The sequence below is a fragment of the Camelus dromedarius genome, chromosome 24, assembly GCF_036321535.1.
Source record: "Camelus dromedarius isolate mCamDro1 chromosome 24, mCamDro1.pat, whole genome shotgun sequence".
In the NCBI taxonomy this organism is placed as follows: Eukaryota; Metazoa; Chordata; class Mammalia; order Artiodactyla; family Camelidae; genus Camelus; species Camelus dromedarius.
In genome coordinates, this window is record NC_087459.1 from 21,877,874 (window position 1) to 22,003,511 (window position 125,638).

The following is a 125,638-nucleotide window of genomic DNA, read 5'->3' on the forward strand; positions in this document are numbered from 1 at the left end:
CATTTTGGCTTTCCTATACACACACATATATATTTTGGTGCTAGAGGTTATTAGTTAATTAATTAATTTTATTTATTATTATTATTATTATTAATTATTATTATTATTATTATTTTAACAGAGGTACTGGGGATTGAACCCAGGACCTCATGCATGCTAAGCATGTACTGTACCACTGAATTGTACCCTCCGCCCCATACACACATATTTTTAAACCAGTAATTTAAAAACAAAATGTACAGAATTTTAATGGACTTTTTACAGAGAGCACACATTTCTTTGCTCTGGTTATTAAGCAAGTAGAACCAGGGGCAAGAGAAAATGTGTTAGAGACTGAAAAATGGTTGGCTTGGGAACGACATTGGCAGACACATACAAGGTATGGTTTGGTGTTCTATATATTTCATGAAAATATACTTCTGTGTCTTTGAAAACAGATTCAGAAATAACTAGACACTACGGAATATAAAGCCGCCTCTGTTATTGGATATTTGGGCTGTTCTAGTTTTTCACTAGTAAAAACAGTGCTGCAGTGAACAAGTCTATACAGACATCTTTGAATGTACTTCTCAGCTATTTCTTAGGATAAATTCTCAGAAGTGAAATTCCTGGGTAAAAGGGTTCGAGACTTTTGTTATGTTAAATAATATTCAAAAACCACTGGATTTCCCTGAACCTGAGTTGTCCTCATTGATGGTTACATGGTACTCCTGTTTCCTTGGGCAGGAGGGAGGGACATTTGGCAAAGAGTGCTTCCAGGGCGTCACGTAGTGTCATCCCCCTCCCTTGCCTGGTCTGTGTTGATGTTTAGAACACATGTTCCGGGAGGCAAGTCCTAAGTCTGTTCCTTGCTTTTCATAATGTTTTGGCCAACTCGAGAAGCAGGTGAGCAAACAAAGACACCTTTGGGATAGTGACTGGGTGGGGAGGCAGCCCAGGCTGTGAGTAGCCAGGGAGGACAGTCCAGCCGGGCCATGTGGTCGCTGAGCCTCCGCCTTCTTCCTTTGAGTCTCTGACAACTTCTGCCTCTTACTTCTTTTTTTTTCTGTCCTTTCTGGCTTTGGTGGCTTTCTTGAAGTGGTTCAGTGGTGCCTGCAGCCTCACCATTCCTTCTCTCTGCAGCGATGGCTCACAGAGTCCTTCTGTTAACAGGTGCGCCAGGAGCTGGGGGGTCTTCTGGCTGAGAAGAAGGTGGGGAGTTTTTGAGTTTGGGAGTGGAAAGAAAAGGTACAGAGTATTTAGAAGTCAGACTGGGGAGAGACAAAGGGGATTTGGGGAAGGTTAAGGGATTCAAGCAGCAGAGTAGACCTGGGATGGCCAGAAAAGCTTGGGTGAGTGAGTCAGTTCATAGACTCTATGAGGGGACTTGGCTGGCCCCTTCACTCTGCAGATGAGGAAACCGAGGCCCAGAGAGGTGATGTGATATGCCCAAGGCTGCACAGTAGGTCTTGGATTCTCTTCTCAGAGAATTTCCTCTTGGCTCCTGCCTCACCCCCTCCTATTTGCCTCCTATTTTCCAAGGACCCAGGTGTAAATGTTTGTTGAATGGCTGATGGTTCAAATTTGTTTCCTTTTTTGTCTGTGTTTTGTGGAGTATGAACCAAAGAAGGGAAAGAAATGCTCGAGCATTGCATAGGAAGGAAATTGCCTGAGTCTTTAGGAACTTCATTGTTGGGCAAATCATTGGGGTGGGAACACAGGTTGCAGTTCAGAGATGGGCTGAACACACCTGTTGATGGAAATAATCAATAAACAATCTATAATAGGAATAGAAAATCTGAGCCAAACTGAGGGCTATAGCCCAGAAGATAGCCTCTCAGATAACTCTGAGGAATTGCTCTGGTGAAGCATGATTTTCAGCATAGTTTTATATCTTGTCAGAGCAAAGAACATCAAACAAGTCAGGGATATGTTCCTTCAAGGTTTAAAAAAAAAATCCAACAGATCAGCACATACACAGCGAGTCAGGATGGCCTTGGCACCTGGGAAGGGTGTCATCATCAAAGGAGGACCAGCATTGGTGTCCCAGCAAGGGAGGCATTTAACCTTTATTTTTAACATGGACATTCTTTACTTGTGGCCAGTGTACCCTTTCCTTTAGCAATGAAAGCAGATGCACAATGCATGTTTGGCTACAAACAGGCTATTTTAGTTAGCATAAAATTCAAGTTAAGTTATGTGTAAGCCAGAATGACTTCCCCATACAATGTGTGAAAACGTTTTCCGTGACTCTCTACTTTGAGCCGTAGCCCAGGAATCAGCAAAATGTGTGTCTGTGGGCAAAAGGCAAGGATTCCACTGTGGGTTTTTGTACAACTTGAGAGTCATAGGTCCCAGATGAACATTTATAATTGATTCTTGACAGGGAACACTAACTTTGAATACCAGTGAAGGGGTATGTTATCTCCCCCGAAGAATCCATTTGTCTCATCAGTAAATTTGTATTACCCCAAAATTGTACTTAATTATTATGCTGTGAATTTCCTTAATGAAAAATTTGTGGAAATGCACTTTCTCTTTTGTTATATAAGTACCTGTGTAATATATTCTATTTGCCTCTTGGCCCACAGAACCTAAAATATTTACTATCTGGTCCTTTATAGAAACTGTGGCCATCTCTGCTCCAGGCTGTCAGAGCTGGACCTGGGAGGCACTCATCTCCTTGCTGGGTTGGGTGAATCCCAGCAGGAAGATGCCTGGGGCAGAAAGGCAAGTTCTTTCTTAACTATCTCCTTATATCCTCCTGACCGCCACCTTCTTGTTCTCCTTTCAGCCTTGGCCTTAAGTCATGGGTTCAACCTGGACACTAAAAACCCAGTGATCTTCCAAAACAATGCAAAGGGCTTCGGGCAGAGTGTGGTCCAGCTTGAAGGATCCCGGTAAGGGCTGCGGGGAGAATCCCATGTCTCACAAGCTTTCTTTCCCAGACTTAACATACCTGAAGAAAAAATTCACAATTTCCTTGATTTTTGTTTTTCTTGATTTGTCAACGTTCTAATTTCAAAAGATACAGAAGAATATGATAGTAAAAAGTTTCCTCTTCATGGTCTCCCCAACTTCTGTCCCCAGCAGAGCCCCTGGTAAATGGTTTCTTGAGTGCTCTTTCACAGAGATTCTGCGCTGCACAGACCTCCGCGTTTTCCTAACCCCCAATCCTGCATGCAGCTTGTAGCACGTTATCCTCAAACTACAGCCTGCTGCCTGTTTTTGTAAATACATTTTATTGACAACCGCCCCACCTAACTTTTCATTTATCATTTATGGCAGCTTTGGAACTACAGCAACAGAATGACTACAGCAGAGGCTGAGACAGAGAATCTACGGCCTGTAAACCGTAAAATATTTACTTTTGCAGAAATAATATTTATGGAAATAATGTTGCCTTTCTAGAAAAAATTTGCTGGCCTCTGCTCTATACTGTCCTTTGCATTTAAAAAAATTTAATACAGCTTGGTGATTTTACCAGATAAATGCATAAAGAGCGTCCTCATTCTTTTTTGTGCTTACATCATATTCTGTTATTTGGAGGTACTGTAATTTACATTTGTATTACATTTAAATCTCTTCTTAATAGACATTAGATTGTTTCCAGACTTTTACTATAAGAACAATGCTGACATTTTGTAAGTGGGCAAGTACATTTGGAAGTAAATTCTTAGAACTAGGATGGCTGGATCCAAGGATATATGTGCATATGTAATTTTAATACAGTTTTCTGGATTACCCCCTGCAGAGGTTGCAACAGTGTACACTCACAGTAGTAACTTATGCAAACATCTACTTCCTCACCCGTTTGCCAGCAGGTTATCAGTGTTATCAAACTTACAATCTTTGTAAACTGAATAGGTGAGAAATGGTATCTCAATTTAATCTTAAATTGTATTTCTTTTTAAAGAGAAATTTCTTCCCTTTTCTGTGAACACTGTTTATCATCTGTTGCCCATTTTTCATTTCTTTCTTTTTTTTTTCCTTATTGTTTTGTGGGAGCTCTGACTATACTGAGGAAAGTAGTCTGGGGTATGAGTCGCTAACCTCCCTCTCCACAGTTTATCTTTTGTCTTTTGACTTGACTTTAGTTGATCACATACAGAAATTTATTTAAAGTGATCGTGTGGTTGAATGTATTCATTTTTAAGTGACCTCTGGATATTATGTCATCTTTAGAGAGGCCCTTCCCCCTCCAAGATTAAAAATTTCCCATTTTTGGATTGTACATGGATTAACTCATTTAATTCTGATAATAACCTTGAAGTGGATACTGTTATTATCCATATTTTAATTAATTAATTAAAAATTGAAGTGTAAGTGATTTACAATGTTAGTTTCAGGTGTACAGCAAAGTGATTCAGTTATATGTATACATACATACATACATGTATATTTTTCAGTTTATTTTCCATTATGGCTCATTACAAAAAAATTGAATATAGTTCCCTCGGCTATACTATTATCCGTATTTTAGAGATGAGAAAATTGAAGCATAATAAGGTAATTAACTGACTTGCCCAGGGTCACACCGAAGTGACAACGGGACTAGATTTTAATCCCAGGCAGCAAAATGCCAAGGCCTGTGTTCCTGTCCACCCTGCAGTACTGCATTCCTGCATGACGCAGGAATGGGGAAGCAATTTCAAGTTAGGCGTGTAGACTGTTTGTCTTCATGGTTTGGCCTTCAGGATTTAGAAATTCTTGAACTTAGTGAAATAATCTCTGGGACCATAAATGCAAATGACTGGATTACAAGAATATTTACAATAAACAATCGATGGTTAAAAAAAAAGTTCCCCTTTTTTCCTTTGTTGAATCTTCCTCCTATTTCTGGGAGCTGGGGAATCCCTGTGAGGGTGGTGCCCCAGCTTTTACTCTGGATGGTGGAACTTCCATGCTCTCCTCCTCTCCTCACAAGTCAGTTTTCTCTTGTCTCTGTGGTGATCTGTTCCCTCATCTCCCCTCAGGCTGGTGGTTGGAGCCCCCCAGGAGATAAAGTCTGCTAACCAAACAGGTGGCCTCTACCAGTGTGACTACAGCATGGGCACGTGTGAGCCCATCCTCCTGCAGGGTGAGTCCCTGCCCTTCGCGGGGACCCAAGGCTAAGGTTCCACCTGTGCACACACCTGGACTTGCCAGGCATTGCCTTTGTCCTGCGGGGGGGGGGGGGGGAGGGATCTGTGGTTGGGGGCCCAGGGGCCCGGCTCCTGGCCTCCTATTCAGCTCTTACACAGCCCCTTGCATCCCTCTGAGGGTGACCATGTATATATCTTTCCCCCAGTCCCTCAACAGGCTGTGAACATGTCCCTAGGCCTGTCTCTGGCATTTGCCACCAAACCTTTCCGGCTGCTGGTGAGTTGTCTTGGGTCATGGCCAAGGGAAGGAGATGGGGGCCCAAGACTGCTAGGCCTGGGGTCTTGGAGGGCGGAGGTGCCAGGGTGAAAGGATAGGAAGCAGTGACAGCCCCTCTCACCCGTTCCCTGACCCCTAGGCTTGTGGCCCCACTGTGCACCAAACTTGCAAGGAGAACACTTATGTGAATGGCATGTGCTTCCTGTTTGGATCCAACCTACTGCAGCAGCCCCGGAGGTTCCCAGAGACCTTCAGAGGTGGGTTGCCTTTAGCAGAGAGTATAGACAAGCAGTGTGAGACCAGAGGGCACAGGCAGGACTGGGCTGGGGGCTCGATTTAGAGGTCTTGGTGCAGAAGGGTGAGGGAACTGAGTTCCAGTGGAGAGAGAGTCAATGGAGAGGTTGGAGTGTTTCTGCACTTTGAGAAAAGTTCTGATGTAGCCACTCATCTTTCTGAGACAATGTCTCAACCATTGCCCTCAAACAATGTCTCAACCATTGTCCTCAACCAATGTCTCAACCATTGTCCTCAATCATTGTCTCAAGTGGGTCTCAACCTGACCATAGCCTTTGAGGCTTTAGCTGGTATGGCTCCCGTCCACCTCTCCAACTTCTCTCCCATCCTTTCTACTTGAGTCATTGTGCTCCAGCCACTCTGGGTGCCTTTCTTCTCCAAGAACCACACTAAGCTGTCTCTGCCTCAGGGCCTTTGCACTTACCATTCCTTTAGCCTGTCAGACTCTTCCCTCAGATCTTAGCTGACAACCCATTATTGTCATCTCAGCTCAAATGTTACCTCTTCAAAGAGGCATTCCCTGAGTGGCTCTTCTAATCATTTCCACCATTGCTCTGTGCCACATTGCCCTACTTTACCATCTTCATATCTATATATCCATATTTTGCTTGTTTTTAATATGTCCTTTCTTCTGGGATGTAGGCTCCATGATAGCAGGGATATTGCTTAGCTGGTTCACTGCTCCATGCTCTTGTATCTATTGCTGCTTAATAAATTGGCCCTGAACCTAATAGACAAAACCAACAAGCATTAGTTATCTTACAGTTTCTATGAATCAGGAATCTGGACATGGCCTATTTGGGTGCTTCTGTCTCATGGTTTCTCATGAGCTTGATGTTAAGTTGTCAAACCAGAGGTGTGGTCTCATCTGAAGGCTTGATTTGGGGGAAGGTCCAGTTCCAAGCTCACTTACAAGGTTGTTGGCCTGAGGGCCTCAGTCCTCCCTGGCTGTTGGCTGAAGTCTTTCCTCACTTGCTTAGCCCATGGGCCCCGCCGTAGAGTAGCTCACAGCATGGCAGCTGGCTTCCTTCAGAGTGAGTGGACAAGGGAGTGAGAGTAAATACCGAAGACAGAAGTCACAGTCTTTTCATAATCGAATCTCAGAAGTAAACAGCTCATTACTCCTGCCATATTTCTTTGAACTGAGCTAAAAAGTCCAGCTCACAATCAAGAGGAAGGGACTGTGCAAGGGTCTTATTACTAGGAGGCAGGAATCTTGGGGACCATCTTGGTGGCTGCTTGCCACACCCTTGTTCCTCAAACATTTATTGATTGAAAAAGAGTGAGTTGATCTTTTCTTCCAGCTGCTTTCTGACAGTGATTTCTTTAACTGCTTGGCCACCTTTTTGCTTATCTCCAAGTTGGTTCTGGAACCAAAGGCAGATATGTCTTTTTTTGGTATATATATTTTTATTAAATTATAGTGTTTACAATGTTGTGTCAATTTCTGGTGTAGATATGTCTTCTTGTAATAGTTTTTTTTTTTAATTTTCTCAAGCTCTACTCCTTTGTCCTTCACTCTCAATGGATAACCTTCCCTCCTTAAGAGAATAAACCAAGGCTGCCTCTCCACTCCTCCCTTCTCCTTGTCCATATTTCCTCAGTGTCATCACTTTTGGCAGTGTCTCAATGGGTAGAGGAAGACCTGTTTCTGTCTTTCCATGAGTAATTCTTCCATCTGGGCTTTTAAGGCTTTCTCATATCACCAACTCCTGAGGCCACCCACGCCTTTAATCACTCATTCTCTGCAGAAGCATAAATTGTGTCCCCCTCCTGTGAATGTAGACATGTTCGTGCTACCCATATCTTAAGAATGATCAACCACCAAAACTGATAGCAATGAAAATAACCTTCCCTCTCTGTTCTCCTCTCCGGCTTCTGCCATCTCTGCTTCCCTTCACCACCAACCTCTTGGAAGAATTCTCTCTCTTTGTCTCCATTGCCCCCAGGCCATGATTCTTTACTCTCTGACCTCTGGCTTCTGCACACCCATCATATAGACCTTGCACTTGCAAATGGCATCTGTGACCCTCTAAATGCCAAATCTCTTTTCTGTCCTCACGTTCAGTGACTTTTCCAATGTGACCTGCAGATCACCTCTTCTTTCCCCAAACAGCTTGACGTCAGACATCTCTCTTCTTCTTCCCTCATCTCACTTCCTCTCTTCTCTTGCCTCTTCCCCTACTGAGGGCTTCTGCAGAGCTTCAGCTCCAAGCTGCCTTCCTCTGCTTTCTCTGCCCACCTAAGGGCACCGAGTTACAGCTTCCGTTCCTGCCCACATGTTCCTCGTGCCTGACCGCATCCCACTCTGTGGCTTCAGCTCCCACTCCCACATTTCCCTCTTCAGTCCTCTCCCTTAGGCATTCCAGACTCATCTTTTTAAAAACATTTTCATTTCTTTAAAAATGGATTATACATGCACTGGGCTCAAAATTCAAAAGGCACTAAAGTATAGACTGTAAAAATCTCTTCCTCTTGGGTCCCCCAGCCTCCTGTTTCCTTCTTGGGAGACAATGGCCACTGTTACCAGTTTCTCATGGATTCTTCTGGGGGTGCTCCATGGATTTGCTGACATATGCACCCGAATACTTCACTTAGGACCATAAATGGCAGTGTGCTGCACACACTGTACTGAGATTCTTTTCACTTAGCACATCTTTGAGATTTTCAGAAAATTTCTAGCTAATCTTCTCTGTTTATTTTCCATATAAATGTTTGAATCTGCCTATCTATTTTTAAAAAATCCAATACTTTTTCTGGGTAATTTTATCCTATTTTTTTCACTGATAATAAAGTCAAGTTGACCTTTTTTTCTTGTAGTATACAGTTTCACTAATTTTAAGATATGCTTATATCTTCCCCCCACAGAAAAAAAGTACAGCTAAAATTTTTTTTAAAAAACTGCCTCCAAAATCTATAAAGTAAATTAGTGGTAGCCTAGGGATGAGGTTGGGGGCCAGTGAAAAAAAAAAAACGAAAAAAAAAAAAGATATGCTTAGATTTGTGTAAACACCAACACGAACAAGATACAAAAGAATTCTTTTACCCCCTAAAAAAATCCTTCATGCTGTCCCTTTCTACACTGGACTCCTGAACAACGGCTCGTATGAACCACATGGGTCCACCTATATACAGATTTTTTTTCCTTACTAAATTCATGCTACAGTACTAGGAGATCTGAAGTTGGTTGAATCCACGGATGCAAAATTGTGGATACAGAACCACGGATATGGAGGCCAGACTGTAAATTTATACCCAGCTTTTCAGCTGCACGGAGGATGGGGGCATCTAACCCTTGCGTTGTTCAAGGGTCAACTGTATTTAGAAAGGATCTAAAGGAACTACAAGGGACAGCCCAGGGACCCAGGATGAACAGCAGCAGAGCTGTTGCCACGCTAGGCTGAGGAGCCAGGGAGAGAAAGAAGTTCCCAGAATCTGGAAGGAGAGTGCGTCATGGGAAGCCGGTGTCATTGAGAGGAGCCCTGATCTGTTAAGGAACACGGTTGGCCCAAAGCAGCCTTGCTGGGCGGGAGCCGAAGGGAGAGTACTCTGATCTCACTCTCATCCCTCCCTCCAGTCTCCTGTTGAGGCTCCCAATTAGGCAAACACAGCTAGAAGCCAGAGGGTGAAGGAGACCTGCTGATGTGGTCCATGTGGGCTGAGCTCCAGAGGGGGGGAAAGTAGAAAGTGGATTTGGGGCTGGGAGCAGAGGAGGGGAGGACATCCAGCATACCTTTATATGTGCTACTCCTTTCTTCCCCTGTAATTTATTTCTCCCTTTGTATTTCTGGCTAATTCTCTCTCATGTTTCACGAGGTAGCTGTGATAAAACCGCTTTCTCTGACAGCCTTGAGCAGAATGAACCCAGTTTCTCCATCCCGCTTTGTCCCATGTTTTTACTTAGCTAGGAGCATGGCTTGCGTCTTGTTTTCCTTTCATTCTCGTTGCTCACCAGAGGGCTGATGTGCAAAAACCGAACCCTGGGTCTCTAGTACTTAATCAATGTCATGTTCTTCTCCCTTTTCCCCAGGGTGCCCTCAGCAGGACAGTGACATCGCCTTTTTGATTGATGGCTCTGGTAGTATCAACCCAAGAGACTTTCAGCGGATGAAGGAGTTTGTCTCAACTGTGATGAGTCAATTTCAAAAGTCCAAAACCTTGGTGAGGGCCAGTGGGTAGGTTAGGGAACAGCCTGTATAAGGCTGGCACATATATGGCAACCAGGCTGCCACATGTTCCCTTCTTGTTGGCAGGTGATGCCACATTGCCAATTGATCATCATTTTCTTTCATGATTTGCTTTCCTGCTCTGTCTGGATGCAGTCTCAGCATTCTTCCAGCCCTCTGTCAAGCAGGCAGACTCACTGATAGGGGTTGGCGTGGGAGATGAAAACCACATGTCATCTCTGGCTGAGTTCTAGTGCTGAGAAGTGGGAGCTGATGGTCAGTCTCTGTCCTGGTGAGGCAGAAGGTCTGGGGGCAGTGTGGAATTTGGAGGAATTTGGAGGCTGGAGTGTTTCAAGATTTATGGAGGGCTTGCCGGGAGCTGTTTAAGGGGGAGGAGGGGCACCTTCTCCAGTGTAATACGAGGTGCCTGTTCCCAGTTCTCTTTGATGCAGTATTCTGAAGACTTCCAGATTCACTTCACCTTCAACGATTTCAAGAGAAACCCTTACCCAGAACTGCTGGTGAGGCCAATAATACAGCTGCTTGGGAGGACACATACTGCCACAGGAATCCTCAAAGTGGTGTAAGCTCCTCCCGCTTTGCTTAGGGTGGAAGGAGGAGGTTTTGTTTTGAGCTGAGCTCTGCAGGATGAGGGGAGCTGTTCAGACAGGGCTGGGGTGGAGGAGAGATGGTGCCTGGCGTGTTCATGAAATGCAAGTTGTGAGGAATGGTGGGAGTAAAGCGGGAAAGTGAGAGGAAGGCTGGAGGGAGGCTAGAAAGATCAGCTGAGGCCAGGTCACCAAGGCAACTGAAAAGCCAGCGGATCCATTGAAGATTTTAAGCAGTGGGGTGACGTCACCACATCTTGTTTTGGAAAGTTCATTCTGTTCTGTGTGTGTGTAGAGGCAAGAGTGGGGACTGGAACAAAAGTGCAGGAAGATGAGCTAAACAGCCATTGTGTCAAATCAGGAGAGGTTTAATGAGGGCACAATTAAGCTTATTAATTTTTTTAAATTTAAAAGGAATAATACCCTGTTCAAAAAAAAACCAAACAACCTACACCAAAGAATCTGAAAGCAATGAGGCCTTCCTCTCTCTCCACGCTCTCCTGTTCTCCTGCTGCCCTTCCAGGTCCTGGCGCAGCTGTGTCTCAGTGGGAGCCCAAGCCCCAAACTAGAGAGGGCCCAGTTGCATCTGTAACTGCTGATGTTCCTTCTCTAGCATCAAGTGCATCTCTGTCTGCTCGAATTTAACTTTTCCCTCTTCTTCCCTGGACAGAAGAGAACTGTTTCACAGCAGCAGAGGAGCCAGAGAGAACGCCCTTAAGATCCTAGTTGTCATCACAGATGGAGAAAAGTTTGGTGATCCTTTGGAGTACAAGGATGTCATCCCTGAAGCAGATAGACGTAGAGTCATTCGCTATGTCATTGGGGTAGGAAATGTGGCTCCCCGGCCTGATGTTTCTGTGGAGGGTTTCTCCTTGGATAGACCCTCCTTTCAGTTTGCAAACATCAGTCGCATCAGAGTGGCACAAGGGCCATCACTGCTAGCGCGTATGCCCCCGTCTCCGTGAACTATTGTCATAACAACCCTATGTAACCAACTATCCCTAAATTCAGTGGTTTACAACAATAAGTGAATCTGTGGGTCAGCTAGGCAGTTTTTCTGGTCCCAGCTGGACTCATGCATCTGTAATCAGCGGCAGGTTGGTTGGCAGCTCCGCTGATCTTGGCTGGGCTCTCTCTCCGTTTCCGAGGGTCACCAGCCACGTCAGTCTGCTGGGCTGGAACAACCTGGGGAACTTGGCTCTTCTGCTTCCTGTGTCTCATCCTCCAGTGGGCTAGCCTGGCCGTGTCCTTGTGGTGAAGGCAGAGGAACAAAAAGAGCAAGTGGAAATACCACAAGCACTTTTTCAAGCCTCTGTTTGTATCGCATGTGATAACACACACAGGCTAAAGCAGTACACGTGACTGAGCTCAGAGACGATGAGCAGGACAGAAAGCCCTGCCAGGAGGAGGAGGGCACAGCACAGCTTTGGGGAAAGGGCTTGGATACAGGGATGGGTAGAGGGTTGGGAACATCAGTGTAATCAAACTACCACTGTATCTTGTATGACATAGATACAGGAATCACCAAGGGGGTCTGGTCTGGCCAGTAGCAAACACCTTCATACGAAGGAAGAGTCTCCCCTCCTTCTGAGAGAGGTCAGTCCCACACCGGGAGGCCTGGCACAGCAAATGGACCAAAGGCTGGATTTCAGCTCCAATTTCTCCCTTGACACAATGTAGAGTGTACAGCCTGCCCTACCATACCTGGCAGCCCTGTCCCGGGGGCTTTCGGGTGCATTCCTTCCTTGGACAAACATCGTTTTGGTTCTTTTCCTGTAGAATTTTCTTGGCTGGAGGAGAGTGGTTCCCCTAGAAAGTGTCTGATTCGGCCTCTGTTTGTTGGTAACAGGTGGGCGATGCCTTTAACAGTAAGAAATCTCGCAAAGAGCTTAATACCATTGCATCCCAGCCGTCTCGTGATCACGTGTTCCAGGTGGATAACTTTGAAGCTCTGAAGACCATTCAGAACCAGCTTCAGGAGAAGATCTTTGCGATTGAGGGTGAGCTAAAGTTTTGTAGTTCCCGGAGCAGTTCCAAAGGCAGCCCCTCACCCCCCAACATATATTCCCCTCTAGAAACTAGAACCTCCTTGCCCTTGTTATCCTGACCCTCGGCTTCAACCCTCTTCTCGCTCCAGTTCCCAGCGACTCTGGTCTCACTTGCTCAATTCCTTTGAAATGGAAGGATCTAGACTTTCATCTCTAATTTTCCAAGTCTTGGCTGTAAGCTGAGGATTGGAGGGTAGGGAAACCAAATCCCACACACTGTTTTCCCCAAATTTGGATGTGTTGGCAACATTTTTCTGTTTGGTTCAATGCTGTATCCCCAGTGCCTAGAATAATGCCTGGTACGTAGAGAGGGCTCAATAAATGCTTGTTGAATAAAAGAATTTAAAAACAGGGGGAAGTTCATATACAGTCTGGATTTGTGGCTTCTCTTGAAAATTTGGAAGATTAGACACCTTGAAGACCACATTCTTTTTTAAAAAATTATTATTTTAAAAAAATTTTTAATTGAAGTACAGTTAATTACAATGTGTCAGTTTCTGGTGTGCAGCACAATGTCCCAGTCATGCAAATACATACATATATTCATTTTCGTATTTTTTCATTAAAGGTTATTACAAGATATTGAACATAGTTCCCTGTGCTATACAGAAGGAACTTAAAAAAATCTATTTTTATATATAATGGCCAATATTTGTAAATCTCAAACTCCCAAATTTATCCCTTCCCATCCCCTTTCCCTGGTAACCATAAGATTTGTTTATTATGTCTGTGAGTCTGTTTCTGTTTTGTAGATGAGTTCATAGTGGAGGACCACATTCTTACCTGGAGAAAATTAGCTGAGCCAAATAGCCACCATCCCTTTAAAAGGGGTATAGACTAGATAGGTAACAAGGATATACTGTCCAGCACAGGGAATTACAGCCATTATACTAGTAAAACCTGTAATGGAGTATAATCTGCAAAAATTACTGAATCACTATGCTGTGCACCTGAAACTAACATAGTATTGTAAATTAACTATACATCAATGAAGAAGAAAAGAAAGAAAAGCATAACAGAGGAAATGTGAAAAAAAAAACAAAAACGTGGGGGCCTATGGCTCCCATCTGAGTCTCCCATAGTCTGGCAGCCATAGTGTTTGAGTTTCTCATTCCTGTTCTAGGCTCTTCTACCTTCTCTAATGTAGAGCATTCTTCCCTCACAGGTACGCAGTCAGGAAGTGCCAGCTCCTTTGAGTATGAGATGTCTCAGGAAGGCTTCAGTGCTGCCATCACCTCTGTAAGTGGTCTTTTGTTTAATTGGTGTTGGGGGGTGCTAGATGAGGGGGAAGAAGAGGTGCAAGGATCTAGGGTCTCTTCTCTGATGGGTACTTGCTGGGAGGCACCTCTTTGATGGACAGTGGTTGCTTCCATGTTTCAGCTATTGTAAATAATGCTGTAATGATCATGGTTGCAAATATTTTTTCAAGTTAGTATTTTCATTTCTTTTGGGCATTTACTTGGAAGTATAATTGCTGGATCTTATAGTAGTTTTATTTTTAACTTTTTGAGAAGCCTCCATATTCTTTTCTGTAGTCGCTGCACCAATTACATTTCTATCAACAGCGTACAAGCTTTCCTTTTTTTTCCACATCCTTGCCAACACTCTTCATTTCTTCTCTTTATGACAGACATTCTAACAGGTATAAGGTGATATCTCATTGTGGTTTTGATTTGCATTCCCTTGATGATTACTGATGTTAAGCACTTTTTTTTTCATGTACTTCTTGGCCTTCTGTATGTCTTCTTTGGAAAAATGTCTCTTCAGATTCTCTGCCAATTTTTTAATCAGGTTAAAAAATTTTTTTTTGAATTGTATAAGTTCTTTTTATATATCAGATATTAACCCCTTATTGGATATGTGATTTGCAAATATTTTCTCCTGCTCTGTAAGTTACCTTTTCATTTTGCTTATGGTTTCCTTTGCTAAACAGAAGCTTTTTAATTTGATGTAGTCCCACTGCTTATTTTGTTTTTTTGGTGTTAAATCAAAAAAAAAAAAAATCATCACCAAGACTGATGTCAAGGAAATTACCACCTATGTTTTCTTCTTAGAGTTTTATGATTTCTGGTCTTATGTTCAAGTTGTTAATCCATTTTGAATTGATTTTTGTCAGTAGTGTAAGATAGTGGTCAAGTTTCATTCTTCTGCCTGTGGCTGTCTAATTTTCCTAACACCATTTATTGAAGAGACTGTCGTTTCCCTGTTACATATTATTCACTCCTTTACTATAAATTAATTTACCATATATGTGTGGGTTTATTTCTGGGCTCTCTATTCTGTTTTATTGATCTATGTGTCTGTTTTAATGCTAATACCATACTGTTTTGATTACTGTAGCTTCTCAATATAGTTTGAAATCAGGAAGTGTGGTACCTCTGGCTTTGTTCTTCTTTCTTAAAATTGCTTTGGTTACTTGGGATCTTTTGTGGTTCCATACACATTTAGGATCGTTTGTTCTACTTCTGCGGGCAATGCCATTGGGGTTTTGTTAGGGAGTGCATGAAAACTCTAGATTGCTTAATTCTGTTCTACCTTCTTTCCTAGAATGGTCTCTTGCTGGGCACTGTGGGGAGCTTTGACTGGGCTGGTGGAGCCTTTCTGTATATATCAAAGGATAAAGTCACCTTCATCAACACAACCAGGGTAGATTCAGACATGAATGATGCTTACTTGGGTAAGTAGAGAGGGCAGGGTTTCTCTAAGAAAGGGTCAGAATATGGCCTAAATCGACTAGTGTAGATGACCTTGGATCTTTTACAAACCCTTAGGATAGGTTTAAAGACAGAAATTTCAAAGCTTCATTTTCATTATGTTAACAAACAGGAATTCAGTGCAGGGTCCTCCCACACATGGGGCTGGCCCATTGCCTCTATTCAAGGGATAGGCCTGCTAGAGCGGGGGAGGGTCTCTGGGGGAAAGCCCTTCTCTTAGTTCACTGTCTTCAGGTTATGCTGCCGACGTCATTTTCCGGAACCGGGTGCAAAGCCTGGTTCTGGGGGCGCCTCGGTATCAGCATACTGGTCTGGTGGTGATGTTCAGACAGGATACTGGTGCCTGGGAGAAAATCGCCGATGTCAAGGGCAGCCAGGTGAGTGCAGAGTGTGTGGGGCATGGGTCCTGGGTCCTGGGTTCTGAGGGCTTCTAGGATGGGCATCACTGGGTGCCAAGTGTGGCAGAGTTATGTCAAGGAGACTTCAGAGGGCTCTGAGCTGGAGAGCTGTGGGGCCAACTTTGCATTTGAGGGCGTTGTGTTCTAATAACAGTAAGTCACAGCACTTGACCTGTACAGAGCTCTCTACAAGTCTACCTGTACACAAAGCTGGTATCTGACTAGTACATAACCAGTATAGCCATATTAGTTATTAAAATATTGAAATAATTCTCTACCTGTCAATAAATAGCTGCTTCCCTGAGACATCCCCACCCCGCATCATGTTTTCTGGCCCCTCCCCCAGTACTCCTTGATCTTACCCATGATCCTGCAGCTGTGAAGTCAGGCGGGGCACCTCAGGGGACCTCTGGGACCCACTCCAGCTAAGCCTCGGTCAGTGCCTGAGCAATCCCATATTTTGAATATCACTCCTGCAAAAGCAGAGTGGTTGCATCTTAAGTAAGGCATCTTCCATGGTGTGTGAAGCAAAAATCTAGTCAGAGTCATCTTTGCAAATTCTTGAAATAGGACTGCATTCATGATATTGTGCCTGTAGTTCTGTGTGTATTCCTTTAATTTTCATCAGTGGTTTTCTTGGGCCTGCAATTAATGCATCATGTGTGAATGAAACCACTTAGCTCTGACACCTGAATTGCTTTGTCAAAATTTTTGGCCCAGAGTCAAGTTCTCCATATGGTCTTTCCATAGGTTTTTAACCAACACATACTGAAGGTTAGTGGTGTCAGTGCCCGCAACATATAAGGGGGTGGGGGCGGAGAATGTGTAAGGGAATTCCAGGAGGTCAAGTATGGATGTGGTGCTACTTTCTCTGTTTTGTGTGTGTGGTCCAGGATCACATGGGGAAGGCTGGCTCCCAAGGTGGTCAGCACTCCCCATCCCCAGATATTATATACGCAAATTACAAACCAGGATGATAAATACTAAAACTGGGGCAGTCTGGGTGTTATGAGAGCAAAGGAGAGGGGCACCCACACAAGGGCATTAGGGAAGGCTTCCTGGAGGAAGTGACTGTTAAAGTAGAAGAGCTAGAAAAGTGAAGAGCAGGGAAAGAAAAGGGTCAGAGGAAGGAGACAGCATGAGACAAAATTCAGAATGTGTGTGTACCGGGGTGGGAGCAGTGTGGGAGAAAACACTGGGAAGAAGTGTAGGGAACAGACTGATCTCAAATCTATCCACTCCCTCCATTTCTGCTGCCATCAGCCTGGTCTAGGCCATAACATCTTTCCTATGGACCGAGCTGTAGCTTCCTTACTAGTCAGTCTCCCTAAATCCCATGCTGCCTCCCTCCTCTAGTCCATAGAGAGAGGGTGAACTTTCTAAATGGGCAACTGTTTACATATCAGTCTTCAGTTTAAGACCCTTTGCTGATTACAGACCAATATCCAATAATGGTTTAAAAATTCTCAACCAAGTATCAGCAAATCAAACCCAGCAATCTATAAAAAGCATAACGGATCATGACCAAGTGTGATTTATCCCAGGAATATGGGCTTGTTCAACAATGTTGCAGAAATGGACAAGCTGATTCTAAAGTTCATATGAAAATGCATGAGACCCAGAATAGCCAAAATAATCTTGAAACAGAAGAATTAAGTTGGAGGATTTACACTTCCCAATTTTGAAACTTACCACAAAGTTTAAGTAATCAAGACAGGTACCAGCATAAGAATAGACCTTTAGATCAATGGAATAGAGCTGAGGGTCCAGAAATAAACCTATGCATCTATGGTCAATTGATTTTCAACAAAGGTACCAGGTTCATTCGATAAGGAAAAAGAATCTTTTCAACAAAGTTGCTGGGTTAACTGTACATCCACATGCAAAAGAATAAATTTGGACTCCTACCTCACAATATACAAAAATTAATTCAAAATAGATCAAAGACTTAAGTGTAAGAACTAAAGCTATAATAAGCTTCTTAAAAGGAATCATAGGTGAATTTTTGTAACCTTGGATTTGGCAACGATTTCTTAGATATGACACCACAAGCACAAACAACTAAAGATAAAATAGATAAATTGGACTTCATTAAATTAAAAACTCCTGAGCATCACAGGACACTATCAAGAAAATGGAAAGAATGGGAGAAACTATTTACAAATCATATATCCAATAAAGGTCTAGTATTTAGAATATGTAAGGAACTCTTACAACTCAACAATAAAAAGATGAATAACCTCATTTAAAAACAGGCAAAGGATTTGAATAGATACTTCTGCAGATAAGACATACAGATGGCCAATAGGCACATGAAAAGATATTTGACATTATTAGTCATTAGAGAAATGCAAATCAAAAACACAATAAGGATATCACTAGAATGGCTATTTAAAGAAAAAAAAGAAAAATAACAAATGTGGGTGAAGATGTGGAAAAATTGGAACCCTGATACATTGCTGGCGGGGATGTAACATGCTCCTCTAGCTGCCAGTATATTCAAACAAGGATTTATCACGAATTGCATAGAGGATCGCATCTCCTCCAAAGGATTTTCTGCGGCTGGCTTGAAAACCACAGGGAGAAAACCGCCACACTCTGCTTCAGAGGTATGTGATCCTGGCCTTATCTCTTTCAGATTGGCTCCTACTTTGGAGCCTCCCTCTGCTCTGTGGATGTAAACAGAGATGGCAGCTCTGACCTGGTCCTCATCGGGGCTCCCCATTACTATGAGCAGACTCGGGGGGGCCAGGTGTCCGTGTGCCCCTTGCCCAAGGGGGTGAGTGGCTGATGGCCCCTTGACTGGGTGGGGTCTGGGTGTAGGTGGAGGGGTTGCCTGGGCTGGGACCTGACACCGGTTTTGTTTGGCAGAGGGCTAAGTGGCAGTGTGGGGCTGTTCTGCGAGGGGAGCAGGGCCACCCCTGGAGCCGCTTTGGGGCAGCCCTGACAGTGATGGGGGATGTGAACGGGGACAAGCTGATGGACGTGGCCATCGGGGCCCCGGGAGAGCAGGAGAACCAGGGTGCTGTCTACCTGTTTCATGGAACCTCAGGACTGAGCATCAGCCCCTCCCACAGCCAGGTGAGGCCCGATCACTGTGCCTGTCACAGCAGCAGCCTCTGTGCTCATCTGTCCCTTTCTAATTCAATGTTTGCACAGCTGCCTGATCAGTGCTCCCAGTAGCCCTTTTCAGAACCTTCAAAAATGACACATACTTCACAGAAAAGATTCATTCTTACTACAACTATAGGAGGTACATGGGGCCATCGTCATTTCCACTTTACAGACGAGAAAATTAAGGTACAGAGGTGACAAATGGTAAGCTGAAAGTGTTAGGATGTAGCCATTCCTTTCCTCTGAATCTCTGTCTTGATAGGATGACTAGTAGTCCTGATTTGCCCAGATCTGTCCCCGTTTCAACACTGAAAGTCCCACAGCTCAGGAAGCCCCTATGGTCGGCCACCCCACCAGGACCTCATGCTTCATGGACTTGTGACTTGTGCAGTCACGCAGAGCCCCTCTCTCAGAAGGGCCCTGTGCTTGGGTTAATGCTCTGCTCCTGCCATCTCGAAATTCTTAATACATTTTGAACAAAGTCCTACATCCTTTTTCCCACTGGGTCCTGCAAATTATGTAGCTGATCCTGACAGTTAGCCATTCAAAATGCTAGTCAGTACAACTGGTTTCCTCCCTAAAGTGGCTCCCTGTTTCCTGCTGGATGACATCTGCTGTCTGGAGGAACCTCCACGATCTGGCTTTCTCCCCACCACAGCCCGCTGAAGCCATCCAGTCTTCTGGCCTCTGGTCTCCGGCTTTGTTCCATGCTCACATTTTTCTTACGTCCTTCCTCTCTCCTGCCAAATTCTTCACCCCAGAGGTTCAGTCCTACCAACACTTATTCTAAGCATCACTGCCTGACGTACTTCTTCTGTCTGTGTCATGGAACCTCTTCCCACAATTGTGTGAATATTGTAATTATGCCTGTTTTCATTGGCACCTGTTGTTTCTCTGTATAATGGGAAAAACTAGAAGGCTCTAGTTTTATTCTATTTTTATTGCAAGAGGTTTACACACTTGTACAAATTTAAACATCTAAAGTAAACAGTGAAAGCCCTTGCTCCCTTCCCTTCCCTGCACCGGAACTCACTCTGAAACAGAAAACAAGGGTAAGGGGAGAGTCCACACACCCACCCACCTCCATCCACAACTACATACCCACACACCCACCCCCACCCAGACACACACCCACCCAGCCCCCCTCACCACCACAGGCTTTGGAAAGAAAAACAGATGCAAAAAGGGTCATACAGTTCTAATGTTCTACTGTTTGCCTTTTTCACTTGCTCTTTTCCTATGATTGTGGCTGGGAATGGTCAGTGTTTGGACAAGCAAACATGCTGTGGGTCTCCCAACTACCATAGCATATAATTTCAAAGCAAAACTTCCCAACAGAATATGATATATTTTTCTAAAAAACAGTTTGTGATATAACGTACGTACAGTAAACATGCAAATCTTAAGTGATGAATTTTCACATCTGTGAACCCGAGGAAGCGCCTCCCAGATTAAGATATAGCATATTTCCAGCGTCCCACGCTTCCCCCGGCTTCTTTTCAGTTGACAAGTGTACATGACCTAGAACTCACCATTTTAAGCATCAAGTGTACACGTCAGTGGCACTAAGTACATGACAAAATCACCATTAAAATTTCTTAACTTACTTGGCTGTTATCCTTTCAGTGTTACTGTTGCACATCAAGTCAAAACTGATCTGAACGGCTCGTTATGAAAAACAGCCATTTCCACACCCTCACTGTGATCTCCTCTTCATTTCCCCTTCTCTCAGGACAGCACTTTGAGCCCTCTCAATGATTCTCCGTACTCCCCCCAAATACGATTATTTTGCTTCTTCTTGACTTTTGTTTCCATATTGACTTCCCACCCTGGAAGGGGGAACTGAGCTCTCTTACAGACCTGTCTTATCACGTATTCACATGCCTTCCATCCCACTTCCCCTTCCTTAAATTTATAGGATATTTTTGGTTAGATTGGCGTTCAGTGTTCTCATGACCCTGACCATGTAAATGAGATTCAGCTGAGTCAAATAGTATACTCTGTCACTTCCTTCTTGTGAAACTTCTTGTTTTCCCTGGAAAACCCAGAAAATTCATGGAAACTTTGGGTATCATCTCAAGGCTGTGATCTAAAAACTGATCCCTGACTCCTTGAGAAGCTGTGGGAGATGAGACTTGAGTGGAGCCCAGTCTCTCCCTGGGTCGCCTTGGGAGACTGAGTTCTTTCCCATCCTTGTCTCCCTTCCTCTTCACTACCCTCAGCGGATCGCAGGCTCTCAGCTCTCCCTCAGACTCCAGCATTTTGGTCAATCACTGAGTGGAGGCCGGGATCTCACAATGGATGGACTGGTGGACCTGGCCGTAGGGGCCCAGGGGCACGTGCTGCTGCTCAGGTGAGAGCCTCTTTCAGAGCACACAAGGTATCTTCTTTTTAAGGAGTGGCTTTGCTGTATGAAGGCCCTGATGGCCCTCTGGTGTTCCCCCAGGTCCCAGCCTGTGCTGAGAGTTGAAGTGACCATGGAGTTCACACCCCGGGAAGTGGCGAGGAGTGTATATGAATGTACTGAAAAGGTGGTGAAAAGCCGGAGTGCTGGGGAGGTCAAGATCTGCCTCCAAGTCCGCAAGAGCACGTGGGACCGGCTAGGAGAAGGTGAGGCTGGGTGGGTGAGGCTCAACAGCTTAAATGACTGGGGACATCGATGGGTGGCCCAGAGTGAAGTTGTCACAGGCTCCAACAACCTTTTTCAAGCTTGGATGGAATGAACAAGTGGTTCCTCTACTGGGTGAGAAGGCCCAGGAAACCCCACCAAAAAAGTGAGCATGTGGCATTCCCTTACTTTCCTGGTTCTCCAGCGAACAAAGGGCCCCACAGTTGTAAACTAATCAGGGTTTTTTTTTTAAACTCATCTAAAGGGGAAGTTGAGTTGATGACCCCAAACACAAATTCACAAAGCATTCAGGTATACATTTTATCACAACTAACGACTTCCTCCCTTGTTTCTATTCTCAAAGAGTGGCACTGTGCTTGGGGTGGAGATGAGTAGTGGTGGTACTAGAGAGAAATGGGGAGGGGGTACAGTTAGCTTTCTAGCAGTAATCTTACTGAGCTGAGGAGACAGCACTCAGAGTTTGGGGCAGGCAGCATGGCTAGAAATTGAGAGCAAAGTCTTGGAGAATAGAGAATTATAGAGAGGGTGCCCCCAGATCTACACAGTAATTCCTCTCAAGTCACTGGCCGACTCTTAAGCCATGCATATCCAGGCCAATGCTCCCAGAAACTCAGTGGACGACAGCAACTGTAGAGCTAAAGAGGTGAACAGAAATTCAGTAGCTTTCCATTGCTAGGGAAGAAGAGATTTGAGAGGGGCTTTGAAAACCACCTTGGTCCTTCTATTGGGACATGCTCCATTGAGGCCAGCAACCAAGAGGAACAATAGACAATAGACCCACAGGTGATTCAGAAATTAAAGTTATCAGGTAGGAATTTTAAAAATAACTACAATGAACATCTTTAAGATGATAAGGGAAATGGAGAACTTCATAAAAAACCTTGAATTCATAAAATAAAGTTAAATGGAAACACTAGCGCTAAAAAATACACTGAATGAAATTGAGAATTCAATAAATAGATTTAACAGCAGATTAGAAGCAAGCAGATACACATCACTATATATAAAATAGATAAACAACAAAGATTTACTGTATAGCACAGGAAGCTATAGTCAGTATCTGTAATAACCTATAGTGGAAAAGAATCTGAAAAAAATTCATGTAACTGAATCACTTTGCTGTATACTTGAAACTAACACAATATGGTAAATCAACTATACTTCAATTAAAAAAAAGAAGAAGCAGTACAGAGAGTTAGTGAGCTGGAAGGTAAATAAATTGAAAGTACCCAGATGAGCACACAGAGAAAAAAGGATGAAAAAAATACAGAAAAAAATTATAAGAGACATATGGGACATGGCAAAAGATGTAACACACATGTAATTGGAATTCCAAAAGGAAGAGAGAGAGAATAAGAAAGAAGCAATAGTTAAAAAAACGGTAGTAAAGAATTTTCTACAATTGGAGAGACATCAAGATACTCTACCAAATCAAAGCAGGATAAATATAAAGGAACTCATAACTTGATACATTATACTGATGCACACAACATTAGACATTGTACCATATCAAGGCACAAACTGGTCAAAGACAAAGAGAAATGTTAAAAGTAGCCAGAAAAAAAAAGATATTTAATTTTCTAGTATGTAACAGAATAGCTGCTATTCACTGAGCACTTACTATGTGCCGGGCTCTATAATAAGTGCTTTATAGACACGATTTCATTTTCACCATTGGGATGTTAAAAAATTATTATCTTCAATTTAAAAATAAGAGACACCAAGAGGTCAGCTAATATGCTCAAAGTCATCCAACTGGGGAGCGCAGGAGCTGGAGGCAAAGCCAGGCACCTTTCTTCCCTGCCCCTGCAGGAGATACCCAGAGCAGCATCACATATGACCTGGCTCTGGACCCAGGCCGCCCACAGTCCCAGGCCATCTTTGATGAGACAAAGAACAGCACGCGCAGACGTGTGCAGACGCTGGGGCTGAGTAGGAAGTGTGAGACCCTGCAGCTACGGTTAATGGTGAGTGGGTCAGCAGGGGTGGTCCTCCGAGTATGGGGTGGGCTTGGGAGGCTGAGGAGGGCAGACCACCAAATCCCCACTATCTCTCAGGACTGTGTAGATGACTCAGTGACCCCCATTGCCCTGCGCCTCAACTTCTCTCTGGTGGGGAATCCCTCGCCCTCTTTCGGGAACCTCAGGCCAGTGCTGGCTGTAGATGCTCAGAGACTCTTCACAGCCTCGGTGAGTCCAGCAGTTGGGGTCCTGCAGGGGCCTGGAAGGGACCAGCGGCCATGATGATTGGAGCTCATTTTATTTCATTTCACATAATTTTCTTTCAATATTTTGTTTTCTTGTTTCGTTTCATACCTTTTTGTGATCTCCTTTCCGTTTCTCATCTTCTGTTTTTGGCAGTTCCCCTTTGAGAAGAACTGTGGTAATGACACTATCTGCCAGGATGACCTCAGCATCACCTTCAGTTTTATGAAGTGAGTTTCTGGTCCTCATTCCTACCTCCAAACCTACCCAAGGGAGTCTGGCCTAGAGCAGTTGCTTCAGAAACATTTGCGTGGCTGCCCCCTCCACTCTCTCCAAGTGTCCGTGCCTCCTTCCCGTCAGAGCAGACTTGTTGCAGGAAAGCCCTCAGCATCTCATGGCCTGGCTTGTTCCTTCCACAGCCTGGACACCCTGGTGGTGGGTGGTCCCCGGGACTTAAACGTCATGCTGACTGTAAGAAACCAGGGCGAGGACTCCTACAGAACTCAGGTCACCTTCTTCTACCCATCTGGCTTGTCCTTTCGGAGGGTGTCAGGTGCCCAGGTAGCCAAACCCTTCTCAGGCTCCGCCTGACTTTCCTTTCCCCGTCCCCATGGCTGGTGGCTGACATCACCACCTCGGCCTCGCTTGCTTTCCAGAACCAACGCTCACAGAGGTCCTGGCGCCTGAGCTGCGAGTCTGACGTCTTCACTGAAGGGTCTGGAACCCTGAAGAGCACCCCCTGTAGCATCAACCACCCCATCTTCCCAGACAACTCAGAGGTCAGTCTGCTGCCTCCTTCTCCCCTTTCCTCCTTTGTCTTCTGCATTGTTCTCCTTTTCTTCTTCTTCTTTTAAAGTAGAGGTTTCTTTTTTTGAAAAACAGCTTTCTTGAGATAAAATTCATGTACCATACAATTCACCCATTTCCAGTGTACAGTCCCCGTGTCTTTCAGTATGTTCACAGAGTTGTGCTTCCCTCAGTGCGAGCCATTCTAGAGTATTTTATTATCCCAAGAAAAGACGCTGCTCCCTTAGCAGCAGTCCATGTCTTCCCATCTCTCCCAGTGCTGGGCAGCCACTGGCCTTTTTTCTGTCTCTAGATTCACCTATTCCAGATATTTTGTATAAATGGAATCATACACTATGCAGGCCTTTGTGACTAGCTTCTTTGACGTCGCATCATGTTTTCAAGGATCATCCATGTTGCAGCCTGTAGTAACACTCCAATTCTTTTTCTGCTGAATAATAGTCTGTGGTATGGACGTATCACATTTTATTTATCCATTCCTCAGGTGGTGGACATTTGGGTTGCTTCTCTCTTAGTCTTGTCACTGTCTCTCCTTTCTCCAACTCCAGGTCACCTTTAATGTCACATTTGATGTGAACCCTGATGCTTCGCTGGGAAAAAAACTGCTTCTCAAGGCCAATGTCACCAGGTGTGCTCTGCCCAGCCTCCCACAGGCACCCTCCCTTTTGAGGCCCCCGTCACCTGCTCAGGTGGACCATTGCCCTCTCCTGTGGTTCTCCCTTCAGCTCATTCATTCACTCAGCAAACACCAACTCAGCACCCACCATGTGCCAGGCATGGTGTCTAGCGCTGGTGGGACTGTGGTGGGTGAGATAGTTGTGGTTCCTGCCCTCACAGAGGTTATAATTTAGTGGCAAAGGTGGACAGGAAAGCTGATGATTACGACACAGCATGAAATGAACAATGTCCAGTGTTCTTGGCAGCTTAGTGTTCAGAGAAGGTTCCCGAAGATGATACATTCAGGCTGTGAGTTAGCCAAGCAAAGGCACAGATTGAAGGTGGGCATGAAGGCAGAAAGAAGGCAATGTGTACCAAGCAAGTCCTGGAGACTGCAAAGACCAGGCTGTGTTTGAGTGCGTAATGCAGGATTTAAGGCATTGGTTAGAAATGGGCCGTGTCATAAAACAAGTGATGGGGGCCACCGGGGAATTTGCAGTTTAACTTGAGGGTGACCCGCTCACATTTGTATGCTAGACAGCTAGACAGGCCACTCCCCTGGAGGGCTGGGGATTGGGGTGGGAGTGGTTTTGAATTCAGGGGACCAGTGAGAAGAAGGTGCTGCTGACATCCAGCCGAGTAGAGATGGGCCGGGCTGCAGAGGGGCAGCCCTGGTCTTTCTGAACAGCTCTGTCTCCTCTGTTGGATTTAGAGAACAGTGTTTAGGATGCAGGGAGGACAGGACTTGTTGGTCGGTTAGAGGTGGAGGGAGAGGAAGAAGGAGAAGGAAAGGCTGACTCTCAGTTCTCAAGAGCTGGTCAGAGCTCTCTGCTTCCCTTCAGTGAGAACAACATGCCCAGGACCAACAAAACCGAATTCCAGCTGGAGCTGCCTGTGAAATACGCCATCTACGTGCTGGTCAACAGGTGCTGGCTTCTGGGGCTTTTGCTCTGCCTTCACCACAGGGCGGATGTGGTCCGCTGCGTATGTGTGTGTGCAGGTCTGTACACGTGTGCCTGGGTGTGAGTCTGAGGCTGTGAGCATGGTGTGTACTTGTGCGTGCGTGTGTGTGTGTGTGAGGGGTCCAAACTGGCACGCTGTGTGTCGGATACACATCGTCCCTGTACACTGTCCCGCTCGTACCCCCTTATACTCTTAGGCCGAACCCCTCTCCCAGGACACCCTTGATGTTCTGTCACCTCCTGCCCCTTCTTCTTTCTCCCACCAGCCTCGAGGTCTCCACCAAGTATCTCAACTTCACAGCCTCAGAGAAGACCAGGCACATTATAGAGCATCAGTATCAGGTGGGGAGCCGAGAAGGAGCCGGGGAGGGAAATCAAGATGATGGGGACGTGGAAGGAATGGGGGGAAGCCTGCCTGAGGAGCCTGCTTTGTGCCAGGCTCGTTTCCAAGCTCGCTCTGACTCTGCACACACACGCACACACTTACGTTCTGTGTGTATACATACATACGGAGGTAACTCACTTTATCTTCGTGACGACTCTGTAATGGAGGCACGCTCATCATCCCCAGTTTACAGATGAAGAAACTGGGGCTCAGGGAGGTTAACAGAACATGCCCACAGTCTCACTCCCCTTAAGTGGAAGAGCCACTGTAGGAGCAGTCTGTCTGGCTCTTGGATGAGTGTTTAACCAGCACACTCTCCTGCCTCCCGGAGAGCATCAGGAGGTGGGCGCCTGGGGTCTGCGAGGCCTTATTCAGCACGCGGCTGTGGGGAGCAGAGAGCTGACTCTAGTTGCTGGTGAGGCGGAGAGGCCATAGCCCTCATATCTGCCCCTTCCCCCCCGACACAGTTCAACAACCTGGGCCGGAAGAAGCTCCCCATCAGTGTGGTCTTCTGGGTCCCTATCCGGCTGAACCAGATGACTGTGTGGGACCGGCCCCAGGTGACCTTCTCCCAGGTAAGCCCAGCCAGACCTGAGGAGTGGGCCCAACTCCTCCCTCCTCAGCCCTGTTCCTTCCAAAAATCGCTTTTGTTTCCTTTGTTGGCTCGTGGAGCCATTCCCATCCCTCTCCTGGACCAGCCCATCTGGCCTCCTGGAGGGTGGACCCAGGAGCCATCACTTCTCTCTTTCCTCAGAACCTCTCCAGCAGGTGCTACACCAAGGAGGTCTCCCCACCGCGCTCCGACTTCCAGGCAGAGCTGAACAAGAACCCAGTGCTGGTGAGAAGAAGCCTGACCACCCTCGGGGCTGCGTGCGGACTCCGCGCGGTCCGCTACTCGGGCCCGGGACCGCCTCTCAGCTGAGTGGGCTGAGCACACGGCTCGGGGTGTTTTCTGCACCCAGCTCTCTCGGCCATCTGTCTCCTCTCCTCCCTCCCACAGAACTGCTCCATTGCTGTCTGCCAGAGAATCCAGTGTGACATCCCGTCCTTTGGCGTCCAGGAAGAATTCAGTGTCACCCTCAAGGGCAACCTCTCATTTGACTGGTACATCAAGGTGTGTGGGGGCCTGAGGCTCGGCTGGGCACAGACCTGCTGTGTCTGGGGCCGCGGATCCAGCTCCCACCATCTCTCTCCCCTAGACTTCACATAATCACCTTCAGGTTGTGAGCACAGCGGAGATCGTGTTTGATGACTCGGAGTTTGCCCTGCTTGCAGGCCAGAGCGCATTTGTGAGGGCCCAGGTATCTGTCTTGGACACCGAGGGACCATTGGAGGGAGGAGAGGAGGCTGGGCTTGGGGGAGAGAGAGAGAGAGGTGGGGAGGTGGAGTGAGGGCTGGGGTTGGGGGGCTCAGGGAGGGGTTGGTCATTGGGTTCAGGGAGCGCACAAGGTCTGACTGGGGAACCCCTAGAAGTCCAGAATCTTTCTCCCCTGATGCACCCCGTCCCCCTCCCTGCCGCAGACCGAGACCAAGGTGGAGCCGTACGAAGTACATAATCCTGTACCGCTTATCGTGGGCAGCTCGGTGGGCGGGCTGGTGCTCCTGGCCCTCATCACTGCCGCTCTGTACAAGGTATCCCCTCGGGCTGCTTCCTGCCCATCCCCCTCCCATCGCTGCTTCTCACCCAGCAGCTCCTTCCTGGGTTCAACTCCCAGCAGTGCTGCCAGCTGGGTGACCTTGGGCAAGTCCCAGAGCCTCAGTTTCTTCAGCTGTCAAATGAGACTAGAAATACCCATTTTGTGGAGATAATTGGGTTGGTATGTCTAGAGCACTTAAAACAGTCCCTGGTACAGAGCAACCACTATACAAGTAGTTCTTCTTCTTAATATTGTATTTTATATTTCTTTGCTCCTTTTCTTCCCTTTCTTCCCCAGTATTGATGCCATCCCCCTCCCTGCCCTACTCCCCCAGGTCTCTTCTAAGCTCTGCCATGTAGTTCTTTGTGTCTCTCGGTCCCTCCGTCTCCATTCCTGGTCTGCACTGCCACTACCCGCTTTCCTGGCCTCCGTGCCCTCACTCCTCTGCTTCTGCCTCCACAGCTCGGCTTTTTCAAACGGCAGTACAAGGACATGATGAGTGAAGGTGGTCCCCAGGCGGCTGAGCCCCAGTGATGGCACCTTCACCACCGAGTGGCCTCTCCTGCAGCAAACAGGATGTGGTTGGGCCAGTGAGCAAGCAGGTCCCCAGGCTGCTGGACAGACACGTCTGTTAGGAGACCGGGGCGGGGATATCTCAGGAGTGAGCAACTTGTTTGGGTTTCCATTGGGGGGTGTGTGTGTGTGTGTGGGTGAGTGTGTGTGTGTGTGTGTGTGTGTGTGTGAACTGTGTGTGTGGTCCTGATGTCTCTGGCATGAGGACAAGGGCCTTCAGCACCATGTCTTGGGCAGAAGGGAATTGCTTGGGCTTCCTCATGCGTGGGCGAAGGTGCCACTGGTCCTTCCTCTGGTACAGAGGTGCTGGCAGCTCATGTGGGCGAACACAAAGGGGAACACAGCACATCCTCCCCAGGCTGAAGGAAGCGAGACCTCCTTTTGTGGGCGAGCACGCAGGCCTGCAGGGGCCTGTGCAGCTGGGGCTGAGTCCACACAGAGAAGCCATGGTTGAAGCAGGGTCTGGCCAGCCATCGGGAGCCTGTCCAGCCTGTCCCGCACTAGAGCTGATAGGTCCAATGAGCAATGGTGCACCTCCCTTTATATATTCACTTATTTATTATTTCAGTGCTACTTTTGTGCTTTGAATGGATAAATCTGCCCATAGTACAAAAATCCAAAGATGTGCATGGATATGTGGTGAAAAATCTCCCTTCCATCCCAGTCCCTGAGCCATTCAGTTCTCTCGTAAAAGACAGTCAAGGTTATGTGTTTTGGGGTCTCCTTCACAAGGATTCTAGGCATATACAACACACACACACACACACACTTTTTTTTTTAATGGCAGCACGCGTTATTTATACTGTTTTGCATCTTGCTCTTTCCAGTAATGTAGCTCAGACATTGTTTCATACCAAGACATAAAGTACTTTTTCATTCTTTTACATAGTGGCACAGTGGTCCATTGTGTGGGTGGATCATAACGTCCTTGATCAGTCTCCCTTTGATATATTATTTCCAACCTCTCAAGACGACAAACAATGGTGAATTAATAAATTGAATGTGTGTCATTTTTGCATATGTGTAAAATAATTTATAGGATGTATTCCCAGAAGCTTGGGTTCTCCCAGAAGCAAACCTAAGAGGAGAATTTGAGTGGAAGAAGCTTATTTAAGAGCGGCCCCAGGAAATACCAATGAGGGGGTGGGACATGAATTGGGGAAGGAAAGGCAGCCAGTTAAGGCGTGTATTATCAACAGAGGTAACATGAGCTCCTGGAGTGTAAGCCCACAGGAGATGTCTGGGAGACTAAGTAGAACACGCACTTCTCTACGCTTCTCACCCAGGAAGGGAAGGAGCCGGGGTATATATACACCAGTTCCACACAGTTAGTTGTTGAGGGCTGCTCTTGGTTGGGAGGGAAGTGTTAATTCCCTGGCACTTCTGGCTGGCCCTGAATGTAGGCAGAGCGGGCTTTGGTGGCCAGAGAAAGGGATACAGATTGCTGCCAGTTGGAAGTCTAGCAGATGAGCATAGTGGCTGGCAAGGACCACAGGGATCTGGGCAAGGCACCCGCAGTGCTTACTACCAAGAGTTTGTGCAGGTGAAGTTTTGACAGCTGTTTCTAGGGAGCCAGCCCTCCTTGGGGGAGCTGGGGCCAATGCTTGTCTCCCGACCTTTGTCAAGGCAGTAAATATGACTCTGCCTTTAGCAGAGTCTAATTCTAACTGGACTCATTCTCACAACAGCCCAGCTAAGTGGCCACTGCTGGCTATTTAATAGTATCTGAATTCACTTACGGGGAAGCTGAGGCTAAGAGAGATCATCCCAATTGCCCGAGTTTGGACAGATGAGAAAAGAACGGAGCTGGGATTCAAACCTGGCTCTGTCTGGTTCCAAAGATTTTCTCTTTTCCTGTCCGGAAGGCCTCAGAGGAGTGGCCTGCAGCAGGCATGGGGGATGTGGGGGGAGAGGGCGGCTGTTGTCTAGCTGTGATAATATCAAGGGAACAGAGGAAATCGCTGACATGTTTGTTGATAAAAATGGCAACTGCATGGAGGTCATTGAAAGAAGAGAAAGTCACGGCTTAATTGGACACCTGTTCCAGATGTGATAGGAAGGAGGGAAGGTGAGGGAAGGGTCCTGGGGGAGGTGACACGGACTCAAGCAGAGGCAGCGTCTTCCAGCCCGAGGGCAGCACAGGTGAGGCTAGAAGACTGGGCAGAAGCTTGCGCATATGCACTTTGTAAGCCAGAGGGACGAGTTTCACTTTTATTCAAAGTGCAATAAGATGTCATCTAAGGGTGACTAGTGAGACAATGGCCCTTATGTCCTTGGGAGTGTTGCAACACATGCCACCTTTAAGTGGTTCTACACAATTTCCTCTTCTGATTGCAAAACCTGTTAAAAATGGTTTTGCCTTCCTTAAGTCGAAAGACCTCAAGATCTCCAGAAGCCCTTAACTGTCCCAGGAAAGGCGAGGGCCTCTGTTACCTGGAGGCAATTGTCCTTGGATGGGCAATTAAGGCTCAGAGTCCACATCAGCCTCTTTGCATTGGAAAGTTGTGCTGAATTCAGCAGATAGGAGCTTTATGATGTTAGAAAGTCAATCCTGTCTAGTGACAAATTACCCTAGCAGGACCACAGATTTACTAATAAACAAGGCCAGAAACCTCGGGTAAGAAGCCAAACCCAGTAGAGCTTTTACTTTTTGGGATACCTTGGTTCAGAATAAACCAAATCTCTGCCGTCTCCACCCTCCTTTTCTTACTTAGCAATAGGTTCTTCTCTGGGCCACCATGGAAGATTGTTCTAGTTACGACCCCTGATGAATCGTGTCTCCACATCCCACTCCCTTGCAAGCTGACCCTACTGCCCCTCCCATCAAGTGGTGGGGACTACCTCCCTACCTTCTGGAATCTAGGCTGCTCTTGTGGATTGCTTTGCTCAATAGGACATAGTAGAAGGGATGTCGTGCAAGTTCCGGAGCCTAGACCATCGGAAGCACTGCAGCTTCTGCTCTCACCCTCTCAGATTTCTGAGAGCACTATACTGAGAGCCAGCTAGACTATTGGAAAATGAGCAGCCACATGGAGGAGACAACTGAGATCCCCAGCTGACCAGTAGCACAACCGCATGCATGAGGTCATCTTGGACCTTCCAGCCCAGTCCAGCCATCCAACGACTGAGTCCACAGGCAAGTTCAACAGAAGAACTGCCCAGATGGTCACCACCCAGAACTGTGAGAAATAATAAATTGCTGCTATTTCAATCCGCTGAGTTTTGGAGTGGTTTGTTATGCTGCAATGGATAACTAATACAACCAGCTAGTGAAAGAACATTTCCCAGTTTCCTTTGTAGCTGGATTCTGCCTAAGGGGATGCGAGTAGAGCGAGTGAACAACTTTGGAGTCAGGTCCTTTGAAAGAAGGAGCGCCCTCCCTTTCTCCTTGCCATCTTTCTACCAGCTGGAGCATGAATGTTGTGGTGCACCGTTTTGGACTTTGCAGATGAGGGCAACACCCAAGAATACCAGAGGGGACAGAAGGAACCTAGGTTCCAACTCTGTAGAACCACCATATTAGCCCTGGAATCCATATTTTTCATGCTCTTAAAGGAGAGAGAAATGTCCATTGATCTTGTTTAAGACACTGGTATTCTTTTTTTTTTTTTTTTTAATTACAGCTGTTCTTTTATTTTAGTGTTATAAATACTATCTTGATACTGGTAGAGTCTACCAACCAGCTACAAGGAGCTATTTTTTTGAGGATTTTTTTTTTTTAATAATTGAAGTGGAGTTGATTTTCAATATTTTAAGACACTGGTATTCTGGGCCTCCGATAAGGCAGCTGCCCCTGTATTGTAATTGATACAACTGTAATCTTGCCAAAGATTCCGTTTTCTACTTGGTCCCCCAAAACTAAACTCGTGGTAAAGCCTGAAGGCTTCCTGATGGGGTTGCTACCCCAACTCTAGCATTTCAGTCTAGTCTTTCCTTCTTATCATGGCTCATGATATGGCTGGTACCCAAAGTGGAGGGGCCCAAGTGGTGTCCTCTATCCATCCTTGGGATGGTCATGGGCTTCAGTCATGCTTTGCAGGACCTTCCTGATTAGCCCACTTGGTCTGGTGTCCAAGTATTTATCCTCACCCTCTGAGGGCACCACGGGGAGGGACCTACCTCTTGATCCCTTTCCTCCTGGTGGCAAAATGACCTACTAGAGAAATAAACTGACCAGTTTCCCCTGTAGATGCATGAGAAAGGTACTAAGAAAGTATTTCCCCTCCTTCCTTCTTGAGGGATGACCCAGAGATGTGTGCCCTGGTGGTGTGGATTTCCCTTCCCCAGGGAGCGCTCAGTCTTTTTTTTTTTTTTTTTTTTTTGTTTTCTTTACCCTTAGCTCTTAACCACTTACAGTTTAGAAAAGAGATTTCTCACTGGCAACCCTTGGGCCAAATCCAGTCCTCAGGTTTTGTTTAACCCCCATGGTTTTCTTTGTTTATTTGTTTTTGATGAGTTGGTCACATTTAAAAATGGAGAGATTTCCAGGGGAAATCCAGACTTGCGGCTTCTCTATAAAAATGGGAGCGTTTGGTGACATGAGGTGACAGCTCGGCAGAGTCACCCTGTTGGGCAGGACACGGCTGCCCAGCTCACTGCATGCAGCTGTCCTGTCTCTGAGGCCAAAGCCCGTGTATGTGAGGTGACCTTGGTGGCCCTGTGTGCACTGGCCCCTGCCTACCTCTGCAGCTCACCTCCCCTGCCCTTCCCTCTCAGCCTCATATTTCTCAAATGCACCATATTTAGGGTGGCCAACCAGGACCTTTTTGAAAGTGAAAGAGGGTGTAATTAGTAATTACACCAGGATGTGGGCCTAAATATGACCCGTTGGGGACAGATCAGGAGGTACCTGTGTTCCCCCTGCACTTGCTCTCACATCCCGGTCTTTGCCCAGGCGGCACCGCCTGGTCAGACTCACTTCCTCTCCTCCTTCACCCGACTCTTGTCTCAGTTTGAGGGTCACTTCCTCCAGGTCCTCCTCACTCCCTGGCTGAGAAGCTCTCTACCTCTCATGTGCTCTCACAGTAACCTGTGCTTCTTCCTCTGGACACTGTACCTTCCTGGAGGGCAGGAACCCCTAGGATAATATCTGAAACATGGAACAAACAATTGCTGAATACACGTGTTGAGTAAATGAACGAATAGGCTTGGGTTACCCACCTTCCTGTTATGCTGTGCTCTCTACCAGAAGACTGAGCTCGCAAAACATCTGTTTCCCTACATCCTGACCCATTTCTTCAGGACTGTATAGTATCTGACTCTTTGTGACTACTTCACATTTTCTAAATCCTGAGAGACTAATTATAGAAATGGACGACAGGTAGACACGGAACTCTGACCCTCAATCTGCAGCAACCAGCTCAAAATACCAGCATCATCTAGAGGGACCAACCCAGGAAGCCAGCCTGCTGCCTGTAAATCAGACTTGTAGGAAGACCACTTTCTCTAGCAACAGGTCCAGGAAGCTAAACAATAACCCGTATAATAATTGGCTCAAAATGATCAAGTCTTGATTAATGACTGACAGCTTCCATAAGTTTTGTCCCTGCTTCCAACTTAGGACCAACCAGAGAGAGCCAAGTACGCTCCCCCAACCGATCACAGGATGTCCAGCTCCCAGAATACGTGCCCCTCCTCCGGCTTCTAGAGCTGACAGCCTCCAATCAGGGCACAGCTGAAGCCGTCCCTTTTCTCCAATGTCCAGCTTTCCCCTCCTCTGCCTGACATCCAGTCCCCAAAACATAAGTGAAGGTGGCTGGCTCTCTCGCTGGAGCAAGATCTAGCCCAGTTTCTGAAGAAGACATACAGATGGCCTACTGGCGTGTGAAAAGACATTCAACGTCACTAGTAATCAGAAAATGCAAATCGAACCACAATGAGATATCACCTCACACCACTCTAGATGGTTATCATCAAAAAGACAGCAAATAACAAGTGCTGGCCAGGATGTGGAGAACAGGGAACCCCCATGCCCTGTTAGTGGGAATGTAAATTGGTAAAGCTGTTGTGGAAAACACTATGGAAGTCCCCCTAAAATTAAAAATAGAACTACTAGATGACCCAGCAATTTCACTTCTGGGTATTTATCTGAAGAAAGCAAAAACACTAATTCAAAAAGATGTATGTACCCCTATGTTCACTGCAGCATAATTTAAAATAGCCAAGATATGGAAACAATCTAAGTGTCCATCAACAGAAAAATGGATTAAAAAAAGGTATCTATACACAGTGGAATATTACTCAGCCATAAAAACAAATAGTGAAATCTTGCCATTTGTGACAACATGGATGGACCTAGAGGGTATCATGGTAAGTGAAATAAGTCAGACAAAGACACATCCTTTATGATTTCACTTATATGTGGAATCTAAAAACAAAACAAATGAACAAATAGAACTAAACAGAAACAGAGTCATAGATACAGAGAACAGATGATTGCTAGAGTGGTAGGGGGTAGAGGAAGGTGAGAAACGAGGGAGATTAAGAGGTATAAACTTCTAGTTGCAAAATAAATGAGTTATAGAAGTAAAATGTACAATGTGGGGAATATAGTCAATAACCATGTAATATCATTGTATGGTGACAGGTGACAACTAGACTTCTTACAGTGATCATTTTGAAATGTATAGAAATATCAAATCACTATGTTGTGTACCAGGATCTAACATAATGTTATAAATTAATTAGACTTCAAAAACAAACAAACTCATAGAAAAAGAGATAAGATTTGTGGCGACCAAGGGCAAGAGGTGGAGGAGGGGGAATTAGATGAAGGCAGTCCAAATGTACAACCCTCCAGTTATGAGGTATATGAGTCCTAAGGATGTAATGCACAACAGGATAAAGATAATTAACACTGTTGTATGTTATGCATGAAAGTTGTTAAGAGAGTAAATCCTAAGAGTTCTCATCATAAGGAGAAAACAGTTTTGTTTCTTCTTCCTATTTCTTGTGCCTAGATGAGATGATGGAAGTTCATTAACCCTATTTTGGTCGTTTCGCGATATATGTAAATCAAATCATTATGTTGTACAGTTTAAGCTTACACTATGCTCTATATCAATTATATCACAATAAAACTAGAAAAAATAAAGTGCACAGTGATATAAATGTTAGTATTATCACAGCTTCTTTGTTCTGCCATCAAGGTGTTACTACTCTCTGCCTGCTTCTCCCTTCCAGGACCCAAGCTTACCAACCATTGGCTAAAATCCTCCAGTGCTTCCAAACCATGCATTACACCAGAATTCCACGGACAGGAATCCAGGACTGTAGGGAGGACCAGATGCTTTTGGAGAAGAGCATCTTCCTGACTACCTATGCCTGCATATGTTTCTACACTACAGAATTCAAGTAAATTCTGTTTTGAGAAAATTTGAGGGCAAGATGGATAGGAAATTGATCTTCAAAGATAGAGAAGTGAGATGGATTGCTTGTAGCAAGAGGAAGGGCAGAAACTTTAGAGAAAATCCAGCCGGGTCCTGTGGGTGCATATGGGGTGGAAATGCACGAGAAATCTGAGGGTTTCTGCCCAGCAGTTATCTGTTCTCTTCTTCCCAAGGAAGAGACACAGGAGACAGACCCCAACTTATTCAGCTCCACTTAGCTCAGGCAAAGCAGACCTAAATTAAAGCAGCTTTTGTCCTGGTTTCTCCATCACCCTGTTCCCACCCCTAGTATATGGCCGATCAGATGCAGTCCCTTCCTCTCCACCATCCTTCTGGAATGTTCTTCAGTCAGCACCTCTGGGCTCAGGGATAAAGCAGAGACTTACTGAGTCAGGAATGCCAGTGGTGGGAAAGTCTGGCTGCTCTCCAAATCTCCTCAGACCTTCTCTCTGCCCCTGACCTCTTGCCACAGGCTTGGCCAGGGGTCTGAACACCCTAGGGTGCCAGTGGACAAAGCTGGATGTGACTGACTCATGATCTCACTGAGCTGAGGAGAGAAGTAACTTGGATACCCAAGTTACTTGAGTGTTACTTCCTTGTTTATATCATCTCCCTCAATTGCTATCATTTTTTCTGAAAATGTCAAATTCATGATTCCCTGAAATGAGGCTGTGAGTTTCAGACACCCTCAGGTCTTGCTGGAGTCTCACTGCCTTCATCTGTAAAATGGGCAGGTTGAATTAAGGACACATTCTATTCTATACTTTTATGAGCCAAGTTATCCTTGCTAAGGGTGAAGTGTCTTACCTGGGTCTTTCGCTGAAGCATCGTGGAAGCATATTGGGCGGCTTGAGAGAAGAGATGGAATCTTACTCATCCAGTATTCTTGTTTTGTTCACTCTCACCCACCAAGGGTGAAACTCAAGCCTAAGGAAAGGGAGCAACAGAAGGGCCAGGTTCAAGGTGCTTCCAAGGCCGGCGGCCCCTAGCCCGGTCCATACTCCAGTCCTGAGTCTCCCAGACTTCTGATTTGAGTCATTGCCAGTTATCTTTTATCCTCCCCAGGATCTGGGTCACTTCTTCTTTCTCTTTATTGAGTTCTTCTGTCACCATTTCCTTCTTGGAATTGAACCCCTCATCCTCGCTCTCTCCAATTTTCTTCATCACCAAGAATTCCAGGGCCTCTCTCCAGCCATACTGTGTGTGAGATCCCTTCAGGGCCGGTGGTGCGGCCCACCCCTCCTCCTGGGCCCCTCCCCCACTGCCCTGGCACGGCCTCCTCCAGGGTCACCAACAGCCTCTGCAGCCAGATCTAAACACTTCCCCATTTCTTACCTTACTCAGTATCACTCGACAACACAGCCCATGCTCCTTCTCTCCAGGCTGCCTGTTCCCCGGGCCCTTCTCTCTCCTCTGAGGGCACCTTCCTCCCCAATCCTCTTGAGCCCTGACTCTGTGGCCAACACCAGCATTTCCCTGCGACCCACCCCAGGCCCATTTTTCTCCTTCCTCTTCATGCTCCCAAAAGGTCCTCATCCAGCATGTCTGCCAGGGGTTCCAAAACTCATCTCCCACCCAGAACTTTCTCCTGAGATCCAGCCCCGCACACCCTCCGGGATGTCTCCCCTTGGGAAACCCTCTTCCCTACCACAATAATCGTCATAGCCTCGTGATGATAAAAGCCAGTAATGAAAGGTTTTACGTACTTTGCTAAGCATTTCACACTCACTAACTCAACCTTCCCAGCAACAATAGGGGATACTTTTATTATCACCCCCATTTTGCAGAGGAGGAAACTGAGACCTGGAGAGGTCAATAGAGTCCAAGTTCTTAAACACTATGTTTTGGTTTCTTCAACACTTAACTTGGCCCAACCATCACCCTTCCCCACTCCAGTACCCTCTAGCTCAGGGACAATTACCACTGTCCACGCCTCAGTGACCAGTCAGCCTTCAGTTCATCTCCATGGCTGCCAGCTCACCCCACAGGCCCCCATCCTCTCCCTCCTGACCGTCTGTCTCCAGCTAGCTCCCAAGGAAGTTGTGCCCCACCCAGCCCCTCTTTCTGGCTTTCTGAAATGTAAATGTGAATATCTCTGTCTTTGCAATATGCTTCTAACCTTCTCTCTATCCTTAAGATAAACTGACAGGTCTTAAGGGGGCTTTCCAGGCCTGGGGCCTGCTTCCCCTTCCTCTCCTCCCCCACTGACCTCATCTTTTGTCACCTCCCACTCTCTGGTTTCTATCACTGATTTCTTCAGAGTCCTTCCTATCTCATGCCTCTTCCGTGTTTAGCTACCCCTTATGACATATGCACCTCTCTAGTCAGTTGCCTTCAAGACTCAGATCAAGGGCCATCTCCTCCAGGAAGCCTTCCTGGAAATCTACACCCTTCCAACATAGGTGAGGTATCCTATGACCAATGGGCTTCTCTTCTCATAGAACTGCCTTGCTGTTAACATAATTTCCTTCTCTCTTGACCCCAGAGCTGGTGCCTTGTGGTTTGTGTTTTCTCCCTCTGCTAACAGAGGGCTTGCAAAATCTGCCTCTAATTAGGTTTGTTGAATAAATGATGAACAAACGAGCAAATACCCACTCTGAACCCCTCCTAGGGCCCAGAGCCTTGACTCCTGGGCCCAGAGGTTTCCAGGTCCACAGTGGAGGGTTCCCACCAGGCTCTCTGTTAGGGCCCAGACTCCACCCTGGCATCTGGTTAACTGAAGTTTCAAGGTCAAAGGAGACTTCTGCCAGTACAATGAGGGAACCTGGGAGAGGTGGGGCAGCGCAGGGGATTTGCATCCACCCAAGTTTAGGTTGGTGAGACAAGAGAAGCAAGCCATGTCATCTCTGGTTAGAATGGCTCCTGGACACAGAGTGCGTGGGCTGCCTGCCCCCTTTCTCTGCTTATTTTAGTTGTATTCTCCACCCTCTACCTCTGAGTCATGCTGACAACTTCACTCCCTGCCTCTGCTCCTGACCCCCTCTCTGTTCATTTGCTCCCTTGGCACCTTGGTCCAGCGGCTCCCGCATTGGCTTGGGTGCTCCGAAGCCTATGTCTGACACTCCAGTCATGCCCAAGACCGGGATCTTCCTCCTCCTGCTGATGGGTGAGCCGAGGGCCCCCATGCAGGGGATGAGGGGCTGAGGTCCAGGGAGGGAGGGAGCTGGAATGCATGTTTTGGACTCACACATTAGGGCAGGGATCTACAGTTAAACAGGTTTGGGGTCTGGATGTATAGGTTTGGGATCTGGAGTTTGTGGAGGGAGAGGATATGGAGGAACTAATTTGGGGGGCATTCAAGAGTTGCTGGAGGAGAGGCCAGTTGCCTGGACAATCCAGAGGTTCCTCAGGTAGGCAGAACAAGTTGATCTTGTACACTGTCCACAGCATCCTTTTGGCCCCAGTTTTCTGGGTTCTCCCTCACAGGAGCCCAGGGGTAGGGCTGGGGAAGGAGCATCTTTAAAGCCGGGGCATTGCTCTGTGGAAATGGAGAACTGAAATGTGCCAGCAGGCCGGAGGGGAGAAGACCCATCTCTGGCCCATGTGAAGGAGAGAAAAGCAGGGCCAAGAGGCCTGAGCCTGGGGGTCCAGAAGACCAGGAGATGCTGGGGCCTTGCGCCTGGAAAAGACAGCTGGGAGCTGGGGGCCTGAGAGGTGGAGCAGGAGGAAGACCCTTCTACAAGGCTTGTCTTCTCACCCTCCTCCCTAGCCTTGCCTTCCTCTCTCTGCTTCAACTTGGAAATGGACAAGCCGACCACCTTCAGCATGGACAGTGCTGGGTTTGGACACAGCGTGGTCCAGTACGCCAGCTGGTGAGGACAATGTGGGGTCTGCTTTTTGCTCTCAACACCTCTCCTGTACGGGGTCTGTCCACGCCATGGCCATCCCTGCAATGTCCTGAAGAGCTGGACTGAAAGAAGGGCCATCTTGCCATCTTGATAACTGCTTTATTTATTTCTTGAGCACTTAGTAAGTGCCAGGCATCCTTTCTGTAGGCACTGATTTCGTCCCCGTAACAACCTCAGGATGGAGGAATCCTCCATTCAGCAAATGTTCATTGAACATCTATTACTATATGTCTCAGGAGCTGGGCGTGCACCAGAGAATAAAACAGACAAAAATCTCTCCCGGGAGCAACTTAAATGGTTGTTAACTTCCATCTTACAGATGAGGAAACTGAAGCTCTGAGAGGAGAGCAAACTTGTCGGGTGGCAGCCCAGCTCCAGCGTCCACACTCTTAGCTGCTGTGTTCTTTGTCTTTTCCCCCAGGGTGGTGGTTGGGGCCCCCCAGGAGATAAAGGCTGCCAACCAAACAGGTGGCATCTACCAATGTGACTACAGCACAGGGATGTGTAAGGCCATCCACCTGCAGGGTGAGTCTCTGCCCCTTGAGGGGCCCCGGGTCCAGGCTCCCAGGCTCTGGGGACCTTCAAGGAGCACAGGAGACCCACCTCCCAACTTTAGCTCTATCTGCAGACCCTGACCTTCAGACAGGCTTCCACACTCCCTCAAAGTCCCCTCGCCCACTGCGCCCTCTCACTCCACAGCTCCATCAAGACCTGAAAGCCACTGCCACCTGTCAGACCTCCCTATTTATTTCCCAGAGTTGCCGTGACCCCTGCCCAGATCTTACACAGCCTCCTCTGGCCTGAGGGTGACCATGCACATATCTGCCCCTCAGTGCCCCCAGAGGCTGTGAACATGTCCCTGGGCTTGTCCATGGCGGCCACCACCAACCCCACTCAGCTGCTGGTGAGTCACCCTGGGTCACAGGGGCATCCTAAGGGAAGGAGGGGGGACCTGGGGCTGCTGGTGCTGGAGGTCTTATGGCGGGTGGAGGTGCTGGGATGGGAGGGTGGGACAGAACCCCTCCTACTTGTCCGCTCTGTCCCCAGGCCTGTGGCCCCACCATGCACCGTGCATGCAGGGAGAACATGCACCTGACGGGGTTCTGCTTCTTGCTAGTCTCCCCATCCTGGCATGCCCAGAGGATCCCCGCTGCCCTGCAGGGTGAGTGTTTGGGGCCGCTTTGTCCTTTGAGGAACCTACACACTTCTGATGGGGCTGCAGTGGGGCAGAGACACTCTTACCAAAGTGGATAAAAAAGAGGGATCCAGAAAAAAAAATCTACTGGGTGGTGTAGTGATTCCAAACACGGGCTGGGAGTGGGTCTCTGCCTGCCTTGACACCTGCCCTATCACTTTCCCACGGCAGGACCTTTCCTGTGACCTTTTCCTCTCTGAGCCTCGGCTTCTTTGTCTGTCAGCTGCGGGTAGTAACGCACCCAGTGCTGAGAGCGACATGCGATGATCCACGGTCAGGGGTTAGCACAGGACCTGGTACTACGTGGTGAGGGCTCAGTTTTTCAGTTGAGCCAGCTGCTCTAGCTAGCTGCTCTAATTTTTAGAGAGAAGGGCAGGCACCCTGGGGTATAACCAGTTGGCTTGTGCAGCAGGCTGGGAAGGGGGAATGAGATGCAGATGGTCTGAGCAGTGTGCACGTGTGTGTGTGTGTATGAGTGTGTGATGTATGTATGTGTGTGTCTTGTATGTATGAATGTGTGTGTGTATATGTGTGTTGTATGTATGAGTGTATGCATGCATGTGTGTATGTAGGAGTATGCATGTTTGTGTGTATAAGTGTGGTATGAGTGTGTGATGCATATATGTGTGTATATATGTGTATGTGTGTTGTAGGTATGAGTGTGTACGTGTCTGGTGTATGTGTGTATGAGTATGTGATGTGTGTATATGAGTATATGCGTATGTGTGTATATGTGTCTGTGCGTGTGTGTTGTGTGTGTGTGTTGTACGTGTGTGTGTTGTGCGTGTACACGTGCGTACATATGTGTGCTGTGTGCGCAGGTGCAGGTCGAAGCGCAGGGCCCGGCTTCCTTGGTGCTGACGGGGATGGGGCATGAGGAGGTGGAACACTGAGCTTTTCAGACCCGGCTCAGGGCAGACCGAGACCCCTCCCTGGTTTCACATTCACATTCAGGCCCCTGGGGATACTGCTGTCCAGGGCCCTGAATGGGGTGCCCCCTCGTGCTGGAGCAGCACCCCCTAGGCTTTAGATTCACCCACCGGCCTCTGGGCTCCCATCCGAACAGCCAGGACACCTCTCTCTGTGGTGAGAAGTCTGTGGCAGGAAGGGGAAGCTGGGAGTTAGACAGGAATCTGTGAGCCGGGAGGGCTTCCTCTTCTGAGGACAGATTCTGCCCCTACCCAGGAGGAGAGTGGGGCCCGACTGAAGCCGAGAACTGAATAGGACCAGTGTGTGGGTGTTGCCAGGCATGACATTAAAAATATTTAACAAAAGTACAATTTGGTGTTGACAAATGAGGACAGACCCTGGCCAGGGGCTGGAAGAGAGTCCTTTTATTGCTGGGTGGTGGGGATGTCGAGGGAGAAGGTGGGGTGGGGTCGGGGGAGAGGCACAGACAGCCGAGGTGGAAGGACCAGGCGCAGCTTCTCACTGTCTGCATGGGAGGAGTTTTCACTTTTTTACCAACTGGGTGTGAGCAGCTGAATCACAGATGTGGTCTCTTGAGACTTAAGAAGTCCGAAGGGCCCTGTTCTAGGAAGCCCCTGGGAGGGTGAGTTCTCATGGGCAGGAGGCTGAGGGCTGGGCTTTGGGGGTGTCCCGCAGAGGACTGGTGCCACCTCCTTCCCTAGAGTGCCCAAAGCAGGAGCAGGACATCGCCTTCCTGATTGACGGCTCAGGCAGCATCTCCTTCAGAGATTTTGCCAAAATGCTGAACTTCGTGAGGGCTGTGATGAGCCACTTCCAGAGACCGAGCTCCCAGGTGTGCCCTCGGGGTAGGGAAAGCAAGTGTGCAGGCACTCCCGCCCCAGCCCCCAGGGAGGCTTGTGGGAGGGGCCCCGGGGTTGGAGCGCCCTGGCCTGGCCCCCAGCCCCGCGTGGCTCTCCCAGTTCTCCCTGATGCAGTTCTCCAACAAGTTTGTGGTGCACTTCACTTTCAAAGACTTTGCAATCAGCTCAGACCCACTAAGCCTGCTGAATTCTGTAACGCAGCTGCGAGGGTACACTCACACGGCCACAGCCATCGGAATGGTCACGTGAGTCCTGACTCCTCCCAGGTGCTCCCCCCAGACATCTGGGTCCTCCTTTTGGCCCCAACTGTCTCCATGACGAAGGGAGAGGTGAGCACTGGAATTCAGCCTGTGGTCTCCTCACCAAGCCAGGAGCCTCTGGGCAGGATGGGAGCACCCCAGAGGAAGGGGCATCTCCTGGTTCTCACAAAGGGGTCAAGAGCATCTCTGTTCACCGGCCGCTGAACCCTCATCTCCCCTGACAGAGACCAATTGTTTAGCGCCTCAAAAGGGTCCCGAAAAGATGCCTCCAAGATCCTGATCGTCATCACCGATGGGTACAAAACAGGGGACTACCAGGATTACAAGGATGTCATTCCCAGGGCTGAGGCCGCTGGCATCATCCGCTATGCAATTGGGGTAGGATGTGGGATTGCCCTCCCACTGCTTCCTCTCCTCACTTCCTCTTAAGGCAACTTCCCTCTTGAGGACAGAAATCCCAGCTCTCTCAGCTTCTACTACCTTCAGGATGAAAACTCTGTTCCAGCCTGGGGGACCCTAATCCTTTTCCCTAAACTGCTTGATGCTGTCTGAGCCCTGTTTTTCTTGCCTGGACACCGGGTGTAATAGCATTAACCTTGGAGGGTTATTGGAGGCTCCCAGCATCCAGCACGTGGCAGGCATGTTGTAGTTATGGTTATTCCACTGAGCTGGTCTTTGTTGGGGACAGGTGGGATCGGCTTTTCAAACTGCACGTTCCTTGCAAGAATTACAGGACATTGCATCAAAGCCGTCCAGTGAACATATATTTAAAGTAGAGAATTTTGATGCTTTGAGAGACATTCAAAACCAACTGAAAGAGAAGATCTTTGCCATCGAGGGTAAGTCAGAGATGGAACTACTCCAGAAATCCTCACCCATAAATGCTTTTCTTTCTAGAACCTGGACCCCCACATCATGGGCACCAACCCCTCCCTTCGGGTGTTAGTTTCCAACATTAGCTCCTCTTAAAGCTGTGATCCTTCTTGAACCTGGCAAAACTTGTCTTTCCTCATGGAACCTGGGTGTCATGCCTTTCCCCAGGTACACAGACCACAAGCAGTAGCTCCTTCGAATTGGAGATGGCCCAGGAGGGCTTCAGTGCTGTGTTCACGCCTGTGAGTGAGGCCCCTTTTAGGTCACTGATGTAGGATGAGGAAGAGAAGGGAGAAGGGAAGGCAAGAGTGGATGTCAGATGAGTGGGTGGAGCCAGTGGCAGGCGGTGCTTTGGAAGAGGCTGTCTTCTCCTTCCTACCTGCTCAGCCCTGGAATCTCTCCTCCCAGGATGGACCAGTTCTGGGGGCTGTGGGGAGCTTCAGCTGGTCTGGAGGGGCCTTCCTGTACCCCCCCAAAATGAGCCCCACCTTCATCAACATGTCCCAGGAGAACGGGGACATGAGGGACTCTTACCTGGGTGAGACGGGGCTGCGGCTGGAGGGTCAGGCAGGGCTGCCGGGGAGGGCGGGCCCTGGGGGCGGGAGGGGAAGCCTTTGTGCTGAGGCCTGGCCCCCTCAGGTTACTCCACTGAGCTGGCCCTTTGGAAGGGGGTACAGAACCTGGTCCTGGGGGCCCCCCGCCATCAGCACACCGGGAAGGTTGTCCTCTTCACCCAGGTGTCCAGGCAGTGGAGGCCGAAGGCTGAAGTCACAGGGACCCAGGTTGGGCGTGGAGGAGGGTCTCCAGGGGCAGAGAGGAGGGAGATGAAGTGGGTGTGGGGCGGGGAGGGAGGTGCTGGTGGCTGGGGAGAGCGGGACCTGGCCCAGAAGGGGTCCTCTGGCAAGGGCCGGCAGGATGACTCCGGGCTCTGCCCTGCAGATCGGCTCCTACTTCGGGGCCTCCCTCTGCTCCGTGGACGTGGACAGAGATGGCAGCTCCGACCTGGTCCTCATCGGGGCCCCGCATTACTATGAGCAGACCCGGGGGGGCCGGGTGTCCGTGTGCCCCTTGCCCAAGGGGGTGAGTGGCTGACGGGACCTGGGTTGGGTGAAGTCAGGGTGTGGGTGGAGGGCTTGCCCAGGTTGGTACCTGACACTGGTTTTCTTCGGCAGTGGGCTAAGTGGCAGTGTGGGGTCATTCTCCATGGGGAGCAAGGCCACCCCTGGAGCCGCTTTGGGGCAGCCCTGACAGTGATGGGGGATGTGAATGGGGACAAGCTGATGGACGTGGCCATCGGGGCCCCAGGAGAGCAGGAGAACCATGGTGCCATCTACCTGTTTCATGGAACCTCAGGACTGAGTATCAACCCCTCATACAGCCAGGTGAGGCCAGATCACAGATCCTGTTGCTACAAGAACCTCCCCCTGGTTTCTCCTTGTCTCCTATACTGCTGCCTGGAAAATTCTCCTTTCTCTCATATTACCTTTTTTGTACAACACTGGGCATCTTGTTGGCAGCAAGGAAAATCTGTGGAATTTGACAAATAGAAACATTGATTGGTATGTTCTCTGCTTTGTCTGGGGACTTGATGCTTGAATGGTTTCTCCATCCCAGCCATTTAATCCCCAGCAACTTTACAGGGTACACAGGCCAGGCATTAGCAAACCCATTTTAGAGATGAAATCTGGGCCATGGAGAAGATAAGTGACTTGACTAGTCTCAGGTTTATAGTGAATCAAGAATGGTGATGGGGGGGGGTTCCAATTTCCAGACTCTAACCCGATGTTCCATCTCTTAAAGACTCCCTGTTTTCAGTCGGTTAGGTCTGGTGGCCCAGTCTGCCTGTCCATTCACCCCTTCCCTCCCTGCAATGTGCGATGCGATGACTTTTTTCCCTCCTGCCATCAGTCATCCTGCCAGATGCCTATAGGCAGGGGCCCTTCACTCAGTGGCACAGGGTTCCCTGAAAAAGAAGGGCTTCATCCCTGGCAAAAGTTAAGGAAGCCCCAGTTAAAAAAAGAAGCAAAGGCTCTAAGTAGACTTTTCTTCAAAGATGATATACAAAGGACCAAAATGCACATGCAAAGATGCTCAACGTCAGTAATCATCAGTTATTAGCAAATCAAAACCACAATGAGATGCCACCTCACACCCCCTAGGATGGCTGGAATCAGAGAGGCAGGTAATAACAATTGCTGATGAGGATGTGGAGAATCCCTCAACCACTGCTGGTGGGAATGTAAAATGGTGCAGCTATATTGGAAAACAATTTGGCAGTTCTTCAAAAGTTAAACTTACTGTATGACTCAGCAGTTTCACCCAAGAGAATTGAAAACATGTCTATACAAAAAATTATACTTGAATGTTCATAGTCCCATTATTCATAATAACCAAAAGGTAGAAACAACTCAAATGCCCATCAGTTGATGAGCAGATAAGTAAAATGTGGTCTATCCATACAATGGAATATTATTCTGCCATGAAAAGAATGAAAAGCTGACATATGCTTCAATGTGAATAAACCTTGAAAACATTATGTTAAAGACAGAAAGAATATTAGTGGTTGTTGGGTTGGTGGTAGAGCAAAATGAAGGACATGGAGGTGACTGCAGAGGGGTCTGGAGTTTCTTTTTGAGGTGATGAAAATATTCTAAAATTGATTTGGTGATGGTTGCACAACCTTGTGAATGTCCTAGAAACAGATAAGGGGTAAATTGTGCAGCCTGTGAATTATATCTCAAAAAGTTGTTAGGAAAAAGGTCAAAGAAGATTCCTATGGTTCTGTCACTTCCCAACTTTGTGATCTTGGTCATGACTCACCTCTCTGAAAAATGGTGGCAGTAATGGAATCAATCTCACTGGGCGGCTGCCGTGAAGATTAAATGAATTAGCACATATAGAGGACCTACAGGGCACCTGTATACACCTGTGCCTGGCACATAATAGGTGTTATATTTTTATAATCAATTATTGTTAATGCAGTTTATCAACTGAAGAGGTTCTAAAGAACTTAGAACTTTAATAAGAGGGTGGAAGACTTTGTTCGGAACGACAAGAGCTTTCCATTGTCATAAAACTGCATTCCGTCCACACCAACTTCTTAATATCCTCGTGCTGCAGCAGCTTAGAGCCTTATCTATGTAGCCATTCAATTGCAAATATCATTTGGGTTACACCTGCAAGGCCTGACCCCAAGAAGGGGGTCTCTCCAGATTCATCGGCCCACTATGACTTTGTTTCCTGCCCGACATAGCCCACCACCTACTTAGCTGTGAAGGGCTTGTCTTGTCCCCTTCCGGCCCACACACCCCTGAGGATGTGGTGGTGAGATCAGTTCTCCTGCGCACAAGGCTGCTGACTGCGTACTGTCTCTACGGGCTCTTCCTTGCTAGATTCCCTTGGTAACTGGTAAATTTCTCTTTCATTGTATTATTACTACTCTGAATGTCTGCCAGTCCCAGTGGTGCCCAGAGATTTAAAGGGCATGTTCTTCAAGGGACTGGTCATTTCAGGAGTCCTGGAAATAAAAGGGAAGGGACCCATAGGGGAGATGAGGTCCAGGGGTGTAGAAACTGTGTATGGAGTGCAGTCACTCCCCACCCCGACTTGGTCTCTCCTTGGCTTCTGAAGAGACAGGGTAGCTACAGGAAGCAAAGAGGGGCCTTGGGCATGGGGTCAGAGGATCTGATTGCAGGGTCTGAAGTCAGCCTCTTAAAGGCCGTGTGGCTTTGGCACCGCCTGCGATGTGGGAGGTGGGGGTCTGAGGTCCCCTCCATCCCTGATGCTCATCAGAGTGAGTAATTGACCAGTGACCTGGGCCAGGTGCCGTTCTAAGAACTCCATGCATTCATTCACTTAATGCTCTGAGGTGTTATTAACCCAGGTGAGGGACGAGGACACTGAAGCACAGAAAGACTGACTCCTGGCCTAGGGTCTCGTGGCTCAGTGAAGGAGCCAGAATCAGAACCTGAGACTAACCAGCTGAGTGAGTGAATGAAACTCAGGTCACCGGGCCAATCTTTCAATCTCCACTTCTTCATTTATGTCCTAGAAATCTTTCCTCGTCTCTTGTCACCGTTTCCCCACCCTCTTTCAGGAGCTTCTTGGAGACAGCATTTTACTTCTCACCCCTGCGTTCTGTCTCCCACATCCCAACCTCCCTGTTCCTCTTGCTTCGTCCAACTTGTTTCCCTCATGTACTCACCTGACTTGCTTCTCCCTCTCTGGCCAGAGGATTGCAGGTACCCAGCTCTCTCCCAGGCTTCAGTATTTTGGGCAGTCACTGAGCGGGGGTCAGGACCTCACCCAGGATGGACTGGTGGACTTGGCTGTGGGGGCCCGGGGACATGCGCTACTGCTCAGGTGAGAACAGCCTTCCTCAGAAACTGCCCAGGTAGTCCTAGCTCTGCCCAGGACACCTGCCTCCCTGCCCCTCATCCCAGGTTGTCCTCTGGGTACCAAGAGCCCGTCCTCAGCTCAGTGTTCTGCCCACAGGACCAGACCTGTGCTCAGGGTGCAGGCAACCATTCGCATCTTTCCGGCAGAGATCGCCAGGTCTCTGTTTGAGTGCCAGCAGCACGTGGCCTCTGTCCAGGCTCTGGGTAGTGCCACTGTCTGCCTTCATATTCACGGAAGTCCCAAGAACAGGCTGGGTGAGTCCTTTCCCCTCCAACCGAGGATATCCTGATGGGGCGTCCCCTAGCCCAGGATTCCTGTCTCCTGCCTGGCCCCTTGCCCACCTAGGGAGTTCTTCATTCTCTCAGCCTTTCCCATCCCTTGCTTACCCCTATAGGTGACCTCAAAAGCTCTGTGACCTTTGACCTTACCCTCGATCCTGGCCGCTTGAGCCCTCGTGCCATTTTCGAGGAGACAAATACCTGGAATCTGACTCATGTTCGAGTCCTGGGGCTGACAGAGCACTGCGAGGCTGTGAGGCTGCTCCTTCCGGTGAGGGGGCCTTGGAGTCCTGGGGATGAAGGCGATTCTGGGGCTGGCAGCGGGCTGGGCTGGGCAGAGGGGAACAGGTGTGTTCTGGTCCTCGCCGTGGCTCAGCCCTAGCAAGGCAGGTGACGTGCAAGAGATGCTTAATACATGTTAGCGGAGTAAGTGAGTGGATGGATGGATGAGGTTGGCTGCAACTGCCAGAGGCAGCAGGGCTGGATTTCAGGAAAAAGAGCTTAGCTGCTTCAGTGGGCTGGAGTCCTTTTATCCAGCTACTCCTCTAAGACAGGCCCTGTCCAATGTGCCAGGAGCCAGCCGTGGACAAAACAATTATGCCCAGAAAGCTCTGGAGGAAGACGAAAAGCGATCAATGTCTTAGATAATAGATGTTGGTAGTGATGAGAGCTATGAAGGGAGATAAAGCCAGGGAGAGAACAGAGAGGGTGTCAGGGGCCTCCGGGAGCAGGTGAAGTTTGAGAAGACCCTGAGTAGAGTGAGTGAGACTGTAGAGGGGCTGGGGGAAGGGAGCTGAAGATGAAGGAAGACCACGGCAGAGGTTGCCTGTGCAGAATCATAGCAATGAGCATTTATCGGGGGCAGGTAGTTACCACTGTTACCCCGTTTTATGGATGAGGAGACGGGGCACAGCTAGTGGCTGTGAGGCTGCATTTCTTAGCCACCTGCTCTCCCTAACGTCCGTCCCCCAGGCTTGTGTGGAAGACTCAGTGACCCCCATCATCTTGCGTCTCAACTTCTCCCTGGTGGGCAAGCACGTCTCTTCCTTTGGAAACCTCCAGCCCATGCTGGCTGTGGATGCCCAGAGATACTTCACGGCTTCTGTGAGTCCTGGTGTTGGGCTCTTCCAGAGGGAATAGAAGGCGTGTGGGCTCCAGGTCTTGGGGGAAACCCTGCTTTGCCTTCCCTCTCAGCTCCCCTTCGAGAAGAACTGTGGTGCCAATCACGTCTGCGAGGATGACCTCAGCATTTCCTTTGGGGTCTCGGGGTGAGCGTCCACCCCCTCAGACCTGTCCTGGTCCCCAAGCCCCTCTCCTGGAACTTGGAACTCCTGCCCCTGGCTCTCCCCAACATCTCTACCCAGTGCTCAGGACCCAGACCTTTGTCCCCATCTCTCCCCCACTCCCCCACTCTATTTTTCACCCCCATATACCATTTCTAGCCTTAGTCACAGAGTCATCTCCCCCTCTCTACCCCAATGCCTAGCTTGAAGACGCTGGTGGTGGGGAGTAACCTGGAGCTGAACTTGGAAGTGACAGTGCGGAATGATGGCGAGGACTCCTATGGAACCAGAGTCACCTTCTTCTACCCGCCAGGGCTGTCTTACCGACGTGTAGCAGTGGGCCAGGTATTGTCCCCTCTGGGGAGAGACGAGGCTGATGACTGGGAACCAGAAGAGACTCTCGTGCTGGGCTCAAAACATGGGCAGGGGCTGTCATTGCTTAGAAGCCTCTTGTAAACCAAGAGGGCTGGGCTGGTTGCAGTTGGATGAATGTGACTGTGTTGGCTGGGGCTTGCCTTGGCTCATTCTATGTTCAACTCTGGGCATTGCATTTGAAGGATATTGACTGTCAGGATGGGTTCCCAGGAGGCCACTAATGTGAAGAGAACGGGGACCCTTGCTTTACACTTCTTTATATTTCACATCATACCAATATTTCTCTTTTTAAAGGAAAATATATCTCAGCCTTCAGATGTTGACAACACTGTTCTGTAGAGGAAGGAGTTGATTTACTTGGTTACTCTAGATAAGGGCTTGGCAAACTGTTTCTATAAAGGGCTGGATAGTAAGTATTTCACCTTTTCAGGCCATACAGTTCATCATATCTACTCAACTCTGCAAAAGCAGCCATTGACAATATGTATATGAATAAGCATGGCTGTGTTCCAATAAAATTTTATTTATAGAAATTGGTGCTGGGCCATCAAACGGCCATCCCTGTTCCAGAAGACAGAACTAGGATCACAGGGAGTAAAAGAGAAGCAGATTTTTAACTAAAATTTTATGAAAAATGTTAAACATTTACAAAAGAAGAGACTAGTTCAACAAACTTACCCCTAAATTATCACCCAGATTCAACAATGATCAGAATTTTGCCACATTTATTTTATCTGTTTCCACCCAACCTCCACCACATTTGCTCAAGTATTTTAAAACACATCCCAGACGTTAGGTTATCACACACCTTTCTAATTCACTGTTCTGGACAGTGGGGCCATCTTACGTGACCCAGTGACATTATCACATCCAGTGCAATGAATGACTCCTTTATATTCAGACCATTACCAGATTTCCTTAATTTTTTCAAAAGATGTCTTTTTTATTTGGTTTATTTGAACCAGCATCTAAACTAGGTCCACACATTATGTTTGGATGCTCTCCCATGTCTCTCTTAAGCTAGTGTTTCCAATGGGAGCGTATTTTGATCAATGCATGAAGAAGGACACCAGGAATGGCAAACTCCAGCTGTGCGAGGGGTGAGCACCCTGTCACTGGAAGTACTTCTAAATGTGTCAACCTGATGCCGTGTGTGGACTTTTGTTGGCTATTTTTAAAAATGAACTTTACGTAACATTTTTGGAGACAATCTCGGAACACTGAACATGACTTGGATATTAACAGATCTTAATGAGTTATTGAAAGTTTTGTTGGCTATGCTTTGTTGAGTCTTGTGCTTATGATTAAAAATACCCTTATCTGTTAGTGGTATACACTGAAGTCTTTCGGGGTGAAGGTATGCAACGTACGGCATGTGCTTTAAATTATTAAGGAAAAAAATGGAGAACAGCTGAATAAAACAAGAGTAGAAAAAATGGTAATATAATCTGAGTGATGGATACACTACACTACTAAATTAGTCTCTCTACTTTTGAATATATTTGAAATTTTCATAATGCAAACCTTTTTGAAAGAACAATAATAAATAAAAAATGGAGAAATGCTAATACATCTGCGATTTCTACATTAGGAGGAAGTTTGACCAGATACTGTCTAAGGATTTTTTAAAAACATAACCTTAAGAGTTTCCAGGAAACCATCACTACTTTATGGAGTCTCTTTGGAACACTAATAAATGCTCGCCTGCATTTATATTTATTTTTTCATCTGTACGTCCCTAGAACCAGCTGCAGTCACGCGCCCTGCGCCTGACCTGTGACAGCGCCCCTGCCAGGAGTCAGGACACCATCAGCACCCGCTGTAGCATCACCCACCTCATCTTCCGTGAGGGCGCCCAGGTCAGCTTTGCTTCTGCACACCCCTAACTCCCCTGCACTCACCCTGTCCCACTCCCCAGTGACCTCCCCCCTGTTCCTACCTCTTCCTCAGATCACCTTCATGGCCACCTTTGATGTCTCCCCCACGGCCGTGCTGGGAGACCGGCTGCTTCTGACCGCCAATGTGAGCAGGTGAGCTGGACCAGGCCTAGGGCATCACCCCGTCCCGCCCAGCCTCCTCCCCTGGGGCACTTGCCAACTGGGAGCCTCCTCTTTTTCCAGTGAGAATAACACTCCCAGGACAAGCAAGACCACCTTCCAGCTGGAGATCCCGGTCAAGTACGCTGTCTACACCGTGATCAGCAGGTGCCACACCACGACCTCAAAAGGGTCCTCCCCTGTCACTCTGAAGGGCCCGGGCAATCCTCCGTCTCTGCAGCAGCTGGCCACCTCCCATATTTAAATTTCACCGCCACCTTTTCAATTGGGCGATGCTGCTGCTAGCAGCACTCACTGATCAATCCAGTGTTTATAGTGGGCTATTGATGATAACAAGAATTGTCACATTGTCCCCATTACATCCTACATTTCATAGAGGATCATAGAGGCTACAGTTCTCAGAAACCTTTCTTAAAAGCCTCACGATCGTCCAGGATTCCCTAGACGTATGAGACGTGTCCCTGTCTTCAAGGTTCTTACAGCCTCACTGGGGAGCAAGGTTACCCTGACCACAGGCAGAATCTCATCAAGGGCCTCCCTGTGGTTCTGAACCCTGAGGTTGAGTGAGTTTCCAAGGTGGGGTGGGCGCTAGGGCCTGCTGTCAGGGGAGACCTCCGCTAAACACTGAGGGCTCCGTGACGTTGGAGTGTAGACCTTGGGCAGGACAATTGCTTGTTGCAAGGAACAGATTCTCACCCTGCAGGGCTTTCAGAACCACCCCTCCTCCTTGTCCCAGTCTCCATGGGAAGGATGGAGGAAACGACCTGCTTGTGGCAGAGGCTGGGAATCAGGGAAAAGCTGGATGGAAGAAAAGGCCTTAAAATGCTGTCCTGGGAGGGGTAGACCGGCTGTTTGACACTAAGGAGTCAAGTTAAGGGCTTGAGCAGATACCTTCCTTCAACAAATACCTCCCTAGCATCATATGTTCCAGCCACAGTGCTGTGGTTACTTTCTGTAAATTCATTTCACATTCAACAGAGACTTACTGCGCCCTCCCTATTATGTGCCATCAGCACCAGACGTAACCCCTGCCTTTGTGAGATCCGTGTACTTGCGATGTGAAACGGGCTCCAGTGGCTTGGCCTGGGAACCTTCCCTGCTAGATCTGCCCACACGCCTCTTTGGGCTTCCTCCTCCCGCCCAGAGTCTCCCGCCCTCATTCACACCCGCACGCGGGGGCTCTCGGCAGCCCCGCAGGAGCAAGCTCGGAGCTCCCTTGCTCGGTTGCCTGAGGTTCTCACACTTGCTTGCCGGGGGCCCACAAGCACAACACGCCAAGTCTAGGTGTGCGTGGCCCAACAGCCTGGTTGTACTCTGCAGTTGTGAGTCTGAGGGTGGGGGCACTCAAAGGGACCCCCCAGGACAAGGCCGGGATGTTTCGGGGGAGCCCCTCACAAAGGAGGGAGGAGACTTCAGAGTAGGAGTCGGGGTCTAGAATTTGGACGGTGCAGACACAGGACTGGTACCCAAGGAGTGGAGCGTGGAGGGGCGGAAGTGAGAGCAGCCAAGGGGTGAGGGGCCAGGCTGGCCGCGGGGCCTCCAGATGGGCCTAGGCAGGCCTCAGGAGGTGCGGTTACACTGAGACCCAGAGAAGAGTCTGTGTTGGGCCCTCCCTCACCTCGTGGCCCCAAGCCCAGAGCAGCCAAGGAAACAAGGCCTGTGGGAGATGAGACGGGAATGGGTCCAGGAGACCTCTGTCCACAGCATCAGCCTGAGTCTCCCCAAACCTTTGCCGTGTCCCCGTGCCCATCCAGCTTCCTCCGTGGGCAGCCTCTGCCAGCACTTTGCGCCCAGCTGGAAGCCCAGCCCTGCTCCCTAAACCTCCCGTTACCCCACGTCAGCCACAGACCTCGTTCCAGAGCAGCCCAAGGGCCACTGACCCGTGTTCTGTCAAGCTCCCAGCCAGAGCCTCCTCAGGGGGCCCTAATGGAACCCCACATCCACCCATGCCCCTCCTCTCCCCAGCCATGAAGAGTCCACCAAGTACCTCAACTTCTCGGCCTCAGAGGAGAAGGACAGCCGTGGGGCCCAGCACAGATACCAGGCAAGTGAGGGCGACTGAGGAGCATGGGCTGGGGCGGGCGCCCAGGAGCCAGAGACTCGGGACGGATGTGGGGTTTGGCGTGACCTTTGCCCTCACTGCCCGCCATGCAGGTGAACAACCTGGGACAGAGGGACCTGCCTGCCATTATTGATTTCTCAGTGCCTGTGAAGCTGAACCGGGTGGCAGTGTGGAAGGATGTGGAGGTCTTCCACCCCCAGGTACTCAAGACCTGTGTGTGGGTCCTCTGCTGATGCCCTGCTGGGACTCCTTGTCCTTCATGAATCCCTGATGACCCTGTGAGATGCTTTCTGTCTGTGATTTTCCTAGAACCCGTTCATTCAGTGCTCTTCAGAGAGAATAGTGCACAGAGAGTCTGACTTCCTGACCCACTTTCGGAAGAATCCTGTGCTGGTGAGGAGGGTGTGCCCCACTGGAAGCCACACTTCAGAAGAATTTAATTCAGGAATCCATGTTACATCAGGTTGATGTCTGCTGAACAGCCTGTCTGAGTTCAGATACCTCTGCTCCCCTCAGATCAGACAGTTGAATGCTGTGTTCTAACTTCAAACCCATCTTTCTCTAGTCTGATGCTACTTTGTGTCCCTAGGACTGCTCCATTGCTGACTGCCTGAGGTTCCGCTGTGACATCCCCTCCTTTGGTGTCCAGGAGGAACTTGACTTCATTTTGAAGGGCAACCTCAGCTTTGACTGGGTCAGCCAGGTGTGTAGTTCCAAGAGCAGAATCCCTTCCCCAGACTCAGGTGGGGCCTGAGGTGTCTGTGTCCACCTCAAGCCAGCGCATTTCTCTAACTCTGAGCCTTCCCCAGAGCTAGCTCCCATTTCTCTGCTTCTCTTTTGCAGACATTGCAGAAGAAGGTGGTAGTCGTGAGTGTGGCTGAAATCACATTTGACAGATCTGTGTATTCCCAGCTTCCAGGACAGGAGGCATTTTTGAGAGCCCAGGTAGTGACTGTGTGGTGGGCAGTGGCCAGGCTGGCAAGAGGGCTCCTGATGCTAAATCTGTGGTGCTTGGTGGGGGGTGGCTTGCAAGCCTAGACGGAGGAAGGATGGAGGTTCCTGGGTAGGACAGTTGTCCCTCAGCCTACGAGTGCTTCTGTATCTCATCCCTTGGAGCAGAGCCTGGTGAAGGAGGGGAGGGAGGTAAAGGTTGGGGACCCGAGAGGAGTCTGGAACAGCAAGAGGCATGATACTTTCTGATGAGGTCACCTCCACTCCAGACGGAGCTGGTGCTGGAGAAGTATGAGGTCCACAACCCTGGTCCCATTATTGTGGGCAGCACTGTGGGAGGACTGCTGCTGCTAGCTCTCATCACAGCCGTACTGTACAAGGTGAGTGTTTTTATCCCACTCCTGACACCACCAGTACTTGATCCTACTCTTCCTATAGTGTGAGAAGAGCTCACCATGGAATCAGGCACACATTCTTCCTAAGTCACTGCATTCTTTCCTTGACTATTGGCAAGTGCCTGGTCCATGCTGGGTCTTGGTTCTCATACTGAAAGTGGTTCTACTCAGCTCACAGAATTGTGGCAAAGCCTAAATGACACAATTTATATAAAGTTTCTAGTGCAGTGTTGGAACATAGGAGGGGTTCCAGAAATGGTGATTGCTCCCCTTCCCCATTGGCTCTTTTCCTCTCTTCCACTGGACTTCCTGGTTTTCTTCTGCTTCCTCCCCAACAGGTTGGCTTCTTCAAACGTCAGTACAAGGAAATGATGGAGGAAGCAAATGGACAGACTGTCCCAGAAAACGGGACAGCAGACCCCCAAGCTGCCCAATAAGAAACTACCTTCTGTTCTTTGGATCTGCTCTTCCCTGAGAGGTTTCCTGGCCCTCTCACTCTCACCCAAGTTAATTCTGATGGGAAAGAAGCATTTCATGTGAGGGAGGCTGGGATCAGGTTGCTTTCGCTCCTTGGGAGGATGCAGTGTGTGTGCACAAACATCTTGCCTGGGAAGGGCCATTGGTCTTGTCAAGGCTCCAACTGGAAATCCCAGGACAAGATCCCTGCCATGCCCCTCTGAGGACTTGACTTGGAATTTCTACTTAGAAATACATGGATAATAGCCTCAAGCACCAGTCTCCCCTCTTCCAGTAGCCACCAGTGACCTTTCAAAAACACAGTGCTGAACAAGGCACTCATCTTCATCCATCTTCAGTGGCTCCCCATTACTCGCAGTGTAACTTCTGAACTCTCCAGCTTGATGTTAGGAAGCCAGTTCCATTTCCAGAAGGCTGGCTTCAGAACACACAGTATGAGATGCTCTGTGCCTCTCTGTCATTCTCATTTCTAGTAAAATATTGCCAGTCAGTTCTTAGTTTTGTCTTGGAAATCTGAATTCATGTTTCACAAACTGAATTGGGAATGACATATCTGCACATTGTAACTTGTAAACTTGGCTTCTAGCATGGTTGGCATTGCTGGCTGGAAGGGAAGGATGGTGCCCCTCCAGGGGCAGGGGTTGTCCCATTGCCAGTTTGGCTCAACCAGCTCCAGGGTTTCTCAAAGATATAAAGGGGCTCGGGTCACTTTCAAATTTTGAGGCTTCAAATATAGCAAATGAAGAAATGCCAGAACATGATGATAATTCTGTATTTTAACCGTTTGCATTCATAAATTAACAATTGCAAACACAAAAATAGATGTGCCTTTATTGGTTATATGTCATAGATTTAAAATTAAGGCCTTTTATGGATATGAGTCCTAGAAAATGATGCCCATGGTGTCCCCTAATTATGGTGGACCCTAGCCAGCCCTGAGGCCTGGGGCCAGGACAAGACAGTTAAACAGAGTGGGGGTTATGAACAAGTTACCCCTTGTTGGGGGTAACCTGGCCTCTTAATCTGCTCACTCCATTCTCAGGTCTATCACTGGTAGAAAGTTGATGGAGATGTGGTCGTGGGGGACAGGGAGACAAGGCGAAGGGGTAGCCCTCAGTGGCTACTCTCCCAGCTGCAACAGTTCTTGGAGAAAACCAATACATAGATGTTTCTTACAGACCCTGGGATGTGCTGAAGGGGACATTGTTTGCATATGGTTAGTGACTGGAGAGCACTTTGAAGTCCTCTATCCGGGACCTAATGCCCCCAGTAAGGTCGTCCTAATTATTATGCCACCCATCTCAGCATAAAGCTCATAATGGTGCCTGGTACTGAGCTGGGAGTCAACACATAGAAGGCCATTCCCTGCCCTGGAAAATCCCACTGCTGCTGCCACCACCAAGGTGCTCAGGCCTTGGCGATGTTTTAGTGAAAAAACAGATGAAGGATGCAGTTGATCTTGTGATTTGCAGAGAAGCTAGAGAGTGTCCTTCCCCCTCCACTCAAAAATATTTCCCACATCCACCATAGGGTCCCAAACCTTTTTGGATTTGGAAGCTTTGGAATCTCCCGAAGGACCAATTATGATGAAATTGCCTTGAGCAGGGCTCCAGATTATACTCTATGAGAATCAGGCTTTTGAGTGCTATTTCTCAACATGTGTGCCACAAGCCATGGCAGTCTCCAGTGGTCTCTTAAGTGCTAAGTTTTAGAGGCAAAAAAACCCCTAGAAACAGTTTTAAACCCATACATCTCACACATTTGCACCCGGTGACCTTCCCAGCAGCCTGCTATATTCTTAATAATTGTGTTCCTAAAGCTCGTCCATGGACTCCGAGTCTTGTCTAACACGCAGATAACAGGTGCTATTTTCACATAGTTTTCCTTTGTGTGTTACTGCTTAATTTCAATGCATTTTCAGGGCTTCTATTGTGTTATACTATATCCCCAAGTCACAAAAATGGATTAATGGCTCAAAAATTATTCACTGAAGCCTAAAAGTTGTGATAAAGAATGAAAACATAATTGCTGTAATTTAGAATAGTGACATCAAAATCAGTATTGAGATTCCACTGCACATTACTATAGAATTAAGTGTATGAATGCTGGGATGGGTGATTGTGAGCCAAAAAATTTTAATGTATCTAGGAAATCTTACACCATTTGAAAATTGGATTTTATCAGGTCAGACATCTATTTGTTCCTAGGCTGTTGTCTATTATGAAACTGTCAAAACGTGCCACGAAACTATCAGATCATTATGCTTTGTTTGAAAATGATGCAAAAGCTTTGATAAAATCCAGGTTTCAGTGAGAGCCACTGGGTTCAAATATATGGTTTAGAAAATGGGAAACTGAGGGGTGGATGATCATGAAAAAGCACTTGTGGGGTCAGGATCTGTGGAAAGACATTTGGGTTTGACTGCAAGAGCTTGAGTCAGTCCTCATTGTTCCTCCATGTCTTGGCTCGGAAGGCACTCACTCCCCCAGCAACCAGGAAGCTGAAGCTGTAGCTCAGGTGTAAGCCCTAGCAACCAATCCTTCAGCTGTAGTATAGTGCCAGAGTGGGGTGGTGCGTTGCCAAGGATGCTGGATTGCCCTTGAAATACAATGACTTGGCTAATGCAGTAATAGCATGTCCTGTATGTTCTAAACAATAACCAGGGCAATTGCCAAAGGAGTCTGGGGCCATCCACCGGAGTTCCCAGCTGGTGAGGGATTGGCAAGCTTAGTATATTGGTCCCCTCCCTCTGAGTGAGGGCTGTAAATATGCCTTGGTTTTTGTGGACACTGCATTTGGCCTGTCCAAGCTTTCCCTTGTTGCTGTGCAAACCAGGCTGCCACCATTAGGGGATTAGAGAAACTGAGTACCATGGACAGGTACCCTGGTTGAATACAGTGGTGAGGGTCACATTTCAAAGGTGCATGAAATGCAAGACTGGGCAAAGGACGTCGAATGGAGGTTCTATCTCCCCTATAAGCCATAGGCAGCAGCACTGGTGGAAAGGAAGAATGAAATATTAAAGCAGCAGATTAAATTACTAACTGGTAAAACCACCTTGGCTGAATGGACTAAAGTACTGTCCCAGCCTTTAATACATTTGAGTAACAACCAGTAGGGCCTGTTGCCCCATTTGCTTTGCACCCAGTGCCTTAAAGGTATGGAAGTCGAGGGAGACAGGCATTGTCCCGGTTCTCACCATGGATCAGTGTGCTGTGCTGCTGAGAACAGCATGTGCCTCTGTGGCTGCTGTGGCATCAGCCTCCAGGCAGCTGCCCAATGAGTCACCTCCATGCTAGTGACACCCCCTGCTGACCGCTCAGAGCCCACTGTAGAAGAGGGGGCTGTGTGAGATTGTAAGGACTGGTCTCGAGGGGTGGGGGTTGGAGGAAGTCATCAAGAGGACATGACTGGTCTTTGACCCACGAGCAGGGTCCAGATAATCAGAGGCTCCCCTCCCCCTCCCCTGTCCTTGGAATGGGCATTCTGCCCCACCTTTCCCCCACTAGGAGCTGTTTCAAGGACACAGCCTTGAGAGAGTAATATGTTGTAGAGACCACATGGACAGTGCACGTGACTGCACCCCATTAAGGCCGCTACACGAGCGTTTAAGATTCTGGCAGATGGGTGTAGAGATCTACCGCTCTTGCGGCCGTGGCAAGGCAAGTCTCATATGTAAGTTTCCTCACTTGTTACACCTGCTGCCTACCATGCTGGAGGGGTCCGCCTCTTTCTTCCATCTCTCCTTGTCCTCCGTGTACAAGGCCAGTTTCAGATTTTGCCCAGGGAGTTTCCAAGATTGCAAACAAGTTTCTCCTCACATCTTCATGTATCAGGGAGGTAAATCTTTTCCACAGATCCTCACATGAGGTCCCTTAAAGTCTCAAGGACCAGGATTGAGTCAAATTCCATCCCCTGTTGCAACAACATGGATAGACTTGGAGGGGATTATGCTAAGTGAAATGAGTCAGACAGAAAAAAGGCAAATACTGTATGCTATCACTTATACGTGGAATCTAAAAAATACAATGAACTAGGGAATATAACAACAAAGAAACAGACTCACAGATACAGAGAACAAAATAGTGGTTACCAGTGGGGAAAAGGGAGGTGGGACGGGCAAGACAGGGGTAGGGGATTAACAGGTACAAACCACTATGCATAAAATAAATAGGCTACAAGAATATGTAGTACAGCACGGGGAATGCAACCAACATTTTATAATAACCGTAAATGGAGTATAACCTTTAAAAATTGTGAATCACTATGTTGTATACCTATAACATATAATACTGTACATCAACTCTATCTCAATTTAAAAAGAATTCCATCCCCTGACTACATGGAGCACTGAGAAGATTAGTATCTGCCTTTTGCAGGCTTGGTACTAGAGGGAGCTGTGCCAGCCAGAAAGAAAGCGGCAAGGATGGTGGCTGTTCGGTAGGTTCTACCCCCAGGATCTGACAAATGTTATGCTTGATGAATAAGCTGTGGGAAAATTCTTTTATCAGACAACACTCGCACATTGTGTAATGTCAAAGGTATACAGCGAGGTAGCCATGGCTAACTCATGGGTGACAGTAAACATGTCACTCCACTAGGATGAAGCCCCTGATGTGGAGAGGCTGAATCAGCCCGAGGCGTCTTTGCAGTGCGTCCAAGGGGGAGAGGTGCTTGATAAGTTATTTGTAGCTGAAAACCCAAGTAACTGAAAATGAGATTTGGTTGTTTGTAATTAATGTTCATCCTGTGAGTGGCAGAAAAATGCATGGGACCACTCCTGATGGAACCTAGAGAGGAGGCCGATCTGCCTTCACTGGATTTGCAGAGAACAGGGGCCAGTTAACAAGACACATTTCAACCTTGATTTGGTGCTGAAGGAAAGAGCGAGAATTGTGAATGTGATCAAATCATGGGCACTGGGTGTTCATCTTTGCAGGGCTGTGTGGAGAGACGGGTGAATACGAGACTGCTTTTCATACTAAAGTAATGTCAGTGAGAAATACAGTCACTTGAGGTTTTATTTTTAGTTTAAATCATGGTAAAATCCACATAAGGTAATATTTACCCTCTGACTATTTTTAAGTGTGAAGTTCAGTAGCGTCAAGTACATGTCCCTTGTTGTGCAGCTGTTACCACCATCCATCTCCTGAACTCCTTTCATCTTGCACAACTGAATTTCTATAGCCCTTAAACAACTCTCCATCCCCTCCCCCAGCCCCTGGCAACTACCATTCTACTTTCTGTCTCTATGAATTTAACTACTCTAGGTCCTCCCATAAGTGAAATCACAACCGTGTTTGTCTTTTTATGACTGGCTTATTTCACTTTGGATAGTGTCCTCAAGGATCATCCATGTTGTAGCATCTGTCAGAATTCCCTTCCTTTTTAAGGCTGAATAGTATTCCGTTATATAAATCACGTTTTATTTAACCGTTGATGGACACGTTTGGCTATTGTGAATAATACTGCTATGAACATGGGTGTGTACAAATATCTCGAGAGCCTACTTTCACTATTTTTTGTGTATATAGCTAGAAGGAGAATTGCCAGATCATATGGTAATTCTGTCCTTAATTATTTGAGGAACAACCACACTGTTTCCATAGCAGTTGTACCATTTTATGTATTTACCAAAAGTGTCAATGGGTTCCAATTTCTCCACGCCCTTGCCAACACTTGTTGTTTTATGCTTTTCTTTGTTGTGGTGGGTTGTATTTTGGGGGTTTTGGGTAATATCTATCCTAAAGAGTGTGAGGTGGTGTCTCATTGTGGTTTTGATTTGCATTTCCTTAATTATTAGTATTACTGAGCATCTTTTCAAGTGCTTGTTAGCCACATGTATATCTTTGTATATACACATATTCAAGTCCTTTGTTTTTAAATTGGGTTGTTTCTGTTGTTGTTGAGTTGCAGGAGTTCTTTAGGTATTTTGGGTATTCAGTCTGTGTCAGATATATATTTGCAAATGTTTTTCCCCCATTGCATCTTTTCACTCTGTTGATTGTGCCCTTTGATGCACAGAAGTTAATTTTGATATAGTTCAGTTTACCTGTTTTTTCTTTTGTTGCAAATGCTTTTAATGTCATATCCATGAAATCATTGCCAGATCCGATTTCGTGAACTTTTCATGAATCCAATTTCCCCTATTTTTCTTGTAAGGATTTTACAGTTTAGCTCTTATGTTTAGGCCTTTGATCCATTTTGAGTCAATTTTTGTATATGGTAAGGGTGTGCGGTAAGAGCCCAACTTCACTCTTTTGCAAGTGGATGCCCAGTTTTCCTAAACTTGTGCCTCTTTTTAATCCCTCTTTCCCCCACCCTCAGGCAACCACTGATTTTCTTTCTGTCACTATATGTTCATTTGCATTTTTAAAAGATTTCCTGTAAATGAAGTCAGACAGGATTTGCTATTTTTGTTAGGCTTTACCTTTTTTAAACTTACCAGACCCCTGGTTTATTACAAAAGGACATAACTCAGGAAGAGCCAGATAGGAGAGACACAGAGGTAAGGTGAGGGGAAGGGCACGGAGCTCCATACCCTCTCCCAGTGTCGTTCTACCTGCACCTCCTTGTGTTCACCAACCCGGAAGCTTTGTTAGGCTCCTTTCACTCAGGATAACGACTTTGATACCATTGTTGTAGGTACGATTCCTTTTTGTTGCTGAGTAGCATTCCATTGTAACCCCATGGGATTTTTCAATGGTTAATGAGATTTAAAGCATTTTATCAGACTCCTTCAATTTCCATAGGGCCACACCCCATATAGGCACCCCTTTAATAGGCCAGGTTTCCACTGACCTACTACCTGACTATATGGACAGGCCATTGGCCACTGCCACTGAGTCATTAAAAACCCAAACGTACGGGCTTTTAACACCATATGATTTTTCCATCATTGTTAGGAAAACAGCATGCAATTCAGCACACCCACATTCAGGCTGATCTCTTTTTACCTTTTTCATTCAGACTGGTGGCCTTTCAACCAGAATGTTGTCTATTAACCTTGGAACTGCCATCCACAAACCAAGTAGCTCTTTGTCAGTGGGGAGTGGCTTAAAGGGCACTGTCCAAGTGACAGTGGAATCCATCAGCTCCGCACACAGTACCAGAGCCAATCCTAGGGGGAATAAGCTCCCTGCTGGTATCTATTTCCTCCTTGCATTCTCCCCAGAACAAGATCCAGTACAATTATATACGGAATTCTTCTGGGTGCCGCCATCTTCACCAGAGTGTTTCAATTCTCTAGTCTAAAAATCCCCGCAGGCATTGCTGGGAGGCTCTCCAAGGCTTTTGCCATAAGCCCCAGCCTGTACTCCACGTAGGGCTACCCGACATAGGGCGATCGCGCAGAGAACTTGTCCCCACCAACACTCTAGCTTCTATTCTACACTCAGGCAATCTTGCTGATTCCCATTTAGCATGTGCAGTTAACATTGCTCGAAGGGTACATTCACATGTCTTCTGTTGTGCACAATCCCAGGTAGGGGAAATGTTCCCCTGTGAGATTCAGTGTCCATCCCCATAAATACAACAGGTAAAATAAATGCAACTACTTCATATGAAGACTTCAAATCTACCAATTCGCCTACAAACTTTTACCTTACATTCCTGACTGTAGCCTCCATGAGGACTTCTCATCTACAGATTTTGGTTTTACAATACTAGGTAGGGGAAGTGTTCCACAGCCAAACCTTATATCCATTCCCCAAAAGTATTCAGCTAAAGGAGGCACAACTTCTTTACATAAAATCTGTTTAAGTATTCCAACTTTCATAATCCTATCCATCAGTACATTTTTACATTCCCTCATCTAATTGTTGCCCACGTAGGGGCTACACCAATGGGTGTAACTGCTGAATCCAGGAGTCCTGGAAATGTCTCTTCTCCACCCTCTGACTACTTTACCCACTCTTGTGCCAAAGGCTTTGGGTCACCAGTGAGGGACTGAACCAACGTCCTTTTGTCAATCATTAACCTGATTAATCTGTCTAACCACCGTCCCAAGCGATTACTTGTCAGGCTTCTCATTGTAATTTTTGCATTCCAATTTTAAATTTCTCCAAAACCATCTAAAAATTCCCCCCCCCTGCTGGGATAAGTTCCATGACTCTCCCCTTTCTGTTTCTTCTTTGTTTTGCTCCTATCAGTATTTCTTTGTTCACCATATTTCTTAATAACCATGAAAGATTTTCCACTTTGTTGGGAAGTCCCTCGAATCGCCCCTCAGCCTCCTCTCGTTTTCTTGTTAATTAACTAAATGGTTTTATTAACCATCTGTGAAACTGAGTCTCCCTAAAACCGAGATCCCTTACTGAGTGCATGATTAATCTCTCTATCCAAAACTTTACTCCCTCCTTGTCCCCTCTGACCTCAATTCTGTGCTAACTGAACACCAATCAATCAGAATCAGATAACTAAAATTTGGCTATTGTCGATAACGTCGTTAACGTACTAAAATTGCTACTGTAGGTATCATTATTAATGTACAAACTCAGGTTGTTTCTCCAGGGCAAGATGAGCTGACAGACCTCCCAAGCCCTGGACCACATGGCCAGAGAATCACAAACCAGAGACATCCTGACTCCCAAAACTATGATTAAGCAATGTCACAAGACAAAAAATAATAAATAAGTAAATAAAATAAAATAAAATAAAATAAAATAAAGAAATATCACAAGACATGATTAATCCCAGCCTCTTTGTTCTTCCCTTTTAAAAAAAAAAACCTCTAACTCCAGGACCAAGCTGGCATGGATCTGAGGCTTGTCTCCCCCTCCCTTGCTTGATGCCCTGCAATAAATTCTTGCCTTGTTGCAAATTCCTGCTGTCAGAGTTCGGCTTTGTGTGCGGTGGGGACGTGAGCCCTTTGCTTGGTTACGTCTGTAAGACCTTTGAGGGGAAGCTGAGACAGGAAATTTGATAAAGCTTCCTGAACTGTTTTTTGGTTTTGCATCAGTAGGGTTACATGCGGTGCCCATGTTGTAACAATCTGGCCACTCGAGGTGGCTGCTCTCCTGCTTTCTGTACATCCCCTCCCTGCTCACTCGACCAGTGCCTGCTTCACCGCCACCCTACTCACAAGACTGACCTTCCTACATACTTGCCCCAGGCCCCAGCTAGTGATTGTTATTATCAAAGGGGCGGTGAGGGATGCGCACCTCTGCTGGTTTCCTTGGTAACCAAGGAGCGTCAATTCCCCCTATAATTGCTAACCTACCTCAGCCCCTGGGAGTGAAGACTGCCTCATGTCCTGGCCACATCCTCCACACACGGTGGGGAGTTGCTCCAGGACCTGGCTTCAGACATATAAGCTCCCCCTACCCATTAAACCATTGACGTCTCTGTCACTGACTCCGGGTTCTTTCTCTGATCTTGAAGCCAGACAAGTATAGGCCTTCTAGGCCTGCGAGGTGCAGCCCAGCACATGTGAAAGGGGCCGTCTTAACCCCAGCATTTACCAAGACCTGGGTAACGGGCATCATCATCAGGTAAACAGCTCAGCCATCACAAAGCCCGAACCAGATGGCCTGAGTCTGAGGCATATCAGCTGCTCCATGTGGGGTGCTCCACTTAGCATTCATGGGGGTAATGGACAGTCCCCTCCTCAGGGTAAACAGACCTTACGGTGGCTTTTATCCAGTCCACCTGGCTGGCTGATCTCTCAGGAATAACCTCCTGTGTGTCTGGGTCACATAGAGCCATCTGTGATTGTTCAGAGTGAGCAGTGTGCCCTGTGTCAAGCCCAAACACGCTCGCCCTCTCTGCAGCGTTCACCCAAAGACCAGTCTCACAACCCATTTTAGTGAAGTTTCCTCAGGAAGCTGATGATACCGATCTGCTACCGGTGACCAGGTCCTCGTCTCATCGCAGAAAGAATTCAGAGACAAGACTCGTAGTAGAAAGTAAAGCGAGGATTTATTCAGGGATAGATAGTACACTCTCAAGGGGAGAGCGGGCAGGCTCAGGGGAGCCCCTGCCCTGAGTTTCTCTGGCAAGTTGGTTACATGGAGCGTAAAAATGAATGGGTGGAATTTTCATTGGGGAGGGAAGAGTTTGGGGGTAGTATTTTCTGATTTTCATCCCAATTCCACCTTCAAAGGGGGGAGGGATTTTTGCCCTTTTTTAGACTAGATTGGAAGTGTCATGGTGTTGGTGCATGATGGGTACTTCCAATATGCAAGGCTAATTTTATTGAAGTGAGGGCATAATGAGCAAAAGTCTCCATTTGAACACTAGAGAATCCTGCCTTTTCCCACCTTCCTTTGTTGGCCTCCAGGCCGCTCATCACCCCAAAAGGTGTGACCACTTATCAGCCCGAGGTTCTTGCACTTCTTTCTCTTTCCAGGGACCCCTGTTGTTTACATGATGTATGCTTTTCTGCATTTGGCCCACGCCCCTCCTTTTTGCCCAATTCCTGCCCTTGGCCTGCATCCCCCTTTCTCTGCTTATATCTAGATATCTGCCTGCTTTAACAGATTTACAAAACAAAATAACTCCTTCACACTACACCCCCTGGTATTAATAGTTTCTTGGTTTTGCCCTTCACAGTGACTACCCTCTTAGAGACCAGAGGTCTTAGAGATACTCTCTGTTGTCCTTTGTTAAAAAAGAAAAATTCAATTGAGTAAATTATAAAGATCTAATTGGCTTTGTTGAACCATTCATGAATTGGACAGCATCCCATCTAGCAAGTAGAGAGAAGCTCTGAGGAGCCATACAAAATGGAAGATTTTTATAGTCAGAGAGTGGATTACCTCATCTTCCTTTGGGGGATGGAAAGGGCCTATGTGGCAGATTACCTCATCGGTGCTGTCCAGAAAATTCCAGACTGACCAGTTGACTGATCAGTTAAAACTACATTCCTGGGAAAGGTTGAAACTGCAATTAGTTTAGATGTTAAGTCTTTGCTGATGTGGGGCTTAGCGCAAGTGACTCCATTTGGGTTCTATTGTTCCTTTTTAACAATTTTTCCCTTTTGATCAGACTCTCAGCTTAGCTGAGAGAGGTGGTAAAAATTTTAAGGCATTAGTGCCACTCTCAGCTACTGATCTGAAGTTCTCTGGGTTTTATCCATTCTTTGTGTGGTATCTATAGGTCATAACATTTTTGCTTACTCTCCTGTGATAGTCACAGGTCACAGCTTCAGGTTCACAATCTTTAAGTTAGTCATTCTTTTTCTTCCTTTTTTGATGTCCCAGGCTTAGGGAGATCATTTGCTTGGTGGTTAGCAGCTGTAAACAGGCATTTAAAGCTTTTGAGGGAATACAATGCACCCAGGAAAGTATTATAATTACAATAAGCAGGATAATCCCCCATGTCTGCAGTGCACTTTGGACCATGGTCCCCAAGATCCAAACCAATCAAAATTAAATAAGTCAAAGAAAGACTCTGCTGAAGGAGTTGCTTTTTCAAGCCAAGTGGCTTGCTCAGTGATCTTATCACTCAGTGACCTCATGTAACTGAATTTCAACTTCCCCAGAAGTGTTCATCCAGGTGCAACTCGTGGCCTTGGCCACAGCATAGATACCTCCTTCTTCAGCTGAAAGATAATCAAGGGCTATCCTATCATCAAGAACAACTTTGGAAAAAAAAAAACAAACACAACTTTGGCCAGAGAGTGTAAGGATCCTTGTTGGACAGATTCTATTAGAGCAGCAGATTCTGCAACATTTTCAATAGTTAAGGAGAATTTCCTCATTTATATTTTCTCTTAACCAAAGGGAGCTAATTTTGAATCATGAATGCCTCTTGGTAATTTCCATTTGAATCTGTCTCTCAGAACTGGAACTGTGACAGACACGGAGGCTAATAAAAATTTAAGGGTCTGTAGACTGCACAGGTAGTTTTATTCTTTTTATTTTTAATTTAACTTAATATATTATTTTTTATTACCCTTGCCTTGTGTCCCTTTCTTTGAATAAAGCCTGGATTCAAAGTTCTGCAAGTCTAGGGTAGTTGACCAGAAGCAGAGAAAGACACCAGGGAGTCTGTAGCATAATGGAAAGATCAGAGCAGTCTGAAATGTTACCTGCCCCCCTTAAAAATGGCCTGGGAGATATGATCATGTTATTTTTCCAAGTCAATGCCAGAGCAAAGGAGAAAAGAAGAAGGAGGGGGAGGAGGAGGAGAGGAGGAGGAAGAGGAAGAAGAGGAAGAGGAGGAAGAGGAGGAGGAGGAAGGGGAAGGAGAAGGAGAAGAGAAGGGATGGAGAAGAAGGAGAAGGAGAAGGAGAATGTCTTGCTAAAGTATTAAATCTTGATCCAACCACTTGGGAGAAAGCTGTCCACCTCAATGTCAAATCCTTCTCTTCCTACCTAATTTGACTTGGAGGTCACCAGCATCTATCCAGGGCCAGAAGTCAAGTGCAGTCTTCTTTAGCTGTGAGATGTGTACCCAAGGCTGGAGTCCTTGAAGTTGGGCTGCCATTTTTCTGGGTCATGAAGAGGACATGGTATAGTCCCTTCCAAAAATATTCAAGAGCAATCTTTGTTCTTACCGATTCCAAATCAGAAGGGTGGGAGAAAATGGGAAATGTTAGTTTGGAGAATCATAACCGGGTATTTGAGGAAACAAGAAGAATTCAGGATCCAGTCCAGTTTACAGGTACTTAGCAAAACCTCAAAGACAATTAACAAGACTAGAATATAATATCTGCAAAGATGCAAACATAATTTTTGTGTCTCAGCTACCCCTCCCCCCATTTTTTTCTTTTTTTTCCAAGGATAATTACAGAAAAACTAACTTGTTTGTTTTAGACTTGGCCTGATTGTTTACATAAATGCAGCAAGGATTGTGACTGACCATGTAAGTTTCTTTTACGACTGCCTTGCTGGAATTTTTTATAAGGAATCTCAGATTGAACTTGAAAAACACTTGAGGACAGGAAGTCAAGCCAAAGTTCAGGTTCTTCCTTAAAGCTGTCTGGTCATATCTGAGTCTCTACATTCCTCTCTCAAATATGACATCTTTCAATCAAAGCCTTGGTAATAGCCAGTGGTTCCCACTGTGTCCTATTTTGTTACAAGGAGATCAAATGTTTATTGAACTCATGCAAAATAACTAACTATATTGCCACGAAACAATACTCGAGAGTTTTAAAATTCTGGAAAGATTAGGTAGGGAGAAAGGTATTTATTTCACCTCTGTTTACAAAAGTATGTTCCACCAAATTGCTGTAAGCCATAGGCAGCTTGAGAGAAAACATTTCCTTAAGTCTAGAAAAGCGAAACATTAGAGAACTGGCAATTTTTCAAAACACGAAGTCATAAAAATTACAATCATTCTCCTCAGTTCATTTAGTCCCATGTTACTAATTCTTGTTCTACTTGAATCCAATTTTTCCACTAGTTCTGGAAATTTTTACCCAGTTTAGTTTTATTATCTCAAAGTTATCAGAAAACTGTTCTTGTCGAAGTTCTTTTTCATGAATTCTTGGAGATGAAACACTTTTGCAAAAAGGCTTTTGTAAAATCATCACGGAAAAACAATAACTCTCTGTAATGACAAGAGACTTAACAAATGTTCATTATTGAAGATCTGATGAGAGTTCATTATAAAGGGATTGACAAGGAAATTTGGTTATTTCTGTGACACACATTTTAAGATAATACCTGGAATTATGACTGATCAGGACCTATCAGATTTCCAGGAATTTCACATAATTTCTGAAACACTTATAACATACATATATAAATACAACGTAGAGAAGGCTTTTTATTACTTATCTGACAACGCTTCACACGCGGTTTAACATTTCAGGTAAGCCTAATTTGTTTAACATCTCCCTTTTTTAAAGGGGAGAGAACAAATCTTTTGAAATGTTCCAGGAGCCCTCTGAAAAATTTCAGTTTTTCAATTTTTCAGTTTAATTTGAGGTCAAAAGAGACTTCATTTATAATTAGGGGAAGTTTGTCAAAGAATCAAAAAGTGTTTAAAACACTTCGTCAAAAAGAATTATAGATCACTCTCAAACAATACTTAGTTATCTATTGAAACAAAAAGATAACAGAAAACGTTAAAAGCAAAATCAGAAAGTTAAATAGCTGTTTTTAAAAAAACTAACTTTTTCAATAGAAAAGATTCAGCTTTCTGAACACAGAAAATTATTTTGACAAAACACAGAATCCATGTTTTCTTATCAAATTATTTTAAAAGGTAAAGAAAAGCCTTCCACAATGAAAAGCAGACCAATAGTCAAAAACAAACAAACAAAAAAACTTTGTCTTTCCAGAGAGAAAACCATATAATAATTTTGCACCAGCTTATTTTTGATATTAAAACTCATTAACTTAGTTAAATTCATTCCAATTCTTAGCCAGTTCTGACCACACATAAGATTCCTTTCCCTTCTTATCTCTAGTGGTTTTAAGTACATATATTAGAATTTTTACTTTCCAGTGAAAACTAAGAAGTAAGCAATTATGACCTGTCTTTTACAATAGCATTCTGTGGATTGGCAGACATAAATATTTTCCATCATTTCTAGAAGCATGTGCTTTCTCATAGAAAATTTCTCAGCACCAAATATGTTTACTAAAAAGACCCAAATAGTGTTAGTTTCTCTGTAAGATGAAGCCAAAAACAGTGTTCAGTAATTAATGTTGCACTATTTTATCTTATTTGAGAATAATCTAGATATTCAATGGCTAGCCATCATATAATTCAACTTAGAAAACTTTAAGATTTGAAAAAAAGATTTCGGGAAACTACTTGAAAAGTTCACCTAGAAATTTTTCATCTTACTTACGTCCATTTAGTTTATCTGTTTTTAACAATAATGTTTAATTGTGAAAACTTTAATCTCACCAAGTTATTTTTCTTGCTGACAAATTTTGTAACAGAGATAATATGAACTTCTTTGACTAATGAACCCAGGTGGAATCTAAGTTGTATATCTGCATTATATTCAGTGTTGATAACTCTAAAGACATGCTTATTTTAATTAAACCCAAAACCCTAAAGTAGCTTTTAATTTACCAAAGATTAATCCTAGATTATGTGAACTTGAAAAAACATTTGGATCGGTTTCTCTTAAATTTTAATTCTTATAAGCACTCGTTTATTTTCAAGACAATTAAATAGAATTCTTCTTATGAATTAGTTTTAGCAATATGATCCAAAGGTAGAAAATACTACACTTCTCTGCAGCATATGTAGACACACATGAACATACAGACAGAGGCAAACAGAGAACTTAGAAGATGATTTAAGGATTTCCTTGCCCCCCCATCCCCAAATTTCAAATGACCTTCCTCTTTCTGTTTTATTTCTGCTAAAAATTACCTTTCTGAGGTTTGTACTTTAACATTTTCAACTCAAAGCACAGGAAAGAATCTGAGTTATGAGACTTATAAGATACACAAGGAAGGTTTGGGGAACTGGTGAAAAGGAACAGGTGAATTTTGAATTGTCTCTGGAGCTGCATCTCTAGTCTTGTGAAGATTCATACGATAAGGACAGTTGCTTCTAATGTTTCAAAAGGTTGAGTTGTAGCCTGGATGCTAGAGGGTAGATAGCCTCATTCACCTATATTGGAATCTTTTTTCTTTCCCTCTGGGTACCTTTAGCTCAGAAGAGAAGGGCTAAAAAGAATTGTTTTTTTCTATCAATCTCTGAATATCAGCTTCCAACTTGGACAAATTTCTGATCATAAAGTTATTAAATCCTTTCACCTGGTTCAGCTCCACGGGCACTGAGAAATCAATGCTGGCAGGCAGGTCCCTCTGTCCCAGGTTGTTCACCTGCATGGCGGGCAGTGAGGGCAAAGGTCACGCCAAACCCCACATCCGTCCCGAGTCTCTGGCTCCTGGGCGCCCGCCCCAGCCCATGCTCCTCAGTCGCCCTCACTTGCCTGGTATCTGTGCTGGGCCCCACGGCTGTCCTTCTCCTCTGAGGCCGAGAAGTTGAGGTACTTGGTGGACTCTTCATGGCTGGGGAGAGGAGGGGCATGGGTGGATGTGGGGTTCCATTAGGGCCCCCTGAGGAGGCTCTGGCTGGGAGCTTGACAGAACACGGGTCAGTGGCCCTTGGGCTGCTCTGGAACGAGGTCTGTGGCTGACGTGGGGTAACGGGAGGTTTAGGGAGCAGGGCTGGGCTTCCAGCTGGGCGCAAAGTGCTGGCAGAGGCTGCCCACGGAGGAAGCTGGATGGGCACGGGGACACGGCAAAGGTTTGGGGAGACTCAGGCTGATGCTGTGGACAGAGGTCTCCTGGACCCATTCCCGTCTCATCTCCCACAGGCCTTGTTTCCTTGGCTGCTCTGGGCTTGGGGCCACGAGGTGAGGGAGGGCCCAACACAGACTCTTCTCTGGGTCTCAGTGTAACCGCACCTCCTGAGGCCTGCCTAGGCCCATCTGGAGGCCCCGCGGCCAGCCTGGCCCCTCACCCCTTGGCTGCTCTCACTTCCGCCCCTCCACGCTCCACTCCTTGGGTACCAGTCCTGTGTCTGCACCGTCCAAATTCTAGACCCCGACTCCTACTCTGAAGTCTCCTCCCTCCTTTGTGAGGGGCTCCCCCGAAACATCCCGGCCTTGTCCTGGGGGGTCCCTTTGAGTGCCCCCACCCTCAGACTCACAACTGCAGAGTACAACCAGGCTGTTGGGCCACGCACACCTAGACTTGGCGTGTTGTGCTTGTGGGCCCCCGGCAAGCAAGTGTGAGAACCTCAGGCAACCGAGCAAGGGAGCTCCGAGCTTGCTCCTGCGGGGCTGCCGAGAGCCCCCGCGTGCAGGTGTGAATGAGGGCGGGAGACTCTGGGCGGGAGGAGGAAGCCCAAAGAGGCGTGTGGGCAGATCTAGCAGGGAAGGTTCCCAGGCCAAGCCACTGGAGCCCGTTTCACATCGCAAGTACACGGATCTCACAAAGGCAGGGGTTACGTCTGGTGCTGATGGCACATAATAGGGAGGGCGCAGTAAGTCTCTGTTGAATGTGAAATGAATTTACAGAAAGTAACCACAGCACTGTGGCTGGAACATATGATGCTAGGGAGGTATTTGTTGAAGGAAGGTATCTGCTCAAGCCCTTAACTTGACTCCTTAGTGTCAAACAGCCGGTCTACCCCTCCCAGGACAGCATTTTAAGGCCTTTTCTTCCATCCAGCTTTTCCCTGATTCCCAGCCTCTGCCACAAGCAGGTCGTTTCCTCCATCCTTCCCATGGAGACTGGGACAAGGAGGAGGGGTGGTTCTGAAAGCCCTGCAGGGTGAGAATCTGTTCCTTGCAACAAGCAATTGTCCTGCCCAAGGTCTACACTCCAACGTCACGGAGCCCTCAGTGTTTAGCGGAGGTCTCCCCTGACAGCAGGCCCTAGCGCCCACCCCACCTTGGAAACTCACTCAACCTCAGGGTTCAGAACCACAGGGAGGCCCTTGATGAGATTCTGCCTGTGGTCAGGGTAACCTTGCTCCCCAGTGAGGCTGTAAGAACCTTGAAGACAGGGACACGTCTCATACGTCTAGGGAATCCTGGACGATCGTGAGGCTTTTAAGAAAGGTTTCTGAGAACTGTAGCCTCTATGATCCTCTATGAAATGTAGGATGTAATGGGGACAATATGACAATTCTTGTTACCATCAATAGCCCACTATAAACACTGGATTGATCAGTGAGTGCTGCTAGCAGCAGCATCGCCCAATTGAAAAGGTGGCGGTGAAACTTAAATATGGCAGGTGGCCAGCTGCTGCAGAGACGAAGGATTGCCCGGGCCCCTCAGAGTGACAGGGGAGGACCCTTTTGAGGTCGTGGTGTGGCACCTGCTGTTCACGGTGAAGACAGCGTACTTGACCTGGAGCTCCAGCTAGAAAGTTTGTCTTGCTTGTCCTGGGGGTGTTATTCTCACTGGAAAAAGAGGAGGCTCCCAGTTGGCAAGTGCCCCAGGGGAGGAGGCTGGGCGGGACGGGGTGATGCCCTAGGCCTGGTCCAGCTCACCTGCTCACATTGGCGGTCAGAAGCAGCCGGTCTCCCAGCATGGCCGTGGGGGAGACATCAAAGGTGGCCATGAAGGTGATCTGACGAAGACGTGGGAACAGGGGGGAGGTCACTGGGGAGTGGGACAGGGTGAGTGCAAGGGAGTTAGGGCTGTGCAGAAGCAAAGCTGACCTGAGCCTCATTTACTTAATTTAATCATTCCAGTCTTAGCCTGTCCTGACCATACACACAATTCTTTTCCAAAGATTCCTCTTTCATAAATCCTTTTTTAAACCCAAAATACATCTTACTCTTCTTGCCATTATAGAGATATTTCCTTTATTATTTCTTTTAATCACACATATTAGAATTTTTTAAGCCTTAGAAATCTTTAAATTTTAGTGAAAACTAGAAAGTAAGCAATTATGGACTGTCTTTTACGTTAACATTCTGTGGATTGGCAGACATACTTTTCATCATTTCTAGAAATATGTGCTCTCTCACAGAAAATTTCTCAGTACCAACCCATGTTTACTAAAAGACCGAAATATCTGCAGTTTGTTTGTAAAATGAAGATAAAAGTAGATAAGCCTGTGTTCAGTAATTAATGTTTCAGTATTTTATCTTATTTGGGAATGATCTAGATATTTAAAGACTATGCATCATTAAGCTTAATTTAGCATATCTTTAAGATTTCAGGTTACCAAGAAGATTGGGGACACTATTTTATAAGTGTACCTAGAAACTTTTTATCTTATTTACATCCATTTATTTGTTTTCAACAATTATATTTAGATCACTTATGAAAATTTTATCTTACCAAGTTGTTTTTCTCGTTAACAAATTTTGCTTGCGAATTTATTTTGTTAATAAACCCAAGTGGAATGAAAGTTGTATATCTGGATTATATTCAGTGTTGATAACTCTAAAGACAGGCTTGTTTTATTTAAAACAACATCCTTAAACTAGCTTTTATTTACTAGAGATTCATCTTAGATCATGTGAACTTGAAAAGCCTTTGGGTTATTTTCTGTTAAATTTTCATTCATGTAAGTCCTTTTCTGGTTTTAAGCCAATTAAATAGAGCTCTTTTACAAATTAAATTTAGTAATACCATTTGGAGGTGAAAAATAGCACACCTCTACAACACAAACAGAGACTCACATGAATACACAGTAAACTTTAAAGATCTAATTGGCTTTCTTGAACGCTTCATGAACCAGGCAGCACCCTATCCAGCAAATCTCTGAGGAGTCGTACGAAATGGGAGGCTTTAATAAGCACAAAATGGATTATTTCATCTTCCTTTGGAGGATGAAAATGACCCTTGTGGCAGATTACATCATTGGCACTGCCTAGAAAATTCCAGACTGACTGGCTAAAACTATATCCCTGCGGGAGGTTGTAAGCGTAAAGTTTAAGTTGTAAGTCACTTGCTAATGTGGGGTTTACACAAGTAGACTCCATTTGGGGCCTGCTGTTTCTTAACACCCTGCACAATTTTCCCCTTGGGGCATGGCTTTGAGGCCAGTGGTTAAGCTCAGACTCACCTAAATCTGAGCTTGGTTTAGCATCATCGCCCAACTCAGCACTTTCATTTAATTTCGTTTTAGCAGTTATGGGCAATAATCATCACAGAATTGTATGTTTAGCACGCTTATTACTTTGCATTTCTGTATAGATCCAATAGCCAGCTCCGTGGGAAGCAGGCGACTACTGGTTTTAAACCGTATTCGTAACTTTTATATTTAGTAAGAGCTTGCAGCACGGCTGAAGTTCCGTAGAATGGGTGCCATTCAGGGATCAAACGTTTGTGTCATTCTCTGCCCTTTTACCCTTTCTCTTCTTAAACCACATGTTTCCATGAGCCAGGGCTGTACTAGTAAACCCCATTCCTGACACCAGTGAATGTTTTGAGCATCCAGTTCCAAGCTATGGATTGTGTTTGGGGTTTTCACCACCACCAAGCAATTTCCCAATACTGGCTGGATGTTCTACAATTCAACTTAGTTCTGACATTATCTATCCAGAGATAGCATCAGACTCCATAGGGTAAGGTCTCAGTTTTACAAGACTGTCTCCCATCCCCACTTCAGACACCAATTGGAAGCCCAGATTATCACCTGTGTTTCTGACTGACTATAAATTGGAGGTTTCGGTGACCCCCCCCCCTCCTTTGATGCCATTAATTTGCTAGAGCAGCTCATAGAACTCAGAGAAGCATTTTACTTACTAGATGACCAGTTTATTATAAAAGGCAGAACTCAGAGACAGGTAGATGGAAGCAATACAAGGAAGTTCCATGCCCTTTACGAGAGCACCACTCCACTCTCTGAACCCTGTCCGTTAGGGGTTTTATGGAGGCTTCATTACACAGGCTGATTGATTCTATTGTTGGCCGTTGGTGAATGAACTTCCCTTCTCTCCTCCCAGGAGGTTGGGGGTGGGGAGCTGAAAGTTCCAAATCTCTAATCAGGTGGTTGGCTCTACTGGTCACCAGCCCCTATACTTAGTTTCTTTCCAAAAGTCACCTCATTAGCATAACAAAAGACACCTTTATCATCTCATGACTTAGGAAATTCTAACAGTTTTAGGAGTTCTGTTCCATGTATAGGACAAAGATCAATTATATATTTTTTATTATAAATAACAATATCAGAAGCTTTAAAATATTTACCGAGAGTTGGTGCTTCTTCTAAGTGTGGAAGCCCCATTAAGTGCCCTGAGGATGCCCAGAGCTGAGAAACATCACTCACACCAACTGCTGGAGGAGTCAGAGCCTCGGCGCTGTTAGCACTGGGCTTGAGAGAAAGACCATTTCCTGGCTGTGTGTGGTTTTCACAAGTATTTAAATATCTTTTTGCAATTAGCCCTTATTCTTTAAAAATGAGTGGGAAACAACACTTCTGCTGACATAAGTGATAATACAATTGAAGCAAAGTTGGAAATCTTTACAGTTGCTGAAACAGCCAAAATTTAGTTAGCCTCAAGCCGTGCTTGTGAAGGGAAGTCCGAAATTCAAGATGATGTATGAAATGTGATCTCATTCAAGATCGTTTCTAAAAGATGAGGTGTGGTGAAGATGGAGGAAATGAAGCGATCTTTCAATTTGGGGGTTAAGGAGAATCGTCAAAAAATCATTCTCTGATTCCAAACACAGAGAGGAGTTCACAGATCCACAGAACTGATGACAGGGTGCTGTTTGCTACTGACCCCTTAACACAAGATGGAGAAGGCTGTTGCTCAACTTGGCTCAACAAAGGCCGACAGCCTTTGCCGGAAGTGGGTAAGTCAGCCTCAAAGTCAGCAATGACAGTCTTCCACCCAGTTCCCTGCAGGAGACTCACTCATGCCCTTCCCAACGTCTAATTAATTTCTTCTGTCTCTTAAGTATCAGCGCAAGTAAATGAAGCTAAAATTTTTGTTTAGGAAGCTATTTTATATTGCCTGTACAGGAGTACCCCCTTATCCATGGGAGATATGTTCCAAGACCCCCAGTGGATGCCTGAAACCTCGGATGGTACTGAACCCTATCTACACTATGGTTTTCCTATACATCCTCACCTATGATAAAATTTAATTTATAAATTAGGCTCAGTAAGAGATTAACAACAGTAACTGATAATAAAATAGAACAATTTAAACAGCTTACTGTAATAAAAGTTACACGGATGCGATCCCACTCTCCCTCTCTCTGAAAATATCTTATTATACAAATTTAACGCCTTTTGCATCTTAACTAAGCTCTTATCCTGCATTGTGGCCATAACTTTTGCAGTTTGAGGTGCAACAGTAAAACTAACACAAATTTCTTTTTCCTTCTTCATGGTTTCACAAATAGAAGATTTGTTCTATTCATAAATCTTAACAAACTCGACATACGATTTTTTTTTTCCTTTCCTTACTAAGCTGAGAACGCTCACCTTTCCATTTACAGGGAGCACTTTACAGCTTCTCTTCGGCTTATCTGAATTGCCAGTGTCACTGCTCTTGTGCTCTGGGGCCATTATGAAGTAAGCTAAAGGTCACTTGAACACAAGCACTGGGATTCATCGACAGTCCATTTGATAATGGAGCAGGTTACTAAGTGACTAACAGGGAGGGGGTGGGGGGGTTGGGGGCAAGATAACTGTAGACAAAGAGGTGAGTCACATCAACACTTCAAGTGTGAGCTTGAGTGGATGGTGGGAGATTTCGTCACGCTCCTCAGAAAGGTGCACAATGAAAACTTAGAAATTGTTCATGTCTGAAATTTCCTATTTAATATTTTCATGGAAATTGAAACCAAGGATACAGGGGGAAGGGTACTACTGTGCTTGACATTTAATCTACACTTTGAGGGTTTTATATATCTGACAGAGACATACTTAAAATAATGTGCCAGCCACAGTTAGGGATTTTTGTCATGTATTTTAACTTTCTAAGTCTATTCTTCAGCTTTTGTATCCTTCTACATGGGACCTTTTTGCATGCTTTTGAAAGACATTCATTTATGCTTAAATATAGAATATTTAGAACACACAGAAAATTAGGGAATTAACAATTCCTCTCCCCAATTTAACAAATGTTAGACTATTAGGTGTTGAATGCTGAATTTAACACATGTTGGAAGTTCCCACCCCATCCGACCACTCTTTTGATCACTCTTCTGATTTCTACCTCCACAGATTAGTTTCGCTTGTTCATATGAAAGGACCCATGTCTGATGCAAGCTAGTGTCTGGCTTCTTTCACTGATGACAAAGGTGAAATTCATCTCCATTGCTGCGTATACCTGTAGTCTGTTCTCTTGTATTGCTGGCTAGTCATTGTATGAATTTACGATCCATTATGTGAGTTTACCAGCTTGGTTGTGCGTTCTCCTCTTGATGGGATCTACTTTCTGAAGCGACACCCGCACCCACACACATACCGTCTGAGGCAGTGAGTGGTCTGCTCCTCTCTGGGCTCACATCCAAGCAGGGGTGTGACAGAGGAAGAGCAGAACTAGCACTGTATTAGAACTGTCTCCCTCATTCTGTTCGGCTTATATATTCTATTACTCTAGCCCTGCACACAAAGAGTGAAATGTTAAAGAAATATTGCCTGTGCCCAAGTAGCTCATTAAGTTCCCTGAAGAAGGCTCCCATCCTATGGTCCAAGCTGGTTATGGCTGCCACTTGTCCTTGGTAAGTTTGCTTTCAGCCCAGAAAACTTTTTAGTGAGCAGAGATAAGAATGGTAGAGTAAAAATACCTGTTAACAACTTGAAGTTTTTGCAGGAGCCTTGTGATCCAGCCTGTGTGAGCAGCCCCTGAAGGCCAGGTGTTTCCAAGACGTCTACAGCCCCCTTTTACCCTTTAATCTTGAACCCTCCCACTTCCCCTTTCCCTTAACATAAAAGAGGCTTGAATTTTATTCCAAGTTAAGATGGTTCCTTAGGACGTTAGTCCACCATCTTCTCCATCTGCTGGCTTTCTGAATAAAGTTGCTATTCCTTGCCTCAAACACCTTGTCTCTCGACTTACTGGCCTGCCATGCATCGAGCAGTATGAGCTTGGACTCGGTCAGAACGTGGCCTTTCATCTCTCCTTTCCGCCCCTTCCACTCACAGGCAGCCTGATTCCTGAGGCCCCAGAGAGCTACCAGGACTGCCTAGGCTGGTCTCGAGGGCTGGGGAGTGGGTGGTCTTCTGGGACAGCCAGGCCCTGGAGAAGGAAGCCAGTGCCCTGGAGGTGGTGGCGGTGAGAGTATGGGGGCTTTTCACCAAGGTGTCTTTGGCCTTTTGCCCCATCTTTCTGTAATTAACACGTACTTCCTCACTGAGCCTTCCTCTTGCTACGTCAAGCCCTGAGTCGTTATTCTAACTACCCCCAAGCCACTGAGCACCCTCCAGTGCTCTGCGGCCTGGCCCTCCTCTTCTCTGATGCGCTGCTCAGCGAAGGCCTTTGGAGTTGTGCTCCTCCTGGGTGGTGAGTGGGGGCCCTCGGGGCTGGGAGAAGCCTTGGGGCAGTCTCTGTCTGGTAGGGTAGGCTGGGGGCTGGTCAGCTCCTTCAGCTCTTAGGAGGAACTGAAGGAAGGAGAGAGAACTCGTGTCCAGTCTGGCATGGAGGGAGGAACAGTCTGGAATCTGGGGAGGGGCGAGAGCTGAGCAAAGGTAAGGGAGTGGGCTCGTGGTTTATGCTTGGTGGACAGTGAGCTGCTCTCCACATCCCCCATGGCCTCCCTCTCATGGAGGCCCTGGTGTGGGTGCTGTGAGGTGAGGGGCATCTGTCCCAGCGTCCTTGGGAAGGGAAGGCCAGGGAAGCCACCAGGGAGGGGGACAGGCTGCCAGTGCCTCCTTGGTCCTGTGTATCCCCCCAAGTCTTGATTTCTGGTAGGCTGTCCCTCTACTGCCAAGAGAAGAGCCCAGAGGTCAAAAACTGTATCAGGATCACATTCATGTGTCATTTAAAAATCGGTTGTGTGTCTGTTAAAAATCAGATTTCACACAAAAATCCAGATTTTTTTACTTCTCTTGAGAAATGGAAAGATCCGGCAGCTCTGGGTCCTAGAGCCTGAGAATGGCTGTTCCCTTTACATGGTGCTCACTCCCACCCATGCCACTCATCGATGTCACCTGCCTGGCTCCCGAGGCTTCTGAGTTTGGGACCCTTGGTATCCTGCCACATGGCAGACCAGAGGGGCTACTTTCAGACTCAGGAACAGAATCACTTTTCATGAGAAAAGCATGGCTCATGAAGCTCCCCTGCATGTGGCCATAGTAGGGGTCCCAGCATCCTAAACATCTGGCATCTTCCCAGAATCCCAGGGTTCAGGTGTCTGGACCGTCCCTGTCACTGAAGCCTGACCTCCTTAAAGCTTCCCTACTCCTGGGGTTGGAGCCAACTCCTCAATCCAGAGATAGCTGGGAATTCTAGGAGGAAGGGGGAGAAATGGGGAGTGCTTGGGTGGTCAGGGCAGGGGAGTCGGAAAAAACCCTTGAAATGGAGGGGGTCTTCCCCTGAGGCTTTCTAGCTCAGCCCCCCAGAAGGGGAGTGTGATGAGTCAAGGATCAGAAGAGTGAGTTGGAATCCCGGCTGTGCCAGTGACTTGCTGTGTGGTTCTGAGTCGGTCAACAAATACTAAAGTCACCTGCGAAGGGCCAGGCACTGTACCAGGCACCAGGACAAGGCAGATGTAGTTCTCGCCCTCCTAGAGCCTGGCACCAAGGGTGGGTGACATGGGAAACACATAAGGACAAATAATTAATCATAGACTTCTAAGTCTGTTCTCCAACCTGGACCTTAGGGTCTCTGCATAATAAGGAGATGTAACGGGACAGCTTTTTGTTTTTGCTTTTTTAACGGAGGTACTAGGGACGGAACCCAGGCCCTCGGGCATGCTGTGCATGCTAAGCATGCACTCTGCCACTGGGCTGTTTGTCACCTTCCCCCCCACCAGCAGGACAGTTTCTAAGTGGGATGACTATATGCTCTGGTTTGCCTGGGGCAGTCCCAGTGTCCCTGGTGTAATTGTTAATGGCGCCCCTTTCACTCTGAGAAGGTCCCAGTTTAGACAATAAGTTGTAAGGTCACTTGATCTTTAAGGGACATACCAGGAGGTGACTGGCCTAATTTCAAATTGTGGATGTCCTTTGAAGTGTCCTTAAGGGGGCATTTCTCTGGATGGCTGTCCTTTGCATTGTCGTTCAATTGTTTTTGAGAGAGGGTGAGAGACAGGAACCACAAAGATGGCAGTCAGGAAGCAAAGGAGAAGGAGAGAATGTCTTTCCCTCGGGCAGGTAGGGAACGAAAGTCTTGCCCGGCTTGCCCAGTCTTATGAGTCTGCACTGGCCCTGTGAGCATCTCCGTGTATGAAGGAGTGTGACACTAAACTGCAAATAGGAAACATGAGGACAGGTAGAGGGAGGGGCTGCAGAAGAAAGGCAAAACTTTTTTCCCAAGAACAAGAGGCTCCACACTTTTTATTTTGACCAAGACTGGCAAATTCTGTACCTGTCCCTGCTTCCAGACGCACATGTTCTCAGGTCCCAGAGAAAGTGAGTTGAAGTCACATTGTGATAACTAAAACATAACCAAAGTCTGGGAGGCACAGGGAGGGAGGGATCAAACCTAGGAGGGAATTCCAGGAAGACTTCAAAGAGGAGGTGGCATTGGCAATGAGCCTGAGAGCACAGGGAGTTTCATTTGGCTGATAAGGAATGTACAGAGGTCATTGAGTTCTAAATGTACATCCCTCCTCCTTCTTCACCGAGCTGGCAGACTGGGGACACAGAAGGAAGTACCAGGTGCCAGAGTTGTATTTTTTCTTTATTTGTTTTGAAATATAATACATACACTGAAATGCACAAATCCAAAAGATCCAACTCATTGAATTTTCCATGTGTGTGCCCAGGTAACCACCACCTAGGCCAAGACGTAGAACATCTCTGGTCCCCCCTCCCCTTGGTTCCCTTGGGCCCCTCCTGATCACACAACACCTAATAAATCCAAAGATAGCCACTGTCCCACTTCCATCACTGTCAATTTGTGTTCAGGCCCTATTTTTCGAAAAATGAATATAAAACTATTGATTGACCACAGTTCACCAGTATTCACAATCAAGCAAATCATGTATATTGGATGACATTCTGATTGCTACAAATGTACTGGTTTTCCTGGTCTCCGTTGAGTCATAACACAAATACGAATAGATTAAGCCTATGTGTAAGGAATGGACTGGGGTAAAGAAAGCCATGCAGATCAGTAGTTTAAGACCACAAGTTCACCCTCCCATTTATGCCAACAGGTCCCAAACTGCTACATCTCCAGCCACCCGATTCCATTTCATCAGCAGGTCTTAAGAGATGCAAGGCATTCAGGTTTCTGTAAAGGAATGGCTCTCTAGAAGGAAACTTTTTTTAAAATTTAATATCATATTTTTCACATTGCCCACTGTTACTCACAGTCGCAATCCTGAAATTAAACTCCTTCTGCGTTGCCCTGTGAAACACCAAGAGGAAAGGGCAGAGCTTGCACTGTTCCCCGTAGGGCCAGGGAAGACACTAGGAGATCCTTACGCGACTGTGGCGGGCACTTCTCTTCCACTTTTAAACATCAAGCCCCAATCAGCATTTGATGAGCCTTTTTAAAACACTCTTGTTGGTTTCGGAATGTATTCATACGGCATTGCCAAATTATCGTTGCTCAGCGGAGGGGACCATGAGGTCATATTTTCTGTCGCCCTATACACTACATGCCATCTTTAGAAGGAATCTTTAAATGCCAATTAAAAAAAAAAAGAATTCTTTATTTAAAAAAAATGCCAATTTAACAAGGTTTGCATGACTAATTAATTAAAATGCACTAATATTTGTCTAGTGTCTTCATCTGAGTGGCGAGATAGTTGGTGGTGAGAACATTTTTCCAAATTAAAAAAGTCTCAGCAGGAGGGTACAGCTCAGAGGTAGAGCACATGCTTAGCACGCACAAGATCCTGGGTTCAATCCCCAGGACTCCCTCTAAACATAAGTAGACCTAATTACCTGTCCCCCAGTAAATAAAAATAAATTAAACAATTTTTTAAAAGTCTTTCCTCTCACTTTTGCAATAAATGGTTGCATTTCTATGACTGGATATAGATGTGGATTCTGAAATAGCTGCTTTAAATCGTCCAATTTTCATTGTTTATCTTCTATTTAAATTGTTCAGTTAATTATAGAATTATCTATTTGTTTTGAAAGCATATCACTTCAGGACATTTTTCCATTTAACTTGAGGTGATCTGTTTCTTTAGTGGCTCAGAATGAGGACTCCCAGGAAACAAGATACATGGAAGCGTGGTTGGGAAATGCTGCTTTTGTTTTGAATAGTTTTATTTTTGGTGAATGTTAAACACACACACACATCTCAAACCATTTGCATACATGAATACACAGATATTTATATATATATACACACATACACAAACAAACAAACAAAAGGCCCAGCGTGTCTCTATATACATGGGTTAGACTCGGTCTGATTTTTGAATAGCCTCACGAGTGGCCAATGCCAAGAGCTCCCCTCACAAAGTCTCACTTCCCTGTGACACTTCTGCCCCGAAGCGCCTTGTGCCCCGACCCCTCCTGTGACTGTCCTGGTTGTGTCTCCAGACTCGTGGTGGGAGCCCCCCTGGAGGTGGTATCTGTCAGGAAAACAGGATGGTTGTACAACTGTGTGGTGACCACCGGCCTGTGCCGGCCCATCTTGCTGGACAGTGAGTGACTCGCCTCCAGGCATCTGAGCCTTCAACCCTCCTACACCGGAGTGTCCCCTCCCAGCCTGCAGCCCGGACTCCACCACCTCATCACAACTGAGGGTGTGCCCGTGAGTGTGACCATACGTGTCTGCCCTCTCAGCACCCCTAGAAGCCGTGAACATGTCCTTGGGCCTGTCCATGGCGGCCTCCACCAATTCCTCTTGGCTGCTGGTGAGTTTTTCTGGGTTACAGGAGGGTCTCGAGGGAGGAACAGGGGCCAAAGGAGGCTGGATCTGAGGGAGAAGCGGAGGGAGAGTTCCGAGGCGCCCCTTGCCTACACAGACCTCTGCCCTCAGGCTTGCGGCCCGTCGGTGCACAGAGCCTGCAGGGAGAACATGTATGCCAAAGGCTCTTGCCTCCCTTGGGCACCCATCTGCAGATCATCTCGACAGTCCCCGCTGCCCTGCCAGGTAGGTCCCTTAGAGACGGCAGTTCGGTGTGAAGCATATCCTGGTACTGCTTGTGTGCACAGAGCATGAAGCCTGAGTCTGGCCTCCCGTGCACAGGGCCCCTTCCCCAAGGCCTCAGCAAAGCCCAGAGGGGCTGGGAGCACAGTCTGGCCTGCCTGGAGGCGTAGCTCATGGCAGGAGCCATAAGTTGGACAAGCAGTGATGGTTCTGTTGGGACAGGAGGGAGCTGCTGCTGGAGGCATGAGGGGCCTACAGTTGCCACCAGGGGCAGGGGTGCTTCTTGGTTTTCAGAGGAAGGGCTTTGGGTGGTGAAAATTTGTGGTAAGGATGCAGATCCGAGGATCCACGAGGAAGGCATTCACTACTGAGCTGTCAGGACTTCCCAGACTCGCTCCTCCCCTTCTAAGCGGAGCGAATGATCGGACCGTGGGACGCATGAGGCCCAATATTGTCAGCACTTAAGTTGTTCATAGCGAGTGGTGCCTAGGGCCCTGCTACAGCTTCTCTCTGAGAGTCAGTCTTTACACATTCATCTTCTGCATCCTTGGGCAAGTGGCTTCATTCCCTGGGTCTTAGATTCCTCGCTGGTAAATGGCCTTTCATAATTGAGGTTATGAGGATTGAACAATTTGATATATATAAATTGCTGAGTCTCGTACATGTGATAGCCATTGTGACTGATTTTCTAGCTGAAGGCCATGTGTTCACGGTAGGAGGAAGATACAGATAAACTGCCCCATCTATGGCATTGAAGGGAGTAGTGGGCCCCAGTTGAGAGCCAGGGGCCACTCAAGGCACAAGAACAGTGCCTTGGACCAGAGAAACCATGATGCCAGCCATGGTGGGCTTTTAGTCAAAGGTGAACCGGCAGCAGAAACACTCCCCAGACCAAATTGTGGAAGCAGAGTCCACACAAGGGACAGAGAGTGGAAAGGACTTTTGCGAGGACCATGCCCCACCTGGGATGTCTGTGCAGCCAGGGTTGGGGAGGTGACATTTAAATACTAGGAGGTAAATGTCTTCTCCTAGATGTCTCCAGGGCTTGGGAGGTGGGATGCCTGATGAAAATGGGACACAGGTACATAAGCCTGATGCAGGTGAGGCAGGTCTGAGTAGAAGTGGAAGGACCGTGTGCCAGGCAGTGCTGGGTACTGCATGCCGGGTGTGCATCACCTTATGGCATCCTCACAAGATCCTTGTGGAGGCCGGGATGATCCCCACTTTACAGATGAGAAAACTGAGGCTCAGAGAGGTGAGTTCCTACTTTAGAAAGTGGCAGAGTCCAGAGCTTGAGCCAACCTTATTTGATTGGGTTGGTCCTTTTTCAGAAGTGGTTTAGCTGCAGCCAGGTGCCTGCGGTGGGAAGACCAGTGGATACAGTAAAAGGAACAAGAAACAGAAGTGATGCTGTGAGGGCGCTGGCCACAAACCTAGCCTGAGAGAGGATGTGGGGTGGTTTTGTGATACAGCTAAAAATGTGGACACAAGTACAAGGTGTGGTGACAGGGAACACCAGCTACCCAGCTGTGGGGGATAGATAACGGGTAAGCAGGGGGAGCACCTGAGGGCTTCTTGGCTTGCTGTGTGGGTGCACCTCAGCGCTGTGGTGGCCGGATCTCCCAGCACCCTGGGACCAACACAGGATGTGGAGTGCTGGTGGAGGCACAGACTGGGTTTTGCACACAGGCCACATCCCTCCACGTAAGTCTGGGAACAACCTGTGATGTCTTACTTGTTCATGTGCTTGTGATGTGTCTTTCTGTTACGGTGTGGGCTCCACAAGGGCAGGGGTGAGATCTTTTTTAAAGCTATGTTCTTAGATCAGATTTCCCTGGAAACAGACTCTGAGGCTCTCTTGGGAATGTTCTCAGGAGCAACACCTACTAGAGTGTGAGGGAGGCAGGACTGGGCAGCTGGAGAGGGTGGACTATTGAGAGGCCTCAGCCGACCCACGGACACTTGGAGCATAGCAGGATACATGTTGCCCCCAGGAGCCAGAGGTGTAACCTTGAGCAAGGCACCTGTCTTTTGAATGAGGTGATGCCTAGGGAGGGACTCCACTGGGAACCATCGACAGCCAACCCCCTGCAGCCAGGAATGAGCACCTCCATCCTGATGGGGGCAGCTCTTGGTGGCACACGTTAGCATCCCCTGCAGGTGCGTCTTTGGGCCTAGAACAATGCCAGGCCCGTGGTGATGGTGGTGATGATAGCTTCCCCTTATGGTGTGCCAGGCCCTGTCTTTGCTTTATGTACATATTGATGTTTTTAATCCTTGCAGTGATCCCATGTGGAAGGCACTGTTATTACCCATTTTACAGGCAGGGAGAACCGAAGCCCACTGAAGTTATGTAACTTGCCTGATTCACCACTAACAGGTGGCAGAGCTGGGATTTGAGCCCAGGCATGCTGGCTCCAGAACACAGACTCGGAACCACTTGGCTAAATTGCCTTCCCCTGTGCTCTACAGTATCTCTGGAGTGCGTACTCAATAAATATCTGTTAACAAGATGAATGAAGAGCCCACTTGGCCCCTATCCTCTATTTCTTTCCCCTTTTCCAGGCCTGGTGGGAGGAGGGAGCAAAAGGGACTCCGCTGAAGGGAGAAGGGACTGGGGCAACAGATTTGGGCCTCCCCATGAAGGGTGTCAGAAACTGAGTGGGGATTGATGCCTATGCCAAGAATGCCCCCTTGACTCTGTGGAGCAGGAGGTAGCTGGGACCCACACACATATCTCTGGTTCCTCCCTCTCTCTCGTAGAGTGTCCAAATCAAGAGATGAACATTGTCTTCCTGATTGATGATTCTGGCAGCATTGACCCAACTGACTTTAAACAGATGAAGAACTTTGTCAGAGCTGTGATGGGCCAGTTCAAGGGCACCAACACACTGGTGAAAACTGGGCTCCCGAGGCCTGGGCAGTGCAATGGGGGAGGGTCTGCCTCTGGGAAGGTCACCCTGGGAGGGAGCCTGGCATCACTAGGCTGGCTCAGTGGACCTGTGCTGTGACAAGGCTAGGGTCCAAGGTCAAGATGTGGTCCCAGTGCTAGCCGATTTGAGTCATGACCCAAGGAGTTTCCTCCACCGTATTTCTTATGTCCACACAGGAAATAACAGTGTTTTTGCTGTTTAGATACATTGAAAGGATTGTCAAATAATTTTGCTGGGAAATCTGACCAAAGGTAACTCAGCCAAATAATTGATGCTTTCTTTGTTATATTTTCCATGTAACTCGTGATTTATCTCATTATTTCCCATTTATTAGCGTTGATGTACAAATTCTTGAGGAGCAAGGAAGTATAGCCTACAAATTGATTTCATGTATTATAAGTGTTTTCAATTTTTAAATTTTTGTTTAAAAACTTTTTGTGACACTGTTGACTTTATTTTGGGTTGGAGATAATTAGGTTTAAAGTTATCTATGTATCTCTATCTATCTATGTGTCTGTCTGTCTATCTATCTATCTATCATCTATCTATCTCTTTTTAATGGAGGCACTGGGGATTGGACCCAGGACCTTGTGCATGCTAAGCACATGCTCTACCACTGAGCTATATCCTCCCCCCATAAAAATTTTTTTAAATCTAAGTTTTACAAATATTGTGGTCAGCAAGGCTATTCTTTGTAAACTATGAAAGAAGCATTATTTGATTTTGACTTTCCTGTTTTCTTTTTGGGCCATTTATTATTTCTTTTCTAGGTGTCAGTCTACGTTTGTCAGGCCTCAAAAACACAGGGGACATGGTTTGTAAGTCAAAAATTATTCCCAAATAAAAAGTTCATTAAAGAGCAGCTCCTAAGCCCCAGGGCCCTGTTCGTGAACTTCACAGTTCTCCCTGATGCATTACTCAAACCTCCTGATAACCCACTTCAGCTTCAGCAAATTTCAGACCAGCCCGCACCCTCAGAGCCTGGTGGATCCTATTGTCCAGCTGACCGGCCTGACATTCACAGCCACCGGCATCCGGACAGTGGTGTAAGCTACCCCTCCTACTGCCTGTGGATTCGCTGCTTCCTCACTGCTTTGTTGGGCTGCATCTGCAGCCCTTCTCAGAGGCTGAGGGAGGCTCTGGGGAGGGGCTCACAGGGAACTGAGGTGGCTGTGGGCAGAGTCCTCCCTGGAGGGTTTCTTCTGGTCCCCTTGCTCGTGGCTCATTGCGCTCCCCTGATCTAGCACAGGACTCCCCTGCAGGCTGCTTCCCCTTTGCCTGGCTTTGGATTGGCTGGACCCTGAGTCCACCTGGGCTTTGCTTCTGGGTTCCCGACCTAGCTCCCTGTGTGCTACCTGGGCCACCCTTGAAGTTACTGACTCTTCCTAAGTTTCAGGAAACTGTCAAATGAGGATAAACTCACAACTTGGTTGTAAGGATTAAATGAGATAACACGAGCCAGGTGCTTCCACACGAGGTGTGCTACATAAATGGTTGAGGATTTTATCCAAAAACTGGTGCACCCCCTCTTCACCTCCCTGGAAGGGACTCAGGAATTATGGCTAAATGTCTTCTTTGTGCCTTTTCCCCACTCGTCTCCCTTTATCCCTCATCCCTCCCCATTCAAACCCTCCACACGTACCATGTGCTTGCTCAGCACTGGCGGCAAGGCGGTCTGGGAAGAAAACGGCTTAGGTGGTGGGGCCAGAATAGAATGTGTGGTTCTCTTGGGGAGGAACTGGGTGGAATGTCTGGAATCCTCAACTTCCTGCATACTCTTTGGTGCTGTCCTGGGCATGGTGCTGGAGAAATGCTGAACAAGGGATGCTGTCTCCAGAAGCACCCTCTTTACTTTTGAGCGGCTTTTCTGCCTTGAACACTGACCCCTTGGGACTGAATAACCGGGAAGAAAGCCTCTGTTCCTTGTGTTGAAAGTTGCATAGGAGCGGCGTCCCTTCCTAGCCCCTGAAGCTCCTTCTCGTAGTGGGTGACGGTGTAGTTCTCATCCACATCTGTCCTGTTCCCATCTCCTCCCCGCTCTCCGAAGCCAAGCCCAAGCCACTGACTGGTGGTGGTGGTTGTTTTTTTCTTTTTTAGAAGTTTCATTACAAAAAAGACAAAAAGTCAAAGCATTAAGGAAATTTTTGAAAGAAAGAAGTATTACTTACAGTCCCTCTAGCCAAACACTTCACAGTATTTTAGCAATAAGAAAGCATAAGTACAAACAAAAAAGTATATCCTACCCTCAAAGCACACTGTCCTTTCCATCCTTGTCTTTATTCATACGTATTTTATATGGTCACAATTAGAGCAGAAACTATTTCCATCCTGCTATTTCCCCCCTCCCCGTCTATTACATAAACCTGTTCCATGTTTCTCTGCAGTTTTTATTGTTTCCCTTTGAAATGGCTACGTACTTTTCCACCCAGGGGCTGGATCATGATTTGCTAAACCCCTTCCCTAATGTTAAACATTTAAGTTGTTTCCAGTATTTTATTTGGCATATGTATGTTATTTTGTGTGCACATGTGTGTATGTGTGTTTATTCTGGGTTTGTTGAACTACATGAGCGTATAGTTACATTTCTCAGTCGTTTGTAACAGCTACCATAGAATTAATACTTACCTGTTGGCCAGTCACTGTTGTAAAAGCTTGACTAAGCTTGACATAGTTTGATCCTCAGAATAACCTGATACTATTTGTCTCAGTTACCTATTGTTGCTAACAAACCAGTCCCAATATTAGTGGCTTAAACAGCAACACTTCTGTTACTATTTTTCATGACCCTGGGGCTCAGCTGTTCTCACGCGGGGTCACTCGTGTGGCTGTGGCCAGGTGGCATCTGAGGCTGGAGTATGAGAGCTTCATTCGCATGGCTGCTGCCTTGGCAGGACTGGCTGGAAGGCTAGGCTCAGCTGGGACGGCTGGGCCTCTCTCTTCACGTGGCCACTCCATGGGGTGCCTCTAACAGGTTGGCTAGACTTCTCTCATGTGGGCTCAGGGCTCCCCAAAGTGCAAAAGCTACCAGGGCTCCTTAGGCCCATATCTGACACAGGGTCACTTCCATTGCACGCTGCTGATTAAAGGGAGTCACAGGCCAGTTCAATATGGGAAGGAGATCGGGTGTGGCTCACTGGGGGCTGTCTTTGAAGACCAGCCGTGAAACAATTACTCCTCTCATCTTGCACGGATAGAAGCAAAGGCTCAGAGAGGTGAAGTAATTTGCCCAGGAGTGTCTGACCCGTACTGCCTCCTGGGAGTGGATTCCTTACTGGCTGACACTTTAAGAACAAGGAATACGAACGAGTACTTTTACTGTGCGTCATACTATTTATTGTTCGTATAATTTTCAAGAAGGGCTGAATCGATTTCTTAACATGCCTGACAGAGTCTCAGGGTTACCAAGACTCCCCAATCTCTCCAGATGAGCTTCTAGTGCTGCAAATGATTTCTTTCCAGAATCTCAGTAAAGTCACCCCCCTCTTTCTTCCTTGACAGGGAAGAACTATTTCATAGTAAGAATGGAGCCTGCAAAAGTGCCAAGAAGATCCTCATTGTCATCACAGATGGGCAAAAATATGAAGACCCCCTGGAGTACAGTGACGTCATCCCCCAGGCAGAGAAAGCCAGCATCATCCGCTATGCCATTGGGGTTCATCCCCTTCCTCGTGGCTCCCCCCGACTCAGCCTGCGACTCACCCAGACTGAAGGGCTGGCAGGTTCCTCCTCCTCAGCTGCCTCTCTGCTACAGGTGGGAGATGCTTCCAGAAACCCACTGCCAGGCAGGAGCTGAACATCACTGGCCCAGCGCCTTCAAAGGACCATGTATTCAAGGTGGACAACTTTGCAGCCCTCGGCAGCATCCAGAAGCGGCTGCAGGAAAAGATCTTTTCAGTTGAGGGTAAGTGGGCAGTGAGGTTAGGTCTTGGAATAGAAAGGGTCCTGACTTGGTTGTCCCCCATAGGCCTGAGGATCCATCCCTACTCAGAGCTCATCCAACACTGTTCCCCAGAACCTAAGCTCCAGACCACCTCTCCTCTCTTTGCTGAGTCCTCATGGTCTCAAGATCTCCAGGAGCCTGAGTGACCTGTTTCCCTGCTGGAACCCAGTCGAGGACAAGTAGCTCCTTCCAGCATGAGATGTCACAAGAAGGCTTCAGTTCAGTCCTCACCACGGTGGGTGGAGCCATAATATGCTTGATAAACGAGTCTCAGGTACCAACGCTGTGCCAACCCTGGGCTGGGACCTGGGACCGAGAATAAATAAGAAAGCAGACCCTGTCCTCAAGCTCACCATCTAGTCCAGGAGAGACACACGGGCAGTGTATGCAGGTGCTGGAAGCACAGCCAAGAACAGGATGGCAAGGTTCCTGCTCTCCTGGAATGCATTACTGGTGGGAAGAGATAGCAAACAACAAACAAAGACTCTCAGATTGTTCTAAGCATTGGGGTAGAGAAAGAGAGGTGATCAGAGGAAGCCTAAGGAGTGACAGCTGAGGCTGAATGATGAGAAAGGGCTAGGCCTGGGAAAATCTGGGGAGAGATTGCTCCAGGCTGAGGAAAAAGCAAGTGCAAAGGTCCTGAGGCAGGAATAAGGTTACTGCACTAGAGAGACAGAAGGGCCAGCACAGCTGGAGCAGAGTGGGCTAGGGGCAGCATGGAAAGAGAGCCAGAGAGATGGGAAAGACCTGACCATGCAGACCAAGGAAACCACAACACGGCCTGACTTGCCAGAAAGGACATGTGTGTTCAAAATATCCAGAAGGATTTGCTTCCAAATAATTTTGAGGGTGATTGAGGGGCATGCAGAAACAGAACAAGCTTATTCATGAATTAATCCCTGACGCTAGGTCGCCGATACTTTTGGATTCAGTATACATTTCTTTCCACTTTTGTATATGTTCTAAATTATCCATAATCAAAAGTTTGAGGGGAAGAGTATAGTGCAGTGGTAGAGTGCCTGCCTAGCATTTACAAGATCCTGGGTTCAATCCCCAGTACCTCCATTAAGAATAAATAAATAAACATAATTACCCCCCAAAACAAATGCAAATTAAAAAAAACATATCCTAAAAGTTTGAAAAGGCAATAAACAAAGTATTCAGAAGGGGAAACACTTGTCGCTTCTGGAGGGAGCCCAGGAAGACCTCACAGAGGTGACTTTGAGGTTAACTCTTCCAGAAGGAGGAGTTGAGTCCCAGAAAGAGAGGACAGAGAAGTGTCCAGGCCAGAGGCTTGGTGTGTTTTGGAGCAGAGGATTTGGTTTGATTGGGAAGGATCCTAGATGCCACCTTCAGGGGCTTGGTGACAGGGAGCCATCTTGGTTTGCTAGCAGGGTGGTGGCTGCACATTTGGGTTTGAAGAAATCTAGCTCTGGGGCAGTAGATGAAGCAGAGGAGAGCAAGTGAGGAGGCAGAAGGGCAGCGGGTGAGGGCTGGGGCTGACTGTGACAGTGGCAGTGGGGAGGGACTGAGAGATACGGGAGTCAGGGACACGGAAGCTGCGGTGAGAGTCTGGGAAGAGGAACTCCAAATGGCGAGTGGAGCCAGCGGCAGGCAGTGCTTCTCCTTCCCACCTGCTCAGCCCTGGAATCTCTCCTCCCAGGATGGACCAGTTCTGGGGGCTGTGGGGAGCTTCAGCTGGTCTGGAGGGGCCTTCCTGTACCCCCCCAAAATGAGCCCCACCTTCATCAACATGTCCCAGGAGAACGGGGACATGAGGGACTCTTACCTGGGTGAGACGGGGCTGCGGCTGGAGGGTCAGGCAGGGCTGCCGGGGAGGGCGGGCCCTGGGGGCGGGAGGGGAAGCCTTTGTGCTGAGGCCTGGCCCCCTCAGGTTACTCCACTGAGCTGGCCCTTTGGAAGGGGGTACAGAACCTGGTCCTGGGGGCCCCCCGCCATCAGCACACCGGGAAGGTTGTCCTCTTCACCCAGGTGTCCAGGCAGTGGAGGCCGAAGGCTGAAGTCACAGGGACCCAGGTTGGGCGTGGAGGAGGGTCTCCAGGGGCAGAGAGGAGGGAGATGAAGTGGGTGTGGGGCGGGGAGGGAGGTGCTGGTGGCTGGGGAGAGCGGGACCTGGCCCAGAAGGGGTCCTCTGGCAAGGGCCGGCAGGATGACTCCGGGCTCTGCCCTGCAGATCGGCTCCTACTTCGGGGCCTCCCTCTGCTCCGTGGACGTGGACAGAGATGGCAGCTCCGACCTGGTCCTCATCGGGGCCCCGCATTACTATGAGCAGACCCGGGGGGGCCGGGTGTCCGTGTGCCCCTTGCCCAAGGGGGTGAGTGGCTGACGGGACCTGGGTTGGGCGGAGTCAGGGTGTGGGTGGAGGGCTTGCCCGGGTTGGTACCTGACACTGGTTTTCTTCGGCAGTGGGCTAAGTGGCAGTGTGGGGTCATTCTCCATGGGGAGCAAGGCCACCCCTGGAGCCGCTTTGGGGCAGCCCTGACAGTGATGGGGGATGTGAATGGGGGCAAGCTGATGGACGTGGCCATTGGGGCCCCAGGAGAGCAGGAGAAACAGGGTGCCATCTACCTGTTTCATGGAACCTCAGGACTGAGCATCAGCCCCTCCGCACAGCCAGGTGAGGCCCCCCGTCTTCTACCTCTTTCTTCTGTTCCACCTTCTTTCCCACGTCTTAGATTCGCCTGATGCTGCCTCCAGTCACCGGCTTCATTGGTGACCATTCCCCTTTGAGCAGCTTAGCAGTCAAGAGATCAGGGCCCCAAGTCAAATGCCTAGCCAGCCCTGTTAGCTGCGTGGGCTTAGGCAAGTGACTGATTTAGCCTCTGTGAGCCTTAGTTTCCTTCTATGAAACATTAAAGGATGAACGAATTCCACTGGCTTCTTGTAAAGATAACTCAGTGAGAGCGCTAAGCACTGCATTCCTCACATAGTTATGAAGGAACAAAGGAGGAGTAAATGAATCTGTGATGAGCCTATTGTTGTGCACTGATGTTGTCATTAGCCTGCACCCTCATGGTCCTTGTTGGACCACAAGTGCTCCTCTCTCTGTCTTGGGACCCTGCTCTCCACTTCTCTCTCCTTTTCAACTTCTCTATTCAGTGTCCTTCCCAACTAAGGTCTTCTCAAACCTCCAATCCCCTTTCTTTGACTTCCCCTCCTCCTTTCTCTCTGGCAGGTGGATCACAGGCTCCCAGCTCTCCCCCAGGCTTCAGTATTTCTGGCAGTCACTGAGTGGGTGTCAGGACATCACTCAGGATGGACTGGTGGACCTGGCCGTGGGGGCCCAGGGACACGTGCTGCTGTTCAGGTGACAACTTCTCCCTTGTCTACCTGTGTCTAATTCACCAAGCTGTCCCCTCCCCCATTCTCCTCCCAGAGGCCAGAGGCTTGTCCTCAGCCCCTGTGTGTACCCTCAGGAGCCTGCCGGTGCTGAATGTGGAGGTAGCTATGATATTCACACCCCCGGAAGTGGCAAAAGCTGTGTACTGGTGCTGGGAAGATGTGCCCGCCACCCTGGAAATTGGGGACACCAGAGTCTGTCTCACTATCCACGAAAGCTCACAGGATCAGCTCCGTGAGTTTCCTCCCAGTAGACCCAGACACCGCCCCCACCCCCGCCCGCTAGAGGTCAGGACAGAATGGGCCCAGAGATCCAAATCTGACCTCCCATCCAACCAGCTGCCCTTCTCTCTGCCTCTGCCCACACCTCAGCCTCCAGGTTCTGTCTCCAGGATACAAGTGAAGTCTGCCCACTTTTCTCCACCAGCCCCAGCTATTGCCTTCCTTGAGGATGCCTTCTCCTTCCTACCTACACTTGAAGCTGTGTCCACATAGCCTCCACCCCCCAACCCCCCACAGACTGGTCCTAAACATCCCTCACGTGCCCCCTCTTGCATTGATAAAGACCATAGTTCTCCCCTGCAGTGCCCCTGCTGATTTAGCCCCTCTCTGCCCCTCCAGCCTCACCTCATCCCACTCCTCCTTACTCCAGACACTTTTGAATTCATGTGCCAGCCTCTCTCTCCCTTCTGGTCTTAGCTGCTGTTCCCACAGTCTGGAATTCTCTCCTCCCCACTCTTCACCCGACTCCTGCTCATCCTCCAGGTCAGAGCTGAGACAGGCCCTTCCAGAAAGGCGTCTCTGACCCGCAGTCTGAGTTAGCAAGGCCCCCCAGTACCACAGAGAATCCCGCCCTGGCACGGATCACACTGGGATGTTATGTCCCACATGTCCCTCTCCGTTTCTAGACCGTGAGCTTCACCGGGGCAGGGACCATGTTTCTCTGTCTTTTCCACATGCATCCCTGGCAACTGGTCCAGTTCCCGGCCCAAAGAGAGCACTCAACAAATCTTCATTGAATGAATAAATGGAAACAGAAGTCCGAGTTTCTCTTATTTAACTTTCCGGCTTCCATTCCCCCTTGTGCTTCAGGTGACGTCCAAAGCTCTGTCAAGTACGATCTGGCATTGGATCCAGGCCGTCTGATTCCTCGTGCCATTTTTGATGAGACCAAGAACTGGACTTTGACTCGAAGAAAAATCCTGGGGCTGGGGGATCACTGTGAAACCCTGAAGCTGTTTTTACCAGTGAGGACTTTGGGTTCCTGGAAAGGGAGACGAGGGGAAGGAGCCCAAGGCTAGCCTCCCTGCTGAGTGAGGTGGGAATGGTGGAGAGGCTCAGGCTGGAGGGGAAACTTGGGACCAGGGAACCTGGCTCCACAGCTTGAATGGGGCACTGGACAGTGGGGAGTGGATGCAGTGGAAAAGAAGCCATAGTGGTAGCAAGTAAGGAGGAAGATTGTGGGTCTTGAAAGCCCTTTCTCCCCCAGGGCTGTGTGGAGGACGTGGTGAACCCCATCATCCTGTGGCTCAACTTCTCCCTGGTTGGGGAGCCCATCCCCTCATCTCAGAACCTTCGCCCTGTACTGGCCATGGGCTCACAGGACCTCTTCACTGCTTCTGTAAGTCTTCCAGTGAAGTCCCAGGGATGTGTTGACTTTCACAGTGGCTCCCTGTGCTTAAGAACCTACAGTGGCTCCCAGTGGCCCAACAACCACATCAAATCTAAAATACATCCCCCCAGTTACCACAGTCCTGCTTAGCTTGGACCCCTCCACACATCCCAGCTGAGTATCCACTTTACTCCAGCATAAACTCTCTGGATCTCATTCTGCAGATTCTTCCCAACTTTTCTCATTTCTACCTCTGCCTTTGTCCATGTCATACCTCTTACTTGGAAAACATTTTCTTCTCTCCACTTCAAAGATCTCCTCCCATCCCCAGGAGCCCCAGTCTTTACCTCCCTCTCTTTTGAAGACCACACTCAGCAACTGTCACTTCTTCCCTGGCTTCTTACTGCGTCATGGTGATTTCATGCCAAATATCACATGACTGGACCGTGGCACTCTACTTCTACTCCTGTGGCTCTCTTGAAACTGCAGGTTCCTTGAGTGCAAGAACTGTGTCTAATTCACCTATGGTTCCCACCTTTCCTCACCCTCCACCCAACCCAGAACCTGTTTCGTTACTGATACTTCATAATGTTTGTTGACTAGTTGGTTCAATGTGAGTTGGATTTGACTCCTCAACTAAACTTTATGTTCCTTGAAACCAAGGATCTTGTCCTATCTCTTTTTCATAGTCTAGCTGCCCCTCTCCCATTGCCCCACTCCTTGCCAGTATCTAGCCTGGTGCTGGGTGCAGGTGGTGCTCAGTAATACTCAATGGGATGAGTGCCCACAGTGAGGGGATGGAGATGGATTAAGACGGATGGGATGAGAATATACTGTTTTGCTGCAGCTCCCCTTTGGGGAGAACTGTGGGCAAGATTACCTCTGTGAAGGGGCCCTTGCATCAGCCTCAGCTTCTCAGGGTGAGCTCTATCTCCTTTCATAGCCAGACAGCCAAGCATTTGGGTCTCCCATCCTCCTAGGATGAGAAGTCCTTATGTTTCCCTTTGGCTCACCTTCCAACAAAGAAATGTTTTTGATTGGAAGGTTATCAGCCCATAGCTCATGAGTTCCCACAGCCCTGCCCCTGCCCGTGACTCAGTTCCAACCTACTTCCAATGGAGTCTCTCTCCTGGCCTTGTCCTTCCTCCTTCAGCCTGCAGACCCTGGTGGTGGGGAGCTCCCTGGACCTCAATGTGACAGTGAACGTGTGGAATGAGGGCAAGGATTCCTACGGAACTGTGATCAGCTTCCACTATCCAGCAGGGCTGTCCTACCGACAAGTGTTAGGAATCCAGGTAAACAGCTCCCTTGGGCTCTAGTGGCTGGGACCTCTCCCCTGTCCTGGGTTATAGTAGATTCCTTTTAATTCTTCTATGATGAAATATAAACACATGCACAGAAGTGCATAAGGCATGTGTATAGCTTTACGAATAATATTAAGCAAAGTCTATGCAATTAACATCCAGGTCAAGAAATAAAGCACTGGGCAGAGGGTATAGCTCAGCGATAGAGTGTGTGCTCAGCATGCGTGAGGCCCTGGGTTCAATCCCCAGTACCTCCATTAAAAAAATAAATAAGTAAAAATAAATAAAGATAAATACCTCCCTCACAAAACATTTTAAAAACTAAAGCACTGCTAACACCTCCAGAAGCCCTTTCACTATGTGCCTTCCTCATCATAACCTCACACTCTCCCCAAATTTCATCACTATTCTAACTTTGTGATAATCAAATCTTTGTATTTCTTTATAATTTTACCACCCATAAATACTTTCCTAGACAATACTGTTGGGTTTTGCCACTATTTGAACTTTATATGAATGGAAACATGTTGTAAGTTCCTTTTTTCCCTGAAATTAAAAAATTAAAGTATATCAGATGTACAACATTAATGATTCAATATTTTTATAAATTATACTCCATTTAAAATTATTATAAAATACTGGCTATATTTCCTGTGCTGGACAATATATCCTTGTATCTTACTTATTTTATACATAGTAGTTTGTACCTCTTAACCCCTTACCCCCATCTTGCCCTTCCCATTCCTCTCCTCAGTAGTGACCACCAGCCTGTTCTCTACATCTGTGAGTTTGCTTCTATTTTGTAAAACTCATTTGTTTATTTTTTAGATTCCAAATATAAGTGATAACAATGTTATATGTTATTTTGTGTCTTTCTTCTTTTCTTCAATATTATGCTAGTGAAATCCATCAATGTTGTGGTCTATAGCTATGGAATATTTCACTGCTATATAGAATCCCTTTGTATGATGATACCACAATTTATTTACTCATTTGACAATCAGTGGTCATTTGAGTTGTTTCTGATTTTGGCCATGACCATTCTTGAGCACCAAGTCTTTTTCTTCTTTTTCTATTGAGTTGTCCATCTTTTTCTTATTCAGTTGTAAGAGCTCTTTACATATTCTGGTTACTAGTTCTTTTCCAATTATATATGTTCCAATATCTTTTCCAATCCTGCTGCTTGGTCGCTTGTCTTTTTAGTCTCTTTGTAGTGTCTTTTAATAAACAGACTGTCTTAATTTGATTGTGGTTGCTTTTTATCTAACTTTCCCTTTGTATTTAGTGTTTTGTGTGTTTATCTTGTTTAAGAAATACTTCTCTAGTCCAAGGTTATAAAGATATTCTGCTATATTATCTCTTCTAAAAGATTGATAGTTTTGCCTCTTCACATTTAAGTCTTTAATCCAGTGGAGATTTATTCTAATGTATGGAGTGAGGTGAGGATCCAATGTTTGTTTGTTTGTTTGTTTGTTTGTTTGTTTTGTATGGGCCAATTTTCCCAGGACTATTTACTGAAAAATCTGTCATTTCACTCACTGCTCTGCAATGCCACCACTTTAATATATCAAACCCATATATGCATGTGGGTAAGTTTTTTTAAATTCTCCTCCTCTGGAAGCAACCCCATCAGCAGCCCCTGCACCTGGCATGTGAGGCAGTGCCCAATGGGGACGAGGGCTTGAGTAGCAGCGGCTGTAGTACTAACCATCCCATCTTCCAAGAGGGCACTAAAGTCAGAGCTTCCCCCCAACTTCTCATGACTCTTCTCCCCTGTCGTGACCCATTTCCTTCCCTCACTCCCCCATGGCCTTCCCTATCCCCAACCCTTTCTTCTTCCCTCAGGGCACCTTCATGGTCACATTTGATGTCTCCTACAAGGCCACCCTGGGAGACAAGTTGCTTTTGACAGCCAATGCAAGCAGGTGAACCCAGGCCAGGTATGGTGCATCCCCCACCCTCCCATCTCATGCCCTAGCTGGAGACTCCTCTCCTGGATTCCTTCCCAACCAGGAACCCCCCCCCCAGTGAAAATAATAAGCCTGCATCCAGCAAGTCTAACTTCCAGCTGGAGCTCCCAGTGAAATACGCTGTCTACACGGTGATCAGCAGGTACTTAATCCCTGGCCCTCCCCCGGACCTTCCTCCAATCCTAGTACCTCCCCTTGCAGGCCAGCCTGCTCTTTTGAAGATGGGTATCTAAGCTAGCTGCCCTGACTCCTCACATGGGACTTCTTGTGACAGCCATATATTTATACCATAATAGCATATTCCATCATTCTTGCTTCTTCTCTAATGAACTGGCCTGGTGATGGGACACATACGCCTTGCCACCATGCACATTCCCTCCTCTCTCTCCAAGATGCAGGCTTCCTTTAGCATGAAGCCAATTCTATCCTTTGGGCTAAACACAGATGTGCTGAATCGAAGCTACTCAATGAAGACTGAAGCTTTTCTGAGTACTCAGAGGTGGGGAGTCTGTGCCCAACAGGATATGGTCTGTCACCACACAGAGCAAAGAAAAGATCAGGTTTTCATAAAACTCAGAGGAGAGCAGAGATGTGAGAAATTGTTGGGAGGGCCTTTAAGAAACCAAGGTCAAGGCAGGAAAGGCAAGTGTAGGGCTGCTGCTCTGGGTTCTGAAGGTGGGTGAGGGAGTGGGGGTGGGCCAGGCTGGGAGCAGGACAAGGGGCCCCACATAACTGGCTAAAGTCCAGAGCTTTTAGAATTGGTCAGAAGCTTCTCATATAGTTGTGGGACAGAGTTTGCTGCTGTTGCCGCTGATGTGCCAATTTTTAGGGGAACTACGTGGGGGGTCAAGCGGTGTCATTGCCCTTCCAAACTGTGTGTGTGAATTTCCCCTTCTATCCATGGGAAATGCTGAAACTTATCATAAGAGCTCACAGTTACATATACTTAACGATATGCCAGGCATTGTTTTAAGTACTTTATATGCATTTACATTCATTTAACCCTTCTGTTAACTCTGTGATATAGTTATTATTATACCCCTTTTTGCCAGCAAAGAAATCCACAGGTTAAATAACTTAGCGCTGTCATTCAGCTGGTTAGCAGCAGAACCAGGAATCAAACCCAGATGGTCTGGGTCCAGAGCTGTGCCCAAGGGCCATATTGTACATGCCTCTCCAAGGACTGGAGAAGCTGAGTGGTCTACTCAAATTTGAAAAGAGGTTTAGAACTAGAAGAGTTTTAGGTGAGAAAACTGAAGCAGAGAGAGAGAAGGGGGCGGGATGGGAAGCAGAAAGGAAGGCTAGCATCCTAAGGGGGAAAACGTAGATTTTAATATTTATGGCACCACTACAAGCCTCATCACCAGTCTGTTACAGGCACTATTATTAGCATCCCCCTTTTAAAGAGGAAAAAACTACAGGGGTCCAGAAAGGTTAAGGAATTTGCCTTAGGTTACTTGGGTAGGAAGTGGTGGACCTGACATGTGAACCCAGGTGGTCTGGCTCCAGGGTCTATGTTCTTAATCATCAAGCTGACAGTCACATCTGTGGGAAAACCAAGGGGGCCCATGGAGTTCCTGTAGGGCTGGCCTGGCTTCTACTTGCTAGTCACTCTCCTTGTTTGCCTGATTCCACTGAGCTCTTAGATGTTAAGCTCTGGGATGGCAGGGATCATGGCTTGTTAACTGTTGACTCTCCAGAAACAAGCACACAGCCTGGCACATGGTAAATGTTTACTGAAGGAATCCATGGATGGATGGATGGATGGATGGATGGAAAGCCACCAGCAGTCTGGAGATTTTATGCTCACCCATGGACTCCATGCACCATCTTTCCTCTTTTACATTTACTTAACTGCCCCAGGATAGCCACATCAGTTTCTCCCCATCATGGAAGGACTAGCACCCCATCTTTTACCGAGTGATCCAGGCCATGGTTCCTTGAGGTCCCCTCAGGCTAATTTGTTCTGGCAGCTGCCTCTGCAAGCATTACAGGAAACCAACATTGTACCTACTAGAGAAAGCAATGGGAACACCTTTATCCATTGGGAAATGTTTTGATATTATGAGAGGTGATGTTCAAGCTGGGCCTTTAAGTGAAACTTTCTAGAGGGAGGAACAGACAAGGACATTCTAAGCAGGAAAAAAAAAAAAAAAAAGCTTGAGCAAAGTCATGGGGATAGGAAAGAGCAGGGGTATCAAAGGACAAGCTAGCAGTTCTGGGTGACCAGGGCAAAGGCCATGGAGGGGAGGCTGTACAGGTATGTGGGGACAGTCATCGTTCCCCCCGGTCATCTGCTGGGCCCAACAGAGCTAGCAGGAGGCTGGGGTGCAACTGAGGATGGTCCCAGGGCTGTTTTTCACCAACAAGCCCTCCCTGTCTCTACAGCCAGGAAGACTCCACCAAATACTTCAATTTTTCAGCTTCTGATGAGAAGAGAAGAAAAGAAGCTGAGCATCAATATCGTGTGAGAGGCCAGAGAATACTCACGTCTGTCCCTCCCAAGGGACTGCTAATGGAGGAAGCCAGTGGGGGAAGATGGAGAGGAGCGGAGGGCGAGAGCCGGAAAAGGGGTGGGATTTGGGATGCTTCAAGGACAACAGTAATGTTGTCTCCATTTTCTGCAGGTGAATAACCTGGGTCAGCCAGATCTCGCCCTCAGCATTCATTTCTGGGTCCCCATCCTGCTGAACAGTGTGGCTGTGTGGGACATGGCTGTGGTGGCCCCTTCGCAGGTGCCCGTCTGCCTTTCCTCACTCTCCAGGGTCTGATCTCACAGTGCCTCGCACCCTCTTGCCAGTGAACTGTTGATCATTCTGTGGCTATTGCTCTCCCTCCCTAGAGTCTCCCCTGTGTGTCAGAGAGGGAACCTCCCCATCATCCTGACTTCCAGACTCCAGGGAGCCTCATGCTGGTGAGCAAGGCCACGGACTCCCACCGCAGGACCAGCTATACATTGGGAGACACAGGGGAATGTACTGCTAGGTTGCAGCACTATGTTTACAACCTGTAATTGTTCATCTGTTCCCCACCCCATATCTGACCCACTTTATTTTCTCCCGTGGTCTCTCCTTAAGTGAAGACCCTGCTCAGCTTCATTCCTCTCCTGACCCTAGGACTGCTCCATTGCCGACTGCCTGAGGTTCAACTGTGACATCCCCTCCTTCGGTGTCCAGGAGGAACTTGACTTCATCCTGAAGGGCAAACTCAGCTTTGGCTGGGTCAGCCAGGTGTGGAGGCCCAACAGTAGAGTCCCTTCCCCGACTCCAGTGGGGGCTAATATGTCTGTGCCCACCCGAAGGCAGGGCATTTTCTAACCCTGAGCCTTCCCCAGAGCTAGTTCCCAGCTCTCTCCTTTTTAACAGATGTTGCAGAAGGAAATACTGGTCGTGAGTGTGGCTGAAATCACATTCAACAGATCCATGTATTCCCAGATTTCAGGACAGGAGGCCTTTTTGAGATCCCAGGTAGTGACTGTATGGTGGGCAGTGGCCAGGCTGGCAAGAGGGCTTCTGATGCTAAATCTGTGGTGCTGGGTGGGGGGCCTGCAAGCCTGGAGGGAGGAAGGATGGAGGTCCCTGGGTAGGACAGTTGTCCCTAAGCCTACGAGTGCTTCTGTATCTCATCCGTTGGAGCTGAGCCTGGTGAAGGAGGGGAGGGAGGTAAAGGTTGGGGACCTGGGAAGAGCCTGGAACGGCAAGAAGCCTGATACCTTCTGATCCCCCGATCAGATGGTGACAGTGCTAGAAGAGTATGAGCTCTATGATCCTGTCCCCCTCATTGTGAGCAGCTCTATGGGGGGACTGCTGCTGCTGGCTCTCATCACAGCCGTCCTGTACAGGGTGAGTGTTTTCATCGCCCCCTTGACACCAACAGCATCCGACCCCAGCCGTCCCACAGACAGGATGGTACAGCAGGAAGAACTCAGACAACGAAGTCAGGCAGGTCTGGGTACACATTTTGACTCCTACTCACTGTTTAATGTCAGGCAGCTTGCTCTACTTCTCTGAGCCTGTTTCCTCATTTTTGAAATGCTAATAATGCCTACATCACAGAGTGGCTGGAATGAGACAGACAAGAGGCCAAAGGATGCAGAATCTGCGCTTTTCTGCTTTGGATTATGTGTATAACTACTGAACTTGGCACACAGTAGGTGCTCAGCACACGAGAGCTGTTGTTCACATACGCGTTCTGGCCCACAAATACAAGTCAGCTTAGTTCCTTTCTTCTGTCTCAGCTTTTCCCTACTCTCAACTTCCTGCCCTGCCCGCCTATCCAGATTTTCTTATTTCTCCTAATAGTGTGGCTTCTTCATACGTGAGTACAAAGAAATGATGGGTGACAAGTCTGAAGACACTGCCACATTGAGTGGGGAGGATTTCACCTGTGAGGCTCCCAATTAGCCTTTGTCCTAATAATCTACTTTTCCCATTTATCTCTACCCCTATTGTTTGATCTTGTCTTGACCTACAAATCTATTTCCATGGCAATAATTTCTGCACAGATCTGGACTGGCCTGAACAACTTACCAGGTACTAAGTCATCTTCCCAAGGTGTTGAAAGATTTTCATATTTTTATATACCTGCCAGAGTTCTTCAAGGATGACCCACATTATAGAAGCAGGCATGATGTCAGCATGAATTCTCATTTGTGTAAGAATTGTGGCATTAAATGAGGATGTTTGTAACAGGTTCCTTGTATGAAAGAGCTCTAATCCAGAGACCTGAATGCTGGTCTAGTAAGAGTTAGGGGCAGGTGGACCTGCTCGTGGGTAAAGAAAATGTTCTCTTACTTTCTCACGTGACTGGGGAGTGTGAGTATTTTTTCCTAATGGTGCTGTGAGTAATGTCAGGAGAGGAGGCCAAAAGAAGCTCTCTCTGTCTGTGTTGGTCATGGGTTTCAGCTCAGGCTTCAGGCTCCTGGGTAATGGCAAGTGAGCTGACTGTCCTAGAAGGTGAATGAAATGTCCAGAGTTTGCTTGAACCAACATCCCCCTTGAATGGTGTCCCCAGAAACTAGGAGAACCAGACTTCCAGAAAGGAAGCATCTGCTCCCTCAACTAATACAGAAGACCCATTAAAGGTGGTCACAGAGAATGATCGAAATATTCCACATCCAGAATTGGGTCACGAAGCCTCACATATAGGGCTGGCTGTAGAATCTATGTTTGAAATCAGGGTTGTTTCCAGATAGCTGGAATTCACAGATGCCCTCTATGTGTGTCAGGCGAAAAGTGGTACTTCAGGGCCTGCAGCCCTGAGTCCCCACGGGGCCTCTGATGAGCTGCCTGAGCTTAAGTCATTTAATCTCTGAGAATCTCAAATTCCTCCCCTGGAGAAGGGGCAACCACAATTATATTTTGCTCCCACAGTTACTGTGAGAATGCTGTGTATCTGAAAGCTCTTTACAGCCGAGAGCCCTAATTATTAATAGGTGAGAGAGGAGCGACCATCTCATACCTGTTCATCAAGAATGTTCCCTCAAGTCCCTCGCAAGTCAGGGTCTCAGGAAGAGCAGGTGGAGCGCCCACTGCGCCGTGCGCATGCGCCCGGAGAGAGCCATCGACGCCCCACCCCGCCCCGCGGTCTCATGGCGCGAGCCCCACGGAGCCTGCGGACACACAGCTTCCACACTTTTATTGTCTGAGGGCATCAGTCAAGGTCTCAGGGCTGTTCATAGCCCGTGGGCAGAGGGTTGACCCGGGGATTGTGGAAAAGAGTGTGGTTGCCGTCTCCCCAGGAGTAGGGCTGTGGAGAGAGGGAGGGAGAGCAAGGAGTCAGCCTGGGGGGCCCCCGCATCCCCTCACCCCTCTGCCCGCTCGCGCCCTCGGGGGCCAGTGTACCTTGGTGCGGATCCGGAGATGGTGGTAGGGGATGAACTCGGGGCGCTTGTGGTGGCCCGAGTGGAGCCAGGAGTTGAGTGTGCAGAGGGCCACGCTCGGGAGCGCCAGCATGAAGGTCAGGAGGCGCCAGGTGCGGGCTGCAGCAGGGGACAGGACCGGGTGAGAGAGAGAGGTGGACTGGGGCGCGGGGGAGGATCACCGGTGGGGGTGTTGCCAGGGCCCTGAAAGGGCCCAGAGGTGGGAGTTGGGGGACAGATGGACAAGGTCAGGAACCCAAGGGGTCAGGCTCCGGCTGCACTCACCTCCGGCCCCTCCGTGGTCTCCCTTGGCCGCACTGGCCAAGCCCCGACTCAAGGACCTCAGAGGCAAAGACATTTCGGTGGGAGAAGCTGGGGACAACAGCACTGTCCTTTCAGTCTCCTTCAGTGAGGCCTAGGCTCCCCTCTCCTCTCTTTGGGCCAATCACCTGTTGAGTCTGTAACATGAGTGGCTATTTTTAGGGGGTTTCTATATTTAAAATGAGGCCTGACTGGCAGGAGATCCTTCTCTCCAGACAGCTGCTGTACTGTGCCTCTTACCAAAGTAAAAGGACATTTAAAATACAATATTGTTTTATATATATATATATAGTTTCAGAGAACTATTTTGTTCAATACTCTATTCCCAGTGGCTAGGTCTTTACTAAATATTTGCAGAATGAATTGTGTCCTTTTGAACTTCAGGGTTTTTTTTTAATGTGTAAAATATATAATAAATTGTACCTTAAATGATCTTTATGAAGTTTAAGTGAAGTAATATAGGAATGTGCCAGCTTAGAGTCTGGCACATAACTGGAGCTCAGTATATGTATTAGTAACAATTCTTTGCAAAGAGCAGAACTTGCTTTGACTAGTTTTTAGAAGATAAGCAGTTGGGAATCTGAGGTAGCAGTATCTCTGGTCCAGCCTGAGAGGACTACCGTCTGCACCGCCAGAAACAAACCGTTCTGTGGGCCAGCTGCAGGGAGACACCACCACAGTTCACAGTGCTGGACACTGGATGCCAAAAACTTCGTCAGTGCTGCCCTGGAAAGTGTCATCAAAAATTTAATTAATAGTCAGTCTAAGAAAGAAGAGGAAAACTTGATTCGAGCCAACCTGAGGATTGTAACCGGGGAGACAGTATTTGCAGCAGCATGGATGGACCTAGAGATGCTCATACTAAGCAAAGTAAGCCAGAAAGAGAAAGACAAATACCATATGATATCACTTATATGTGAAATCTTAAAAGATGACACCAATGAACTTGTTTAAAAGGCAGAAATGGCCTCGCATAGAATATAAACTTATGGTTGCCGGGGGAGGGGGTGGGAAGAGAGGAGGGGTAAATTGGAAGTTTGGGATTTGCAGATCCTAGCTGCTGTGCATAAGATAGATAAACAGTGGGGTCTGGCTGTATAGCACAGGGAACTGTATTCAATATCTTGTAATACCCTATAATGAAAAAGAAAATGAAAAGGAATATATGTATAAAGTTGTGTCACTATGCTGTACACTGGAAACTAGCACAACATTGTAAATCGACTATAAGTCAATTTAAAAATAAAAATAAAAAAATAACTGGGGAGACGGTCTTACAGAAAGCTCTGAGGACGTTTCTAAAGGTCAAGGCAGTTATTATAAGTGTTTGAGACAAAGGGTTATACATCAGAATAACATATTGACAATTTACATAGTCCAACAATGCATACAGTGAGTTATTGTGACCTGTTACAGTATTGGGAAAGGAGTGTTATCTCCCAAGGAATTACTTTGCTGGTGCTAGGAGGAAATTGCCTTTTTGTTCTGTTTTGTTTTTTTGGCAAGCAGGCATTCCTGTTCTTCTAAGGGGATCTAAAGTTAATGGATAATGCAGATTCACAATGCACACTAAAGGGAAGGGGTGGTGCCTCAAATGGGCAGAGAATTTTCTGCTTAAAATTTTTCTTGTCCTGCCTTAAAATAATTTTATTGCATCAAAAGCCAGATTCTTCCACCCTCACCCCCTCTTGAAAATGGATTCTTCATGAAACTTGCATCTTTGAGTTGTTCTCTTATGAATCAAAGAATTAAGAGGGCACCAATCAGCAACACTGACATCATTGCCTGTGCCCTGGCTTCAAGAAAGGTTGGAATGGGCTGGGTACAGCTCAGTGGTGGAGCGCATGCTTAGCATGCACGAGGTCCTGGGTTCAATCCCCAGCACCCCAACTTAAAAAAAATTATTTTAAAGATTGAGAAATTGAGTTCTGCCTTCAGGAGGTGGGAATTGTATCTTGGAGAAAATCCCCCAGTATAGGATGAGTATTTCCAAGGTGCTGGACAGCCTCAAATTTGACAGGTGTCTACTGCTCAGTATGTTTTTTCAGTCTGGAAAAAACCTGACTACTTGGAGGAAGAGGAAGAACACACAGGCAGGCCCGTATGAACCTTAGAGGCTCTAGAAATCAGGGTTTTAGAAATCTGCAAGACAGGGCAGGGCTGACATCTGCGGTGTTCGTGGTTCTTTCCTCAGCACCGGCACTGAACTTGGCATGAAGTGGGTGCTCTAAAAATACGTATTTAATGAATGTTTGAACCATGTTACTTTGGATAACTCTATGGAAATGCCTTTTCAGAACTACTGTCCAACAGGATGCCTCCAGTTTTGATCAAGAGCTGATACACCTGATCTGAATTAAATATATAAAAGAAAAATAAGTTTTATGTACCTAATCTAAATATATGAAAGAAAAATGAGGAAGGTATATTTTCAAGAAGGAACTCCAGACCTGTTCTTCCTGGTAATTCTAAACTGGTTCTTTTGTGGGGGAGGGCTTTTTTTTTTTTTTTAACCTTTTTGGGGGCATTTTTTTTTAGGAAACTTGTTGAACAATCAAATGTTATGTAGTGCTGCTAAATTATTCCTGCACCCTCACTGATCTATGATGGAATTTCTCCTATAGTTGCTTTTTCCTAGCTGGACTTTGGAACTGCTGCTGAGAAGATGGGGCCTTATTCCAGTTAAAGTTACTTGACCTTCTCTGTCCACACACAGCCCCCTCCAGCTCCCTCCCAACTTACGATATGACTCTTGGAGAAAACAGAAATGAAGAAGGGTATTTTTACGTGAAAAGGTTCTAAGCGCCTCTCTCTCCGCTTAGAGCTTTGACGGTCATTGCCAAACAATTCCCTGAGAACTCTCTTCCCCAGGTCTCAGCTTGGAAGTTCCCACTAAGAGTTTTTCTGGCTGGTACTTGGTCAGTGGCCTGAGGGCTGCTAGCATCCTCTGCTGCTGTCGCCCCCTTGTGGCGCACCTGCCCAAGTACCCAGAGACTTCTATACAGGGAGTCTGTGCTTTTCTAGGCTGATGGTGGTTTTTGTCTTAACTGCCTCTGTGTAAGAGGCAGTGCAGAGCCAGCTCCTGCTGTCTTTATACCCACTACTGTTTCATAAGTTCTCTCTCACATAATTAATTGAGCTGCTGCCAAAGCTTCCAGTTTCTAGAAGTTTAGGTTTTTCTTTGCTGCAGGCAGAGGGAAGAACAAGTTCACTAGCTGTTAAATAAACCCCAGTGGGCAGCATCCCAGCCCCCCTTCAGACATTCCTCAGCTGTTGGTGGTGAAGGGTGTGGAGGGACGACTGCATGGAGGTCTCTCTCGTGCCTGTTTCCTGGGACGCCATGACCACGACCATGATCATATTTTCCAAAGCAACGATCAATCCAATATGTGATTTACTAAATATAAACTTTGTTTGTGGAGGCCCTAAGACCAAATATTTGAAATGGAATTGTCCCAAAAGACAATTTAGTGATGATACAAGACATGGGTTAGTTACAATGAACAGTAAGGGGAGTTTGAGGTAAGACAGAATCAGGGTAGAGCCCACCAGTAGCTCATTCTATGGGATAATAGGGTCTAAAGAGGGGCTGTTAGCTTCCTCTGACACTGGAAGGGACTAGAAGTTTATTGTAACAGACATCTGTCGTTCTGTGTCATCTGCTCATCATACCTATGTCTTCTTCTTCTGGTAATAACTCCCTGGGTTTTCTTTGTGAAATCACCACCACCAGCCCTACCACCACCATTTTCTGTTCACAGTTCAGGTGGGGTTGACTCCCTCCTCCAGCTCTAAGAGGGGCCACCTGACCCAGGCCTAGCCAATCAGAGCACTCCGTTCTCCTGGCCATAGTGATTGGTTTGGGAGGGGCACAGGTCCATGAGTCTCAATTTGGGGACTTCTTTCTGGAGCTGTTGAGACACAGTAGTACTTTAACTGGACTTAAGAGTTCAACTGGAGACTTAGATGAAAGCCAATATTGAAGCCATTTTTAGAGCAGACTTGAAAGATTGGGAGAAATCTTGCCTTGTTAATATTATTTGAACCCCCCACCCCCACCCCGATCAAGATGTACCAGAATTGAGAAAGATTTGTACTCTTAGGCTTTTCAGTTCCATGAAATAACAAAAAGCCAGTATGAGAGGGGGTTTTGAGTCTTCATTGTGTGCTAAATGTTTCTAGTGAAAAGACAGCATATCTCTAAACTTTTACCAACACATTTCCTACTTCTGTTCCCCTGTACTGTGATCCACATTTTATTGAAACTTTTTTGCCTTCTTTCGTAGATACATTATAAATGTCTTTAATAAACATTCTGGAGGATGTATGACTTCAATGAATTAAACTTAATGGGCACTTGAAGTGAAGGGCTCTGATATTTGTTAAAATGGAATTAAGTCAAATAAATCATACATTGAGATATAGTCCAACTTGCTAAGGATTTAATAGGTTGAGTCTTTGTATTTTTATTTTCTTCTTCCATTTCATAATAGTACAGTGTTATTCATCAAAATAAATCTATATGCTGTTACCTGATTTATCTGAAATACGTATCTAATGCTGGGGACACAGAAGACTTTAGCTGAGCCAGGCACACTTGTGCTTAGTTGGCTTCGTGGCTGGTGTAACTCAAGGCCAGACTGCGGCTAGACCACCTGCCACAGTTTGAAATTGCTGCTCCCATATGAGCCCTACATCTCACATCCAAGTGCTGTGTTCACTAGACCAACTAGTATGTAAAGAGGCCTTAAAATGATGACTTATTAATCTCAGATATTTTCTAAACCACTATTTTGCCACTGCAAATGCTGATTATTGACAATACACTTGAAGGCCCTTCTGTACTATCACTGATGATGCTGAAAATTTGATGAGACCATCCTTGCAATTTGTGATAATCTCATCCTTACAGATGCAAGGAACCACTTCCGGTGAAGTGCACTGGATCCAAGTAAACAGCATAGTCTTTAGTTGCTTTTCTCTGTTACCACTATAGACATAACCATGATCTCATTGACTGGCAAGTAAAATGACCATGAAGACTTCCGATTGGGTGTGGTCAGCTTCGTGGTCACTTTGGTTAACTTCCCAAGTGTGTCCACGTTGTATCTTGGGAGGATGAGGATGAAAGAAACCTGAGTCTTAGCATTAAAAAAAAAAAAACTCTGAAAAACCAGAAGTGGTTCCTTGATTCAATTAATATTTACTGAGCGCCTACGGTGAGTCAGGCACTAGGCCAGGGTCTCTGCCCTTATGGAGCTCCGTCTACGGGGAAGTCAGACATGTGACCCGGCATTCGCGACGGTTCTCAATGACGCTGTAGCAGTTACCACCTCAGGTGTGACAGGGGACTGTGGGAAGGCTTTGGGGGCTCACATAATAAGTAGGACAAGTTTAGGTAACAGAAAAGGGGGAAGGTCATTCTGGGAAGTTGGAAATAAAGTTAAGTACAAAAACACAGAGGTCTGAAAGGCCGTGGCCAGTAAAGCTGCAGAGGTAGGGCAGAGCCAGACTGAGAAGACATGTAGGTCATGTTGAAGCATTTGAACTCTCTTCTGTAGGCCATGTTGGGGGGTGAGGGTGGGCACAGATGCTTTTAAGCAGGGGAGTGACATCAGATTCAATGTTGGAGTCTGGGGTTTAAGCGAGTACTATCACTGATGGATTATACGTATGATGAACCAGAATGCAGAGGCTGGAAGCAGAGAAGACTGAAAAGGAGTCTACTGCAATAATCTAGGCAAATGATGGCAAGGACTTGCACTTAAGGCAGTAGAACTGGCAACAGAGGGAAGACAGAGTTGAGAAAACTTTCTAAAGTAGGCGAATAAGATGTGGTACCTGGCGGGACTTGAGTTGGAGGTGCTGTGCTAGGGGAGAACAAGGAATCAAGGACTGGGGTAGCAAGTCTGGAAACTCCATGGATGATGCTATGAAGCACTTCTCTGCCGTCTGAAATTCTCATAGAGTAACATTTTTTCCCCACTTTTTCTCCGCTCCACGTCCTGCTCCGAGAGGGGCGCCACTGCCGGATCGCGGCCGGCAGCCTCCGAGGGGCCTGTTGGGAAATGTAGTCTCCCGCAGGGGGTCCTGGGAGCGGGAAGTGCGTTGACCCCTGCCCCCGAAGACCCGGAGACCCGGATGTGGAGGGTCTCGGGCATCCTTACCCAGCCTCTGGCAGGGGGCGCTCCAGCCCCGGCCGCCCAGCTAGCTTCTCACCTCCCCAGAAAACGCGCCCCCGTCCCCTTGCCTTCCCAAGAAGGGCCGAAACGGTAAGAGCAGTGAGCACATGACAAAGCGCTGCATAGGAACCCCATCCCAGTCCCTAACTAGAACATGAGAGGAATGGCTAGAGGCGGTCTCTTCTCAAGCATGAGGTTTTCGGTACCACGGGACCACGCTAGGCCAGGGCACCTTGGCCATGGATCACCCAGTTGCCCCCGCCCAGCGATTTTTGAGCCGCGCGCACGCAGACGCGTCGACCCCGCCCCCGAGCCGCTCTCTCCTCCCTGTGCGCAGAGGGTGCATAGGACGCGCTGGAGGCCGGAACTTCGCGCCCCCTAGGGGTAGAGGGAAGTGGCGAGCGGCAGGGGCTGGATGGCGCTGGGTGGCAAGGTTCAAGAGGCTGGCTGGGTCGCAAGCCCAGGCGGGATTAGGGTGAGGCGAAGGCGAGTGAGGCGCTGAATTGTGGTACAGAATTTCACGGGGCGCCTCCAAACTCAGTAATCAAGATAAACGACATTGTAATGCGGTATTTCAAAAAATCAAAATGAATGCAAAAAAATGCGTAGTGAACAAAATATCGACCATTTAAATAAAGACAATGCAGAATCCCTGTCCTCCTGGTGAATGTCGAGGGACGGGAGGAGGGAGGGAATCTTACTTGGACCGGGAGGTGCTGCTCCAGCATCCCCGGCACCCTTCCCCAAAAAGCACCGAAGTCGTCACAGTTGAGCTTCCGGGTGGGCGGGACTCCCAGCTGCCAAACCGTGGCCACACCCACTCCGCGACACCTGCCTCTACACCGCCCACCAGGCTCAGAGGAGGAACCTGAGTCCCAAGACTGGGTGAGATCAGAGACAGATCTGGACGGAATCCAAGCTCATGTCCTGACCTAAGCAGAAGAAGGGCCAGCCCAGGGGAGGCAGTATTACTGAGTTCCCCTCCCTCTCAACCGTCCCAGGCCTTAGTATTTTCAGAGCGCCTCTTAATGTGAGAAACTAGCTTCCAGGTAACTAAAAGGGATTGTGCAAACAAATCCTCCTCCCACGCCCACCTCTGCCACGTACCTAACATCCATCTGCAGGTAGAGATTTTGCAGAGAATACAATCCACCCCTGAGGAAGCTGAGCCCAAAGGCCACTCGGAAGAGTATAAACAGGACCTGATCTTAACAACTATTTATTGAGCGCCTACTGTGGATGTGCCTGGCTCAGGCTTCCAACTCTGGCCCTGGCTTGTGCTCTACGAAGTGCCGTTGATGGGGAACATGCAAGAAACTTTCCCTTCATCAGGGACCCCGTGTCCTGAGGCATATGTTGCTCCCAGCTTCAGGAGACAAGTGGCATTCATTACCTGTCACCTTGAGGAAGCCTCTTATATTTGCTCCAGGTGAAAGTGCCCTTTCTCCACTGCCAGCATCGGTCCTGAGTCCTTCTCCTTCGTGACACAAAGCTATCCTGGGACTGGGGCTGTCTTGCTCATTTTTATAACCTTTGGGAGAAGCTAGCAAGTGCTAGCATGTGGTGCCTGCGGACCGATGCCACCAGTGAAAGGGCTCGAGCCTTGAGGAAGAGCGGGGAACTGACATTTACCAAATCACTTCCTTGACCCGAGTGTTTCAGGTAGGTGGTCCCATGAATCCCTTGCCACAATCCTGAGAGGTAACTATTATCATCCCTGTTTTACAGATGAAGAAACTGAAGCTCAGAAGAGGTAGACCTGTCCGAGGTCACACAGATAGGAAGAGAGAAGCCTGGACACTGTTAGAAGCTGAGAGAGGGGTTACTTCCCTTCAGCCCCTATTCTATGTGGGTACAGTTCTAGATGCACCAAGCCTGATAAAAGGCAAGACTGTGGGACAGGGCACCAGATGCATGGGGCTTATGGTTCCACTGGGTGGGCAGTAGGCCTCCCCCAACCTCAAAAAGGCTACAGTCTGTGCCCCTCCCAGGAACAAAGCAAGCTACCAGGAGGAAAGAGAAGGGCCTCACAGCTTAGACTTGGCTCCGGGCACACACTGTGCATTGCTTAAGGAAGCCTCCCTCTGGCTTCCATATACGCTTAAGTTTTACCAACAGAAACACATTTGTTTACTTAGACAGCCCTCTGCAGGGCCCAGGCAAAAGGGCCATGTCCAATCCCCAGTGTCTGGGCACAAGTGAATCTTCACCATTTTTCCTGTTGAGGGATCAGAGATAGAGCCCGGGGAACCTGAGAGGTAATAGGCTAAAGAAGAGGAAGGGGTAGATGACCAACCTCGGGCCTTTTGCCCCTGCCTAGAAATGGCACAAAGCATCCCCTGAAATCAACAGACAGGTCTCCTCGTCCTTTGCTTTGGCCCAGGGCCCCACCAGTTTCACCCTGTTCTTTACAAGAGTTCTCTCAAAGGGGTCATACACCCCAGAGCTCACATAATAGTCCCAAATTCAAATTGCCTGGTCCTTCTGCCACAACACAGCCTTCCTTAGGGTCTGCTCTGGAGGTTAGGGCCCCCTGACCCCGCTCCCTTCTCCACTGCGTTCTTCATGGGGGCTTGCCTGGTGTCCAGCCCTGTTCCTCTGGGACAAGGTAGTTGTTGCTCTGGGTGTGATTAGCATCATCCCTCCCTAGGCCTTTGAAGGGATCTGGCCAGCAGCTGCCAAAGGTGTATCTGCATCTTGAAGCAGCTGTGCCAGTGATGGATAGCACTTGCCAACCAAAAAATCTCCCTCCAGCTGGCCTTCTGTCTCCAGGGCCTCACAGGCCAGGCCTAAGTCCACTTTTCTGTTCTGATTCCTCCAGCCTGGGGTTCCCTGATTCAGCCCACAAACCAGCAACCCTAGAGGAGCAGAAACAAGGTTTGCTGAGAAGTGCTAGTCTGCTCAGGCCTCTTGAGGTCTGGACCCAAGTCAGGGCTGAAGTTGGGGCTGAAACTTAAGCCAGGGATATGGGCTGCCACCCTGGTGTGTCCGCTGGTGCTGGCCCAGGTTGGAGCTGCGGGCAAAGGCCTTGCCACACAGCAGGCCGACATAGGGCTTCTCACCGCTGTGCGCCACCTGGTGGATGAGCAGGTGGGAGCTCTGGCGGAAGCTCCTGCCACACTCGCTACAAGCATAAGGCTTCTGGCCGGCGTGAGTGTGCTGGTGCCGCAGCAGATTTGAACTGTGTACAAAACTCTTGCTGCAGTTGGGACACTGATAGGGCTTCTCGTCTGTGTGCGCTCGTGGGGTTTCAGGAGCTTGGAGCTGTGGTTGAAGGTTTTGCCACATTCTGGGCAGGCATAGGGCCGTTCACCCAAGTGGATACGCTGGTGCTCAGCGAACTGGGTGCGCTCACTAAAGCCACGGTCACACTCAGGACACCTGAAGGGGCGCTCGCCATTGTGGGTGCGCTGGTGCCGTAGGCAGTCCGAGCTGTTGGTGAAGTTCTTGCCGCACTCACAGCAACTGTAGGGCTTCTCCCCTGTGTGCGAACGCTGGTGCTTGAGCAGGTAAGAGCTACGCCCAAAGCTGTCACCACACCAGACACAGCGATAGGGCTTCTCACCCGTGTGTGAGCGCTGGTGCTGCGCCAGGTTAGAGCTGAGGCAGAAGCTCTTGCCGCATTCTCCGCAGCGGTAGGGCTTCTCGCCTGTGTGCGTCCGCTGGTGCTGGATCAGGTTGGAGCTAACGCTGAAAGTCTTACCACACTCCGCACAGGCATAAGGTTTCTCACCCGTGTGCACCCGTTGGTGTTTAACCAGGTCCGAGCTGCGGCCAAATGCCTCCCCGCACTCTAGACACTTGTGGGGCCGGAGGCCTGAGTGGGAGCGACGGTGCTGGATGAGGTTGGAGTTCAGGCTGAAGCAACGGCCACACTCGGGACAGGGGTACGGTTTCTCGCCAGTATGTACCCGGTGGTGCTTAACCAGATCTGAGCCACGTCGGAAGCTTTTGCCACACTCTGGACAGCAGTAGGGCTTGTCACCTCCGTGGCTGCTTTGGTGGTGAACGACGTCAGGGAGATAGGCTGCAGTCAGTCCACATTCCCGGCACTCGAAGGCTTTGGGGACAGCAGGATAGTTGGTCCTGGCAGGATCTTCTTCCTCCCTAGGGCCAGAGACTGACCTACGTAGGTACTGCAGGCCCAGCATCATTTCCCGAGCGGCCGGCTGCCCGGGCCATATCAAGAAGGGCCGATTGGGTGTAACAACTCCGCAACTGAAGGGGGACCCCGGGACTCCCTGGGATCCTGACGTCCGGTTCTCCCCCTGCTCTGCCCCGTCCAACTTCTCCCTTGCAGCTTCTGGCGCCGCTGACTCCATTGCGGTGAAGAGAGTCCCGTTTTCTAGATACCAGCTACTTAGCTCATAAGCACAACCAGAGCTGGAGACACTTGGGACCCAGGGATCCAGCAACGGAAACGGAAATGTCCACTAGCCCGTGCCATTCTAGGAAATAGCAGCGAACGGTCTCGGTAGGTTTAACCCTCTCATTCACCTGGCGGAACAAGTGCTCCCACTTGCAGCCGCTGTTAGGAACTTGATTTTTTCCGCTTGGCTCGGGGTTCTCAGTTGGTCAGCGCAGACTTCGGTGCCCCGGCCACCGCTGGGAGGCGTCAGAGAGAGCCTGCAGGAAAAGGTTATCGCTGCCGAGGACACGCTGGGGGCGGACTAGCCAAGTCACCTGGAACGGGACGGTACTGAGACTCTGGTCAGATGTCTGGGTTCCCCCGAGGCACTGACCCATCCGAATACCCTGGGAGAGTTTCCCATCCATCCTAAGTTAGGTGTGTTAAGCTTGGCGCGGACTACACAGCCCAGCGTGCACCGCACGCGCCTCTTTGTCTCGTACAACGATTAACCACTACTCTCTACGTGTCTTCTGCGACTGTGCAAGTCAGAGAACTGGGATCGCGAACTACAACTTCCGACTTGCATAATAACTGCGGCGGCGCTATTTAAAAAGCGTCAGAGAGGAGGTGCCTGGCCACGCCCCTCTCTTCCAGTTCCGCTCCCTTGGATAAGCTGCGAGGAGGGGGGCGGAGCCTTAGGCCTGAGCCAAGATGGCGACTGCGAAGCCAACCCCCACGGACTCGCTCTCGTTCTGCCTCGCGCAGCTCACGGCGGCGGCCGGGGAGGGTCTACGTGGGGGAAAGGACACAGCTACCAACGAGACACCCTTGGGCCGTGCACTCCTAGCCCTCCGCACGCGCCACGTCAAGGCAGCGGGGGGAATCGAGCGCTTCCGGGCACGCGGCGGGCTCCGCCCCCTTCTTGCGCTGCTACGGCGAGCGGCTGCAGCGGGTCCCGCCCCGTCCCAGACTGGCCCCGGCTCCGCCCCCTCGTCGGTGGAGTCAGCGGCTTCTTTTGGCCCCGCCCCATCGCCGGGCCCCGCCCCCTGCGCGGCGGCGGCGGCGCCCTCTCCTCCAGCGCGCCTGCGCAAGACGCTGGACTTGGCGCTCAGCATCCTAGCCAACTGCTGTACGGAAGGGGCGTGCCGGGCTGAAGTGCGCAGACTCGGGGGCATTCTCCCATTGGGTAAGTGCTCCGCCCTCATATCCTAGAGGGATTCCAACTACGCCTCTGTCCCTATCTGGGCCTAAGCGGTCTTTAGTTCTTTGTGTTGTATCCTGGAAGAATGCACTTTATGACGGCGCAGCTCCCCCACCTCTCAAGCTGTCATGGCCCGTGACGTCACTGGCCTCTCTATAGATCTTACCCTAGCCTTCCTAGGTCAGATAATTACAGCCAATCATCTGGGTATTGACTGTGGAGCACCTCTCTCGCATCTGGGCTGCTGGAGCCAAAGGGTTATTTGATGACTCTTTCAGATGACTCTTAACCTACATTTATGCTCATAGCAGGCACTCAGTGCTTACTGAGTATCTGGCCTTGTGCAGGGCTCTTAAGTCCCATTTGATGAGCGGGAAATCAGGAGTAGTGATTAAGGAAGTGGGCTCTGCAGTCAGCTAGAACCCTCCCAGGCTAGGATTGTAATATGGGGTAATAGCTACCTCGAAAAATTGGGGTAGGGAGAAAATGGAATACAAAAATAGAACTCAGATACTCTAAGCATGGTACTGGGTACTTCCAGTTATTAAAAACTAGCACAATAAGAACAAATCCTAATCCAATATTTTATAACTATTCATGGAGTATAACCTTTAAAAACTGTAAATTACTGTATTGTATACCTATAACATATAATATTGCATATCAACTGTACTTCAATTAAAAAAAAAAACAGAACAAATCCTAACAAAAGATGGCAAGGTTTTCTACTCACCAGTTAAATTGGTGCCTCCTAGTGGCAACAATGTGAACACAGTTTACATGTCATTGCCTGCCAGCTATGAAATTATGCCTATTTTGATGAACTCTTAATTTTTTGAATAAAATAAAGCATTAACATTTAAAATTTGCAAAAATGCATGCAGATGTTGATGTATTCAACGAGAGGCCTGGCACATTTATAAATCCTCAATAAATGATAGGTTTTGTTGTTAGTGTATAACCCTGTCATTCCTTGTCTGTTTTATATTTTAAATATCTCCTGAAACCATCACTTCTTTGCGTTCTTCCATCATGTGCCCAGAAAATGGTGCCCATGTGCTGGACTGTGCTGGTAGCTGATTTGGTTCAAGCCATTTTCTCACTATTGTGACAACCTCCGTGTTGCTCCCTCTGCCTTATTCTTTTCCCCTGTAGTCATTGTCCCCATGGCTGCCAGATTATATCATATCACTCCCATTCCTAAAACCCTCTGTTGCTCCCAGCACCCTCACATTCAAATCGTGATCAAGGCCCTTCATGAGGTCATAGCATAAACACTTGGTCTCACCTCTGGGCCTTTACAAAGTTTACTTCCAAACCTGAAATGCCCTGTAACACTTCTGTCCACCATCCTTCTAGCAAATACCTACCTATTGAACCTTCCAGACCCAGCAAGTGTTAGCCTGTTCTGCAGACCTTCCCTGTCTCTCTCAGGCCACATTCTTGAGGTAATTAATGAGAGAGACAAGAAGAAGTAGAACCCTCAAGAGGCCAAACTCTCTTGCAGTGACCATTCTTCAGTGTGTGAAGACAGACAGCATCCAGAACCGAACAGCCCGTGCTCTGGGGAACTTAGCCATGGAACCTGAGAGCTGTGGGGACATCCACTCTGCTGGTGAGCAGTCTCCGAGGGGGGAGTCAGCTAGGACCTGGGGTGGACAAGGGACTTGAGGGTCTGTCCTCGCTCACCCTCTGTCCTCTTCTTCCCTCTCCAGGTGCTGTCCCCCTGCTCGTTGAGAGCCTGACGGCCTGCCAGGATTCACAGTGCCGGCAGAGTGTGGTTCGTGCCCTTCGCAACCTGGCAGATTCACCCCAGCACCGCCTGGCCCTAGCACAGCAGGGAGCGGTGCGCCCACTGGCTGAGCTTCTGGCCGCTGCCCCAGACCCTGCACTTACCTTGGCCTTAGTCCGTGCCCTCCTGGAGCTGAGTCGAGGCTGCTCCCGGGCCTGTGCTGAGCAGCTAAGTCTGGGTGGGGGACTCGGCCCACTGGTCGGCCTGGCCTCCCACCCCAAAAGAGCAGTGCGTGAGGCAACTATCCTGATCCTTGCCAACCTGTGTGCCCAGGGCCTGGTGCGGCCTGCCCTGGGCAATGCTGGTGGCGTGGAGGTGCTACTAGGTGAGCTTCGGCGGCGCCGGGGCCCCAGCGGGGCCAGCCCCGCCTCCCAGCAGCCCCTGGTGCGGGCTGTGTGTCTGTTGTGCCGGGAGGCCATCAACCGGGCCCGACTGCGGGACGCTGGTGGTCTGGAGCTGCTGATGGGCCTGCTGCGGGATCCTCGCGCCAGCACCTGGCACCCTCGTGTTGTGGCCGCCCTTGTGGGTTTCCTCTATGATACTGGGGCCCTGGGCCGGCTGCAGGCTCTGGGACTTGTACCTCTCCTGGCTGGGCAGCTGTGTGGTGAGGCTGGTGATGAGGAAGAAGAGGGAAGAGAAGCTGCTTCCTGGGACTTTCCTGAGGAGCGGACCCCTGAGAGAGCAGAGGCTGGAAGCTTCCGAAGCCTCAGGTGAGTTCCCAGCTGATGCTGTGGGATGGGGGTTTGTGTCTGCTCCAACCCTCTTCCCTATGCTTAATCCCCCAATTCTGTCTCAGCAAGACTTTTATTGACTCTGACTCCTAATTCCGGGTTCTCACTGAACAAGACCACTTTCTAGTCCTAATTAAATACACCTCTTCTCCCCTGGGGCCACCTTTGACCTTTCCTCCACCCCAGCACCTCTGAACTTTGGGTCCCAGACAGGTTCACTGGAAGGTGGTGTGTGCACTGGTTGTGATGATACACTCTGGAGTCTAAATTCTTATTCTAGTACCACCACTTTTAAGCTGAGTCATCTCAGGAAAGTTAATTAACTTCTCTGAGCCCCAAATTCCTTGTTTGTAGCATGGAGGATAATCATACATACATACCCCATAAAGTTGTAAAGATTAAATGAGAGCACTTTGCACCTTACCTGGCACTAAGCAGCGCTCAGTAAATGTCAGCCTTCTTGTGGACTCTTTGACCTCACCTCCCACTGCTTTCCTGGTGCCCACGATACTCTTGCACGCTGGCCTTCTAGCTAGTTTTTGAACCTGACATGTAAGTACTGTCTCAGAGCCTCTTTGGTTGCTGTTCCCCCTGTGTATGCCTTGATTAGATCTTACCTTCTCAGTGGGGGCCGCCATCAGCACCTGATTTTAAATGTCAGCTCTCCCCTCCCCCGGCTCTTTTCTATTCCCTTTAACTTTCCTCCATATGCATCACTTCACACCACACTAACATACCTTGTGGTTTCCCTATTTTGTTATCCTTTTCCCCTGTCGACAAAAATAATCAATAATAAGAATAGAAAATAAAACTAAAAAAGGAAAAACAAAGAATAGAAGAATTTTATTTGAGCCCCAAACAGGATTAGCCTGGAAGCCTGTTTCCCAGATTACTCTGAGAAACTGCTCCAGAGAAGCAGGGTTTCTAGCAGTTTTATATCTTATCAGAACAAAGAACACTAAACAAGTCAGGGATACATTTCTTCAAGGTTTCAAAAAACTATACTAGCACATACCGTACAGCATGTACAGTATGGCCTTGGTACCTGGGAAGAGAGTCTTACCATTAAAGGAGGACCAGCATTGCATCCCCGGAAAAGGGGCATTTAATCTTTATTTTTAACATGGACATTCTTGTGGTCAATATGCCCTTTCCTTTAAGAATTAAAGCAGATGTACAATATATGTTCGATAGGCCACAGCAGGCTATTTTAGTTAGCATCAAATTCAAGTTAACTCATGTGTAAGCCAGAATGACTTCCCTATATCTCAATATGTGAAAATTTCTTTTCTCACCCCTCACTAGAATATAAAGGGTAGGAAGACAGGAACTTTTTGCTCATTGCTTCTCCCCAGCACCTAAAACGGATCTTAGCACATAATAGGCATCAGTAATTGCTGAAGGAACCAGGTTTTTCCCCCACCTCTCTTTATCCCTCCCTGGATCCACCTTCTCTCCTGGATTCAGTTACCTCCTTTTGCATGATCAGTCTTTTGGCCCTGCCCCTCCCCTCGGCCCTGGGTTCCATCCCCTCTTTCTTCCCATGCAGGTCCTGGCTAATCTCTGAGGGCTATGCCGCAGGCCCAGGAGACATCTCCCCCGACTGGTCCCCCGAGCGCTGTCCGCCGCCGCCGCCGCCGCCGCCGCCAGAGCCGGCCCATCCAGCCAGCCCTTCCCTGGCCCCGACCTCACTGCGGACGCCCCGCGCCCTGCGCACCCCGGGCCGCAGCCCCGCCACCACCGCCGCCGAGGAGCCCTGGGGTCGCGAGGGGCCCGCGCTGCTGCTGCTGTCGCGCTTCTCCCAGGCTCCCGACCCCAGCGGGGCGCTGGTCACCGGCCCCGCCCTGTGCGGCCTGCTGGCCTACGTGACGGGCGCGCCGGGCCCGCCGAGCCCCCGCGCGCTGCGCATCCTGGCGCGCCTCACCTGCAACCCCGCCTGCCTGGAGGCCTTCGTGCGCAGCTACGGGGCCGCCCTGCTGCGTGCCTGGCTGGTCCTCGGCGTTGCCCCCGACGACTGGCCGGCGGTGCGGACCCGGCCTGCTCGTCGCAGCCAGCACCAGCAGCAGCACCAGCACCGGGAGCTGGGTGGGTCCCTGAGCGCCTTTCCGCCCACATGCGAGGCCCCTTCCCCATTCTGCCTTCCCTGCACCCTGAGGCTCACCCTCTCTCGCTGCCCTCAGCTCACCTTTAAACAACCTCAGCCACTAGGTGGTGGCGGGAGGGACTCCCTCCTGTTCTATCGGGGCTGCACACAGTTCCAACCTTTACCCGAGCCTTGGGGTCCAGAGACCCTGACACCAGACTTGGCCCCAACGCGTTAGAATTATGCCTGTCTGCATCTCCCTATCCAGTCTCTTCTTGGCTCTGCATTATCCTGTCTTCCCACTGGGCTCACTGATTGTGAACCCAGGCTCAGGCAGCATGCCCTCCTAGGCCCCACCACCCCTTCCAACCCTGCTAGGGATGGCCCTGTCTTCTGTGCCCTGTTTCAGGCTTTGAGGGCCCAGCCTCCCTCCCTGACCATCCCACTTCCTGTTCTTGCCCTTGACCTCCAGCTCCTAGTGTCTAGACCTCAGCCTGCTGTCATCCCCTTCTTCCTTGCCCTGAGTTTACACCTTCCTTCCTTTCAGGGGCCCAGAGGCCTGTCTTGTCTATCCCACCCCAGTCTTGGACACCAGCTCCCAACCTGACCTGCTCTGCCCATCCCTGCAGGTGAAATGCTGCTGCAGAACCTGACCGTGCAGGCTGAATCGCCCTTTGGAGTGGGTGCCCTCACTCACCTGCTGCTCTCTGGGAGTCCCGAGGACCGTGTAGCCTGCGCACTGACCCTGCCCTTCATCTGTCGGTGAGGGAGATGTGGATGCCTTGCAGTGGTTGGGGAGGCAAGGTTACTGTTTCCCAGTCCCACCCTCTTCCACCTTCTAGAGGATTCTCTCTTCTCCCTAAAGGAAGCCTTCTCTGTGGCGCCGGCTGCTTCTGGACCAGGGCGGCCTCCGTCTCCTCCTCTCGGCACTCACTCGGCCAGCTCCGCATCCGCTCTTCCTCTTCTTTGCTGCGGACTCCCTGTCCTGCCTCCAAGGCCTGGTGTCTCCCACCATGAGCCCAGCCCTCCTACCTGCAATTCCCTTGGACCTAGACCCGCCCTCCCCTTGCCTCTATGAACCTCTGCTGGGCCCAGCCCCCATCCCAGCCCCTGACCTCCACTTCCTACTGGACTCAGGCCTCCGGCTCCCTGCCCAGCGAGCCACCTCTGCCACCGCCTCCCCCTTTTTCCGGGCCCTGCTAGCTGGCAGCTTTGCCGAAGCTGAGATGGATCTAGTGCCACTTCGAGGCCTGTCACCCAGCGCAGCCTGGCCCATCCTGCATCACTTGCATGGCTGCCGGGGCTGTGGGGCTGCCCTGGGGCCTGTTCCTCCGCCAGGCCAGCCCCTGCTGGGCTCAGAGGCTGAGGAGGCCCTGGAGGCCGCTGGCCGTTTCCTGCTGCCTGGGCTGGAGGAGGAGCTAGAAGAAGCCGTGGGCCGTATCCACCTGGGACCTCAGGGTGGCCCAGAGTCAGTGGGTGAGGTATTCCGCCTGGGCCGGCCCCGGCTGGCTGCCCACTGTGCCCGCTGGACACTGGGGCCAGGGCAGTGCCCACGGAAGCGAGCCCTGGCCCTAGTGGGGCTTGTGGAGGCAGCAGGCGAAGAGGCAGGGCCCCTGACCGAGGCTTTACTGGCTGTGGTGATGGGGGTAGAACTGGAGGGCAAGGGTCCTAGCCTAGACTGTTGATGTCCCCTGGGAGGAGACCCGAGGATGAGTTGGCTATGAAGGAGATCCCCCTCAGAGTGGCACAGGAGGAGGCTGAGCAGAAGGAGTCACCGGCAAGGACCTGTGAGAGGATGGACCTCAAACCTGGCTGATGGTCTGAGACTCAGGAGTGAGAAGCTAAGGCCAGGGGCTGGGCATGGGGCCCACAAGATGAAGAACAGCCCAGAGCCCCAGACACCTGGCCTGGCCCGGCTTTCTGGAGTTGGAATTAAAAACTTTGGAGATGGGCTGCCCCTGTTGTGTGGTGTCTCTGCTTACTTTCCTGTGGAAGTCCCTCTACCCCCTCACCCATCAAGTAGGGTCTAGTCCAGGTCTGTCTCAGTAGAGTACACCCTTGGTTTAGAAGTTTAATAAGTAAGTATGGGCTGATTCCTGGAGCCCTGGAATATGGGGGAGTTCCCAGGCTTCTCCCAAGGATGTGGTTTTGGGCCCCAGGGGAGGCCTGCTTCCTGCTCACGCTACTTCATTGCTCAAGCAGCCACCCAGCTGGATGCAGACCTTGGTCAGGGCTAAGAGGGTTGTGCTGAGGGAATGTAAGTGTGGGGATATACATCCGAGGCCTTGACATTACTATTTCCTCAGTGCTCTTCCTCTTGTCTTGGGCCTTTAGTCTCTGGATCTGTTTTCATGTTTTGGGTCAAGTGTCCTCCTGCTGTTTTTCTAACGGAAGACCTGTGTTCTTCAAGTCCGTGAGGCCCTTACTCATGCCCAGACAGCCTGAGCCCTAGGCTGACATTCAGGTGAGGGAAGGGCTCATGGTTTTTGTCACCCAGGCAGGGTCTCCATGACCTGGCTCCCAGATCACTGACCATAGGTGGCAGCCTGACTTTGAGGAGAGTGCCTGGACGGGGCCTGCCTGTTAGCTCCTGTGGAGCCAAGGTTGCCACTTGCCACCTCTGTGCCTCTGGGAGTGTCCAGGCCTCTGTTCTCAGGCTGTGCTTTAGAACCACCCAGAAAGCTTTTTAAAAATACTGATGACTGGGCCCTTTCTGACTGAACTGGACTGAGGGGAGGATACCTTGGGTATCACTCTTTAAAAATCTCCTAGGCTGTTCTGATTTGCTGCTGGGTTGAGATCCTCACCTCCCTGCCAATTCCAGGGTTCATACCTGGGCTCAGGTCTGGGTTGAAACCCACAGTCCAGTGGCTGCAGCACTGTTGTGTCTGTCCATACCCAGCTCCAGAGTGTCTCGTTTCCACCTTGATTTCTCAGGGTCTCTGTCCAGGGAAGGCCTCTTGTTCTTTTGTGGCTGGGGTCTTTGTCTTGCTTTCTTCTCTGTTCATCAGTATATTGGGAAAAGGCTCTTTGGGGGACCGGTCTGGGTCACCTCTGTTGGAAAAGGCTGGCTGGGTCTGGCTGCCTGGGAGTTCTCCCTGAGTCTTCATGGGGCTTGGGCCTGGTTTCTGTTTATCTGTGTCTATGTCTGTTTCCAGCTCTATAGCTTATAGTCTGTGGGAGGGCTCATGGGGTCTCTGTCTCTGGGAGAGTTCTTTGTGTCCAGTATGTATGCCTTTTGGGATCTGTTTATGTCACTGTCA

The 125,638-nt window shown here is 48.1% G+C and overlaps 6 protein-coding genes and 1 long non-coding RNA gene across 8 annotated transcripts; 4 read left to right on the forward strand and 3 right to left on the reverse strand.

Annotated features, from left to right (window-relative positions):
• The first annotated feature begins 1,022 nt into the window (after positions 1 to 1,022).
• Positions 1,023 to 29,546, forward strand: ITGAM (integrin subunit alpha M). The gene is made up of 30 exons (XM_010980818.3): positions 1,023 to 1,152; positions 2,774 to 2,879; positions 4,956 to 5,059; positions 5,270 to 5,340; positions 5,480 to 5,597; positions 9,665 to 9,795; positions 10,238 to 10,383; positions 11,079 to 11,232; positions 12,258 to 12,408; positions 13,622 to 13,695; positions 15,004 to 15,133; positions 15,405 to 15,547; positions 18,207 to 18,347; positions 18,440 to 18,649; positions 20,905 to 21,035; positions 21,129 to 21,292; positions 23,124 to 23,278; positions 23,369 to 23,500; positions 23,672 to 23,745; positions 23,935 to 24,076; positions 24,172 to 24,294; positions 24,871 to 24,950; positions 25,822 to 25,905; positions 26,208 to 26,283; positions 26,794 to 26,901; positions 27,081 to 27,164; positions 27,327 to 27,440; positions 27,526 to 27,627; positions 27,848 to 27,958; positions 28,426 to 29,546. The coding sequence occupies exons 1-30, from the start codon at positions 1,125 to 1,127 to the stop codon at positions 28,495 to 28,497; spliced, it is 3,459 nt and encodes a 1,152-aa protein (XP_010979120.2). The 5' UTR covers positions 1,023 to 1,124; the 3' UTR covers positions 28,498 to 29,546.
• LOC135319225 (uncharacterized) lies at positions 1,048 to 38,160 on the reverse strand. 2 transcript variants are annotated; one of them, XR_010377690.1, is made up of 4 exons: positions 37,260 to 38,160; positions 36,732 to 36,851; positions 15,931 to 16,041; positions 1,048 to 1,180 (listed from the first exon to the last, which is right to left on the reverse strand). It is a non-coding gene; the product is annotated as an uncharacterized LOC135319225 (long non-coding RNA). The 2 variants fall into 2 exon arrangements; XR_010377689.1 differs by lacking the exon at positions 37,260 to 38,160 and having other exon boundaries at positions 36,732 to 37,109.
• Positions 38,161 to 38,174: 14 nt separating this feature from the next.
• On the forward strand, positions 38,175 to 56,663 carry ITGAX (integrin subunit alpha X). The gene is made up of 31 exons (XM_064478577.1): positions 38,175 to 38,326; positions 38,942 to 39,030; positions 39,634 to 39,736; positions 40,194 to 40,297; positions 40,606 to 40,676; positions 40,820 to 40,934; positions 42,599 to 42,729; positions 42,857 to 43,002; positions 43,242 to 43,395; positions 43,706 to 43,856; positions 44,059 to 44,132; positions 44,299 to 44,428; positions 44,530 to 44,672; positions 44,830 to 44,970; positions 45,063 to 45,272; positions 48,122 to 48,252; positions 48,385 to 48,542; positions 48,683 to 48,837; positions 49,539 to 49,670; positions 49,761 to 49,834; positions 50,053 to 50,194; positions 51,967 to 52,083; positions 52,175 to 52,254; positions 52,345 to 52,428; positions 54,247 to 54,325; positions 54,436 to 54,543; positions 54,653 to 54,736; positions 54,933 to 55,046; positions 55,187 to 55,288; positions 55,564 to 55,674; positions 56,028 to 56,663. Exons 1-31 carry the CDS (start codon positions 38,235 to 38,237, stop codon positions 56,124 to 56,126), a joined length of 3,624 nt encoding a protein of 1,207 aa, XP_064334647.1. The 5' UTR covers positions 38,175 to 38,234; the 3' UTR covers positions 56,127 to 56,663.
• A 27,415-nt stretch (positions 56,664 to 84,078) lies between these two features.
• On the forward strand, positions 84,079 to 104,269 carry LOC105089741 (integrin alpha-D). The gene is given in 30 exon segments (XM_031471171.2): positions 84,079 to 84,286; positions 84,429 to 84,499; positions 84,625 to 84,685; positions 84,688 to 84,738; positions 87,499 to 87,629; positions 88,569 to 88,714; positions 91,167 to 91,336; positions 91,420 to 91,569; positions 91,752 to 91,843; positions 93,272 to 93,401; positions 93,503 to 93,645; positions 93,803 to 93,943; positions 94,036 to 94,241; positions 94,805 to 94,936; positions 95,046 to 95,203; positions 96,061 to 96,215; positions 96,458 to 96,589; positions 97,428 to 97,476; positions 97,479 to 97,500; positions 97,734 to 97,875; positions 99,506 to 99,619; positions 99,730 to 99,809; positions 99,913 to 99,996; positions 102,243 to 102,321; positions 102,482 to 102,589; positions 102,697 to 102,768; positions 102,971 to 103,084; positions 103,220 to 103,321; positions 103,586 to 103,696; positions 104,156 to 104,269. Coding segments are annotated over 30 exon segments (3,468 nt in total).
• A 1,203-nt stretch (positions 104,270 to 105,472) lies between these two features.
• Positions 105,473 to 106,166, reverse strand: LOC105089718 (cytochrome c oxidase subunit 6A2, mitochondrial). Its single transcript, XM_010980816.3, has 3 exons — positions 106,000 to 106,166; positions 105,698 to 105,834; positions 105,473 to 105,602 (listed from the first exon to the last, which is right to left on the reverse strand). The coding sequence occupies exons 1-3, from the start codon at positions 106,070 to 106,072 to the stop codon at positions 105,519 to 105,521; spliced, it is 294 nt and encodes a 97-aa protein (XP_010979118.1). The 5' UTR covers positions 106,073 to 106,166; the 3' UTR covers positions 105,473 to 105,518.
• A 7,254-nt stretch (positions 106,167 to 113,420) lies between these two features.
• Positions 113,421 to 117,129, reverse strand: LOC105089717 (zinc finger protein 501). The gene is given in 2 exon segments (XM_031432825.2): positions 113,421 to 115,465; positions 115,468 to 117,129. Coding segments are annotated over 2 exon segments (1,392 nt in total). The 5' UTR covers positions 116,540 to 117,129; the 3' UTR covers positions 113,421 to 115,145.
• A 126-nt stretch (positions 117,130 to 117,255) lies between these two features.
• On the forward strand, positions 117,256 to 124,501 carry ARMC5 (armadillo repeat containing 5). The gene is made up of 6 exons (XM_031432824.2): positions 117,256 to 117,754; positions 119,277 to 119,384; positions 119,485 to 120,271; positions 121,842 to 122,377; positions 123,005 to 123,137; positions 123,241 to 124,501. The coding sequence occupies exons 1-6, from the start codon at positions 117,280 to 117,282 to the stop codon at positions 124,058 to 124,060; spliced, it is 2,859 nt and encodes a 952-aa protein (XP_031288684.2). The 5' UTR covers positions 117,256 to 117,279; the 3' UTR covers positions 124,061 to 124,501.
• The last annotated feature ends 1,137 nt before the right edge of the window (positions 124,502 to 125,638 follow it).

Excerpts from the sequence above, each read along its gene's own strand:
- ITGAM (XM_010980818.3), top strand. The coding sequence starts at position 1,125 with ATGGCTCACAGAGTCCTTCTGTTAACAG. Across the intron at positions 21,293-23,123 it reads GTGGGACCGGCTAGGAGAAG|GAGATACCCAGAGCAGCATC; the intron begins GTGAGGCTGGGT and ends CTGCCCCTGCAG. Across the intron at positions 27,628-27,847 it reads GCGCATTTGTGAGGGCCCAG|ACCGAGACCAAGGTGGAGCC; the intron begins GTATCTGTCTTG and ends TCCCTGCCGCAG.
- ITGAX (XM_064478577.1), top strand. The coding sequence starts at position 38,235 with ATGCACCTCTCTAGTCAGTTGCCTTCAAGACTCAGATCAAGGGCCATC. Across the intron at positions 49,671-49,760 it reads AGAGATACTTCACGGCTTCT|CTCCCCTTCGAGAAGAACTG; the intron begins GTGAGTCCTGGT and ends CTTCCCTCTCAG. Across the intron at positions 54,737-54,932 it reads TTCGGAAGAATCCTGTGCTG|GACTGCTCCATTGCTGACTG; the intron begins GTGAGGAGGGTG and ends TTGTGTCCCTAG.
- LOC105089718 (XM_010980816.3), bottom strand. The coding sequence starts at position 106,072 with ATGTCTTTGCCTCTGAGGTCCTTGAGTCGGGGCTTGGCCAGTGCGGCC. Across the intron at positions 105,835-105,999 it reads AGACCACGGAGGGGCCGGAG|CCCGCACCTGGCGCCTCCTG; the intron begins GTGAGTGCAGCC and ends CCCCTGCTGCAG. Across the intron at positions 105,603-105,697 it reads ATCTCCGGATCCGCACCAAG|CCCTACTCCTGGGGAGACGG; the intron begins GTACACTGGCCC and ends CTCTCTCCACAG.
- ARMC5 (XM_031432824.2), top strand. The coding sequence starts at position 117,280 with ATGGCGACTGCGAAGCCAACCCCCACGGACTCGCTCTCGTTCTGCCTC. Across the intron at positions 117,755-119,276 it reads CGGGGGCATTCTCCCATTGG|TGACCATTCTTCAGTGTGTG; the intron begins GTAAGTGCTCCG and ends ACTCTCTTGCAG. Across the intron at positions 122,378-123,004 it reads GCACCAGCACCGGGAGCTGG|GTGAAATGCTGCTGCAGAAC; the intron begins GTGGGTCCCTGA and ends CCATCCCTGCAG.